The following is a 144179-nucleotide window of genomic DNA, read 5'->3' as shown; positions in this document are numbered from 1 at the left end:
GAAGGCGATGTGTACAAGGTACTATAAAAACCACCTATGCTCGCTGCAATATTGTTTGTTCATTGAACACAAACTCCGTCTACATGTTTACATATGGCATTGCCAACTGAATAAGCTCACACAAAAAGAATATCACCCAAACTGACTTACCGAGCCATTCATTCCAACATATGTAAGACCACAGGTTTAGCAACCATTTACTTTTTCAATCACATTGTCTTCATCCTTTTCTTGAAAGATGCAGCTGCTGCTGATATTGATGTGGGATGTAAATAGTTCATTTCCAACATACAAAACACAAGTGGCAGGCAAGCCCACAACACCCTATCCTCAGCTGTCAAATATTTCTCCCTTTTGGGATGGATCCACACTGTCTGGGGGCTGCACTGTTTCTTGAAACAATGCAGCTGCTGACGAGAAAATGACTATGGATGTAACTAAATCACGATGCAGCTGATGAAAATGAATCAGGATGTAATAATGAAATCAATTCCCAACTTACAGACACAAGAGGCCAGCCAGCTAATCCTAGATGCCCCCAGCCTCAGTTGGCGAAGATCTCCCCCATGGGGATCCACACGGTTTTGGGCTGTGTCGACTGGAACAGCAGCTCCTCCCCGCAGCCCTGACTGGCATCAGTGAAGTCCCTCGCCTTCCCGTCGTTCACCCAGGTGCGCTTCAGGTTCTCTGCGGCCGCGTGCTCCACAAACTTTGACCCCTCCTGGGAGCCGAAGTACCAGACGGCCTGCACGTCATGATGCTCGGCCAGGACACGCGTCAGGTGGTCGCGGTTCCCCGTCAGGATGTTCACCACACCCCCTGGCAGGTCCGAGCTGTCAAACACCTGGGGAAAGGAAAGAGATGCACCGTTATAGATGCCAACCCCTGTCAAGTGTTTGTAGCAACAATCAGGTCAGAGATGCCAACCCCTGTCAAGTGTTTGTAGCAACAATCAGGTCAGATGCCAACCCCTGTCAAGTGTTTGTAGCAACAATCAGGTCAGAGATGCCAACCCCTGTCAAGTGTTTGTAGCAACAATCAGGTCAGAGATGCCAACCCCTGTCAAGTGTTTGTAGCAACAATCAGGTCAGAGATGCCAACCCCTGTCAAGTGTTTGTAGCAACAATCAGGTCAGAGATGCCAACCCCTGTCAAGTGTTTGTAGCAACAATCAGGTCAGAGATGCCAACCCCTGTCAAGTGTTTGTAGCAACATCAGACAGGTCAGAGATGCCAACCCCTGTCAAGTGTTTGTAGCAACAATCAGGTCAGAGATGCCAACCCCTGTCAAGTGTTTGTAGCAACAATCAGGTCAGAGATGCCAAGCCCTGTCAAGTGTTTGTAGCAACAATCAGGTCAGATGCCAAGCCCTGTCAAGTGTTTGTAGCAACAATCAGGTCAGATGCCAACCCCTGTCAAGTGTTTGTAGCAACAATCAGGTCAGATGCCAACCCCTGTCAAGTGTTTGTAGCAACAATCAGGTCAGAGATGCCAACCCCTGTCAAGTGTTTGTAGCAACAATCAGGTCAGAGATGCCAACCCCTGTCAAGTGTTTGTAGCAACAATCAGGTCAGAGATGCCAACCCCTGTCAAGTGTTTGTAGCAACAATCAGGTCAGATGCCAACCCCTGTCAAGTGTTTGTAGCAACAATCAGGTCAGAGATGCCAAGCCCTGTCAAGTGTTTGTAGCAACAATCAGGTCAGATGCCAAGCCCTGAGACAACAATTCAGGTCAGAGATGCCAACCCCTGTCAAGTGTTTGTAGCAACAATCAGGTCAGAGATGCAACCCCTGTCAAGTGTTTGTAGCAAACAATCAGGTCAGAGATGCCAACCCCTGTCAAGTGTTGTAGCAACAATCAGGTCAGAGATGCTAACCCATGTCAAGGTGATGAAGCATTTGTAGGAACAATCAGGAAATTTGGAAGGTTCATTTTGAATTTTGATAGGAACACTGAGACTGAACCACATCAGCAAACGTATGTTTTATCTACAAGGCATACAATTACTTGCGCCTACCTGCAACATGGTTTAACTACTACCATTAAGCTAACTGGTCCACTCAATGCTGTTTCAACTCGAAAATGCACGCAATTGGCTGAGCATCATCACAAGAGACCACGGTTAGTAGTGACTGCCCTGGCCTTGTGACTGATAGGTCTAGAGCGTCTGTGTAATGTTACAACAGGAAAGCATATGATCATGCTATGTAGTTGTAAAATAAACTCGTCTGAACAATTCTGACGTAACAAAAAATGGCCAAATAGTAACAGGTGGCATCTGTGAGGAAATGAAGCGCTGTGCACAGAGGAAGGAGGACCATGTACAGTGCAGTTGTGGAAAGAGAAAGGGGGATAGGAGAGTGATCGCTTTAGTCGACACTTGCCAATGAGATGTACTTGACATCCGACAGCTTTCACAGATCTTCTCAAGGCATTTCCACTTTGAAACCCAACAGGCAGAAAAAAAATAAGTTAATGGATCTGGTCTGAGACTGCCTGTCAATGAACAAACTTCTGAAGACCACCTGGATGCTGGACTCAACGAATACGTGTGGACTGGTGGCCTAGTGGAACGAATCTGCTTGGGAAGTGAGAGGATCTGAACGCATGGGTTTGAATCCCATGCCTGCCAATGTTTTCTCCCCCTCCACCAGACCATGAATGATGGTCATTCATGGTCTGAACGCTAGTCATTCAGATGGGATGATTAACCGAGATCCCATGTGCTCGCATGCACACCTAAAAGAACCCACAGCAACAAAAGTACTGTCCCTGGTGTAAATTCTACACAAACATTCACTTTGATTGGAAAAGAAATATGTGGTCAGAAAAAAAAAAGAAAAAAAAGGGTGAGGCCACAATGTAACGAAGCACTCCTCCCGAAAGAGCAGCCTGAACCTCAAACACAGAAGTCTGTTGTGAGCAATACAATTCAGTACCAAGGATAAAACTGCTCAACCATAAACTGCTCTTCATTCATTGTCCACTGCTGCATACACTTCAGACATGCCAACCCTTGTAAAGTGTTTGTAGGAACAATCAGGAAATTTGGTAAACATTTTGAATCTGGGAGGTTTGAATTTGGTAGGAACACTCAGACTCTGAGCTACATCAGCAATCCACTGAGCAAAGGCTGTCTGACTGAGACACAACTTGATTCAGCCACGTTCTCTCTTGTTCAGGCAAACGATTAAGCTGATTGGTCCACTCAATTTTGTTTCAATGTAAACACACACGCAATTAGCTGAGCATCATCATGTGAGGCCAAAGTTAGTAGTGACAGGCCTGACCTTTTGATCGACTGGTCTAGAGCGTCTGAGTAATGTTACGACAGGAAAGCCTGTGACCATGCTATGTTGTCGAAAATGAACTTGTCCAAACAATTTTGACATTGGCATAACGTCGGAACAAACTGCGATCAAGCATAACAAAATACAGCGAAGTTGTAACAGTTGGCATCTCTGTATATACAGCTGGAGCCTTTTTGCTTAATGGAAGGAACTTTCCAGTCAGACTTACACTGCAACTTATATATAGATAGATAGATAGATATATAGATAGATAGATAGATAGATAGATATAGATAGTACATCCATTAGCGGTAATACAGGACTTTTTTTTTTTTTAAACAAACAACTACTTCCATCTATGTTCCAGTACTATTTGTCCAGAAGTTTTTTTCTTCTTCTCAAACAGCAGATGGACGTGTATCCCAGTCTCTGTGACAGAGATGCTATTTTTTTTTTTTTTTTTAAAAAAAGGAAAATCAACAGCAGTGCATACGATAACTGCATGGCTAAGACTAAAACAATACTCTTCCTGCCTCTCTAGCTTTATTTTACAGGCATTTCAAACACAGAGGAAAAAAAGATGAAGCTTCATAATTCTTTCTCACTTATTTCAAACAGAATCACTCAACCACCATCGTTCCCATTCACCACCACCCCTGACCCCAACACACTCTCCCCAAAACTACAACAACAAAAAAAACAAACACATGCACACAGAAATGCCATCAGCACACACTTCTTCTCCAACACCCCACCCCCTTTCAAAAAAAAAAAAAAAAAAGCACACTGACACACATAATTTGTTTTTCACACTAAGCCTGGTTTGAACAGGGAACACACACACGTCATCAACAAACAAGCAAGCAATCCAAGCCACTCAAATCACTTGCCCCAACAATTACAGAACACTGAGAAAAACAAAACATACCAAAAAAAAAAAAAGCAAAAACCTCACATGATAGAGCTGAGCAGCAGCCAGGGGGTACTTTTCACTGGGGATCATCACCACGGCGTTGCCCCGGGCAATGGCCGCAGCAAACAGGGAGACAAACGCCAACAGAGGCTGGGAGTCAGGGCAGGCCACTCCGATCACACCCACCGCCTCATTCGACTCGTACACTCTCCCATACATTGGAACCTCCTGGGTAAAAAAAATAAAATAAAAAAGACGACAAGGTTATTCCATAATGAAAAACAAAGGAAAAACCAGTGCTCTAGAAACAAACTTGAAATAAAATAATCAAAGTGACCGTAACTCTTGTCAATGTGGTTTGTATGCATGCTTTCATATCTGTGAAACTGCATGTTTGGTGCATATCTGTTATGCATATGTGTGTGTATGTGTGAATGTGTGTCTGCATTTTTTACATTTATTTGCTCATTTATCATCATTGTTATCTTTTTTATTTATTCATTTTATTTATTTATTTATCTATTCTATTATTATTATTATTTATTTATTATTTATTTTATTTTATTTATTTATTTTTGTACGCTTATAGTTGACTTCATCAAGTTTTTGCGCCTTATACAAATTATTATTATTAGTAGTAGCTCTTTTTTTTTATGTATTTATCTTTTTTTTTCTCAAGGCCTGACTAAGCGCGTTGGGTTATGCTGCTGGTCAGGCATCTGCTTGGCAGATGTGGTGTAGCATATATGAATTTGTCCGAACTCAGTGACGCCACCTTGAGAAACTGAAACCGTATGCATGCATCTGAGTCCCACAAAGGGACCAGGATTTTCACCTTGCCCCTTCACTACACCTTGAGGCATGGTCTGGGTGGTGCTTGTCTACTTGGATGAGGTGATAAACCAAGGTCTCGTATGCAGCATGCATTTAGCAATACGCAAAAGAACCCAGGGCAACAAAAGGGTTGTCACTGGCAAAATTCTGTCAGAAAAATCCCGTCAGAGAGTAAAACAATTACACTTGCAAGAAAGAAAGAAAGAAAAAAAAGACAAAACATGCTGCACTGTGGTGACACACTCTCTGCAGGCGAGAGCAGCCTGAAATTCACACAGAAAAATCATCCTTGACAAAATGTAATACACAAAACAAAAAACAAAAAAATGTATTATTACCACTCTTGACTGAAAGGGTACAACCGACAGGCAAATCGGCTGTCATGTCGACTTATCAATGCCTCACCACAACTGAGGATGAATATCATTTCTTATATGATTGCAAACTATACAAAGGAACTACAGAAGAATTTGGTCACAAAATTCAACAAAAAAACTTCCAAATTTTATCAAATCCAGTCAGCTGATACTGAAAGAATCTTTGGTAAATTTGTCTATAACTGCTGCCAAAAACTTCGTATCCTGGATAACTTATTAAATTTCTTGCGCTGTACTTTACAATATTGTATTTTACTGTCACACAAAACAAAAGTCCCCACACCTACGCTGAGCCTCACAAACAAAAACATCCCCACACCTTCACAGAGCCTCACACAAACAAAAACATCCCCACACCTTCACAGAGCCTCACACAAACAAAAACATCCCCACAACAGCACACAGCCTCACACAAACAAAAACATCCCCACACCTGTACAGAGCCTCACACAAACAAAAACATCCCCACACCTGGACAGAGCCTCACACAAACAAAAACATCCCCGCACATGTACAGAGCCTCACACAAACAAAAACAAACCCACACCTCTCACACAAACAAAAACATCTCCACACCTGCACAGAGCCTCACACAAACAAAAACATCCCCACACCCGCACAGAGCCTCACATGAAAACAAAAACGCCCCCACAACATCTGCAAAGAGCCTCATGCACACACACAAAAACCCTCTGTCAACACCGGAATAGTCTCTCACAAAACAAAACAAACAAACAAAAAAACCCCATCCCCACACCTGCACAGAGCCTCATACAAAACAAAAAACCCGTCCCCACACAAAATAAACATCCGCCATACCCACACAGAACCTCACACAAAACAAAACAAAAAAAAACATCCACCATACCCACACACAGCCTCACACAAAACAAAAGCGTCCACCACACCTGCACAGAGCCCCCGTACTTGTCGCAGTAGGCGGCCCAGAAGAACAGCCTCTCCAGGGCCCGGGAGACCTCAGCCCGGCATCCCTCGTCGGGCTGCCCCGTCATGGACGACAGACACTGCATCAGCTGCTCCCTCTGGGTCTCCAGGTTCTCTGCTATGTAGTACAGCACCTGGGCCCGGTTGTGGCCCGCTCGCTTGCTCCACCTGACCATTATTGTCATCATTATTAGTATTATTACTATCATGAGCATTTATGTCTTATCTTGAAAGTAAGCCCTAGGTGTTTACAAATAGAAAACAAAACACATGTTTATTATTATTATCATCAATTTATTATCATGAGCATTTATGTCTTATCTTGAAAGTAAGCCCTAGGTGTTTACAAATAGAAAACAAAACACATGTTTATTATTATCATCATCAATTTATTATCATGAGCATTTATGTCTTATCTTGAAAGTAAGCCCTAGGTGTTTACAAATAGAAAACAAAACACATGTTTATTATTATTATCATCAATTTATTATCATGAGCATTTATGTCTTATCTTGAAAGTAAGCCCTAGGTGTTTACAAATAGAAAACAAAACACATGTTTATTATTATCATCATCAATTTATTATCATGAGCATTTATGTCTTATCTTGAAAGTAAGCCCTAGGTGTTTACAAATAGAAAACAAAACACATGTTTATTATTATTATCATCAATTTATTATCATGAGCATTTATGTCTTATCTTGAAAGTAAGCCCTAGGTGTTTACAAATAGAAAACAAAACACATGTTTATTATTATCATCATCACTTTATTATCATGAGCATTTATGCCTCATCTTGAAAATAAAGCCTAGGCATTTATAAATAGAAAAAAAACAACAACAAAACACACATTTATTATTATCATGAGCATCTATGCCTAATCTTAATAATAGGCCCTAGCTGTTTACAAATAGTAAAAAAAACACAACCCCCCCCCCCCTTATTTATTAGTATCATTATGAGCATTTACGCCTGATCTTGAAAATAAGCCCCAGGCATTTACAAATAATAAAACAAACAAACAAATACACACACATTTATTATAATTATTATTATGAGCATTTACGCCTGATCTTGAAAATAAGCCCTATGCGTTTACAAATAGAAAAAACAAAAAAACAAATACACACACACATTTATTATCATTATTATTATGAGCATTTACACCTATCTTGAAAATAAGCCCTAGGCGTTTACAAAAAAACAAAAACAAAAAACACAGAAACACACACACACACACACACATTTATTATAATTATTATGAGCATCTAGGACAAATCTTGAAAATAAGCCCTAGGCATTTATAAATAAAATTTTTAAAAAAACAAACCAACACACACACACACATGAATATCAAAAAGGAAAAAATTGAACATATGATACAAAAACATCAGCAAATTATTCATCCTCCCCCCACACACCCAAACAAGACACATAAACATGCACTACCATGCGCGCACACGTACAGGTCCGTTATTCCACAGGTGTGTTATACCACAGGTGTGCTACACCACAGGTCTGTTAACCACAGGTCTGTTATGTAAAAGATCTGTTATACCACAGGTCTGTTAACCACAGGTCTCTTAGGTCCATTACACCACAGGTCTGTTATGTCACAGGTCTGTTAGGTCTGTTATACCACAGGTCTGTTAGGTCTGTTATACCACAGGTCTGTTAGGTCCGTTATACCACAGGTCTGTTAGGTCTGTTATGTCACAGGTCTGTTAGGTCCGTTATGTCACAGGTCTGTTATACCAAAAGTCTGTTTTGCCACAGTTCCGTTATGTCACAGGTCTGTTATGTCAAAGGTCTGTTATGTCACAGGTCTGTTATACCACCAGTCTGTTATGTCACAGGTCTGTTATACCACCAGTCTGTTAGGTCACAGGTCTGTTATACCACCGGACTGTTAATGTCACAGGTCTGTTATACCACTGGTCCGTTATGTCACAGGTCTGTTATACCACTGGTCCGTTATGTCAGTCTGTTAGGTCTGTTGTACCACCGGTCCATTATATCACGGGTCTGTTAGGTCCGTTATACCCCAGGTCCGTTACGACCCAGGTCAGTTATACTACAGGTGTGTCATGCCAGAGGTCAGTCATACTACGGGAACAGCTTGCTGTCTGCATGATAGTAAAAACTCACATCAGTACTGTGAGAACAAAACATTGAGGGGAGATACTGTGTGGAGAAAAAAGGCAAAAAAACAACAAAAAAAGAAAAACACACAAAAACACAACACCCCCCGATGAAAACGACTTAAAAAAAACAACAACAAACCTACCCTACCCAAACAAAAAAAAACCACAAAAAAACAACCCCACCTGCATAGAACCTCATGTACATAACCAGCAGCCACTGAACTACATACTATTTTACACACAAAAGGTTTAAACAGTCTGATTCAGCTCTTATTTCAATAAGCAGGATCAAGCCCCCACCCCCCCAAAAAAAAACTCCCACGCTTAAGTGCCACACTGTCCTCACCCTGCCACAGCTTTCTGCGCAGCCTCCACAGCGTTGCGCACGTCCTTGCGGCTGGCCTCCGACACCTGACCCACCACCTTCCCCTCCGTCGTGATGACCGGCCGGGAGTACTGGCCGTCCGGCCGCTTCTGTACACCCCCGTAGTACAGCTTGTAGGTCCTGTCCACTCTGTGCACACACACACTCTTTTTTTTCCCCCACCTCTATGTGTGTGTGTGTGTGTGTGAATTATTTACATCCCCCCCCCACCTCCCCAATTTTTATCCATAAATGTCATATACAAATGTTTCTATGGGGAATGTTTTAGTAAGAACTGTTTAATCACGTAATGGTGTTTGTTTTTTTGCTTTATTTGTTGATCTGTGTGCATGCTTGTATGTGTGTGTATGGGTGTTTAAATTGTCTACATTTTACTGTTGTTATTGTTATCTTTATTTCTTATTTCTAACATTTTTTTTTTTTTTTTTTATCTGATAGATTACTTGATTCATTGTATGGCATGATCTCTTTTAATTGTCCTCTTTTACTTATGTTTCAAATGGTATGTGTATATTTGTGGGGGTGTTTGAGTGAATACTTTTAATGCAGTTGTAAAGTACACAGATCAATGTCTTAATTTCTAAGAAAAAAATGTACACCCCTGTTGTACAGCTTGTATGTCCTGTTGACTGTGTGCACACACACACATGGTCCCTTGCATGCAAACAGCACGACCCTTTTAAAAAAGAAGGATTTTTGATGTTTTTGTTTCTATGAAATGGTCCTTCCATTCTCTGTCATTTTACAACCACTCCCACTGTTAATGATGATGACCACGACAGCACAGCAGCAGAATGATAGTCTTTTCAACAAGAGCCAGCCAGTGAGGAAGCTCAAGATAAGGCCCTGTGATCAACCGGCACAAACTCTCATAAAAACATACACATTCATGCAAGCACACTCATAAACACACACACATGCCTGCAGTCACACACACACACACACACACCCCATTCCAATCAGACCCCCATTCCCCCACCCCCCCTGCCACCACTTACTGGGGAGAGTCACCGGCACCGCCCACAGACTGGTCCGACGGCCTGGGAGCCACCGTGGATCCAAACGACCCCAGGTTGACCTTGCCCGCTCCTGAAGTGCGCTCTGTCCAAGATGGCTGCATGTACTCCAGTAAACCCTACACGCGTTAAAGAAACACACATTAACGATCATAAACCCTGCACATGAAAAGAGAGATACATTAACAAAAACAACTCCTATGCACATAAAGAGACAGACATCAACGATAATAACCCCTGCACACGTAAAGAAACAGACATTAATGATTATAAAACCTGCACACACAAAGAAACACATTAATGATGACATTGCAGACTAATCCACATACAGACAGTGAACTCAATGGGTGCACATACTCAGAAAAAAACACACACACGCACACACACATACACACACATATATACATATATACAAAGACATTAAAAATTACAACCACTACACATGTGAACAGACACTTGTGAACAAAATAACCCTTACACACATAAAAAAAATACAGATTAACAATAACAATGCCTACACATGAAAAGAAAGAGACATTAACAATAATAACCCCTGCACATGTAAAGAAACAAACATTAATAATAACAACTCCTACACATGTAAAGAAACACACATTAACAATAATAACCCTTACACATGTAAAGAAACACACATTAACAATAATAACCCCTACACATGTAAAGAAACACATTAACAATAATAACGCTAACACATGTAAAGAAACATTAACAATAATAACCCTTACACAAGTAAAGAAATAGACATTAATGATAATAACCCCCCGACATTAACATTCACAATAATGTCGCAGATTGGCTCAAAAACTTCTAGACAGGGATCCCACAGATTTACAATAAAACTTACATATACACAAATATACACACATTCATGTATGACACACTGTACACAAACAAATGTGTGCTTACACAAACACACACGCACACACACACACACACAGCCAGAAAAAGTTCAAGAAACTGATTAGTTAAGAACAACAATGTAAGAACACCCAGCTACCATCCAGCTATCAAGCAGACACATCCACCCCCTCTCTCTTACTCTCACTCACACCCACCCATCCAACAAATCTCTCCACCCACACACTACACACTCATTATCATACACACCCTGCCACTCCCAACACATCCACCCCCACTCTTATTCTCTAAATCACACCCACCCACCCACCATTCCCTCCACCAACACACTACACACATCATACACACCCACCAATCCCTCCACCAACACACTACACACATCATACACACCCACCAATCCCTCCACCAACACACTACTCACGCCCACCAATCCGTCCACCAACACACTACACACATCATACACACCCACCAATCCGTCCACCAACACACTACACACATCATACACACCCACCAATGCCTCCACCAACACACTACTCACGCCCACCAATCCGTCCACCAACGCACTACACACATACACACCTACCAATCCCTCCACCAACGCACTACACACATCATACACACCCACCAATCCCTCCACTAACGCACTACACACATCATACACACCCTGCGGCTCCCAACACGCCCACTCCCGCTCTGCTTGGCACCGCCGGACCCCGCGGCCGCGTCGACCATGTTGTGGGAGTTGACCCACACCGTGCCTGCCTGCAGCCCCCCACACACCTCCAGAGCCAGACTGACATTCTCCGTCCACACGCTGGCTGCCATGGCAAAGGCTGAGTTGTTGGCCATGGCCATGGCCTCCTTGGCCGTGCGGAATGGGAGCAGGTTCACCACCGGGCCGGGGATCTGTGGGGTGGGCGTGAGGGTGTGTGTTATAACAACACTAATGATAACAATGTGAACGCTTTTGGTGCCCAGAGACCCTAACCCCTGTTAGGTGTTTGTAGGAGCAACACTGGTGAATAATATATAACAACACTAATGATAACAATATGAATGCTTATGGTGCCCAGAGATCCCAACCCCTGTCAGGTGTTTGTAGGATCAACACTGGTGAATAATATATAACAACACTAATGATAACAATGTGAACGCTCCACCCATAACCCACCAGACATCGTGGCCAGTATATCAACCTAGGACCATCAGATTGAACGTTCAACATTTTAACCATTAACTTCTCTGAAGACCTTGTACTGTCCAGCTCTCCCTAGAGTTTCTTATCACATGAAAAACATTTGGAAAAACTGGGTTTGTGTTTTTCACAGCACGCAGATGTGAATTCAAGTATATCCACTTCTAATGAACTAATTCAAATTCACACTTTCTATAGCTCTGCAAATCTCCCTCTCCATTCTGTTTGCTTTAATCTGCCTTGTTGTGATTCCCCCACAAAAAAGAAAAGAAAAAAGAGAGATGATTTAATGACCATGATGAGCACTACGTTTGGATGCTATAAATAAAAAATTCCATCATAAGCACTTACTGACATATCTTTTATCTTTTACACATCCCTATTTCTGCTTAGTTGAAAAAGCTTTGTCAAAGCACGGATTTCTCTAAGTACTCTTTTTAACTGACAGGGATGGTAAATTCTGAAGAAGAAAAGAAACAGGCAAGCTGAGAACAAACCTACATCTTCATAGACGACCCGAGAGGCTGTCTGGACCCCAACCAGTAAGGTAGGGGGATAGAAACAGCCTCCACTGCAGCCGGCTGTGCTGGCCTGATACACCTGCAACACATAGAGCAACACGCATCGTGTCAACCTGGCACATCAGGTGCAAGTGCTGGCCTGATACACCTGCAACACATAGAGCAACACGCATCGTGTCAACCTGGCACATCAGGTAAAAGTGCTGGCCTGATACACCTGCAACACATAGAGCAACACGCATCGTGTCAACCTGGCACATCAGGTGAAAGTGCTGGCCTGATACACCTGCAACACATAGAGCAATACGCATCGTGTCAACCTGGCACAAAGTGAGTCTATGTTTTAACCCGGTGTTCGGTTGTCTGTGTGTGTGTGTGTGTGTGTGTGTCTGTGTGTCCGTGGTAAACTTTAACATTGACATTTTCTCTGCAAATACTTTGTCAGTTGACACCAAATTTGGCATAAATATAGGAAAAATTCAGTTCTTTCCAGTCATCTTGTTTAAAACAATATTGCACCTCTGGGATGGGCACAAAAAAAAATAAAAAAAGAAGCCTAATTATATGCAAACTGCATTTACTGTTATATTTATATTTTTGCACTCTGACCTCTTATTCTGACACAACAACAAGAGGAGTCATTATTATCATTTTTTGTTCAAACAGGAACTTCTTTTGCTAAGCATGGAATTTTTATTTATTTTGCAAACGTTTTGGTGCAGATAGTAAAAAAGGGAAATTACTCTGTAATTAATGCTAGGGGACTTAATTTATCACAAGTGAGTCTTGAAGGCCTTGCCTCTCTTGTTAATTTTTGGAGCCGCACCTAATTTGCGTAATGACGTTATGAACTAAGAATATCCTAACTGACCTTTCCACTCAGTCTCTCAACTGCAACCAATAAATGCTGTGCTCCTGAGCTGGAGAGTTATTTTCGCAGTGACTGGTTCATGTGAACAGTGTGTGTGAACTATGGCATCTGACCCAGCTTCATCTCAGTCACAAGGCAGACAACAGAATTAGACAAAGGGGCCCTATCGTGGCTATATAATATTTAGAATTTAATCTGTCTCAAACTCTGTGTGCTTTCCTAGATTTGTTTTCAAGTCATCAGTGTGCGCAAATTTCAAACAAAAAATATAGGCACTTTCATTATCTCACTGTATAATACCATAAGAAGGGAGGAAGTTTAAAATTTTGTCCCCAACTACCTCATTATGTTACTGATCAGTTGGGAAGTTTTCAGTTCATAAATTCTGACATTTATTTTTGGGGCAATTTTATTTCTTACCCATACAAATGGGTCGTCTCTGGGGAAAGTCAAAGGAGCAAACTGGCATTACTAAGTGGGTTAAATAAAGACAAAAATATTAACACCCACAGTGAGTTCAATAAAGACAAAAATATCCAACACCCAAAGCTTCAAAACTGAACACCACAGACTCTACCTTAAATCTAGATCAGTCTTTGTGACCTCATTTTACACACAAGGGCCAACCGTAAGTGGAAAATGTCAGCTGACAAACAGCAGCAAGAACACCGACCAGCTGTTGAGTTCCTTGTTCCCCAATGACAGTCACCCACCCTGCCAAGCCAGCTGCTCTGAGACTGCTTGATTTGAACCATATGGTGACCTAATTATCTGAGGACCCTTGAAGTGATGAAATATTTTCTTTTCCTATAGTTCATGGTCCAGCCAACTGACACAGAGCCAGTACAGAGCTGTCCATGAACACACGCCAGAAGCAATGAATATGATATAACACTGTCTGCCAACCCTTCCCTAAGCAACGAATATAACACTGCCCACCCTTCCCTAAGCAATGAATATGATATAACACTGTCTGCCCACCCTTCACTAAGCAATGAATATGATATAACACTGTCTACCAACCATTCCCCTACCTCGTATCATCAAAACCAATAAACGTCAGATGCTTTTGTTCCAAATCTAAGTACATCAAACATTTCTGAGAAAATGCGAATCAAAATCTAACACATGAACAACAGTAAAGAAACATTTGCTTATGAGTTTCAGATTCAGTTTCTCAAGGAGGCGTCACTTCGTGTGGACTAATCCATATATGCTCCACCACATCTGCTAGGCAGATGCCAACGAGCAGCTTAACCCAACGCGCTTAGTCAGGCCTTGAGTGCAGGCATATTTGTGTACCTGTCCCAGTGGATTTCTTATACAGAATTTTGCCAAAGGACAACACTCTCGTTGTGACCTGTCAGTGGAAAGGTGAATGAGCAGTCAGCTACAGCACTGATCAATCAGACTTCCCTCTTCCCCGTTTCACTAAGCAAGGAGTATTCAACAAATAATACAAACTGAGGAAACCTTATCTCGAAATTCTCTTGGGACTGTTTATTTCTTCTTTTTTTTTCTGTCAATAACAAAACAATTAATCCTCTTTTCTGTAAAACATACTACTTATGTAATGAATCCTGTCCGCTAACTTGTCATTGCTACACCAGTGGTTGTTTTCACTGACTGTCTCTTTGTCAAAGAGGGAAGGTAGAAATTTGGAGGGGACAAATAGAGGAGTTGGTTTTTTTTTTATTGACTTGTCAGCAGGATAACTGAATATCACCTGGGAAATTCTGGCCCCGACCACAAAGAGAAGGCTGTTTACCTGTGCACCATCTTATTTCTTTTGAACCTTGTTATTTCTTTAGCACCTTCTTACCTGTGTGCATGTTCTTACCTGTGCACCTTCTTATTTCTTTTGCACCTTCTTACCTTTGCACCTTACCTGTGCATGTTCTTACAAATGCATGTTTTTACCTGTGCACCTTATTATTTCTTTTGCACCTTCGTACCTGTGCACCTTTTCATTTCTTTTGCACCTTCTTACCTGTGCATATTCTTCCCTGTGTGCATGTGACCTTACCTGTGCACCTTCTTGCCTGGCCTCGTCCACTGCGTGCCCGACGGTCTCAGCCAGGCCCTCTGTCGCCATGGCGCCCACGTCGTTGTTCTTCTCCAGGCTGCTGCCCACACGCACCTTTTCCAGACGCTGACGCAGTTTGTGGGTCAGCTTCTCCACCACCGGCTCCTGCACCAGCAGGCGTGACGCTGACGTGTTCAGCTGAAATGAAGAGCAGTTTTTATCGTCACTGTTGCTTGTAGTTGTAGTCCAGCTGACTGCTCAGTGCTGTATCAGGGCTGCTGCCTAACTGTATAAAATTTAATGTTCAACTGTGTTAAACACGAAACTGTTGAGGGGTGAGCACTGTTCACGAAAGAGAGCAGAAGTGTTTGCCAAAGCTCTGCTAAAAATTAGCAATTTTAGCTAACCATCTCCAGTCAAACTTCACCTATGTTTACCAATTAACAGTGTGTTCAACTGCAATGGAATAATGATATAATTATGATCCAGCCGCAACTTTTTTTCAGAATAAAATATCAGTTGTTGCTGTACGTCTCAGCGGAACTGCCCAACAATATAAAGGTTCAACTACGTTAAACACAAAACTGTCACATACATTAAAAAGAAAAGCCATTAAGTTAAAGCTACAAAACACAGTTCATGATACATCATGTTAAACCTTTTAGCTCCTTAGGGCAAATAAGACGAGGCTGTGCTGACCAGGTCAGTCCTTCCCTCTTAATTTATCCGTCTCCAGATTACAAAAAATCCTAAAAAAAAAAAAAAAAAAAGGAAAAAGTTATACTTCAAAGCCAAACAAAAAATACATAAAAAGGCCATACTGGCAAGTAATATTGCAGAATGGACAGCTAGTGCCCATCCAAGTGTTAACAATCTCACTACCTAATCGCCAGAGCAAAACAGCACAGCTGTGGAAAAGAGAAACGACACTGGCTAAAAAAACAAACCCCCCCCAAAAAAAAAAACGAAAGGGGAATGGAGTGGGAAAGTGGAAAAAGCAAACAACAGTGAAGGAAGAAAAAAGGCAGAAATAAGAAAAGTTAAAATTTCTAGCACAGAATTTCCAGAAGGCAGGGATACTATTTATACTGAAAGATTCCTGGCATCCCCACAGGGGGGAACACAGCGTAGTCCAGACTGCATATATATCACGGAATGACATTAACTTACAGTCGGGCAAACAGCAAAGTGAGAGCTGTATGATCAATGGTTTCTCATCTGCAATGGGAATTCATTAACACTAAGTACAGCATAGTCTTTTGTGGACTGTGACTCTCAGACTGTAAGGCAAGATTGCACTGGCTCTTCATGCTGCAGCCTTGGGGGCTAGCTGGTCTTTAGGGACCATCCCAGTGCTGACTGTCCTAAAGCCCTCTTGGCAAAGAGTGTGGGGATGTAACTTGGGCAGGCCACTCTCCACAATTATCAAATCCTAGCCAAGATAGTCAGGACTGCAGCTGCGTCCTAGTCAGACACAACTTTATATAATATGGACTGAAGGTCCCAGAGATTTTTATGGCCAAAGGGGCAGTGGTTTCATATCCACTTGTCTAGGGCTCAACATGTGAAGACAGAGCCAATCCCCTCCTTCTGCAGCTTTTTAACAATCCCTGCCTGAAGTCAGGTACCCATTCACACCTGGCTGAAGTCAGGTACCCATTCACACCTTCCTGAAGTCAGGTACCCATTCACACCTGCCTGAAGTCAGGTACCCATTCACACCTGGCTGAAGTCAGGTACCCATTCACACCTGCCTGAAGCCAGGTACCCATTCACACCTGGCTGAAGTCAGGTACCCATTCACGCCTGCCTGAAGCCAGGTACCCATTCACACCTGCCTGAAGTCAGGTACCCATTCACACCTGGCTGAAGTCAGGTACCCATTCACGCCTGCCTTAAGTCAGGTACCCATTCACGCCTGCCTTAAGTCAGGTACCCATTCACATGCCTGAAGTCAGGTACCCATTCACGCCTGCCTTAAGTCAGTTACCCATTCACACGCCTGAAGTCAGGTACCCATTCACACCTGCCTGAAGTCAGGTACCCATTCACATGCCTGAAGTCAGGTACCCATTCACACCTGGCTGAAGTCAGGTACCCATTCACACCTGCCTAAAGTCAGGTACCCATTCACTCCTGGCTGAAGTCAGGCACCCATTCACACCTGGCTGAAGTCAGGCACCCATTCACACCTGGCTGAAGTCGGGTACCCATTCACACCTGGCTGGAGCCAGGTACCCATTCACACCTGGCTGAAGTCAGGTACCCATTCACATGCCTGAAGCCAGGTACCCATTCACACCTGGCTGAAGTCAGGCACCCATTCACACCTGGCTGAAGTTGGTTACCCATTCACACCTGGCTGGAGCCAGGTACCCATTCACACCTGCCTGAAGTCAGGTACCCATTCACACCTGGCTGGAGCCAGGTAAATCAGAAAAGTACCTTTCCTATGCCCTCAAACCCTGATCACTGAAGAATACAGGATCAGAAACCCAATGCCTAACTGATTCCGCAATGAGAATACAATATACACCACCACAAATACATAGGTAATTTTCTTGTAAAGACAAGACTGAATGGAAAAGAAAGTGATAAATGACTAGAAGACAGTTGAACAAATAAATAATACTGGTAACACACACACATATAAACTTTCCAGGAAGCCCCATTCAACTTTGTAAAAGTTGACTGCTCAAGTCCATGAGAAGGTTGGTAAGAAATTAATTATCACATAGCAAATGAACCACCACTCAAGGTCTAGTGAATGGGGGGAGAAGTTTGTCACTATGTGTAGGTATCACACAGCACATGAACCACCACTCAAGGTCTAGTGAATGGGGGGAGAGTTCAAGTCATTATGTGTAGGTATCACGTAGCACATGAACCACCACTCAAGGTCTAGTGAATGGGGGGAGAGTTCAAGTCATTATGTGTAGGTATCACGTAGCACATGAACCACCACTCAAGGTCTAGTGAATGGGGAGAGAAGTTCGTCACTATGTGTAGGTATCACACAGCACATGAACCACCACTCAAGGTCTAGTGAATGGGGAGAAATTCAAGTCATTATGTGTAGGTATCACACAGCACATGAACCACCACTCAAGGTCTAGTGAATGGGGGGAGAGTTCAAGTCATTATGTGTAGGTATCACACAGCACATGAACCACCACTCAAGGTCTAGTGAATGGGGGGAGAAGTTCAAGTCACTATGTGTAGGTATCACATAGCACAAGAACCACCACTCAAGGTCTAGTGAATGGGGAGAAATTCAAGTCATTATGTGTAGGTATCACATAGCACATGAACCACCACTCAAGGTCTAGTGAATGGGGGAACAAGTTCAAGTCACTATGTGTAGGTATCAAATAGCACATGAACCACCACTCAAGGTCTAGTGAATGGGGGGAGAAATTCAAGTCATTATGTGTAGGTATCACATAGCACATGAACCACCACTCAAGGTCTAGTGAATGGGGGAAGAAGTTCAAGTCACTATGTGTAGGTATCACATAGCACATGAACCACCACTCAAGATCTAGTGAAAGGAGGGGGGGAGAGTTCAAGTCACTATGTGTAGGTATCACACAGCACATGAACCACCACTCAAGGTCTAGTGAATGGGGGGAGAAGTTCAAGTTCCAGTCAAAGTATGGGAAACGAACCTGACTCTTTCATAAACCACACACACACAAAAACACAGGGACACACCACCTCAAGGTCAAAGCTCCACACAAGCCGACACATTCATAAAACCACGCACAAAAAAACTGAGGCAAACTGCCACTCCGCTACTGCTGCACAGATGCATGACTCACTCATAAAACCACACACACAAAAAACACACAGGCACATTATCACAAAGGCCAATGCTCAACACACACACACACACACACAAACACCGGCTTACCTGCCCTTGGTAGCCCCAGCCAGCCTCCACCACCCCCTCCACCACACTGTCCAGGTCTGCATTGTCAAACACCAGCATGGCACTGCGACCGCTCAGCTCCAGGGACAGGCTCTTCCCGCTGCCGGCCAACAGCTGTCGCAGCATCTGCCCTTCCTGAGGGATTGACACATTCAGTTTCAGTTTCTCAAGGAGGCGTCTCTGTGTTTGGACAAATCCATATACGCTACACCACATCTGCTAGGTAGATGCCTGACAGCAGCATAACCCAACGTGCTTCTCTGGCCTTGAGTGCATGCTTGTATATTTGTGTACCTATCAGAGTGGATTTCTTTTTACATAATTTTGCCAGAAGACAACACTCTCGTTGCCATGGGTTCTTTTTCAGTGCGCCAAGTGCGTGCTGCACATGGGACCTCGATTCATCGTCTCACCCGAAAGACTAGACCCTCAGTTTGATTTTCCAGTCATACTTGGGAGAAAGGGTGAGAGCGGGATTCGATCCCACACTGTCACAGACTCTCTGTACTGGCAGCAGAGCGACTTAACCGTTCTGCCACCTCCACCTTATACACTCTGTATTGTATTGCACCACTCTTTTTTGTCACAACCCTTTTGTTGCTGTGGGCTCTTTTACATGCGCTGAGTGCATGTTGCACACAGGACCTCAGTTCATCGTCTCATCCGAATGTCTAGCATCCAGACCCCAACTCAAGTGGAGGAGGAGAAAATACTGGCGATAATGGGATTCGAACCAGTGCGCTCACGTTCTCTCGCTTCTAAGGTGGATGCGTTACCTCTAGGCCAACACTCCACAGGCACTGTATATTGCATTTCTTCTTAAATAGTACATCTGACCTTCCTGTGGGATTGACACATGCATTAAATACTGCATTTCTTCTTCAATAGTACATCTGAGGGGGAAAAAAAAACACCACAGAGTAGACTACTTTTTCTTCCTGAATATAACATCTGACCTTCTTGCGGGATTGACACACGTACTGTACACGGCATTTACTTTCTAAATATTACATGTAACCTTCCTGCAGGAAAAAAAAAAAACAGTGAGAGCACACTGCTAGGGGGAAACACAGCCACAGTACACAGCTTTCTTTCTTCCCAAGATCTCAACCAAACCTTCCTGTATAAAAAAAAAAAAAATCTATGAAAACAAAGCAAGGACCTGAAGCCTGATGATGAAGTCTTACCCTGGTGGTTCCAGCATAGGCCACCTTGTCCACCTCCTCCCTCATCACCAGCTTACGCAGACCCCCGCTGTCACGCCCGTCCGTCAACACGCTGACCACACCCTCCGGCAACCCCGCCTCCCGACACACCTCGGCGAACAACAGCGCCGACAGAGGGGTCACCGGCGAGGGGCAGACCACCACCGTGTTTCCTGTGGCCAGGGAGACCGCCAGCCGCTGCACCAACGACACCAGAGGGCGTGCCAGAGACGGGAGAACGGCGACCACCCCTGCACAACAACAAAAAAACAAGGAGTTGTCTTGCATGCATGTCAGGGTGGACATCACTTTCACAAAACTGAAATGAGATTAGTGTGGTGCCAGTGTGGAAAGCAGTCACTACTTTTCCTTTGCTTATCAATGGTGTCACTGACTTTGCTGAACAAAAGTAATGTAATTCCCAAGAGGAAAAGTCCAACTACAGAGTGGAGACTGACATCCTGACATGCGAGCTCAGTCTTAACTCAGTGAAGTGACAGCCTTTCACAGACATCCTGACCTGTAAGCTCTGTCTTGTCTCAGTGAGGTGACAGCCCTTCACTGACGTCCTGACCTGTAAGCTCTGTCTTGTCTCAGTGAGGTGACAGCCCTTCACTGACATCCTGACCTGTAAGCTCTATTATCTCAGTGAGGTGACAGCCCTTCACTGACATCCTGACCTGTAAACTCTTTATTATCTCAGTGAAGTGACAGCCCTTCACTGACATCCTGACCTGTACGCTCTGTCTTGTCTCAGTGAGGTGACAGCCCTTCACAGACATCCTGACCTGTAAGCTCTGTCTGTCTTATCCCAGTGAGGTGACAGCCCTTCACTGGCATCCTGACCTGTAAGCTCTGTCCGTCTTGTCTCAGTGAGGTGACAGCCCTTCACTGACATCCTGACCTGTACGCTCTGTCTTGTCTCAGAGAGGTGACAGCCCTTCACTGACATCCTGACCTGTAAGCTCTGTCTTGTCTCAGTGAGGTGACAGTCCTTCACTGACATACTGACCTGTAAGCTCTATTATCTCAGTGAGGTGACAGCCCTTCACTGACATCCTGACCTGTAAGCTCTTTATTATCTCAGTGAGGTGGCAGCCCTTCACTGACATCCTGACCTGTAAGCTCTTTATTATCTCAGTGAGGTGACAGCCCTTCACTGACATCCTGACCTGTAAGCTCTTTATTATCTCAGTGAGGTGACAGCCCTTCACTGACATCCTGACCTGTAAGCTCTTTATTATCTCAGTGAGGTGACAGCCCTTCACTGACAAGCATACTGGTCAGCAACAGACAGGGGGTTAGCTAATATTTGATTTGTAATATCTTTATACTGCACCATAGAAATGCATAAGTGTACCGCTGGTCTAGAAACTGGTATAATGCACATGACATAGAACAAGACATTGAGAGTGATACAGAAATTCTGCTCCACTTCCATATTCCCAAAGTGGACAGCTTTCATGTATGTAGTAGTATTCTTCTCCGTTCGTGGGCTGCAACTCCCATGTTCACACACATGTACACAAGTGAGCTTTTACGTGTATGACTGTTTTTACCCTGCCATGTAGGCAGCCATAATCTGATTCCAGGGGTGCGCATGTTGGGTATGTTCTTATTTCCATAACCTACCGAACCCTGACATGGATTACAAGATCTTCGACGTGTGTATATGATCTTCTGCTTGCGTATACACACGAAGGGGGTTCAGGCACTAACAGGACCGCACATAATTATGCTGACCTGGGAGATCGGAAAAATTCACACCCTTTACCCACCAGGCGCCGTTACCAAGACTTGAACCCAGGACCCTCTGATTGAAAAGTCCAACACTTTAACCACTCTGCTATTGCGCCCATTATGTATGTGGTATAAGTAAGTTAAAACCATCCAAGCAAACACAAACCAACCCCCCCAAAAAATGCAAGAATGTAATGAACAGCCCACTTAATGCAGAATGGCAAGAAGTCAAAAGAACTGTCTGTGAAGTGCTGAGGGCCACCTTCTGAACACTCCAATCACAAAATGAAACATAACACTGATAAATTTAATTCACATAGCGCCTTTCCATGTAAAACATGCTCAAATGCGCTGCACAATGTAAAACCTGATGATTAAAACATGCATTTAAATACTAAAATGAAAACCTACATGCATCACCTTGCACAAACATCTAACCCAACCACTCAAACACTAATTCATATTCACACACACACAAAAGAACATCACGCAAACTACAACACTCATTGAACATATTTTACATCACAATGCATCGGACCAGAATACATAACACCAGTATCACAAAACTTAAAACTACATCACAACACTTAAAACCAATCCCAATACTTACAACCAATCACATACATCACAGTTTTCAGTTTCAGTTTCTCAAAAAGAAATCACTGCATTCAGAAAAAACCCACTAATGCTACACCACATCTGCTAGTTAAGGCATGACCAGCAGCATAACCCAACACGTTTTGTCAGGCCTGGAGTGCATGCTTATATACGTTTGTCTACCTATCAGAGTGGATTTCTCTTCTACAGAATCTTGCCAGAGGACAACACTCTTGTTGCCATGGGATCTTTTTCAGTGCACCATGGGCGTGCTGCACAAAAGACCTCCGTTTATCTTCTCATCCAAATGACTTAGACCCTCAATTAATTTTCCAGTCAAAGGGCAAGAGTGGGATTTGAACCCACACCCCTCACGGACTCTCTACGTTGGCAGCTGAGTGTCTTGGCCATTCTGCCACCTTCCTCCTTGCATCACAATGTCCGAATAATGAACATCTCAAAAAGGTACAAACATCTCTCTCCTAAAGCACATGTATACCACAGGGTTCGTAAAACTTACTGGACATTTCAATAGATACAAACACCTCTCTGCTAAAAGTACCTACCATGGGGTTTGTACGAATAAAGGACATCTCAAAAGATGTAAACATCTCTCTGCTAAAAGTACAAACCATGGGGTTTGTACGAATAAAGGACATCTCAAAAGATGTAAACATCTCTCTGCTAAAAGTACACACCATGGGGGTTGTACGAATAAAGGACATCTCAAAAGATGTAAACATCTCTCTGCTAAAAGTACAAACCATGGGGTTTGTACGAATAAAGGACATCTCAAAAGATGTAAACATCTCTCTGCTAAAAGTATATACCATGGGGTTTGTATGAATAAAGGACATCTCAAAAGATGCAAACATCTCTCTGCTAAAAGTACATACCATGGGGTTTGTACGAATAAAGGACATTTCAAAAGATGTAAACACCTCTCTGCTAAAAGTACATACCATAGGGTTTGTACGAATAAAGGACATCTCAAAAGATGTAAACATCTCTCTGCTTAAAGTACATACCATGGGGTTTGTATGAATAATAGACATCTCAAAAGGCGTAAACATCTCTCTGCTTAAAGTACATACCATGGGGTTTGTACGAATAATGGACATCTCAAAAGATGTAAATATCTCCCTGCTAAAAGTACATACCATGGGGTTTATACGAATAAAGGACATCTCAAAAGGCGTAAACATCTCTCTGCTTAAAGTACATACCATGGGGTTTGTACGAATAATGGACATCTCAAAAGATGTAAATATCTCCCTGCTAAAAGTACATACCATAGGGTTTGTACGAATAAAGGACATCTCAAAAGGTGTAAACATCTCTCTGCTTAAAGTACATACCATGGGGTTTGTACGAATAATGGACATCTCAAAAGGCGTAAACATCTCTCTGATAAAAGTACATACCATAGGGTTTGTACCCTTGCAGTTCGGTCTCCCGCAGCTGGGCCCATCCGGCGTAGTGATACAACAAGCGCACAGCCTGTGGAACCTCTACGTCACGAGATTCCCGCATCACTCGGCCAGTGTCCAAAGTTTCCAGCACACTGAACAGCTGCTGATGCTTCTGCACATGGCGAGCAACGCTGTGGGAGAAAGCAAGTTTCAGTTTCAGTTTCAGTTCCTCAAGGAGGCGTCACTGCATTCGGACAAATATACGCTACACTGCATCTGCTAGGCAGATGCCTGACCTGCAGCATAACCCAACTTGCTTAGCCAGGCCTTGAGTGCATGCATATAATATTTGTATTTGTGTTTCTTTTTATCACATCAGATTTCTCTGTGTGAAATTCGGGCTGCTCTCCCCAGGGAGAGCGCGTCGCTACACTACAGCGCCACCCATTTTTGGGCATTTTTTCCTGCGTGTAGTTTTATTTGTTTTACCTATCGAAGTGGATTTTTCTACAGAATTTTGCCAGAAACAACCCTTTTGATGCTGTGGGTTCTTTTACATGCGCTAAATGCATGCTGCACATGGGACCTCGGTTTATCGTCTCATCCGAACGACTAGCGTCCAGACCACCACTCAAGGTCTAGTGGAGGGGGAGAAAATATCGGCAGCTGAACCGTGATTCGAACCAGCGCATTCTGATTCTCTCACTTCCAAGGCGGACGCGTTACCTCTAGGCCATCACTCCACTAGAGTGGATTTCTTTTACATACTTTTTGCCAGAGAACAACACTCTCATTGCTATGGGTTCTTTTGCAGTGAGCCAAGTGCGTGCTGGAGACGGGACCTTGGTTTCTCGTCTCATCCAAATGACTGAACGCTCAGTTTGATTTTCCAGTCAAACTTGGGAGAGCAGGATCCAAACCCAGACCCTCAGGGACTCTGTATTGGCAGATGAGCGTCTTAACCTTCTTCTTCTACATTCACTCGTATGCACACGAGTGGGCTTTTACGTGTATGACCGTTTTTACCCCGCCATGTAGGCAGCCATACTCCGTTTTCGGGGGTGTGCATGCTGGGTATGTTCTTGTTTCCATAACCCACCGAACGCTGACATGGTTTACAGGATCTTTAACGTGCATATTTGATCTTCTGCTTGCATATACACACGAAGGGGGTTCAGGCACTAGCAGGTCTGCACATATGTTGACCTGGGAGATCGTAAAAATCTCCACCCTTTATCCACCAGGCGCCGTCACTGTGATTCGAACCGGGGACCCTCAGATTGACAGTCCAACGCTTTAACCACTCGGCTATTGCGCCCGTCACGTCTTAACCATTCTGGCACCTTCCTCTGACAGAGAAAGCATCAAATCATGAATGAGAAATTCTGAAACATCACTGAAAGAATAATTCTCTTCTGAAAGAGGAACACACACACACACAAAGAGGAAGGTATCAAATTATAAACAATGCTTCTGCACATGGCAAGCAATGCTGTTGGAGATTGTAAGAAATCCTGAAGGAATACAGACTAAACACATCATTAATGTAACTAAAGAGGAACAGACACAAACACACAAAAAACAAGACCCCCCCCCCTCCCTCCCCCCCCAAAAAAAAATCAAGATCCAAGTTAGTGCTACAAGCTGAACAGGAACTTTCTTTTATTGGCAAGAATAAAACCGGCTCCTGTATCGAAACTAAAAAGCAATTCATCACACAACACACATCAAGAATCAGAATGCATTTGTCTCTTTTACAAATCAGCTGGCGCTTTGCTGAGTGTTTTTTTTTTTCTGAAAAGTGAAAATGTTGCTCAAAACACTGAAACTGTAAGATAAATTTCAAATGGAAAATTCTGTTACAAAGCTGTGAATCAAAATCATGCTAGTAACACGCCCATCACCTCTGGAGGCAAGGCAAAAAAAATCTTCTTACCAGAGTGTTAGTGGACTTTAGCCCCTCGACTGCTGAACTGTGGGGTGATCAGATCAGAGTGGTACAAGTCTGAATTGCATTCACAACATTTTGTGCATTTTTATCAATGGTAAAACTGTTTTTGTTTAACCAAAACAATTCTTTCCCAAGAAGAAGTCCAAATACAGGAGTGATGACAGATATCCTGATCTATAAAGCGTTCGGACAAACGCTCAGTCTCGTACCAGTGAGGTGGCATATCCTGATCTGTAAAGCGTTCAAACGCTCAGTCTTGTACCAATGAGGTGACATATCATGATCTGTAAAGCTTTCGGACAAACACTCAGTCTTGTACCAGAGGTGACTGATATCCTGATCTGTAAAGTGTTCGGACAAATGCTCAGTCTTGTACCAGTGAAGTGACAGTGATCCTGATCTGTAAAGCGTTCGGACAAACGCTCAGTCTTGTACCAGTGAGGTGACATATCCTGATCTGTAAAGCGTTTGGACAAATGCTCAGTCTTGTACCAGTGAGGTGACAGCCTTTGAATGACCAGCATACTTGTCAGTAGCAGTCAAAGGGGTTAAAGCATATAATAATGGGATAGTGATCCAGTACTTTATGGAAAAGAAATGTGTGGGGGTGACTAATGGACATTTTTTCAACAGCCACTGACTTAATATTTTTCATTTTCAGGTCTTTTTTTATTTAAAAAAAAATTTTTTTGGTCCAGGCTGTCTTCATCCTATTCACTTAAAGTACTACTTGTTGAAACATTTCCAGTGTATTCCTATCTCCAACTTCACATTAACACTGCTCGATAAAGACAAAGAGGTGAGGACAGTGGACCTGAAAGGTGACAGCCACTCACACGTATGTTTCAACACCTGACATCCTTCAATTCCTCTCTCAGGTCTACCAGGACCTGTTAGATCCTACTTTAGGTGACACAACTGTTTAGGCATCAGGTGAGTCATGTATCACTTTGTGACAGAACAGAGTATCAGCCATGAAAAATCAAGTAACAGAAAAATCTTTCTTTTTTTAAGGGGGAGGGGAATAGGGGGGTGCGGGAGGGGCTGGAGGGTTGGAGGGTGGTGGAGGTGAGATGTAAATATCTGAATGTACCGTGTCATTCCACATAACTTTTGACTTAAATCCTTCTACATCTGTTGTGGTACAAAGCATGATATATAATAAAAACAGTGCAGCAAAGATGCAACTGGCTACTGGCATATAGGAATTAAGGGCCGAAACACTTGACTGAGGGGGGCTTCTTCTCTGAAGACCTTGTACTGTCCAGCTCTTCCTAGAGTTTATCACTGGCAAACTTGTACCAGCACAATTTATTCCACCAACACATTAAATAAACACTGACATGCACACACACATTTGAACTGGCTATTGGCAAATTTGTACCAGCACAATTAATTCTGCCAACATATTAAACAAACACTGACATGCACACACACATTTGAACTGGCTATTGGCAAACTTGTACCAGCACAATTAATTCCGCCAACACATTAAACAAACACTAACATGCACACACACATTTGAACTGGCTACTGGCAAACTTGTACCAGCACAATTAATTCTGCCAACACATTAAACAAATACTCTGACACACACACACACACACACACATATATGCATAAGCATTCTCATTTTCTCACTACCAGAATTTTCCCTATCAAAAACAATAAATAATAATAAAACAAAAAATAAAAAGCATAAACCTGTAAAGGTGGCGAGCTCGGACATTGTCCGTCAGTTTGCTCCATGATTCGAAAGTTGCTTTGGCAGACTTGGCGGCTTTCTCCACGTCTGTCTCTGACGCTTCAGTCACAGTGGCCAGCAGTTCCCCTGACACACACACCCCAGCAACCCTCCACATCAGAACAGGACTGTCCATCCAAACGACAATCATGTTCACCCATAGCATCATCTACCATTCTTTGCTTGCAGCCTCCAGTGCAGTGACATATGATGATACAGGCTACATGATAGTTTACAACAGATCACATGTAGTACCTACCACTTTAAATTTACAACTCCGTTTGATTTGATCCATGATAAATAATTAAAGCTATGTTGATCATTACTTGTGATCCATGACATTAATGAATGTAAGTATGACTGAATATGTATGCTTATGACTGCATGTATGTGCTTTGCATGCATATATGTATTGCACATTTGTGTATGCATGCGTAAGGTGTTGTTTGTTTTCTGTGAACAACACTGTCTCAAAACAGCCTCCTAAAATTAGGAGTCAAAATAAAGCTATGAGGCTGATCCTTGGAACAACAAAAGACATGCCAACAGAAACCATGTGCTGCTTGACCTTCCTTCAATGCATGCCAGAAACAAGTTAAAACAGGTCAAGACCTACTTCAGAGCATTAGAAAACCCTCAAATGGCCAGGGGGCAAAACTGATGCAAAAGTGAAGCTACTCATAGAAGAAAACAGTAAAGAAGAGGACATCATTATTTACACAGATTGCTCAGTCACCACAGACCAATCAAGTTGGGGATTCACTGCGAAACAAAATGGAAAAACAATTAGGGAAGAGGATGCTGCCCACAAAGTCACAACCTCCAGCCTAACACACGTGTCTATGTTCACTATCACACACACGCACACACACACACACACTCACACAAAGCACACTCACACACAACTGATGTGCAGATGTGCTTCTAGTTCTATACACACAAAGATGATCAACTGTGGATACATTTAGTGTCTCTCCGAAACATGGATTGTGAATCTGGACCTAAAGACAAAGATATGTTCACACACAAAGCTGCACAGAGACACTTACATTAATATGCAAATGTGTTTTAATGTACCTGCAGACATATGAATAATGTGTACATACATATATAATTATAGTCTCACCAGTGCATGGATTGTGAATTTGGACCTGAACCCCTCCATCTGGTTTATCCCATTGGTTATTGATGAAGTGACCAAACTGACGCCCATGATCATCCAACCATGCCTGTACAATAAAACAAATAAAATCAAATAAGTTTTCATTATCAAAATCACCAAATAATGTTGAATGTACAAGAGAATAAAGATTTTTTTTTAAAAGTCTTACTGCTCTTCGCACTGCTAAACTAAAGAATATCAAATGAAAAAAATCATTTTATAACCTTTGAAGAAGTAACGAACATTCAGTTGTTCAAATACAATCAATTCCCTTGAAAGAAGATGAGATACTGATGTATACATAGATTGTGTGTGTCACTGTGTGCATGTATGTGTACCAGTGTATATGTTTGTGCATGTTTATGCTGTGTTCATTACTAAATGGTTCTAAAATTATGTATCAAACTGTGTAAAAAGACAAGTTTTGTGTTTTACAGAATGTAAGTGTACTGTCTCCACAGTAGGACTTAACTAGGTAACTGAACTCTCTCCTTATCACTCACAGCCACATCCAGTCAGAAGTCGGTCAAACTATCTCTAATCTTTAACCTACATTGACCAATTTATCAACTGTGACCCTTGAATTAAAATGCTGTTCAGCAAAACACCCTTAGCAGGTGAAACACTGCACACCACAGCAGGTGAAATACTGCATTCAACAACTTTGCTGACAGTAAATAATTCTTTGGTAAACAATTTTTCCCATCAGAGCCTGTCAAGCCTGGGTTTTTTGTTTGTTTGCTTGGTTGTTTTTTGGGGTTTTTTTTAAATTTTTTTTTTAAGAATCAATGTTATACTGTTCAAAATCATGCATTGTCAGCTTTTCATCTGCTCTAAAATTTCACTGAGTAAGTGAGTGGGTTGTTGATCTGATTAAAAAGAGTGAAAACAAGTGAGTAAAAATGCGCACAATATTTAACTTACAGCTATTCACTCTTGAATATCAGAAGAAACAACAGTTGTTTGTTTGTTGTTGTTATTTCTACTGGGGTTTTCTTGTGCAGTAAAAAATAAAATTGAGAGCTAGATAATCAAAATATCAACTTTAAATAATCACTCAAACTCAAAGATATCAATGCAATCTATAATACTAATAATAAATAATGTACATTTATATAGCACCCTTTCTAAGAGCTAAGGGCGCTTTACATGAAAGGAAAATATTACAAGTTACATAAAACATTCATGACCACTCTTTCTCAAAAACCCCTCCCCCACCCACCCCACCCACTCTCCCCCTCCCTCTCTACATACATCCAAAGTGAGCTGACATGGGTGGTGCTGGAGATCAAGGAAGCTGAGAGTAAGAGTGCTTGTAGATAGGTTTTAAAAAGATAAGTTGTTTTTTTTAGTGATGAGCAAAAAGCAGAAACAGAATCAGATGCACGGATATGCTGGGGAAGGTTGTTCCAGACGTGAAGAAAAAAAAAGAAAAAAAGAAAAAAGAAAAAAAAAAAGAACGTCCACCACAGGTTTCTGTATTGACACGAAGTTTCAAAAGGTAACAACAATCAGAGGAAGAGTGGAGATTTCTTGCAGGAGTGTAAACACTGATAAGGTCAGAAAGATACGTACACTGGTCCTGCAGAGTGGAAAGCAGAATAGCAGAGACACGCAACTTTACATTTAATTCTCGCTTCAATGGGGAGCCAATGTAGAGTGCGGAGGTGAGAAGGAATGTGATCAGTACGTGGGACTCTGTGAGTCAGACGGGCAGCATTGTTTTGAAGTTTTTGAATTTGCTAAAGAATATTATATATATATTATATCTAGCCTTGCAGAACCAAAGAAGAAAAAACTACAAATCAAAATCTGATAAAACAATGAAACGGTTTACATCTTTTTACCCCATCTTGTTTCTCACTGTTTTTGCTCCTTGCCTATTTCAAGCCATCTCAGTTACCTTAATCTCATTGTGCTCACCCTAACTCCCCTACCCTCCCCTCCTCACCCCCACCATCCAGGCTTGTTTTCTTGTTGCCAAAACACTGAACGCTCACTGAGAGTTGTTAATATCAGACCACCTTGATGCTGCCTACTCAGCACTCCTGGTGAGTCACCTCAGTGGGGTTCAGTCAGGCCTGGTAAAATTCAGCCTATGCCAGACGCCACTGAGCAAGCTTCAACAGCACCAGCTGCTTATCTGGAAATCCACACTGGATTAAATGACCCCTCTGGAGTGGAAACCAACACCACCTCTCTCCAACAACCACAATCCCCTCGATCTGCCAACACTGAAGATTTCAGTTTGAATAAGCACCAACTTATCACAGAGATGAAAGTGGAGAGGAAATCTAAGGCTGCTATGATGACAGATACATATAATCCTACTACAATTGTACCGAGACTGATTTTCAAGTTATGTGAACAGGCTTTACTCTACAATTCTTTTCATAATACATCTTGTTATCATCCAGGCCTGAGTGATACACTTCTGTAGTGTTGGTTGTTAACACTCTCAAAGACACACCCATGCAGTGGATGACACTTGACACCATAGTTGTAGTCATTCTAACTCTCTGAGTATCCACTGGCCTTGGCAAGAGTTTCAGTTTCAGTTTTTTCAAGAAGGCGTTACTGCGTTTGGACAAATCCATTTTTGATATACATCTGCTAAGCAGATGCCCGACCAGCAGCACAGTTCAACACTCTTTGTCAGGCCTTCAGTGCACAAACACACACACACACATATATTATATATATATATATTTATATATATATACATATATATATATATACATATATCCTATGTGTACGTATATATGTATCTATCATAGTATCACAGTGAATTCTGTCTACAAAATTTTGCCATAGGGCAAACATTTTGTTGCCATGGGTTCCGTATCAGTGCACTAAGTGCATGCTGTAGACGGGACCATGCTTTTTTCTCTCATCCAAATGACTAGATGTTCATTTTGATTTTCCAGTCAAATATGGGAGAAAGGGTGAGGGCAGGATTTGAACCCAGACCCTTGCAGACTGTATTGGCAGCCAGATGAGTGTTTGAACCATTCTGCCACCTTCCTTGTCATAAAGTCTCATTCATTATATGTTTCTGATGGGATTTAAACCTACAATTGACTCGCTGTCAGTCTGAGAAGCAAACAACTTTCACCTGGTGGCTGGATGTTGTGGACCTTATAATATTTCAGCAAACATGCTTTAAACAGTTTTTCTTTATGGGGAAAAAAGATAACCATTTCTGCGACAGCATGGATGAATCATCATGTCTGCATGTTGTTGTTTTTTAATTTGTTAGTGAAAAATGTGTATGCATACAAGTGACTGTGTGTGCATGCATATTACGCACACAGTGTTGAGATGGCCTAATGAATAAAGCACACAATTGAGCAAGGGGGTGCTCAGTATGATTTACAGATGGGCCCCGATTCTTAATCCTTTTTTTTTTAGAAATGAATATGTTGCTTATTATTCTTCAGTGTTGCTTTAAATCTACCTCACTTCTTCACTATTTGCTACTAGCAAAAAAATCTCTGCAAAAACTTATCATATTCACCTCCTGACATTAATTTCTCAAGTAAAACGAAAAGTATCAGATGTTGTTACTTGTTCAGTTGTTTATGTTAAGGCTGGCACACCATTCTTTGACCTACTTGTCTTCAGTTTGTCAGGATACAATACACGGTACTGTCGTGTAACATACAGGAGGAGTTACTTAACTGGCAAACCACAATTTGTTATCAGTCTCACACCGGGCAACGTGTTAACAACGCAAGCTCTCTATTGGGCTCACTTTGAAAAACCATCGGCTGCAAATGCAAGCGTGGGATTCTTGTCTGTCAAGTACGCGAATATTCATAAACACCACAACTAAGACGAGCAATATCATCAATGGTGGACTGTCTTTCACAACAAACCTTTGCAACTACGTCGGCGTCAGTGGCTGGTCCATAATTTAAATTTTCGAAGATGTCTTTTACCGAAGTATTTGCAGAAGACTGCGCACTCGTGGCTGCCATTTCTGACTAGGGTCAAGGTCCTTTGGCCCCTCAAGTGACGTCCAAGGCCAGTTTGAAACGAGGCATCTTATTGGTTTACGTTAGGAAAAAAAGCGTCAAAATGGCGGCGGTCAGCAACATGTGAAAACCTGGTTCTCGAAATTTCAGTTATCGTCGATCACGCTCAGCACATACAAGTTTACTACTTGTGTCTAAAGAACAATAAACTCAGAGATAATCTTAAAAATTATGGATTCCAGTCTTTTAGACTCCGAAACTGGAGGTACAGAAGCGCTTTTGGAGAAATTATTATTGGAATCGGTAAGTCGCTTCATAATTTCATAGCATTTGTTACTGTGAAAAAGGATGATGGTTGATTGCACAAATTTGTGTCTTGACCATAGTTTTAATAGATGACTGCGCATGTTCTGGTCATCTATTCCTCTGTCCCTCCCCTCTCTCTCCTTATCCCCAAGGACAGCGCTTTTTCTGCTGATCATTGTTCAGTAGGTATGGAGGGGAGTACTCTGTCAGGTGGATACCACAGTTACTTTTGATTTAAAAAGTCTTTCAGAACACATATCTTCCGTCTTGCCTACCATCTTATTGACTAATGTGTCACATTGATATTAAACTTTTGCTCTCTCTCTCTCTCTCTCTCTCTCTCTCTCTAGTCTGTGTTTCTGTGTGTGTTTGTGCACATGTTGTGAATGGAATATCGTACTTGTAGTTGAATGCCCGTATATTTTCTTCTTCTTCTACTATCCTGTAATCTGAAGACACCAGGGGCACTACCTTTGACCTGGCAACCAGTTATCTCCATTTCCCTCTGTTCCTAGACTCTCTCAGGGTGTTTCTCAGTCCCAGGCATGTCTGTTCTGGGATACATATCATCCTCCTGTTTAATTTTCTGTCTGCCTCTCCTCCTTCCTTGCACTTCAAGGATTGTATTGGCAAGTCCTGCAGAGTCCTTATGAGACATGCCCATATCACTTCAATGGTAGTTTAATGGGAAAAGAGCACTGCCTTTTGATATATATGTGTTGAACTCTTCAAAATAACTGCACTCTGAATTTGATCCCTTCACACCATCCCAGGCAAGAGAAAGAAAGAGACAGAAATAAAACATTGTAGCCTATGTCATGTTTATGCAGAGGAGGGGAATTGGGGCAAGGAAGAACAGATGGTGGTATACGGAAAAGTCTGCTGGTGGTGTGTGTGTGGGGTGGGGGTGTGTGTGCTGATTTTGAGAGTGGCAATGATTTTGATTGCTTTGGGAGTGGAAGGGTGAGTGGGTTTGGATAGGGGGTGTGGGTGTGGGGGATGGTTTCAGCCATTCATAGTCTGCTCATATTGTCCTATTTAATTGACTACAGACAGGCTTCATTGACGATATTAAATGCCCATGGGCAGGCACTGGGAGTGAACTTTTTACTTTTGGTCAAGAAGTCTGGCCAACAGTCGATTAGCAGCAACATCAACTGTGAACTAAACAAAATGGACTGTGCATGGTCTTGAAAACCATAAAGTGGAGAATGCTGTGCTCAGTGTCGTAGAGAAATGGGTCTGACCAATAAGTTTTAAGCAGGATGAGTCTGGACTATGGTCCCTTGGAGTTGGAGTTATTGTGTGATCGCCAGAAGACAAAGTAATTGAAAGCAGTTTGTAAGAAAAATTACTATTGGGTGTCCAAAAATAGCAGTCAATCACTCAATGGCAAGTTGCCTAACAGATGCGCAACAGCTCTCAGCTCTTCTTCACTCTTCCATTGACTGCCTGTCAGAGTTGTGACTCAAAGCCTTTTGTGCTGGAGAATACCCCGGGGGTATCTAATGCTGGATTTCGGTTTTGTGACAAAAAAGATCATTTGCCCTGTCTGGCAAGATCATAAAGGGTTTAGCTTGCCTAACATGACAATCTACATGACCAGGGCAGTCGGGCAACCATTGATGTTGAACACTGGGCAAGCAGGAATCTTGAGATTTATAACCAAAGAGCACATCAGTCTGATCTTTGAGCTTTTTCGCAATGTTCTTGTGACTCCAAATGGTGTCTTTAGTTTTGTCATTGCTGTTGTTGTTTGTGCAATCCTATTCTTACACAGTTTCTCAGGCTTTGATCCCTGGTCTGTTACTATAGCTCCAAAGTACTTGAAACTGTGGACTGTTTCCAGTTTCTTGCCATTGATGATTGACTCGGAATGTCTGTCCTGATGCCACTGGTGTTGTTGGTCACCAGACTGGTCTTCTCTGCACTGGTTTCAATGCTGTAGGCAGCATAAGTCTTGTCAAGGTGTTTCACCGATCTTGGTAACTCATATTTTTCTCCTGCTGGACCATCAGTATCATGGACAGAATGTGAGCTGGTGATTGTTCTCCCTCCGATGCTGCTTCTTCTTCTTCTGCGTTCGTGGGCTGCAACTCCCACGTTCACTCGTATGTACACGAGTAGGCTTTTACGTGTATGACCGTTTTTACCCCGCCATGTAGGCAGCCATACTCTGCTTTCGGGGGCGTGCATGCTGGGTATGTTCTTGTTTTCATAACCCACCGAACGCTGACATGGATTACAGGATCTTTAACGTGCGTATTTGATTTTTTTTTTTTTTTTCTCAAGGCCTGACTAAGCGCGTTGGGTTACGCTGCTGGTCAGGCATCTGCTTGGCAGATGTGTTGTAGCGTATATGGATTTGTCCGAACGCAGTGACGCCTCCTTGAGCTACTGAAACTGAAACTGAAACTATACACATGAAGGGGGTTCAGGCACTAGCAGGTCTGCACATATGTTGACCTGGGAGATCGTAAAAATCTCCACCCTTTACCCACCAGGCGCCGTTACCGAGATTCGAACCCAGGATCCTCAGATTGAAAGTACAACGCTTTAACCACTCGGCTATTGCGCCCGTCCCTCCGATGCTGACTGCTCCTGCATGTTCTTTCAATGCACCGGTCATGTTCTTTCAGTGCACCGGTCATGTTCTTTCAATGCACCGGTCATGATTTGCTGAGGAAGACGTGAAAGAGAGAAGTTGAGGGCAGACAGCTTCGACTGATTCCAGCTGTCATCCTGTTGCAGACCCCTACACTACTGTTGGAGGAGAATGCCCTGGCTGCCTTGTTGTAGAGGTGCTCTATGGTTCTTATCAGGCTGGCATCGGTTGATGTTGTTGCTTGTTCCTCAGCAATAATTGATTTTGCCTGTGGCTTTAGTCTGTTTATCACAATATTCAGTATGACTTTGCTTGGAAGTTGGACTGGAGATTAAGCTGATTATGTAGTCTACTAGTTCTTGCAAAGTTGTACAAATTAAAAATATATGTATCTCTCTCTCTCTCTCTCTCTCTCTCTCTCTCATCATAATCATCATATACAAGGTTCGTAGGGTCCTTTCAAGTCCTTTTAAGTCCTTAGGAATTGGATTTTGGTCAAAAGGCCTTTTAAGTGCTTTGATTCAGCAAGTTGGTCCTTTTAACTCATCAGGAGGTCCTTTTAATTTTTGAAAGGTACTGTTAAGTCCTGTTTTATGAAGAGAAAGAGACTTGAGAACGAAACTGAAACACCTTCGACACCAAAACCGCAAGTTGCAAAGCGCGTTGAAAGATGCCGACGCGATCGTCTGAAACTCAGTACTTACTGTAGGAGGATACAGCCTATAGGCCTAGGCCCTAACAGTAGTGCGCTTTCTGCTCGGTGGCAGACGCGAAGCGTGGTACAGTGGCTGTGAGTCACGCCTGCTGCTGCTGCTTTGCTTAGGCCTAGCCTACAGTGACGTGAATTGCAAAGACTAAATACGACAGTCAAATGGGATTAGCTGTTCTTCCGTTTATGAGAGGTAAGTGTCTGCTGTTCTGCATGTCAAATAGATTGGGGTGTACTGTAAAGTCATGTCGGCAAAGGTCCTTTTAAACTGATTTGAGGTCCTTATAAAGTCCTTTAAAGGTCCTTTTTTGGCTTCATGCCCACCACCTGGGAACCCTGATATATATATATACATATATATATATATATGTATATATATAATCAGCCATTGTTGAAATTATGATAGTCATGTCTTCAGCTTTTTTGTTTTTTTGTTTTGATAAATGCAGGGCATGGATCCCTCTCAGCTGGCGGAAATGGCCATGGGAGGTGGAGGTGAGGGGCAGAGTGTGGGAGGAGTCCCGGTCACCAGAATCACACCCACTCCGGGTAAGCACCATGGGCTGGGTGGCCTGGTTGTCACAGGAGTTCAGTTCAGTTCAGTTACTCAAGGAGGCGTCACTGCGTTCAGACAAATCCATATATTACATATGCTACATATGCTAAGCAGATGCCAGACCAGCAGCGTAACCCAACATGCTCAGTCAGGCCCTGAGAAAAAGAAGAAAAAAAAAAGTACATAAAAAAAGTAAATGGATACATCAGTAAATCAATGAATAAATAGATAAATACATAAACGAACAACATAGAATTGTAAGCAGATAGATAATGAAGTAAAATGAATTGCAGGAAAAAAACACAATAAATAAACAACAAAAAAGAGACAATGATGATATTTTATTGATGAATAAATAAGTAAATAAGCATGTAACTTATAAACAAACATACAGACATGCACACGCTGTGCCGACTCTCAGTGGAGCAATGGCTTAGAAGGTGAGTGTCTAACTGTGAGTTATGGGTGCGGTGGTCATATGGTCAGAGCACTAGGTTCTCACCCAAGTTTCTTGAGTTCGATTCCCATCACACCTGGTAGGTAAAGGGTGGAGATTTTTCTGATCAACATATGTGCACACCTGCTAGTGCCTGAACCCCCATTGTGCGTATTCGTACACAGATCAAAGATCAAATATGCACGTTAAAGATCGTGTAATCCATGTCAGCATTCGATGGGGTATGGAAACAAGAACATACCCAGCATGCACACCCCCGAAAATGGAGTGTGGGTGTGGTAAGCATTCTGTTGTGCAAATGACTCTGTGTTTGTAAAGGGCTTAGAATTAGAGGTTGGTGTCTGACTTGAGATATGTGCTATATAGGTATCCTTATTATCGTATCGGGAGGAAGCAAGTCTTCTGCCTTTGATTCCTGCTCAGACTGAGATGTTTGCTAATCCTTCCAACAGACCCTGGATGATGGTCTGTGTCATTCCGATGACATGATAAACTGAGGTCTCATGTTGAGCATGAACTTACACAGCTGTTTTTCTAAACAGATATGCAGCTTTTTTCTAAAAAGAGGCCAGACTAAGCGCGTTGGGTTATGCTGCTGGTTGGGCATTTGCTGTGCAGGTGTGGTGCAACACACACACACACACACACACACACACACACACACACATATATATATATATATATATATATGGATCAGTCCAAAGCAGTATTACCTTCTTCAGAAACTGAAATGAGCTGAACTTTAAGTCAGGATTGTTCCCGTTACAGCAGTAGGCTATGAGAATAGATGTAAGATATTTGATAGAAAAAAATCCTTTCTGAAAATGTAATGGGTAAAATGTACATTGTGTCACCCTTCTTGCTTTGGAATGGTTAGTTACAGCAAAACACTGAAACAGACAGCTAAAATTAATTGAAACAAATTGAAAGAGTATATATATATATATATATTTCCTCTTAATTGATTATCAGTAAAATATGTGAAAGGAAAAAAAACAAAAAACAAGTTGACAAGCAGATGAATCAATGGATAGGGGAGTGTATAAATGATATTGTAATAAAAACTTTATGATTTATTGCATAAAAACTTCAGACATTTGGATTTATAGATAGAAATAAATAGAGTTAGAAAGTAATGGACAGATTCTGCCTGCAGGTTCAGTTCATGTGTTTGATTTAGATATGGTTCTCTGTCAGCATATTGAATGCGTCTTCCAATTTCTGTTCTACAGGTTTCTGTGTCAAGTTGAAATCTGCAGGTGATGAGAAAATTTTCTTCAATATCTGCCAGTCAGACAAAGTATGTATGCTTTCACATCAGTTAGATTGTGTGTATGCATGCATTAACACACAAAGTGTGTGTGTGTGTGTGTGTGTGAACACATGAATTATGTGAGCGTGCATGTGTTTAAATACATGTGCATGTCATTATGTGCTCATCTGTTATGTAGTAAAGATGCATTTTGAATGGAGATCTGCGTGCATGTGATTTATTAGTGATAACGGTTAGTTAGATGAAGGTGTCATTTGAATGTATTGTGTGCAAATTTGATCAGGATATTTTTGCTTCTTTTTTGTACGGTAATCCTTCCAGTCACACCACCCATGACTGACATGTCTATTTTCTTTCTTATTTTTGTTTGCTTCTTTGTCATTCACTCTTTCATCAGTGTGAAATATTTGAGACAGGCAAAATCAGAATGCAAAGGGTTATTGCTTTGAAAAGAAATATGTGTGGTTTTCATTAGAATGTAAGCTTTTTATATATATATATACTTTGACATGTAAAGGTTAATGGTGAGCGATATCTCCACAGGTTCCTCCCACAAAAGATCTGACCGATGATGAACTGCTGAAGATCTTGGAATCGGATGACATGTCCCAGTTTCGCATCCCCATGTGCATAGGGGAACCACACGCTGAGCTGGATAAAAGTGAGACGCAATCCTAACACATACAAAAAAGTGCATTGTATGTATCGTAGTGTGTTTTTTAAATTGATTTTTTTCCCCCATCTGTCCTGAAATGGCCCTGTGTGCTTGGTTGGACTGTAAGTAACAGTGGCAAATGGCACGGCCTTTGTCTTGCAGTGCAGAGCCCACTTTCCTCCGAGGAGTGCTACAAAGCAGTGCCGCCACCCTTTGAAAAAAGCCTAGAATGTTTGAATGAAAGTGGAGTGTTAGCCTAGAGGTAACGCATCCACCTACGAAGCGAGAGAATCTGAGCGCACTGGTTTGAATAATATCGACAATCGCCAGTATTTTCTCCCCCTCCACCAGACCTTGAGTGGTGGTCTGGATGCTAGTCATTTGGGTGAGACGATAAGCCGAAGTCCCATGTGCAGCATGCATTAAGCGCATGTAAAAGAACCCACAGCAACAAAAGGGTGGTCGCTGGCAAAATTCTGTAGAAAAATCCACTTTGATATGAAAATAAGTAAAATTGCAGGCAGAAAAATTTTTTTTTAAATGGGTGGCGCTCTCAGTGCAGCGACAAGCTCTCCCTGGGGAGAGCAGCCTGAATTTCACACAGAGAAATCTGTTGTGACAAAAGAGTAATACCAAAATATCAGTTGTCAGTCACAGAACATAGATGTCAAATTTATGTTATAAAAAGCAGTACACGGAAGGCTTCTCCAGCGCAGCCTGCACACACTCAGATTTCCAACATGTCTTGCCTTTCAGAGATACATTCCCCCCTCCCCTGCACACACTCAGATCTCCAACATGTCTTGCCTTTCAGAGATACATTCCCCCCTCCCCTGCACACACACAGATAGATCTCCAACATGTCTTGCCTTTCAGAGATACATTCCCCCCCCCCCCTCCCCTGCACACACTCAGATCTCCAACATGTCATGCCTTTCAGAGATACATTCCCCCCTCCCCTGTAAACACTCAGACAGATCTCCAACATGTCATGCCTTTCAGAGATACATTCCCCCCTCCCCTGCAAACACTCAGACAGATCTCCAACATGTCTTGCCTTTCAGAGATACATTCCCCCCTCCCCAGCACACACTCAGATCTCCAACATGTCTTGCCTTTCAGAGATACATTCCCCCCTCCCCTACACACACACAGATAGATCTCCAACATGTCTTGCCTTTCAGAGATACATTCCCCCCTCCCCTGCACACACTCAGATCTCCAACATGTCTTGCCTTTCAGAGATACATTCCCCCCTCCCCTGGACACACACAGATAGATCTCCAACATGTCTTGCTTTTCAGAGATACATTCCACCCTCCCCTGCACACACTCAGATCTCCAACATGTCTTGCCTTTCAGAGATACATTCCCCCCTCCCCTGCACACACTCAGATCTCCAACATGTCTTGCCTTTCAGAGATACATTCCCCGCTCCCCATCAAACACTCAGATCTCCAACATGTCTTGCCTTTCAGAGATACATTCCCCCCCTCCCCATCAAACACTCAGATCTTCAACATGTCTTGCCTTTCAGAGATACATTCCCCCCTCCCTTGCACACACTCAGATCTCCAACATGTCTTGCCTTTCAGAGATACATTCCCCCCTCCCCTGCACACACTCAGATAGATCTCCAACATGTCTTGCCTTTCAGAGATACATTCCCCCCCTCCCCTGCACACACTCAGATCTCCAACATGTCATGCCTTTCAGAGATATATTTCCCCCTCCCCTGCAAACACTCAGGTCTCCAACAAGTCTTGCCTTTCAGAGATACATTCCCCCCTCTCCTGCAAACATTCAGATCTCCAACACGTCTTGCCTTTCAGAGATACATTCCCCCCTCCCCTGCACACACTCAGATCTCCAACATGTCTTGCCTTTCAGAGATACATTCCCCCCTCCCCTGCACCCTACATCCCCACTTGCATCCCTTTGTGTGTCAATCAAGGCATTGTGTGGGTGGGAGGATGGGCGGGGGGTGTCTGTGTGTCGTTCATGTTTTCATTGTTATGGTTTGATGTTCTAGCATTGTTGCTTCTAACATCACATATTCATTTTGTTGGAGCCGATTATATGATGATTAAATTAATTGTGCATTTTTTTTTGTTCAATCAGTTTGAGTGAAAACATTCATACTAAACATAATAGTAAGAAAATAAATAGATAAATAAATTAAACACCAGAGCTTCTTTAGAAATGATGAGGTGAGACTGTTTTTTTTATGCCTGTTCTTTTTAGGTGAGGGGAAACAAACAGCCTGAGTGCATGAAGATGTTGGTCCGAGCTGTTGCTCGATGTTCTTTTTTTTTATTTTCTTTTTTTCATTTATTCTTTTTCTTTTTTGTCTTGAATTTTTTTTCTCTCTCTTCTTTATAACAGGTGGTGGTGGGTGTACGGTGTACGACGTCATTGTACACACAGACTTTATCAAGAAGCTGCAGACAAACAACTTGTTCCAGACCTTTTTCCTCTCCATCGTCTGTGAAGGGATTGAGGAGAAGTACGAAGCCGAACTCAAACGAGGTTGGTTGGGTTGTTTTGGGTGTTGTTGTTTTTTTCTTTGGTTTGGCATTTTGTTGATTGCTTCATATTTCAGATATGTATAAAAATAAAATTTTAAAAAGAAAGAAAATAAAAGACCCGTTTGTGAGAAATCAAGAGTTACAGGATTTTCTTTGATAAATCAGTTGAAAGAAATTTTTGTTTGTTTGTTTTTGTTATTACTATATTGTGATGAATATTGAATTTTCGAAGTAAAAAAAAATTAAACACAGTCAAGATCACTGAGCATAGCATAACATGGTTTATGATTGTGACCTGTGCTGTGTTGCTGCGTATGTTCACTTCGAACGGGGTGGTTTTTGTTGGAATGCGGGAGCTTGGTCAGACTTGATGTTGTTGTGTGTGTAAGGAAATGCAGATCTTTCGCATAATAATGGTCTTTTTCAGTTTTTGTCAGCAAACGTGTCTTACAGTTTCTCTTTCAGTAGTGGTATTGTTGTGCTTGCATCTTGTTGCTGTATGAGAGAGAGATGGTGTAGTTATTGCTGTGTTTGCATCATGTTGCCGTATGGCTTTGAGAGAGATATGGTGTAGTTATTGCTGTGCTTGCATCATGTTGCTGTATGGCTTTGAGAGAGAGAGAGATATGGTGTAGTTATTGCTGTGCTTGCATCATGTTGCTGTATGGCTTTGAGAGAGAGATATGGTGTAGTTATTGCTGTGTTTGCATCATGTTGCCGTATGACTTTGAGAGAGAGATATGGTGTAGTTATTGCTGTGCTTGCATCATGTTGCTGTATGTCTTTGAGAGAGAGAGAGATGGTGTAGTTATTGCTGTGCTTGCATCATATTGCTGTATGGCTTTGAGAGAGAGATGGTGTAGTTATTGCTGTGCTTGCATCATGTTGCTGTATGGCTTTGAGAGAGAGATGGTGTAGTTATTGCTATGCTTGCATCATGTTGCTGTATGGCTTTGAGAGAGAGAGAGATATGGTGTAGTTATTGCTATGCTTGCATCATGTTGCTGTATGGCTTTGAGAGAGATATGGTGTAGTTATTGCTGTGCTTGCATCATGTTGCTGTATGGCTTTGAGAGAGAGATATATGGTGTAGTTATTGCTGTGCTTGCATCATGTTGCCGTATGGCTTTGAGAGAGAGAGATATATGGTGTAGTTATTGCTGTGCTTGCATCATGTTGCCGTATGGCTTTGAGAGAGAGAGAGAGATGGTGTAGTTATTGCTGTGCTTGCTTCATGTTGCTGTATGGCTTTGAGAGAGATATGGTGTAGTTATTGCTGTGGTTGTACCTTGTTGCTGTATGGCTTTGAGAGAGAGAGAGATGGTGTAGTTATTGCTGTGCTTGCATCATGTTGCCGTATGGCTTTGAGAGAGAGAGAGAGAGAGATATGGTGTAGTTATTGCTGTCCTTGCATCTTGTTGCTGTATGTCTTTGAGAGAGAGATGGTGTAGTTATTGCTGTGCTTGTATTTTGTTGCTGTATGGCTTTGAGAGAGAGATGGTGTAGTTATTGCTGTGGTTGTACCTTGTTGCTGTATGTCTTTGAGAGAGAGAGATATGGTGTAGTTATTGCTGTGCTTGCATCATGTTGCTGTATGTCTTTGAGAGAGAGAGATATGGTGTAGTTATTGCTGTGCTTGCATCATGTTGCCGTATGGCTTTGAGAGAGAGAGAGAGATATGGTGTAGTTATTGCTGTGCTTGCATCATGTTGCTGTATGGCTTTGAGAGAGATATATATGGTGTAGTTATTGCTGTGCTTGCATCATGTTGCTGTATGTCTTTGAGAGAGAGAGAGAGAGATGGTGTAGTTATTGCTGTGCTTGCATCATGTTGCCGTATGGCTTTGAGAGAGAGAGAGATATGGTGTAGTTATTGCTGTGCTTGCATCATGTTGCCGTATGGCTTTGAGAGAGAGAGATATGGTGTAGCTATTGCTGCGCTTGCATCATGTTGCTGTATGTCATTGAGAGAGAGATGGTGTAGTTATTGTTGTGCTTGCATCATGTTGCTGTATGTCATTGAGAGAGATATGGTGTAGTTATTGCTGCGCTTGCATCATGTTGCTGTATGTCTTTGAGAGAGAGAGATGGTGTAGTTATTGCTGTGCTTACATCATGTTGCTGTATGTCTTTGAGAGAGAGATATGGTGAAGTTATTGCTGTGCTTGCATCATATTGCTGTATGTCTTTGAGAGAGAGAGATATGGTGTAGTTATTGCTGTGCTTGCATCATGTTGCTGTATGGCTTTGAGAGAGAGATATATGGTGTAGTTATTGCTGTGCTTGCATCATGTTGCTGTATGGCTTTGACAGAGAGAGAGATGGTGTAGTTATTGCTGTGCTTGCATCATGTTGCTGTATGGCTTTGACAGAGAGAGAGATGGTGTAGTTATTGCTGTGCTTGCATCATGTTGCTGTATGGCTTTGAGAGAGAGAGAGAGAGATATGGTGTAGTTATTGCTGTGCTTGCATCATGTTGCTGTATGGCTTTGAGAGAGAGATGGTGTAGTTATTGCTGTGCTTGCATCATGTTGCTGTATGGCTTTGAGAGAGAGAGAGATGGTGTAGTTATTGCTGTGCTTGCATCATGTTGCTGTATGGCTTTGAGAGAGAGAGAGATATGGTGTAGTTATTGCTGTGCTTGCATCATGTTGCTGTATGGCTTTGAGAGAGAGATGGTGTAGTTATTGCTGTGCTTGCATCATGTTGCTGTATGGCTTTGAGAGAGAGATGGTGTAGTTATTGCTGTGCTTGCATCATGTTGCTGTATGGCTTTGAGAGAGAGAGATATGGTGTAGTTATTGCTGTGCTTGCATCATGTTGCTGTATGGCTTTGAGAGAGAGAGAGAGATATGGTGTAGTTATTGCTGTGCTTGCATCTTGTTGCTGTATGGCTTTGAGAGAGAGAGATGGTGTAGTTATTGCTGGGCTTGCATCATGTTGCCGTATGGCTTTGAGAGAGATATGGTGTAGTTATTGCTGTGCTTGCATCATGTTGCTGTATGGCTTTGAGAGAGATATGGTGTAGTTATTGCTGTGCTTGCATCATGTTGCCGTATGGCTTTGAGAGAGATATATATGGTGTAGTTATTGCTGTGCTTGCATCATATTGCTGTATGTCTTTGAGAGAGAGAGAGATGGTGTAGTTATTGCTGTGCTTGCATCATGTTGCCGTATGGCTTTGAGAGAGAGATGGTGTAGTTATTGCTGTGCTTGCATCATGTTGCTGTACGGGTTTGCAGAGTGGGTGGTGCTGAAGAACAGGAGGTGTGTGGGACAGCTCCAGGAACAGACAGTGCGCACCAAGTCCAAACCCGTCATCATGGACATGGATCACAGGTAAATGATGATCAGGTGGTTTTGTTTTTGTTTCTTTTTTTTTTTTTTTTTTTTTTTGGTGTGTGTCTTGTCTCTCGATTTTTATTTTTTTATTATTATTTTTTCCAATCGTCATGGACTTCGATGACAGGTAAATGATCAGGTGCGTTTAGTATGTGTGGGTTTTTTGTTGTTGTTTTTTGGTACGAGTCTCTCTTCTTTTTTTTTTCTTTTCTTTTTTTTTTTTCCAATCATCATGGATATGGATAACAGGTAAATGATCAGGTGCATTTAGTGTGTCAGTTTTTGTTTTGTTTTGTTTTTTTTGTTGTTTTTTTGCTGTTTGTCTCTGTGACTGTCAAGTTTTTAGTGGGTTTTTTTTTTTTTTCAATCATCGTGGATCATGGACATGGATCACAGGTAAATGATCAGGTGCGTTTATTGTTTTTTTGTGTGTGTGGTTTGTTGTTTTTTTGGTTTTTTTTTGGGGGGGGGGGTATGTGACTGTCAAGTTTTTAATGCGTTTTGAAACTTCTCATGGTAATTTCTGTGATAACCTTTTGAGTACAGTTGTGATAGTCTGAGATGGAACTTCATTTAGAATGAAAAATCTGAACGTTGTCGTTGTGACTGTAAAGGTGTTTAGCCGTGAAATATCCTATTTCAGGACAGAGGCAGCCACAAGCAGTGAAATGGATAATCAGTGGAAGACGTCGGGACTTATTCAGGAAGTGAAAGAATCCGAGAGAAAAGAAATTGAAAAGAAACAGTGAGTTTTTCTTGCTTCCTATTGTTGGTTGATCCTCATCCTCTGCTCAGATGTACATTGAATATGTATATTTAAAAGAAAAACAAAAAACATGTGAATTGACACATGAATGCATTCACAGCCATGCGTGCACCCTCCTTTTATTTACTCTCTGTCTCTTAGATATACATACGTACACACACACACACACACACTGCAGGCATGCATATTTGCGCGTGTGAAAGCGCATGCATTTACACACACACACAGACACACAGACACACACACACACACACACACACACACACACACACACACACACACACACACACACACACACACACTCACTCACTCACTCACTCACTCACTTTGTGTCTTACTGGTATGTTATTGTAAAGGGCTTTGAAAGGTTTGATAGTGCTATATGATTGTACCATTATCAGTATTATCTGCTTTATTGTTATTATTATTATTATTATTATTATTATTATCTTTTTAACAGTATTAGTGGATATGTATATTATAATTTATGATTATTATTATATTTTTTATTACCATTGTTATTTGTAGTAATATTGATATCGTTATGATAATTATAATTGTAAAAATAGTTTTTAATTACACATACTTAACCGTGACCCACAAGTGCAGACTCCGGCAGGGGTCTGACATTCCTGTCCTGTGTAAACTACTATCCGCCTATGCAGAGAAATTGAAAGTAGCTACGGCCGATAACCTCCCGGAAGTAGGTAACCTCCGCTTTGCTCCCCTGACTAGTGCCCTCTTTTTCCGGCAGCCATCATGACTCCTGTTCCTGTGCTCTTCATACGGTTTTTCGTATTTTGTCCTATTATTGATATTGTGATGGGCACAATAGCCAAAATATTAATGGTTAAACTTAAAGCGTTGGACTTTCAATCTGAGGATCCCGGATTCGAATCTCAGTAATGGCGCATGTTGGGTAATGAGTGGAGATTTTTCCGATTTCCCAGGTCAGCATATAATGATATGTGCAGACCTGCTCGTGCCTGAACCCCCTTCATGTGTATACACAAGCAGAAGATCAAATATGCACGTTAAAGATCCTATAATCTATGTCAGCATTCAGTGGTGGGTTATGGAAACAAGAACATACCCAGCATGCACACCCTTGAAAATGGAGTATGGTTGCCTGCATGGTTGGGTATAAAAATGGTCATAAATGTAAAAAGCCCACTCATGTACATATATGTGAACGTGGGAGTTGCAACCCACAAGTTTCAGTTTCAGTTTCAGTTTCTCAAGGAGGCGCCACTCCGCTCGGACAAATCCATATACGCTACACCACATCGGCTACACAGACGCCTGACAGCAGCATAACCCAACACACTTAGTCAGGCCTTGAGTGCATACTTATGATTTATGCACCTATCAGAGTGGATTTCTTTTTACATAATTTTGCCAGAGGACAACATTCTTATTGCCATGGGTTCTTTTTCAGTGCGCCAAGTGTGTGCTGCACACAGGACCTCAGTTTATTGTCTCATCCAAAAGACTAGACGCTCGGTTTGATTGTCCAGTCAAACTTGGGAGAAAGGGCGAGAATGGGATTCAAACCCACACCCTCACGGACTCTCTGTATTGGCAGCTGAGCGTCTTAACCATTCTGCCACCTTCCTCCTCAGCCCACGAATGAAGAAGAAGATTGATATTGTTGTTGTTTTTATAATCAGTATTGTTATGACCGCGGCAGATGGAGAGGCACTCTCAGGAGTCAGCTACGGATTGGTGAGGACAAGCTGTCAGCTGCTGCAGCAGAAAAGCAAGCTTGCAGAAAAGGGACGGCAGCTGACAGACCAGCATCACCTTACACATGTGATAGTTGTGACAGAGTCTGTCTCTCTCGCATCGGTCTCTACAGTCACAGGCGATGCTGCTCGGTCCAAGCAGACAGCCCAGTTAGACATTAGGTCGGATATACTCTATCCATGGTCAGCCATGACCGAAGGAGGCCTACTGCTACTGATGGAGTCTCCCGTCGGTCCGACGGATGAGTAGGCAGGCAGGCTTATCTGTCGGTGTGTGTCCTCATATGGGAGAAGAGGCCGATTCTGGATGTGCAGCACTTCCCACAGGTGTTGCAAGGGAAAACGTCTCCAGAAGTTGAGCCTGGTTGCCTGACCAGCACAGGTGACTGTTTTTAGTGGGGAGGAGTTGTGCAGTCCCTTCCCCACTCTCTCGCCTACCGACGCTCACAGTCCCACAGGTGCAGATACTGCCACGTGTAGGACGGCCTCGGCAGGTGCAAGTTTTTTTTTTCAGAGCTCCTTCTCCTAGGGGGACTTCCAGCCAAGGATAAGAACTCCCCCTGCCCTTTGGTCATCCTCTTCCGCCTTCACAGCCGTTGGGAAAGGTTTCCTCCTCCGCCTGTTCCGTCGTTGGCAGACTTCACATGCGGCTGGTAGTACTGGGTTACATGGTACCAGTAGCAAGGGCTATGCCCCTGACCTACTACTACTACTATTGTTATTAGTACTTGACGGGCGCAATAGCCGAGTGGTTAAAGCGTTGGACTGGCAATCTGAGGGTCCCGGGTTCGAATCACGGTGACGGCGCCTGGTGGGTAAAGGGTGGAGATTTTTACGATCTCCCAGGTCAACATATGTGCAGACCTGCTAGTGCCTGAACCCCCTTTGTGTGTATATGCAAGCAGAAGATCAAGTACGCACGTTAAAGATCCTGTAATCCATGTCAGCGTTCGGTGAGTTATGGAAACAAGAACATACCCAGCATGCACACCCCTGAAAACGGAGTATGGCTGCCTACATGGCGGGGTAAAAACGGTCATACACGTAAAAGCCCACTCGTGTGCATACGAGTGAACGCAGAAGAAGAAGAAGTAGTTATTAGTACAAGTATCATTATTATCATTATCATGCTTGCCTGCAGGGCCCCAGAACCCAAGTTCAGCTTGGTGAAGGAGCCGGCTGAGGGACACCCAGAGTTTCTGGTGGCAGAAATCCACCTGCCCCTGGTGGTGCGTTCATCGTTGTGTACTGCCATTGCATTGTATTGTGTTGGTTTTTTTTTAATACTTTTTTTTGTCACAACAGAGATTTCTCTGTACGAAATTTTGCGGCTACTCTCCTCCCCTGGGAGTGCGCATTACCATAGTAAAACACTACAGTGTACTGTGCCACCCTTTTTCTGTTTTTCATCTTAATTAAAATTATATATATCTGTTTGCAAGTGGTTTTTTTTTTTTTCTTTTATAGAAGTGTATTTTTTCAAGAGAATTTTACCAGGGACAGCCCTTTTGTTACCGTGGGTTCTTAAAGTGCGCTGTGCACATGCTGTACATGAGACCTCAGTTTATTGTTTCATTCCAATGACTAGCACCAAGACCACCACTCTAGGACTAGTGGAGGGGGGGGATGTGGGGAAGTGGGAGGGGGAGTGAAAATCCTGGGACTTGAACCCTTGCACTGGACGGGCACAATAGCCGAGTGGTTAAAGCGTTGGACTGTCAATCTGAGGGTCCCGGGTTCGAATCACGGTGACGGCGCCTGGTGGGTAAAGGGTGGAGATTTTTATGATCTCCCAGGTCAACATATGTGCAGACTTGCTAGTGCCTGAACCCCTTTCGTGTGAATATGCAAGCAGAAGATCAAATACGCACGTTAAAGATCCTGTAATCCATGTCAGCGTTCGGTGGGTTATGGAAACAAGAACATACCCAGCATGCACACCCCCGAAAACGGAGTATGGCTGCCTACATGGCGGGGTAAAAACGGTCATACATGTAAAAGCCCACTCGTGTGCATACGAGTGAACGCAGAAGAAGAAGAAGAAGAACCCTTGCACACTTGTTTCCTAGTCAGGTGCTTTACCACCGGGCCACTTCCCCACTCAGCAGATTATCAGCTCTCAGTCTGAGGGTTGGGTAGATGATTTGAAGATAGCTTGTTGGTGATTTGATGGTTTTGAAATTCCTTCTTCTTCCATGGTAGCTGTCATTTGATTTGATGACATTGTGTTCTTCTTTATCTTTGGCATGTAACTAAACAACAACAACAAAAAAACAAAGCGAAAACAAACATAAACATGGTGTGCGTTGCTTTTGTTGCATGTGATATGTTTGTGTCTGTGTGAGAGAGTGTGTGTGTGTATGTGTGTGTTTGTGTATGAATCTATGAGAGAGAGAGAGAGAGAGAGAGTATGTGTGTGTGTTTGTGTGTGTGTATATTTGTGTGTGTGTATTCATTCTTGTTTGTTAACAGCGGTTGCTTTTTTTTTTAATCACAGACACAACAACACACTCGTGTACATGTATACACACACACACACACACACACACACACACATGCACACACACACATTTCATTGTAAACAATTTGCTTTTTCAAATTATAGACTAGACACAACAAAACATTCACACACACACACACACACATACACGCACACACGCACACACACACACACACATACACACACACACACACACACTCTCTCTCTCTCTCTCTCTCTCTCTCTCTCACTCTCTCTGTCTTGCTGTGACACACACCCTCACCACCATTCATCGTTTTCACATAACAAGATTGCGGGTTTCAGAAGACGGCCCAGGCGGTCAGTCTTGACGTGGGGGAGGATCGCATCCTGCTGGAGACCCGGTCCAATGTCTATCACTTGGACATCTACCTGCCCTACAATCTGGTGCAGGAGGAGGTGGGGGCACAGTTCGACAGGTCCACAAAGGTGAGGGAAGGAATGAACGAATGATATGGATACTTGTATAGCGCCTACCCTCGGTCTGAGACCAAGCTCTTAAGCCGCTTTACAAACACGGGGTCATTTGCACAACAGGCTACCTACCTGGGTAGAGCCAACTGACGGCTGCCATTGGGCGCTCATTATTCGTTTCCTGTGTCATTCAATCAGATTTCAGGCGCACACACACATGCACACTCAGATGGACATGTAACATTTTACATGTATGACCGTTTTGTTTATTTACCCCACCATGTAGGCATCCATACTCTGCTTTTCGGGACTGTGCATGCTGGATATGTTCTTGTTTCCATAACCCACCAAACACTGACATGGATTACAGATCTTTAACATGTGTTTTTGATCTTCTGCATGTGTATACACATGAAGGGGGTTCAGGCACTAGCAGGTCTGCACATATCTTGACCTGGGAGATCGGAAAAATCCTACAGAGATGCCAGCTGTTACAATTCCACCGTATTTTGTTACACTTGATCACAGATTGTTCCGACATTATGCCAATGTCAATATTGTTCCGACAAGTTTCATTTTTGACTACATAGCATGGTCACATGCTTTCCTGTCGTAACATTACCCAGATGCTCTAGACCAGTCGATCATGAGGTCAGGGCAGTCACTGCTAACCTTGGTCTCACATGATGATGCTTAGCTAAGCACGTGTGTGTTTACATTGAAGCAGCATTGAGTGGACAAATCAGCTTAATTGTTTGCTCAAACAAGAGATGATGTGGCTAAATCAAGTTGCGTCTCAGTCCAACAGTATCCGCCTGGTGGAATAAGCTGTGGAATGCAAGGAAGGAACAAGCAGCATGAAACAGAGAAAGTCAGAAGCGACACAGTGCCACAGATGTGTCAGCTGTAAAGAAGCAGCGGCTGGAAAAGTAGTTTTCCCAAACATACACTGACAAATCTGTTTGTATGCCTTGTAGGTAAAATGTACGTTTGCCGATGTGGCTGAGAGTCTAAGTGTTCCAGCCAAATTCAAAATGTTCCTGCCAATTTCCTGATTGTTCCCACAAACACTTCACAGGGGTTGGCATCTCTGATTCTACACCTCACCAGTAGATGAGGTCATGCTTCTGACGGGCACAACAGCCGAGCAGTTAACTCTCTCCATACGAACGGCGAAAGAGACGATGTTAACAGCGTTTCACCCCAATTACCATCATCAAAATATTGCAAGCGGAAGGCTCTTATACTGAAGAGGTGAATGTTGACAAAGAATACCACAATTCTGACGACGGAAGCTAAAGGTTGGGTCATAGAGACACCCACTGGACATCCGAGGGGTCTGTGTAGAGGAGAAGAGAGGACTGGCCATACTGAATGAGTTAACTCTTTCCATACGAACGGTGAAAGAGACAACGTTAACAGCATTTCACCCCAGTTACCACCATCAAAATATTGCAAGCGGAAGGCTCTTATACTGAAGAGGTGAATGTTGACAAAGAATGCCACAATTCTGACGATGGAAGCTAAAGGTTGGGTCATTGAGACACCCACTGGACATCCGAGGGGTCTGTGTAGAGGAGAAGAGAGGACTGGCCATACTGAATGAGTTAACTCTTTCCATATGAACGGCGAAAGAGACGACGTTAACAGCGTTTCACCCCAGTTACCACCATCAAAATATTGCAAGCGGAAGGCTCTTATACTGAAGAGGTGAATGTTGACAAAGAATGCCACAATTCTGACGACGGAAGCTAAAGGTTGGGTCATTGAGACACCCACTGGACATCCGAGGGGTCTGTGTAGAGGAGAAGAGAGGACTGGCCGTACTGAGTGAGTTAAAGTGTTGGACTTTAAGTCTGAGGGTCCCTGGTTTGAGCCCCAGTCATGGTGCCTGGTGGGTAAAGTGGTGGAGGTTTTTCTGATTCCCATGTCAACAGATGTGCAGACCCGCTAGTGCTTAAACCTCCTACGTGTGTATACGCAGATCAGATGCGCACGTTAAAGATCCCATGATCCATGCCAGTGTTTGGTGCATTATGGAAACAAGAGCATACCCGGCATGCACCCCCCAGAAACAGAGTATTACTGCCTGCTTGGCAAAAGCGGTCACACCATGTAAAAACCCACTTGTGTATACATGGGAGTCACAGCCAAGAAAAAATGGATATGTAAATATAAAAAAGAGTGAACAAGTTGAAAGTTTTAGGGTTTTTTTTTTTCATTATTTGTAGGATTCTTGAAAGTATCACAAAAGGCTTTACCAGCACAATGCTCAGAGAGTGTGTGTGGAAACTATCTCTTCTTTTTTTTCTTTCTTTTTTTTTTAATAATTAAAAAAAAATTTTTTTTTTTTTTACAAATTTACAAGTTATATAACCCATTCCTTTTCTTGTTCAACCTGCTGATATAACTTTTGTTTCAGATTCTGACACTGACAATGCCAGTGCAAGCAGAGTCCTGATTTGATGCAAATGATCAAAGTCTTTGTGATAGTGACTGAGAAAGACTGATGAGAATCAATTTATTGAGGTGTGCATGCACGCATGTGTGTGTGGGTTTTGTGTGTGTGTGTGTGTGTGTGCATGTGGTTTTGTGCATGCGTGTGTGTATGTGGCTTGCGTGTATGTGTGTGTGTGTGTGTGTGGTTGTTGTTTGTACATACTCATGTGTTTGCTGTTGGTGTGTTTATGCATGTAATTATGTGTATGAATGGCAAGAGGCTGGGTATGTGCTTGGTGTCTGTGTAATTTTCTGTACTGATTGCTGTATCTGAAGTTTTTGAAAATACATTTTTCTCCCCAAACTTACTATCGTCATTCCCGTTTGCCATCCTTACTTTCTTTGACTTTGTGTGTTTGTGAGTATGTGTGTGATGAGTGATTTTGTGTGTGTGTCCGTGCATGGCTTTCAGTGTGTGTGTGTGTGTGAGTGTTTGTGTGAGAAAAAGAGTGAGAGAGAGAAGGGGTATGCCTGAGTACTGTTAAATATTAAAGTAATTTGTCAGGATAACTTAGTATGTTCACTTGTGCAACAACAGGCTAATGCACACAAACTCTGACAAAAGCAACAATTGAGAGTGGATCATATTTGTATAGTTATGTTTATCCACAGATACAAATACACGCCAAGATTTAAGGTGTGTGTGTTCGTTTGTGTGTGAAGGTTGTGTGTGTGTGTGTGTGTGTGCGTAAAAGCAGTTTTTCACCATCACTGACTGAGCTGGTTTGGGCATCAGCTGAGTCATAAATTCACACAAAAATGACGAGTCATTTTGATTTAAAAAATTTTTTTTTATGTGTGTGTCTTCCACCGAGGGAGTATTCACACTTATTCCCCAGAAAGACAGTGACAAACTTTGATGATAGTGTACACATGGAAAGCTTTGCTGTGTTTCATTAAAACAGATGATTATGTTTTCACATATTTGATGATAGTAAACACATGAAAAGCTTTGCTGTGTTTCATTAAAACAGATGATTATGTTTTCACATACACACCAAAAAAGAAAAAAATCTGAACTACCCAGATGACTAAGAGTAAATTCTTAAGTCAGAAGTTGTAAGTTTGATCCCCAAATCAGAAACTGTTCTCACTCTTCCCCTTCCTCTTCTGTTGATATACCTCTCATTGTGGTCTGGTTTTGTGGGCCCTACAGGTTGGGACTGAGTTAAGTTCATTCTGTCTTTAAATTATACAGAATTTGTTCTCCTACTCTGCCATTGTTTCCTAATTCTGTCATATTCACAAAAATGTGGGCGTGCCTAACTTACGAGCCTTTACTGAATATAGCCTGCTGAACTCCATTGCAAGACCACCTTCCTGCTCATCCATGTAATTATTGCCAATGTATTGTAATACTTTTTGTGACAACAGATTGCAGTGAGTGAAAGTGGGGCTGCCCTTCCCCAGGGAAAGAGCGTCCTTTTTCTTTGTCTTTTTTCATGTCTACAGGCATATTTATTTTACGATGCAAGTGATTTTTTCTACAGATTTTGGCCATGAACAACCCCTTTGTTGCGGTTGGTTCTTTCGTGTGCTGAGTGCATGCTGCATGTGGGACTGGGTTTATTGTCTCATCCATTTCCAAATGGATGAATAAAGATGTCTCTTCTGAATGACTAGCGCCCATGCCACCACTCATGTTTTTTTTTGGGGGGGAGGGTTTGTTTGGTTTTTTGCTGCCCCATCATCTGCACCGTTTCAGTGGCATTTCCCCCCATGCCGTTCATTCTGAGTCCCTCATACACAGCCACACCTGGGTTTGTCTGTCCCAGCACCGGCAGTCCACAGGGAACCATCGATGTTAGAGGCCCCACACCAGAGAAAACCCTGCACCACTCAAGTTGCTTGCTAGTTAGGTGTGTTAACACTAGGCCACCGCTTGGCTTTCAGCTGATGAACTCCGTCAGAACTCCAAGGGTTGAGGGCCCGGCGCCATTTTCTGACTGTCGTGACTCTTTAACCATTGGACACACATGCTTTGAAAATCCAGGATTTTGTATTTGTATTTGTATTTCTTTCTATCACAAAGGATTTCTCTGTGTGAAATTCGGGCTGCTCTCCCCAGGGAGAGCACGTCGATACACTTCAGCGCCACCCATTTTTTTGTATTTTTTCCTGTGTGCAGTTTTAATTGTTTTTCCTATTGAAGTGGATTTTTCTACAGAATATTGCCAGGAACAACCCTTTTCTTGCCATGGGTTCTTTTACATACGCTAAGTGAATGCTGCACACGGGACCTCGGTTTATCGTCTCATCCAAATGACTAGCGTCCAGACCATCACTCAAGGTCTAGTGGAGGGGGAGAAAATATTGGCGGCTGAGCCGTGATTCGAACCAGCGCACTCAGATTCTCTCGCTTCCGAGGCGGACACGTTACCTCAAGGCCATCACTCTCACATTCTTCATGAACATTGTAAGGAACAGTTTCAGGGTGTGCTATTTTCAAGGTCTGTTCTGACAGCAAAAAGAGCATGGAGCTGTGTTTCTTGTGGAATGTGTGTCTCTGTGAGAGCCATGAGGTATGGAAAGAGATACTGACTGGTGTGCGGTGGTGCAAAATGTGACTTTTTCAAACTATGAAATTTGCCAGGACTTAAAAAAGGTGTCTCTTTCAATCCATGAAACCTGCCAAAACGCACAAAATATGTGATACATGACAAATGCTAACTGCAATACTTAACATGTTCTGAGTGCATTTTGACCATGTAAAAGAACCTACCGGCAATAGCAATGTTGCCCATGCCTAAATTCTGTAGAATAATCCATGTGGGTAAAAGTGTGCTTAAGTCAATAATGCAAAAGACAAATCATGCACAATTTATGTGTGTGTGTGTGTTTTAAATTCAGTGTGTTAAATGTTAAAACATGTATACTTCCATTGTAGGGAATTATGACTGAATTGTTTTTATCTTTCAGATACCAAATTTTTTGGTCTGTAACTGAGCTGTGTGTTTGTGCGTATGTGTGTGTGTGTGTATGGATGAATTGGTGTACACATATTGTTCACATGTACATGTGTGTGCATTTGTATTGTGTGAGAGAGAACTTGGGTAGTTTATGCATGTTCTTCTTCTTCTTTTGCGTTCACTCGTATGCACACGAGTAGGCTTTTACGTGTTTGACCGTTTTTACCCCGCCATGTAGGCAGCCATACTCCGTTTTCAGGGGTGTGCATGCTGGGTATGTTCTTGTTTCCATAACCCACCGAATGCTGACATGGATTACAGGATCTTTAACGTGCGTATTTTATCCAATCTTTAACGTGCGTATTTTATCTTCTGCTTGCATATACACACGAAGGGGATTCAGGCACTAGCAGGTCTGCACATATGTTGACCTGGGAGATCGTAAAAATCTCCACCCTTTACCCACCAGGCACCGTCACCATGATTCGAACCCGGGACCCTCAGATTGACAGTCTAACACTTTAACCACTCTGCTATTGCACCCGTCGTTTATGCATGTTGATATCAAGTGCCTGCATCATGGATGTCATATTGGATGTGGAAATAGGCAAATTCAGTTATGATTTACACACACACACACACAGATGTATATCAAAAGAGCAAATATAACAACTTATGTTGATTTCTTAATTTTATTTTTTCATGCTTCAATCAAACGAAAATGGAATGTAAAATCAACATGAACAAATTCAAATGTTCTATCAATAATTCATGAACAGAATTGAAATATATGTTTATTAACCTGCAATCACAATTTCAGTTTGATAAAAAAAAAAAAAAAAAAAGCAATGTTCACACACATACATTCAAATATGTATTAATCCTTCAGCACACACACACTCGCACACACACGCACACACACACACACAAGTTCAGTGGAGTCAATGAGGAATGGAACCCAGGACACCAAGAGAGTATGATCAATATATATTTAGGAACTATTTAAGATATTCGCAAAACGTTACTTAAACAAAAACTCATTTTGAGCAGATGCACAAACACATCATCCACCAAAACTTAAACATCCCATCTTCCATATTTCCTGTTTACACAATGTATAGTCATTAACAACGCCATTCAGATGCAGCATAACATCTATATGCTTGTAATTTATACAAAATACACAAGCAACATTGATAACTCTCGATAGAATAAAAATAGTAACAGAAACAAAAAATTGAAGATACAGAGCAAAAATATAACCAAAGAATACAAAGGCGCTCATTTGCTCAAAAAACCTTATAATTCTAATGGTACATATTTTTCTGTACTTTGCTTCACTGTCATTATCCAAATTATGTACATAGTACAAAGATTATGAATGTAAAATATGAAAGTAACAGCAAAAAATTCTGTCACACGCACACACACACACACACGCACACACACACATGTACCACAGGCATAAAACATGCAATAGTTTTACTTATACTTTTTTTTTATTTATCAACACTAAGTTGTAGGTCAAGACATGCATACATTTCCAGGAAAAAGAACAAATCTTACTTCAGAAAACAGGAAATTTGGAAAAATTCTTGTAACTATCATAAGCATATTATAATTTTTTTTAATTAAAAAGAGAGATTCACAGACTCTCATGTGCCTTTAGACAGTACAACTAACCACAGAAAGACTTGCACCCAGTCAACATCCCACGTGTGTCATTAGACAGTACAGATAACAGAAAGACTTGCACCCAGTCAACATCCCACGTGTGTCTTTAGACAGTACAGATAACAGAAAGACTTGCACCCAGTCAACATCCCACGTGTGTCTTTAGACAGTACAGATAACAGAAAGACTTGCACCCAGTCAACACCCCACGTGTGTCATTAGACAGTACAGATAACCACAGAAAGACTTGTACCCAGTCCATATCCCACGTGTGTCATCCACCCCTCACTGCAGCACCACAGGCACGCGACGCTGCTGACTTTGAGGGTCTGCACTGATGACCAGACATCCCTCGTCCTGGTTGTACACACAGTGCACAGTGAACACGTCCACATGGGCAGGAAGCTCCAGTCGCCTCTCTACACTCTCCGCACAGGGAGCATCCCCCAGCCAAACCTGACGGTTGGCCGTGATGTGAAGAGTGCGTCCTTGAAGGCTGACGTGCACATCCTCTGGTCTGAAGCCCACAAGCGGCAAGGCAGCGTGAAAAGCTCCAGTGCCATCTGTTGCCATGGCACCATGGTCCTCGTCATGGAGCGTTCCAGACTGTTCGCTCAGCATGCTGCAGTTTTCCTCAGACGCTTGCGCTGCATGTTGTTGGTCGTCCGTGCGTTTGGTGGGTCTGGCTGGGTTTGTGTCAGCTGAGGTGCTGGTGTCTGTGTCAGGCTGTTCTTCAGCTGTTTCTGCTGCCTGTATTTGCCCCTTAGACACCACCCTCCCTTCTTTTACTTGGGCGTCCTCTGCATCAGTGCCAGCCTGATGCTCCTTCAACACCACCTTCCCTTCTCTTTCTTGGGCGTCCTCTGCATCGTTGCCATCCTGATGCCCATCTTCTGAGTTAATGTCCCCAGAACTGACAGGCTCTTCATCAATCACAACAAAGTCTTCAGTGGATGACTCTCGGGTAATTCTCTTTTTTTGTGGAAAGTCCTCGTCAATGGATGAAGATTCGTCCTCTGGTTCCTCGATTATGGGAAACGAGGCGGTGTGGTTGCTGTCTGTAGTTGTCTGGTTGTTCATGTCACCTTTCTCACCAGCTCGGAGAATGGATTGTTGGCTTTTCAGTTCTTCAGTATCAGTCTCCTGTGCTCCATCATTTGACAGGTGGCACAGAGTGCTCAGTTTCTCTTCATTCTGATCACTGACTTCGTCTGTATGGCATGCAGTTTCTTGCCCAGCTGTGTTTTGAGCTCTGGTGCTGTCTTGGTCATCTGCTGCATCTTCTGATTTCTCCTGCAAAGATTCAGCACAGTCAGCTGCAGTGTCCACTTCTTCTGTTTTGTTTTCTGAACCCTGAAGGTCTCCAGCTTTGTCTCCGAGGGCACACAGCTTCTCTGATTTGTCTTCCAGAGCTTCCAGAACTCTCTCGTTTGATTCCAAACTGAGAATTTCCCTTTCATTGTTTGCAGAAACGGCTGTCTTATTCAAACAGTCTGTAAGGGTTTCCTTTCTAACAGGTTTGTTTTCTGTTGGGTCAGTGCTCACCATCTCCCTTTCTGAGGTATCTGCATTCTCCGCATGTTCAGCCAACGTTTCCTTTTCCTCAGCTGTGCTAACAGCCGTGATGTCTTTGAAGCGAGCTTGAAGCACCAGCAAACCATCTTGTTTCATGGAGCAGGTCAGTGTTTTCCGGTCAATATTTTCTGGCAGTGCCACGCTTCTTGTTATTTTCAGTTTGCTGAGATATGTACTTGGGCCACACATGTTATCATGACTGGCATGCACGAGTGCCTTGCCATTGTTCACCTTGACGCTGATCTTGTTGGGGGAAACTCCAGGGAAAAAGAAGGAGTGACGCCACACTGAGTCACCTGATTCAGTTTTGCGAGGAGGACAGCTGCTCATTATCTTTTCTGCTGCCGCACTCTGGTCCTCCGTCTTCTGCACAGTGTTTGACGAACCTTCTGATCCAGTCCTCGAGGATCCAATCCGCGAGGGCTTCTGGACTGGGTCTTCAGTTTTGGGTCTGGATCCCTTGGTTGTGTCTTCAGTTCTGGGTCTGGATCCCCTGGTTGTGTCTTCAGTTCTGGGTCTGCATCCCCTGGTTGTGTCTTCAGTTCTGGGTCTGCATCCCCTGGTTGTGTCTTCAGTTCTGGGTCTGGATCCCCTGGTTGTGTCTTCAGTTCTGGGTCTGCATCCCCTGGTTGTGTCTTCAGTTCTGGGTCTGCATCCCCTGGTTGTGTCTTCAGTTCTGGGTCTGCATCCCCTGGTTGTGTCTTCAGTTCTGGGTCTGGATCCCCTGGTTGTGTCTTCAGTTCTGGGTCTGGATCCCTTGGTTGTGTCTGAAGTGTTGGAGCTATAAGTACTAGCTGATGTTTTGCTGCAGCCCATTTCTTGAGACGAACAGCGTGATGGACGCTGTTTGCCGGCAGTCTGGCTTCTCGTCTCTGCCTCAGTGGATGGACGACAGGGCTGACCAAACAGCTCCCCCAGCAGACCTTCAGCAATGCTGATGGCGTCACTGACTGGCTCTGACATCGGGCAACCACCCACACCAAAGGGAGGCAGCCGCGATGACGATCCTGCAGCGGGACGCTGACTTCTCTCCCCTGATCTGTGGCTGGGTCCCATCATGATGAATGGGACGAACGAGGCCGCTGTCGCAGAGCCAGCCGGCCAGGGTGAACAGGGACGGCTGGTGGACATCCTTGGGGCACAGCCACATCTGTGTCCTGCACTGGGGCCACGGCAATAGAACTGAGGAGAACAGTGGTCACCGGAAAACACTGGAAACCGCATGGTCGCTGGTTGACAGATGATCAGCTTTGACGGCGGAAAAACAAAAGTCTCAAAGTTCAAACTTCAGCTGACAAATCTGACTTTGTCAAACTAGCCCAAAACTATGATCGAGTCTCTCTGAAATGGGCAAAGACCAAGTGATCAACGCTACACTCTTTCTTCTTCTTCTTTTTTTTTTCTTTTTTTCTTCTTCTACAATATAGTTCAGTTTCAGCAGGCACACTGTTCAAAGGTGTATTCACACGTTTATAACGACAGCAGTAAAGTATTGGCTCTTGTTTTCTTCAGCTCGGCAGTTAGTTCTTCTTCTCTGAAGTGCAGAAACAATGACAGAACGTTCACCCGGCCGGTTTCTTATACCTGTCAGTAGGTTTCCATCGACAACCCTCGATTCTTCTGGAGCTGACAATGACATGCGGTTTCTATTTATAAACGGCGTAGCAGACGTTGTGGGCCGGCGCAATGTGCGGTTTCGTCATAATATGGGCGGAGTCTAAAGCGATTGGCAGCTTCGAGAAATGTCGAGAGTTTCGAAGAGTGCTCTCGACTTTTCCAGAATTTATCGTCAATTCTATTCCGAGAACATCAAAGAAATCTCTCTCTCTCCCTTTCTCTCTCTCTCTCTCCCTCTCTCTCCCTCTCTCTCTCTTACAGACGCACGCACACATCAAAATACCATTACATCGTCAATGAAGATTATTTTGTCGTCTGTTGTGTGTGACCTTTCACCCTCTAATGTCGCCGACTTTTGAATCAGACATTTTATTGCTGCTGTTCAACAGAAAGCTGAAAGAAAATAACGCTTTTTTTTTTTTTTTTTTTTTTTAGACTGTACTTTACTTGTTGCATTTTATCTTCACAACACATGACATCAAAAACCAGGACAGGAACTGACCCCGTATTCATGAATATTAATGACCCAAGACATACTTGCTAAATATAGAACTTCCGCAGGAGTTTGTTACTTTTGCTTTTCGGTTGCCATTGATAACATTTTCAACAGAAAGCCAAAAAGTTTTCATCAGCTGTTCGTGTATCTAATTCCTATTTAGGGGGGGGGGGGGGGGGGGGGGGGGGGGGGGGGGGGGAGTATTTGTATTCGTATTTCTTTTTACCACAACAGATTTCTCTGTGTGAAATTCGGGCTGCTCTTCCCAGGGAGAGCGCGTCGCTAACTACAACGCCACCCTTTTTTTGGTATTTTTTCCTGCGTGCAGTTTTATTTGCTTTTCCTATCAAAGTGGATTTTTCTACAGAATTTTGCCAGGAATGTGTGTGTGTGTATGTCAGTGTGTGTGTGTGTGTGTGTTTGTGTGTGTGTGTGTGTGTGTGTGTGTGTGTGTGTGCTCCAGTCACCGATGTTCCCAGGACGTGTTGGACACACTCCTGTGCATGTGTAAAACCAAGAGCAAAACTGACCAGGCAGAAGACAGGTAGAATATGCATGGCAAGAATTGTAACAGTCTTTTTTATTTTTATTTTTATTTTTATTATTTTTTTTTTTGCCTTGCATATAAAAAGGTTCTTTTCTTTCCAAATGAACTATTTTACAACTAATTCAGCACAAATGGATATTACAACGCATAACTACGATAAAAAAAAAATTTAAAAAAAGAAAAGAAAAACGAACTAGTAGATCAGATTAATATGATTTTTTAAATCAACATCTAAATGAATACATTGGCTTCAAATATAGATTTTACCAGCGTAAAAAAAGAGATACCCACCTGCACCTGTACGTCTGTTAAAAGTACCCGACACCGACTTCAGTGACGTTGGTGAAGACAAAACATAACACGTCACCACGCTGATGAAGACAAAACATAACACGTCACCACGTTGATGAAGACAAAACATAACACGTCACCACGTTGATGAAGACAAAACATAACACGTCACCACGTTGGTGAAGACAAAACATAACATATCACCTCGTTGATGAAGACAAAACATAACACGTCACCACGTTGGTGAAGACAAAACATAACACATCACCATGTTCACGAAAACAAAACATAACATATCACCACGTTGATGAAGACAAAACATAACATATCACCTCGTTGATGAAGACAAAACATAACACGTCACCACGTTGGTGAAGACAAAACATAACACGTCACCACGTTGATGAAGACAAAACATAACACATCACCACGTTGATGAAGACAAAACATAACACGTCACCACGTTGATGAAGACAAAACATAACACGTCACCACGTTGATGAAGGCAAAACATAACACGTTGATGAAGGCAAAACATAACACGTTGATGAAGGCAAAACATAACACGTCACCACGTTGATGAAGGCAAAACATAACACGTCACCACGTTGATGAAGACAAAACATAACACGTCACCACGTTGATGAAGGCAAAACATAACACGTCACCACGTTGATGAAGACAAAACATAACACGTCACCACGTTGATGAAGGCAAAACATAACACGTCACCACGTTGGTGAAGACAAAACATAACACATCACCACGTTGATGAAGGCAAAACATAACACGTCACCACGTTGATGAAGGCAAAACATAACACGTTGATGAAGGCAAAACATAACACGTTGATGAAGACAAAACATAACACGTCACCACGTTGATGAAGACAAAACATAACACGTCACCACGTTGATGAAGGCAAAACATAACACGTTGATGAAGGCAAAACATAACACGTCACCACGTTGATGGAGACAAAACATAACACGTCACCACGTTGGTGAAGACAAAACATATCACCACGTTGGTGAAGACAAAACATATCACCACGTTGGTAAAGACAAAACATATCACCACGTTGATGAAGACAAAACATAACACGTCACCACGTTGATGAAGACAAAACATAACACGTCACCATGTTCACGAAAACAAAACATAACATATCACCACGTTGATGAAGACAAAACATAACATATCACCACGTTGATAAAGACAAAACATAACACGTCACCACGTTGATGAAGGCAAAACATAAAACGTCACCACGTTGATGAAGGCAAAACATAACACGTTGATGAAGGCAAAACATAACACGTTGGTGAAGACAAAACATAACACGTCACCACGTTGATGAAGGCAAAACATAAAACGTCACCACGTTGATGAAGGCAAAACATAACACGTTGATGAAGGCAAAACATAACACTTCACCACGTTGATGAAGGCAAAACATAACACGTTGATGAAGGCAAAACATAACACGTTGGTGAAGGCAAAACATAACACGTTGATGAAGGCAAAACATAACACATCACCACGTTGATGAAGGCAAAACATAACACGTTGATGAAGGCAAAACATAACACGTTGATGAAGGCAAAACATAACACGTTGATGAAGACAAAACATAACACGTCACCACGTTGATGAAGGCAAAACATAACACGTTGGTGAAGACAAAACATAACACGTCACCACGTTCATGAAGACAAAACATAACACGTCACCATGTTCATGAAAACAAAACATAACATATCACCACGTTGATGAAGACAAAACATAACATATCACCACGTTGATGAAGACAAAACACAACACGTCACCACGTTGATGGAGACAAAACATAACATATCACCACGTTGGTGAAGACAAAACATAATATATCACCACGTTGATGAAGTCAAAACATAACACGTCACCACGTTAATGAAGGCAAAACATAACACGTCACCACGTTGATGAAGCCTAACACGTCACCACGTTGATGAAGACAAAACGTTAACATATCACCACGTTGATGAAGACAAAACATAACACGTCACTACGTTCATGAAGACAAAACATAATACATAACAATCAATGTAACAATAGTTGTATTTGTGCGTCGGACTGAAAACAACATCAACAACAACAACAACAAAAACCCGGGGATATTTCAATGACTGCATTTGGTATTCGAATAATCATAGTATCAACAACTTTAACAAAATGAATGCCATGCTTTCCGGACCCATCTCTCTCCACACACCCCACCACCCCCCTCTCTCTCTCGCTCTCTGAGTGAATCAGACAGTCTGTCTGTCTGTCTGTCTGTCCCCTTCCCTTTCACGTGTATGTTAGTCATCACGTCATCTGATCAAATCCATTAAAAGAACAAAACAACCCTCGGGCAATGGTGGAGAATTCAGGGGCTGGACGATGGGGAAAAAAACAACAACAGCTAATACACACTGTAATATAACATTCGATTTATCCCCCCCCCCTAACCCTCCCCCCCTTCACCCCCCCCCCCTCCCTCAACCAAAAATGATGATCATCATACCATAGATAAAGCCACGAGCGATAAATGTGGATCGAATTTCTAAGGCCAACGACCCTGCCGGTGACCACTGATCCCAAAACACATCGTTGCCCTGTGATGCCTTGCCCACACAATATCATCTTCTACAGGATTCTAAAACAAAAGCAAATCATTCATAGATGCAGTGATCGCAAAATTTGGGTTTTTGAGTTGTTGGTGGTTCCCCTGGTTAATCAGGCACATTGTCTATGTGTGGAAGACGCTTGTTGTGTTGAATGCCTTTATAAAACAACAGCTTGTGAGGACAAGGGAATTGTTTTGTTTTTTTGTGGGTTTTTTTACAGCACACACACACACACACACACACACACACACACACACACACACACGTTTGATATCTGTCATTTCTGTAAGGGACTAGGCAAAGTATATAAACCGATAAATTACAACAACAACAAAAACAACAAAACGCACACACTATATTACAAATGTACTTGATCACGAGTACGCCAGGTACAAACGTACGGAGTATTTCGGTGCTGAAGTACTGGCCCTGATGGAAGCGAAGAACGTGCGCAGCCACGTGAGACTGGGTCTAATTATAGTCATGATGAAGCAACAAACGTATGACACAGAACCTGACCGACCGTTGGTCAATGCAACGTGTGACCAACACCTCTCTTGGGGGCGCGGTGTGTCCGTGTTATGTGACAGGGTTCAGTGTCAGGGTATATCCTGTTCGTCAGGGGTTTTCATCTGGTTTGGGTTTGGGTTTTTATCAGAAAAAATCTTGTTATATATATATATATATATATATATTTTTTTTTTTTTTCCCCATCATCTGCACCACCGTTTCAGTGGCATTACTCCCACGTCGCTCATTCCGAGTCCCCCATACACAGTCACACCCGGGTTTGTGTGTCGCAGTCCCAGCATCGGCAATCCTCAGGGAACTATCGATGTCAGGTCGCCAGGAAGCCACACACCAGAGGAGACCCTGCACTACTGCTGAGTCATATCGGTGGTGTTCGATAGTGGATGTTCTGATTTAACGTAATAAGGACACCACCTACTAAGCCCCCTACTGACGACAATAATGGCTTAGTCGCGGAGCCAGACAGTGTGAGCGTCTCCCCAAGAGTGGAGACCGCCACCATGTCCCTCCAACGACAGTCCCCCACGAACCCGCCGACACTAAGGACCTTGCGCGGAAGTGGACTGAAGGGGTATCGAAACTAAGGTCACAATGAGAGCAGGGCATGAAAGACCACTTAAGTTGGGACTTTAAAATTTTTTTATTTTATTTTTATACATCGATGATGATGGAAGTGGAGGAGGATGACGATGACGATTATGATGAAGATGCTGCTACGGAGGTCTATTTAGGTTTGGCAAGGCTCTACGCTTCCTGTCATAATGATATCCGGGTGTCAACCAGGCCCGAGACACACAGGCACTTGCAGTGTTGGTCAGGAAATTCGAGCAACACACCCAAAGACGCATCTGTAGGTAGGAGTCAGCCGCGGGCCAAAAAACCCGCCGGGATTCGAACCCGAGTCCTCCCAGCCGTCTATATAGTTATTTAAGCTTGATGTATATAGCCCAGCCGATCACATGGGGCCATTATATCAAGGATAAAAACAACAACAACAACAACAAAGAAAAAAAAAAGGAAGGAAGGAAAGGAAGAAGAGAAAAAGAAAGAGAAAATAAGTAAATATCGATCCCCAACCTGAAGAAGAAGATAATGATGATGATGATGATGATTTTGACGACGACGACGACGATGATGATGATGAAGATGATTATGACGATGAAGATTATGACGATGATGAAGGAGAAGAAGATGATGATGCAGGAGAACAACAAGAAGAAGATTATGATGATGATGGTGATGATGCACGATGATGTTGATGAAGGAGAAGAAAAACAAGAAGAAAAAGTAGAAAAGGAAACCAGGAACAAGTACAATGTGTCTACATTCATACACACAAACCGAGAACGCACCTCTGATGGTGACTTTTCCGACCTTTTTTTTCTGCCAAAGGAAAAACAACAACAAAAAACAAACGCCTAACATGATCATAAACAGGTTTTGCACAACACACAGAATCATATATAACAACAGGCATACAAAACCAAAAACCATAATCGCGGGCACCTTGAAGTCCTATAGGCGAAAAGCACAGACTGGGAGTGCAACGAACCATCCTGTAGCGGTATTCTAGCACAGACAGAGAATGGACCGAATCATTCTGTAGAGGTATTCTAGCACATAGAATGGACCGAACCATTCTGTAGAGGTATTCTAGCACAGACAGAGAATGGACCGAATCATTCTGTAGAGGTATTCTAGCACATAGAATGGACCGAACCATTCTGTAGCGGTATTCTAGCACAGACTGAGAATGGACCGAACCATCCTGTAGCGGTATTCTAGCACAGACTGAGAATGGACCGAACCATCCTGTAGCGGTATTCTAGCAGAAACAGAGAATGGACCGGACCATCCTGTAACGGTATTCTAGCACAGACAGAGAATGGACCGAACCATCCTGTAGCGGTATTCTAGCACATAGAATGGACCGAACCATTCTGTAGTGGTATTCTAGCACATAGAATGGACCGAACCATCCTGTAGCGTTATTCTAGCAGCCTGAGAATGGACCGAACCATTCTGTAGTGGTATTCTAGCACAGACTGAGAATGGACCGAACCGTCCTGAAACGGCATTCTAGCACAGACTGAAAATGGACCGAACCATCCTGTAGTATTACCGAACCACTCTGTAGAGGTATTCTACCACAGAGAATGGACCGAACCATTCTGCAGCGGTATTCTAGCACAGAAAATGGACCGAGCCATCATGTAGAGGTATTCTAGCACAGACTGAGAATGGACCGAACCATCCTGCAGCGGTATTCTAGCAGAAACAGAGAATGGACCGAACCATCCTGTAACGGTATTCTAGCACAGACTGAGAATGGACCGAACCATCCTGCAGCGGTATTCTAGCAGAAACAGAGAATGGACCGAACCATCCTGTAACGGTATTCTAGCACAGACTGAGAATGGACCGAACCATCCTGCAGCGGTATTCTAGCAGAAACAGAGAATGGACCGGACCATCCTGTAACGGTATTCTAGCACAGACTGAGAATGGACCGAACCATCCTGTAGCGGTTTTCTAGCACAGACTGAGAATGGACCGAACCATCCTGTAGCGGTATTCTAGCACAGACTGAGAATGGACCGAACCATCCTGTAGCGGTATTCTAGCACAGACAGAGAATGGACCGAACCATCCTGTAGCGGTATTCTAGCACAGACTGAGAATGGACCGAACCATCCTGTAGCGGTATTTTAGTACAGACAGAGAATGGACCGAACCATCCTGTAGCGGTATTCTAGCAGCCTTAGAATGGACCGAACCATCCTGTAGCGGTATTCTAGCACAGACAACACCTTTCAAGGCTTTGTAGAGAAAACAGGTGGATGGACCAGCGAGGCAGAAAACCAAAATTGACGAGACGAAAGAAAGAGAAGGAAAAAAAAAAAAATAAAAATAAAGAGAGCTTAATAAGAGAGAGGAAAAAATAATGTCCAGCACAGAATTTTCAAGAAGGTGGGAATACTATTTATACTGAGTCCCCAGGCATTCCCAGTGTAGAACGTGTGTGTGTGTGTGTGTGTGTGTGTGTGTGTGTGTGTGTGTGTGTGTGTGTGTGTGTGTGTGTGTGTGTGTGTTCCCTATTGTCAAACAAAAGCCTTATCTCGAAAACTAAAACTGACCACAAACGGTATATACTTTCGGACTGATTTTATGTAACCCAGTCATCATTTAAGACTGCTTTCACAAGCATATGTGTTCAGTCTTCCAGAAAACTGCATCGTTGACATTACTGCCCGTGGACCTTGGAATTAAGGTGAACAGCCAGACTAATGTGAGGTTTTGTTCGTTAGGCTCTTGCTTGCTCATTTACTTACTAACTTGGTACTGTTTTTTTACACCGTGATGTATTCCGTAAGTTTAACTCTTGCCATACGAACGGCGAAAGAGACGACGTTAACAGCGTTTCATCCCAATTACCATCATCAAAATATTGCAAGCGGAAGGCTCTTATACTAAAGAGGTGAATGTTGACAAAGAATACCACAGTTCTGACGACGGAAGCTAAAGGTTGGGTCATTCAGACACCCACTGGACATCCGAGGGGTCTGTGTAGAGGAGAAGAGAGGACTGGCCGTACTGAGTGAGTTAATATATCAGTAAATAAAATAAAAAAAGATAAAAAAGTAAACTCGAAAAAATGCCCACAGCCGTGTTACATAGATAAATAGATAAATAGATGCAACAAACAAAACAGTTTCAGTTTCTCATTGCGTTCGGACAAATCCATATACGCTACACCGCATCTGCTAGGCAGAAGCCTAACCAACAGCATAACCCAACGCGCTTAGTCAGGCCTCAGTTGAGTGCATGCATATATATATTTATGCACCCGTCAGAGTGGATTTTTTCCCCCAGAGGACAACACTCTCGTTGCCATGGGTTCTTTTTCAGTGCCAAGCCAAGTGCGTGCTGCACACGGGACCTCGGGTTATCGTCTCATCCAAGATGCTCAGTTCCACTTTCCAGTCAAACGTGAGAGAAATGGGGACGAAGAGCGGGATTCGAACCCACACCCTCAGTCATGGACTGTCTGTACTGGCAGATGAGCGTCTTAACCATTCTGCCACCTTCCTCCATAACTGATGATGATGATGATGATGATTTTTTTTCTTCTGCGTTCACTCGTATGCACACGAGTGGGCTTTTACGTATATGACCGTTTTTACCCCGCCATGTAGGCAGCCATACTCCGTTTTCAGGGGTGTGCATGCTGGGTATGTCCTTGTTTCTATAACCGACCGAACGCCGAGATGGATTACAGGATCTTTAACGTGCGTATTTGATCTTCTGCTTGCATATACACACGAAGGGGGTTCAGGCACTAGCAGGTCTGCACATATGTTGACCTGGGAGATCGTAAAAATCTCCACCCTTCACCCACCAGGCGCCGTCACCGTGATTCGAACCCGGGACCCTCAGATTGACAGTCCAACGCTTTAACCACTCGGCTATTGCGCCCGTCGATGATGATGATGATAACAACTATGATGAAACTGAACCAGAGAGAGAGAGAGAGAGAGAAATACAAACAGGGCTTACCATCCTTGGGTAATCACCCCGCTGTGATGTACTGATGCAGAAAGCTAGGCGTGCTGTCAATTGACGATTATACCAGCCTCGGAACCTCGCTGATGACGATGACGATGACGATGACGATGAAGAAGCTGTGGCAGTCACTGATGGTGCTCTTGTCATTGTTGAGCGTATCGTCGGCCTTCCTGGTCTTCAAGTTGGGCCAGTGTCCTACACCCCCTGTCAAAACAGATTTCGACGTCACAAGGGTACGTATATATGATACTTGTGACTCTGTGTGTGTGTGTGTGTGTGTGTGTGTGTGTGTGTGTGTGTGTGTGTGTCTGTGTGTTTGTGTGTGTGTGTGTGTGTGTCTGTGTGTGTGACAGACAGACAGACTGACTGACTGACTGATAGACAGAGAGAGAAAACACTGAAAATGTATTCATGTCATTACTTGTAAAGCTCTAGTGACATAGTAGGTACAAATCAGAACAAAAATGGTGCCAAAACAGATAAAATGGAATAGAAAGGAAAAAACATAATTGAAGCAAAAAACAAAAAACAAAAAACAAAAAAAAAATCTACTAAGGGATAAGCTGTGCATTGGTACTTCGTCGTAAGCTTTAAAAAGTCCATGTAGAAGGGGGGTATTGTGTCTTCCACCCCCCCGCCCCACTCCCAATAGTTCGTCTCCAAAGTTTGGACAGTACACAGGAACAAAGTTCATATAATCCATATAACAGTTATCTGAGCATGTGTCATCGACACACATATCAATACGAACACGTAACAAAGTACATATAAAACATATAATGATTATTTAAGCCTGTAACATTGAAAGACATCATATCAATATGAACACATCACAAAAATACATTGTCGAAATACATAGGTCTTTTCTGCCTCCTGCAACACACACACACACACACACACACACACACACAGAATTATAATAACCGGATATATATATATATATATATATATATATATATATATATATATCATATATATATTTTATGTATGTATATATGTATGTGTACATATAATGCATCTGTGTGTGTGTGTGTGTGTGTGTGTGTGTGTGTGTGTGTGTGTGTGTATTTAGAATAAGTCCAATACATTTATCATAATTATTTCATGCACAAAAAACTTGATAGCGACCCAGCAAGTGACAAATATAATTACAATCAGTAGCATTTCTTCATAATCGTCCGAAACAATGAGTTTACTTTCAATAATTATCCCACTTACAGTACTGATTCCGCGCAATCTCTTATGAATGAAACACTCAACACAAATAGAGACATAAACCCTTCATTATTATTAGTGTTATGTTCTCTGTTTGGTTTGACATCATTGGAATCGCGACACGGAAGAAAACATGATTAACCTATGTGTAATGATATATATATATATATATATATATATATATATATATATATATATATATATATATATAAGGTAGTTCTAGTTTTGATCGATTGACATTGAGAGAGGGAAGATGGGCGAGCGAGTGAGCGAGGGACAGAGACAGAGACAGACAGACAGACAGACCGACCGACAGGCAGGCAGAGACAGAAAGAGACGGAGACAAGAGACAGAGAGATGACACTTGAATTTACTATTGTCATGACTAAAAAAGGTCTGAGAGAGAGAGAGAGAGAGAGAGAGAGAGAGAGAGAGAGAGAGAGAGAGAGAGAGAGAGAATCACTGCTCTCATAATTATCTGTTCTCTCTGTGTTTCCAGTACACAGGTAAATGGTGGGAGTTCAAACGTTTTCCAGCTCCGTTCGAATTCGCCAACACGTGTGGTTTCGCCAACTACACCCTGATTGATAGCAGTAAGATCAAGGTCGTTAACTCCGGCATACAAAAGATCAACCTGTGAGTACTGCAGTGGTTGCCCTTGAGGCATGGTTTGTGTGTGTGTGTGTGTGTGTGTGTGTGTGTGTGTGTGTGTGTGTGTGTGTGTGTGTGTGTTCTCTCTCTCTCTGTGTCTCTCTCTGTCTCTGTCTCTTTGTGATAAGGCATATTTGAACCCTGATTAAAAAAGAGTACAAGCGATGATTTTGCTCTCTTTTCTACTTCTGTTTAGATACGTTTTATTTGACCGTGACCACAAACACAATTTATTTTGTTGGTTGCTGTTTAAAGACGCTGTATTTTTTATCCTGACAACAGACACAGTAATAAAATTATATTTGTTGGTCGCCCATTGTTTTGCTGTTTAATTAAAGACGTTTTATTTGACCGTGACAACAGACACACAATATTTCTGTCTGCTGCCCATTGTATTGTTGGTTTGTGAATTTCCTTTCTTCCCCCTCCCTTTCTCCCCCCCCCCCCCGCCCCCCCCAGCCTGTTCTACACATACCGCAGACCTGTGGTGGCTACGGGAGAAGCGGTCATTGTGGACCCTGCAAATCCCGGAGCTCTGAAGGTGTCTTTTGGGAATATGCCAGACACCGGTGCGTACCAGCTTTCTTTCTCATGTCATACGGGGATCGATATTTACAGTTGTTCAGCCTTTATATGACCCTATATGTCTACTTTACTACAAACAAACAAACAAAGAAACAAGCAAAAAAACAAAAACGAAACAAAACAAAACAAAAAAGAGAGACATACATTGATAAAGGAACTGGTATTCAATTGAGGAAAAACAACATTAGACTGGTAACACCAACTTTTGATTGATACATGATTGTGAATCGACACGGGTTTGGCTGTGCATGGCATTGTATATCTTTGGAATGTCCTTCGCATGTCTACCCTTGAAGCAAATTCTTGGAATCTGAAAGACTTGTGTCCTTATCTTTGAGTTTTGCTCTCCGTCATAAATGATAAAAAAATAAAAACAAAAATCCTGAAGATAAAAAAAAAGAAAAGGTTCAACGAAAGGATATATTCTTTTCCTTTGTCCACTTTGAGAGCAAGCGAGCGAGCAAAAGAGAGAGAAAGGAAGAGAGAGAGGGGTGTTGAAAAATATAAATCACATATTACGTTAGATAAATAATCGTATGATAACATTGTATTACAGATGGAAAAGCCAATTATCTCGTGGTGGATACGGACTATGACAACTATGCAGTTGTCTTCTCTTGTACTGACTTGGGCATTGGAAACATTCGTGAGTATTAGTGAACTCATGTACATGCGTCTGTCTGTGTGCACGCACTTGTGAATGTATTTATGAGCATGAGCGCAAGCGCGTACGCGTGCGCGCGTGCGTGTATGTGCGCGTGTGTGTATGTGTATGGGTAAGTGTGTGCCTCACAGAGAGAGAGAGAGAGAGAGAGAGAGAGAGAGAGAGAGAGAGAGGAAGAGAGATTTTCCTAATTTCAACCGAAATTTGGTGTTGACAGAAAGTATTTCCAGAGAAAATTAATTTGTTAAATTTTACCAGGGTCACACACACACACACACACACACACACACACACACACACACACACACACACATGCATACAGAAACATGCATATAACCGAAACACAGAGTCATTGCAGAGACACACTTGAGCCGATAACGACGATGGCAACGACAACGACGACGATGATGATAACAACCATGATGATGATGATGATGATGACAATGATGAGATGATGAGAATGGTGACGACGACGAGTACAACGACGACGACGACGATGATAATATTAATAAAGATGATGGTGATGATAATGACGATGGCGGTGAAGACGATGATGATGATGTATCTGTCCCGCAGAGTTTGCCTGGATCCTGACCAGAGCTCAGGGTGTGGCGCCCACCAGGCTGGCGGACATCAACAGGACCCTGCAAGACTCTGGCGTGGACCTGTCACACTTCATCACCGTCGATCACACAGACTGCTGAAATCACAGGCAGACGACCAGGGCCCAACTGGAATGAACCTCACACCAGAACGGACCTCCCGCCCTCAGCAGACAACGATGACTCACCCCCACCCCCACCCCCCCTCGGAACGCAAGAACAGTCAGGACGTCATCCCCCTTCAGACAGTCAGGACTTCACCCTTATTCAGACAGCCAGGACGTCACCCCTATTCAGACAGTCAGGACGTCACCCCTATTCAGACAGTCAGGACGTCACCCCTACTCAGACAGCCAGGACTTCATCCCTATTCAGACAGTCAGGACTTCACCCCTATTCAGACAGTCAGGACGTCACCCCTATTCAGACAGCCAGGACGTCACCCCTATTCAGACAGCCAGGACTTCACTCCTCTACAGGCAACCATGACGTCATCCCTCTGCAGACAGTCAGGACTTCACCCTCGGAACGCCAGAAGAACAGCAAAGACTTGAACCTTCTACAAACAGCAGAGCCCCCCCCCCCCCCCCCCCCACACACACACACACACACCCTCTCCTCCTCAGAACGTCAGGAGAACAGCCAGGACCATCCCCCCTCCCCCTCCCAAGAGGTCCAGCCAGGACTTCACCCCTTGGAGCTTCACTGCCCTGTCACACTCTGAGAACCACTGCCCCCCCCCCCCCCCCCCTGCGCCCCCCTCCCACCCCCCACCCCCACCCCCTGAGCCCCTCTGAAGGCCCACAGACCTCCCACCCGGACACACTCCCAGGTATTAACCCCCACCCCCCCCCCCCCTTGAACAACGCAACTTGCACCGCACACAGACCTAGCCCTGAGCAATGTCAAACTCCATTCTGCTGGGAGAATGCACGAACAGCGTCACCCAATTAATCGTATGACATAGGCAGGTCGCAGTCATGCAGCAATGACACCAGTTGTCTCGAATTTCGTCATTTTTCACAGTGTGGCGCATACTGGTACAGTTTGAGGTGTATCTTTGCGTAAATAGCCATGTGATCATAATATTGATATATTACATATGTGTGTGTCTTATAAGAAGGGTTTTGTGTGTGACTGTAAATGTCCGTGAATCTTATTTGAACTTTGGAATATGAGAGAAAAGTCTCTGTGTCGATCTCGATCCCAACATCTCTCTCTCTCTCTCTCTCTCTCTCTCTCTCTGTGTGTCTCTGTATATACAGTGTAAGAGTTTTACAGTGTGGAATGTGTGACATTTATTCGTACATTTTGAGACGCACTTACTTACGTATATGTATAAACGTCCATGACACATTAAAATAAACTTTTGAAAAATCTGACGAGAGAAAATGTTCTCCCTGTCTGTCTGTCTGTCTGTCTGTCTGTCTCTCGTGTGTGTGTACGTGTGTGCGCCTGTGTGTGTGAGTATCACGCGCACGCAAGCACGCCATGCGGCCTGTATGTAGTTGCATCCCCACAAGTATACAATAGGTGAAGAATGTTCACAAGGTTTAGGTATTGTACCCGTATTGAGGGTACGTACGGGGTGGATAAAGGGTACACGGCCAGGTCACAAACCTGTGGAGGGGTGGGGACGGGTACAGAAATAGAAAGGAAATAAAGAGAAGTGAGAAGTAAGATCGACAGAAAGGGTGGGTACGGGTGGGGAATGTGGGTGGGTCGGAGGAGAGTGGGTGGAAGAAGGGGAACGGCCGTGAGAGACTCGGGTTGAAGGTGAGGTATTGAGGTTAAATGGTCAAGCCCACACTGAACATTCTTCTTTTCGTCTACCTTTCTCTCTCTCTCTCTCTCTCTCTCTCTCTCTCTCTCTCTCTTTCTCAGTGGGAATGTTGGCTGGCGTTGAACGTGCACCCATACACACACAAGCGCGCGCGCGTGCGCGCGAACACACACACACACACACACACACACACACACACACACACACGTGATCGCCCCCTATACCTCTTCCCCCACACGACCTCCACCTCACACATACTTCAGCTGTCCACTTGACCATCACACTCAAGCGGTTCTCCCACCGTCAACAGCCAAGGCAGTCACCTGACCTCTCTTCTCTCTGGCGTCGGGCCTGGCACGGGTGACTGAGCAAACACGCAGAGGAAGGAGGGGGTGAGAGGTGGGGGCGGGGTGAAGAGAGGTGAAAAAGTAGGAGTGGAGGTGGGGGTGTTCCCAATGTCAGTCCCGTGTTCAGTTCACGTGTTGCACGGTTCGCAAGGCCAGTGCAGTTATTCACAGTCAGGTATATTCCGTTTGTATTAAGTTTTGGCTTAAAATTCTGACGGAGGTGCGTGTGTGTGTGTGTGTGTGTGTGTGTGTGTGTGTGTGTGTGTGTCTATGTCTGTGTCTGTGTGTGTGTCTGTGTGTCTGTGCATGTATGTGTGAAGTTTCATTGTACAGTGACATCCATCATCCTGTGACAGACCTGAGTGTCACCCCAGGACATGACCGTGTATGGGAAATCGCTAGTATCAAAAGTTGCAAAAGATCTGCATGATGATTTTCACTATGAAAACAAAACTATATTTATTCATGACAAAAATGAAAAAGCACCACTAAATGACTGTGTTGTAAAATGAGCATTTCTTTGTTTCAAGTTTATTGACATCCTTGACATCGTAACGCTAAAATAGCCGCACAGTTACACAAGAATAACTGACTTATATACTTGTGCGACCATGCGAAGATTCACTGTCAAAAATAATGTTTGAGACTTGTGCACATTCACACTACACAAAGACACAAAATGTTATAATTAGCAGCACAAATGCGGGGGTAATACTGGTAGCAAAACGCGCATCATTGTTAATTTCTTTGACATTATCGAATAAATTATATCAATCGAGGGGGAAAAAAAGCAACACTAATTATTTTGACTGACAGTTTGATTAAAGTATTGACTTATGTATCATTTCATAAAAGGTATACTCTACTCTGGAAGAGATTTTCATTTTCATCATGTAGACATTATAATAGCAATGATATCAATAATAATGGTATTTATATAGCACTGAATCTTCTGCAGAGACAAATCAAAGCGCTTTCGCACCAGTCATTCACACGCATGCATAACTCAAAAATTGGAGAAACTAAAAACAAGGAAGAGGCAGGGAAGGGAGGCTATTTTGGGAAGAGGTGGGTTTTAAGGCCAGACTTGAAAGGGCTGAGTGTGGAGACTTGACGAAGCGAAAGAGAAAGTTCATTCCAATTGCAAGGTCCAGAGACATAGAAAGAACGGCGGCCAACAGTCGAGTTATGACACAAAATGAATAATCAGCCATAAAAATAGTAATATGAGGCATCATCTGTGAGATTTGGCAGGCTTACTTCTTGTCTGCAGACCTAGATATACCGCCTGGGAGATTCACATTAGGCCTCGGCCAGTCTTATATGCTGCGTACTACCTTCTGAAAAGATTATGATGCAACTACATCATATAATTATCAAGCCAACTACTTTTGATTGATCTATACTTGTAACCATCAGCGAGTGCCATTGTAGCTGCATTCGCGTCACACACACACACACACACACACACACACACTTTCACAGTTTTTGATTAAGAGCAATTGTATGTTTTCTGGTCTTCACATTAATAACAAACCGATCAGCCAACAAAAACATCGGTCCTCACTCCCTTAAAAAACAAAAAATACTGAACGAACGGCATATACGACTAGCTTGGCGTTTACGTAAAGTGAAAAAAAAAGGAAAAAAATATAATGAAAAGAAGTTGAGCGACCAGAGTACATCCACACTCACACACACGCACACACACACAACACATACAGTGCGCAACAAGTGTGTTGGTCCGTGGTTTCCGTTGTCTTCCTGGGCTGCCATTTTTCTTCGTTCACCTTGTTAAGGTAACATGTGCTTCTGTTTATTGGCCGGGTTAATAAGGAGTCGTTTAGAAAATGTGAAAGGAGTAGTTTTGTTGTTGTTGTTGATAGTGTTGGGTATTTTTTCCTCTGCACCACTCAAATCCACCTCCCACTGAGTGTGCACTTTTGAGAACATGATCGTCAGTCATAATTGTCGTCTTCTACTTTGAACATTGACCAGCCTCACGTGCACATAGCATGTTAGGTAGGGATTGTAACAGGAGGAAGGGAGCAAGAGTTGGACTGTCTTTGCCTCCTGAACAACATCAACAAAACAACAGCAAAACAGCAACCCCCTGCTAAAGAATCCTTTTCGAAACAGATTTCGGGAGAGCCAGAGATGGAGAATGTGCGTGTGGGAAGAGGGAGGAGAGGGGGGGTGTACTGGAGGTGAGTTAAGTGTGCAAATATTCTTCAGCCTACTGCCCCGGCGGATGTCGCAATGTTCACTGGAAATTAAAAAGTCGGTCGTCTGCTTTAAGTGCCTCAGCAAACAAGGACTACTTTCATGAACGGGAATGGTAAACAAAGTAGGAATTTACACTGGGTCCTCTCACTGTTGATGGAGCCTTTATTTGCCTCCCTTATCTTCCAGTGGTGAAGATCCTTTAGTTAAGATTTGTTTTTCTTCTAGATCCATATTCTGTATTGTATTGTAATATTTTTTTGGTGTCACAATAGATAGCTCTTGTGTGTGAAATGTCGGCTGCTTTCCTCGGGGACAGCGCTTCGCCACAGTGCAGCGCCACCCTGCTTTCTTTTCCGTTTCTCTGTCTGCAGGCGTGTTTACGATCAAAGAGTTTGGTTGTTTTTTTCCGTGGCCAGGGACAACTCTTTTGGTGCTGTGGGTTCTTTTTCAGAGCGCCATGCGCATGTTGCACATGGACCTCGCTTTATCGTCTGATCCGAATGACTATTGCGGTCAGGCCAGCAGTCATGGTCTTGTGGAGAGAGGAGTGGAGTACAACTTGTGGGTCGGACATGGGACTGGAACTATGTACACTGGCTTCCTAGTCGGCCACGCTACCGCCAGGCCACTGCCACAGATCTGGATTGTTACACCACTCAAATCTGAATCCATTGGTTCCTGGTCTCCAGACAACACTTCCATCAAGTTTTCGGCACACCGTTCAGAATGTAGTTCATTTGTTGCACAGTCTCACGGACGAACTGGAGTGAAAATATGAAAGTTCACTGATCTTGTTTCCAAGTCCTCGCTAGTTATCAGCTTTCACGGAAAGCTCTGCAGAACATTTGTGATGAATTGCTTTGGTTCTCTGTGATATGACAGTATACAGACAGATACATAGATAGACAGATAGATGCATGTATATGCATATATACCCACAATGCGCTTGCCTGCAATGAACCAGTTTTTTTTTTTTAGATGTCCAGTCTCTCCCCCCCGTTCCCCCAACCCCCTCTCTGTCTATATTTTTGTCTTGCACACACACACACACACACACACACACACACTCATATATATATATATATATATATATATATATATATACATATGTGGAGGGGTGGGGTGTGGGGGGTATTGGGGTTGGGAGAAGCTGGAAAAGGAGGATGAAGTGTGGGGGAGGAGGGGGGGGAGCGGGAGGTAGGGGGGGGGGGAGGGTGAGAAACGGGTTGAAGAGTAGGGGAGGAGGGAGAGGTGCTGAAGGGTGGTTGATGTGAAAATGTTGAAATTGGTGGGTGTCGCAATGTTCATTGGAAGTTTAAAAGTAGGTCGCTGGAGTAAGTGCTTCTGTACTCAGCACATAGCAAACATGAACCTCCAATGGAAAACCGAACGACAGGAAGATGGAATTTACCTTACCCTATGTGTTTATCTTCGAAAGAAAAGGAAAAGAAAGAAAGAAAGAAATTAGGTCGAAATTTTCGTAACACGAAAATAGAGACTTGCAAAGGGCATTTAAAAAGCAACATCATAACAAGCATTTTCGCCTTTCATACAACGCTTCTGGCCAGATCCACATTTCTCCCCCTAAGCCCTCCACTCACCTCTCTCTCTCTCACACACACACACTTTTCCTCCCTCTCTCTCCCCCATCCCCTCTCTCTTCCCCCTCTCTCACCGTTTGCTTTCCCTCTCTTTCTCTCACACACAGACACACACTCTTTCTCTCTCTCTGTCTCTCTCTCTCTCTCACACTTCAGAAAAAGAAAACGACAGTACATTACTACCTAATCTGATAAATTCAGTTAGCAACCAGTAAGAATTTGGAAGCATCTTCTTGAAATGTCAACGAAAAAATGCCAAACAACCAATGATTTCACTGTTAATGAATGGTATGATCAAGTTTAGAGAATACAAAAAATATAAATATAACAGTAAATACAGTTTGCATATAATTTGGCTGTTATATTTATAATTTGGCTGTTATATTTATATTTTTTGTATTCTCTAAACTTGGCACTTTGATCTGATATTCTGACACAACAACAAGAGCAGTCATTATTATCATTTTTTGTTCAAACAGGAACTTCTTTTGCTGAGCATGGAAGTTTTATTTATTTTGCAAACGTTTTGGTACAGATAGTAAAGAAGTTAAATTAATCTGTAATTAATGCTAGGGGACTTAATTTGCTTTAAACTGATCTTTCTCATCTTAAACATTACATTTTGAAATTATACTCAATACATAAAAAGCTTGTGTGTTTTACTCTCAGTGTACAGGGCTTTCACTATGTTCATTCGCCCAAGTAGTCTTTTTCGGAAAATACTAAAATCAATACAACGAGTGGACTTGACAGATCTATTGGCTGAGCCCTGAAAGTCATGGGCAAAAATCAATTGTGTACACATATGTGATGGGGTGGTAAGGTGGTGTTAGAGAAGGTGAAGACAGGTATAAGGTGTTTGCAGAAGAGAGCTGCAGCCAGGCAAAGTAGACTCGGGAAGGCAGTGCGCTGGTTTTCTTCTTTTATTCTCTCATTCTTCCAGGCCAGGAGAGTTCTCTGTTTGTCTGGCACTCGCTCACTCCTTATATTCTGTTCCGCCGAACCGCAAAGCCAGCGCCGCGAAGCGACTCACGAAACCGGCCCTCCGCGAGTCTTGAGGGGCCAAGCTTGTGTTTGTTTGACCAAATTTAGCGGCTTCTGACTTTCGGCTCGGGAAACTAACATAGACATATTATATATCACACAAAACTGCAAGAGACGAGCATTTTCTTAAGCTAAACCATTTTCTACAAAAATAATGTAGTTAAAAACTGTAAACAAAAAGAGTCACTGAATGAACGAGCTTTTAACGAGTTCATTTATCATTTTTGTACATTACAACAATTAATACGTCGCGATATGTAATATAACTGCAACAATTAAATAACTGAACATCCTGAATTTCCAACTATATAAAAATCATCTATAGAATCTGCTTCTAGAGTAAAGATTTTTTATGTATGTGCTTTTGGCACTTGTGATCGACAATGAAATACTTCGTTTAAACCAACTACAACACAATCATACATGCACGATACTAATCAGATTGATAACAGAAATGCAAACATCTGCAAGACACGCTATAAAAATGTCTAGGTATTGTAAAAACATTTTGCTCAAATCGGCACTGACGAATTCCAATGGCTTGAAGAAGAGATAGTTTTGTGGGGCCGAAATGCTGTCAGACATTTCGTACCATCGCATGCCTATAACTTAGGTGTACACGGAAAGCAGTACACGAGAAGAAAGCTTAATCATTTACATTTTAATGCACATTCTAAATTCCACGGCAGCTATATCGATTTATAGAAAACGGAGGTATTTTGTATGTTACAACTGAGTGGATTTCGAAGATAGCGCCAAAACTCATTCACATAAATATTAGTTTAAAAAAGTTATAGGCTTTCTGGCCAAATGATATCATTACATTTGAGAAGTATGATCGTTCTGAGGTCCCATAACATAAAACTATAATCTCATCTATAAGGAAGTGTTTATAATTTAACAAATTGATGAAAATCATCATACGGTTCCCTGTAAAGGGAGATAACTTGTGACCGATTTACAACTTCCTTCGTAACCTTCGGCGAGTCACAAACGTTGTCTGCTAAGCTGGCCCAACGAAGATTGTAGCCAACCCGGCTACACATATTTATACACATTCATAGCGCGTGCCCATATTCTTCGCGAACGCGAACGACGCCATTTTGTTTCAAGTTGTTGACCTGTCCGTTCAGTCCAAAATTCAATGGACAATACACGTTAACATGTGATGGAAAGTTGGAGAAGGAGACTGTTAAATATTTATCCAGAGAAAGATTTGTGAGCACCTCATCACTTATTGGATTATGCCCCAAACTGCCATAAAAATATCCACAGAATCAGTCGGAATTCACAGTTGAAAATTGTAAACCATGCGAGTTATACCCTTGAATTGATCACGATGAAACGAAAAAATTTCCAGTCTTGACTTTTCTCAAAATGAAGTCGTTTTCACTTCCGACGTTTAGAAGTACTTGTACTTGGCTGTACATGTTAATAGTTTAACAAAATACTAAATTTTCATATCAACTTTAAAACTATAAAACTAGAATGAACATAAAAGAGAAATCGAATCGACGGTGTCGTACTACATTCCCGGCGGGTGTAACTAAACTTGTACATCTATCTAGATCTAGAGAAAACGGCTAAATGTTGCAGTGTGATTGCGGCGGTAGCCACGTCTCCTTTACCGCGGACTTAAAAAGAATTTCTTTTTTTTTTTAATTGCCCTTAAAGATTTTGTGAATGCCCAAGATACACCAGAATAATATGATTTAAACAGCGTTCTCACTGCGAATATCGCAATTGATTTATCGCCCTATAAAAAAGTATGTTCAAATATTAAATTTTAGAACGTCAGTTAAGGCGCCATGATAGTGTAATGGGTAAGATAGTTTCTTCTCACCCGAACACGCGGGGTTCGAATCTGGTTAGGACTTTTGTTGTTTTTTTTTTTTTGTTTTTTTTTAACCCGAAGCTTTATAATAACAAATACAGAACACATTTTAACGATAGGTTTTTTTTTTAAAAGTGTAACACAAGTGAGTCTTGAAGGCCTTGCCTCTCTTGTTTATTTTTTTGTGCCCATCCCAGAGGTGCAATATTGTTTTAAACAAGATGACTGAAAGAACTGAATTTTTTCCTATTTTTATGCCTAATTTGGTGTCAAGTGACAAAGTATTTGCAGAGAAAATGTCAATGTTAAAGTTTACCACGGACACACACACACACACACACACACACACACACACACACAACCGAACACCGAGTTAAAACATAGACTCACTTTGTTTACACAAGTGAGTCAAAAACAGAAAGTCTTTTGATTTGATGGAATCATTGGAGATTTACCGAAATATGATGATGATATTGTAGTTACTTTCTTAAGTTCTTTAATGTGCTTTTTTTTCTTTTCAAAGGAATATTTCCAGAAAGCTGGACAGAAACAATTATTATTCCATTGTTTAAAAAGGGAGATGTTTATTACCTAGGTAATTACAGGAGAATATCTTTGTGTGTTAGTAGCAAACTGTACAGTTCAATTATTAATTGTCGACTTCAAGAGTTGGTTCAGCAAAACAACATTCCTTGGAACATCAGGCTGGGTTAAGAAAAGTCTATTCTACTATTGACCAAATGTTCACACTTTTAGCAATAATATCTGGCTGCTGCATTGTAGAGATTATGTGTGCGCGCGCGAGCGCGCGCTTGTATGTGTGTATGTGTGTTCATGCGTGCGTGCCCTTTCCTGTGTTCGCGCGTGTGCTGTGACTCTCCATCACTTTTCTTATCATTTATTTTGGCTGTTCCCCATCACCATGTGTGCAGGCGTAGCGAAGTGTTTGAGAGGGAAGGATGAAGTGGTTGTGGCTGTCCGTGGTGGTGCTGTCGCTGGCTCCGGCCATGGGTTTTCTGGTCATCGAGCTGGGCAAGAAGTGTCCCAAACCGCCCGTCAAAAACGACTTCGATGTGACTCAGGTGACCGCTGTACTTCTTCCACCCTTCTTCTCTTCTCTTTCGTCGTCTTCCAATTCTTCTTCTCCTATTTCTACTCCGCCTCCTCCTCCTTCTCTCCCCCCCCTCCCCCGCACCCCCTATCCGTCTTCTCTTTGTTCTTGTTATTCCCGTTTGCCTTCTCCCTCCTGTGTTGACAGTACATGGGCAAGTTGACGTTTTGTCTGTGTGTTATGTGTTGACAGTACGTGGGCAAGTTGACGTTAGGTCTGTGTGTTACGTGTTGACAGTACGTGGGCAAGTTGACGTTAGGTCTGTGTGTTATGTGTTGACATTACATGGGCAAGTTGACGTTAGGTCTGTGTGTTATATGTTGACAGTACGTGGGCAAGTTGACGTTAGGTCTGTGTGTTATGTGTTGACAGTACGTGGGCAAGTTGACGTTTTGTCTGTGTGTTATGTGTTGACAGTACATGGGCAAGTTGACGTTTTGTCTGTGTGTTATGTGTTGACAGTACATGGGCAAGTTGACGTTTTGTCTGTGTGTTATGTGTTGACAGTACGTGGGCAAGTTGACGTTAGGTCTGTGTGTTACGTGTTGACATTACATGGGCAAGTTGACGTTAGGTCTGTGTGTTACGTGTTGACAGTACGTGGGCAAGTTGACGTTAGGTCTGTGTGTTATGTGTTGACAGTACGTGGGCAAGTTGACGTTAGGTCTGTGTGTTATGTGTTGACAGTACATGGGCAAGTTGACGTTAGGTCTGTGTGTTATGTGTTGACAGTACATGGGCAAGTTGACGTTAGGTCTGTGTGTTATGTGTTGACAGTACATGGGCAAGTTGACGTTAGGTCTGTGTGTTACGTGTTGACAGTACATGGGCAAGTTGACGTTGGGTCTGTGTTACGTGTTGACATTACATGGGCAAGTTGACGTTAGGTCTGTGTGTTATGTGTTGACAGTACATGGGCAAGTTGACGTTAGGTCTGTGTGTTATGTGTTGACAGTACATGGGCAAGTTGACGTTAGGTCTGTGTGTTATGTGTTGACAGTACATGGGCAAGTGGTGGGAGTACCAACGCTTCCCGGCGCCATTTGAGTTCGCAAGCACATGCGGCTCCGCCAACTACACCCTCCTGTCCGACACCAGGGTCAAGGTCGTCAACGCTGGCATCCAGAAGATCGAGATGTGAGTTGGTCAAGCGGCCACTGCAGTGTGTGTGTGTGTGTGTGTGTGTGTGTGTGTGTGTGTGTGACAAGAGTGTTCTATGACTAGTAAGAGCCTAAAATTTAGTCAGTTAGCCGATAAGATTGAGAATGTGTTAGACTTGACACCAAATTAGAGCTCAACAATAACATTGTACTCTACGCTCCGCAAATAACAGTTCTCACATCCAAACCCCCACCCCCTCCCACTCCCCCTCCACCGCATCCGCCGCCTTTTGAGCTCAGTCTTCTCTGTCTGTTGGGATGGTCGGGACGTCTTTTAGTTATGAACAGTACCCTGTTACTGTTTTCTGGAAACTTGAAATGGGAATGTCACCTTTTAGTTATGAACAGTACCCTGTTACTGTTTTCTGGAAACTTGAAACGGGAATGTCACCTTTTAGTTATGAACAGTACCCTGTTACTGTTTTCTGGAAACTTGAAACGGGAATGTCACCTTTTAGTTATGAACAGTACCCTGTTACTGTTTTCTGGAAACTTGAAATGGGAATGTCACCTTTTAGTTATGAACAGTACCCTGTTACTGTTTTCTGGAAACTTGAAACGGGAATGTCACCTTTTAGTTATGAACAGTACCCTGTTACTGTTTTCTGGAAACTTGAAACGGGAATGTCACCTTTTAGTTATGAACAGTACCCTGTTACTGTTTTCTGGAAACTTGAAATGGGAATGTCACCTTTTAGTTATGAACAGTACCCTGTTACTGTTTTCTGGAAACTTGAAATGGGAATGTCACCTTTTAGTTATGAACAGTACCCTGTTACTGTTTTCTGGAAACTTGAAATGGGAATGTCGTCTGTTCCATCACTCTTCTCATTTTGGTTTTTCTAATAATCCCCCCTTTTTGGGGAGGTGAGGGGAGGTGAGTGGGGCCGGGGGGGTAGGGGGGGGTGTGGAAGTGTCTCATCTCCATCCTGCCTTTATGGATCATTCATATTTATTGTTTTTGTTTTTTCTTTTTTTTTCTCTAACAGTTATGATATTCATGTAAGGTTTCCGTACCCTGATGAGCATGCTGTGTACCCGGTGGTGAATGGTGGGGAACGGATGTCATCTACCCACCCTGTGGTCTGATTTGCCACTATGGTCGTTTAAAAAATATACTTCCTGCTTAACAGATCTTCAGATTATTCAGTTAAAGAGATCTTTATCTGGAGGTGACGAAGAGAACAAGCTCTGGTCCCTTTAGCACTGCACGATTTCTCTAGCTTCACAGGGTTCAGTGGTGTGCTTGATTGAAGTCTCTATTTCTTTCCTGTGTAGACGTTCAAGACGTCTACATCGATTGATCATGGTTTTTTGTTTTTTTTTTAATTGGAGGATTTTGCCTGGTCAGCCCATGAATGGCTTCTGTGGTTAGGTGAGGCTGTGAGCAAGAATGAGTCAACTTCTTCTTCTTCCGCGTTCCCCGTGATCATGGTCTCAGACTTGCAGTCCTATGCTGGAAATGAAGGTGGTGGTCTTGATGAGGTCTTCTTTGGTGCCCCAGAGCTTTTCTGCCAGTGTGGCTCCATAGGGCCACTGCTGCGTCCGTGCATCTTGATACAGGGGGCAGGACTGCAGGATGTGCTCCGGGGTTTGTGGGCCAGTCTTACACGGGCAGTCAGGAGTGTGTGACATCTTCATTCAGTGCATGTGGTCTCGCAGGCGGCAGTGCCCTGTGCGTAGTCGGAATATGATTGTCTGCTGGAATCGCTGCAGGTGAGGCATCTGGTCATCAGGTGGATGGCTATGTTGTTGCTGGAATGTGTTTTTGAATTTTCGTTTGACAGAATGAGTGAACGAACAGTGACTGGAGCAATAGCCGAGTGGTCAAAGCACTGGACTTTTAAATCTGAGGGTCCCGGTTCGAATCTCGGTAACGGCGCCTGATGGGTAAAGGGTGGAGGATTTTCTTATCTCCTACGTCAACATAATTATGTGCAAATCTGCTTGTGCCTGAACCCCTATCGCGTGTATACGCAGGCATAAGATCAAATACGCACGTTAAAGATCCTGAAATCCATGTCGGCGTTCGGTGGGTTATGGAAACAAGAACATACCCAGCATGCACACACCCGAAAACGGCAGGGTAAAAACGGTCATAAACGTAAAAGCCCACTTGTATACACACGAGTAAACGTGGGAATTGCACCCCACTTCTTCTTCCGCGAGCGAAGAAGAATGAACATAGGCTGGTCACAAAGTGCTGTCATTTTCAAGGCTGTGTCCACCTGAACGCCAGCTTTACTATTGTGCTAGTCATTCTTCTCTTCTGGCATTTGTTTGAATTCCTCCTCCACCCCCAACCCCCCACCCCCGCCTCCCTCAGCATCATCATCATCATCGTCTTTACCGTAACTACCATCACCATCGTTGTCGTCGTCATCATTATGATCGGGCGGTTAAACCATGTCTCCAGTATTTCCTAGTAAGCTGCCAAAATAACAAGCTGTTCGATTCAAAATTTTTAGAGACAGACAAACAGACAGATAGAAAATACACACACACACACACACACACACACACACACACACACACACAGATAGAGAGAGAGAGAGACGGACGGACAGACAGAGAGACAGTGACAAGCAGGCTACGATGACAATTTTGAAAAAACAAACAGACAGAGACAGATAGACAGAGGGAAAAAGAGACACAGACGAAGAGACAGACAGGGCCAGATACAGAGAGACAGTGATGGTGATTATAACAACAGTCGATGAACGTTTTCAGTTTTGGCATTGTGTTGAGGCGCAAACCGATATTAGCCATCGGCGAGGCTGTTGTGCTGGACCCGAAGAGGCCTGGTGAACTCAAAGTGACTTTTCCCCAGTCACCGGCTTCTCTGAATGGTAAGTACGGTATTTACCATTGGTACATCCCCAGTCACCCGCTTTTCCTAATGGTAAGTATGGTATTTACCAGTTGCACACCCCCAGTCAACCGCAATACTGAAAGGTAAGTACGGCATTTACCATTTGCACAAATGTCTTTTCCCCAGTCGACCGCAGTGTTGGATGGTAAGTGTGGTTTAATTTACCATTTGCACAAACGAAAACGAAACGACACAAGACTCGAGCAGCACGCGGTAAGCGGTGATTTTTTAAGGTACCCCCCCCCCCCCCCCCAAATAAAAAAAACCCAAACAAAATAAAACAAAAAAACAACAACAAACAAAACAAACAAACAAACAAAAAAAAAACAAAAAAAACAAAAAAAAAAAAACGTTATGGAAAACGGTAAGATATTCGTGACAAATCATCCAGGACTGTTGAACTTCCAGTCAACACTCTTTAAACGCTAGCCAGAATGAAACGAAATACGTCTGTGCTTTTGTCTATTGCTACTTCGCTAGACTTACTATACACAAAGACATGTTAAGTATCGTCTTATTTATCTGCAATGGACAATTCTGCATCGCCACATTGATTTGTTAAACAGGTGGAGTTGAAATTTGACATGTTAACCATTTTGTGATCTGGACAAGTTTTGAAGCACAACTTAAACAATCTTTTTTATATTGGAGGAATTACACCAGTCGACAGTATCTTTGTTTCTTTACCAAGCTATGATAAACCATCTGGGCTGGGCACTATAGGGGGTGGGGATAGAAGGAGACTTTCCACCTTTCATGCCGATAGAGGCCCGACACGTGTTCCCTGCTCTTGAGAGTCGTGATTTGCCGCCTTATTTGCGCACGTAAAATGACCTATAGCAACAAGACTTGCCCCTTAGGGAGCCTTTTGCACGGAAATCCATTCACATAATGCTGCAAATGTACACGTAGATGAGATGACAGATGGGTGACTACTGGCCTGACGACGTGCTTTCCTCCATCAAGAACAGAGAACTCTTGTTGTGACGAAAATGTGACGTCGAATGAGTTCTGTCAGATGTGCTGGAAGCGTGTCAGATCTGAACTGTAAATCGCGCTGGGACTATATCCATTTATTTATGCTGGAAGGATGTCGAACTAAACAGTAGTGGTGGAAGTACGTCGGATTACAATTGTGTAATTGTACAGTAGTGGTGGAAGTACACCGGATTACACTTGTGTAATTGTAAAGTAGTGGTGGAAGTATGTCAGATTACAGTTGTGTAATTGCAAAGTAGTGGTGGAAATATGTCGGATTACACTTGTGTAATTGTAAAGAAGTGGTGGAAGTATGTCGGATTACAGTTGTGTAACTGTAAAGTAGCGATGGAAATACGTAGGATTACAATTGTTTAATTGCAGAGTAGTGGTGGAAGTACGTCGGATTACATTTGTGTAATTGTAAATTTGCGGTGGAAATATGTCGGATTACAATTGTTTAATTGCCAAGTAGTGGTGGAAGTACGTCGGATTACAATTGTTTAATTGCAGAGTAGTGGTGGAAGTACGTCGGATTACATTTGTGTAATTGTAAAGTTGCGGTGGAAATATGTCGGATTACAATTGTTTAATTGCCAAGTAGTGGTGGAAGTACATCGGATTATAATTATTAAATTGCAAAGGAGTAGTGGTGGAAGTACGTCGGATTACTATTACTTAATTGCAAAAGACGTAGACCATTTATGTCAGAGTGACACGAATAACAAATCTAGTGAACCGGCCATATCTTGTGATGGGTGTGCAGATCAAATATTAGTAGAAGTAGTTGTAGTAGTAGCAGTGATACTATTACCACTACTACTACTACTAAGAAGCAGAAGATTGATGATGATGATGATGATTGTTACTGTTTTGCAGATGACAGTCCCAACTATTTCGTGGTGGACACGGATTATGAAAACTTCGCAGTGGTTTTCTCTTGCACCGATTTCTTCATTGGAAATTTTCGTAAGTAAACCGAACTTATCGTCGATGATCTCAAGTAATCGTCTCCTTTGCCATCTAAACCGTCTGTTTGATTTGTTTAGTAGTTTATTTATTTGCTAGTTTATTAAATCCTATCCTGATGTGATGTATATTAACTGAGTTACTTGGCCACCCTGTCTGTCTGTCTATGTCTCTCTTTTTATTGAACGTGTGTATGTAGTGTAGTCCAGCAATTCTGTTGTATGTTTATGTCTGAAGTGATGGCGCTTACACTTAATAAGCTACAAGTGCGCTTGTGTGTGAACGACCATAAACAACGGGTGCCATGCACATTGTACATGCCTCAACCCTTGATTTAACAGCGACCCCCCACCCCCTACCCCCAAAAAGGAAAATAATAGAAATAAAAAGGCATTATGAAGAGTTCTCTTTCAAGAAGCACACAAATCCACTCATGCAGAACCGTGAAAAGTCAGTGGAGCACGCACACAAAATGTAAACATGGGTGTATACCAGAACAGGTTCTACACTTTGTACCCCATCAGTGCAGCTGCACTGCAGCAGTTTCTCTGGACCAGTCATTCCTACAACAGCGGAGTGCACCGTTGAAGCCATGCCATACTTCACACACAAAACACAAACAGCGTCGTGTAAAACACGCTCAATTCCCACAGTGAGCAAAGTTGTGGCTAAAAGCTAAAAGCACCAAGTGAAAATACAACTGACTGAGGAAGAGAAACTGGACGTCTCCACTGCAGCTCGAAACTGTCCGTTCTAGGTTCAAGGGAAGCAACCGTGTGTCACAGGTAAATGAGCACTCGGGGCAGCCAGTGGAGTACACTGAAATGGAGGCAGGGGGGGTGGGGTGGGATGGGTGGAATCAGAACAGGATTGTCGGATTGGAACGTTAACTTGTGGTGAGCCATGTCAGATAAAGGCAGGAGATTTGTGTTAGGAGTATGTCGAATTACAACTGTTAGGTGTGCTGGAATTTCATCGAAGTAGAACATGTTTAGTGCTGGACGTGAATCGAATTTGGAATGCTGTGCTGTAAGCATATCGGTTTGCAGCTGCGATGGAGGTATGTGGAATTAAATGTGCTAGATTATGTTGGAAGTACATCGAATTTGAAGTTTTGTTAATGTGTTGAAAGTATGTCAAAGTTTGTGACTTGTGTTGGAAGTATGTCAAATTAGAGGTCACTTCTACCTGCAATGTAGTATTGTCTTGGTGCATCTAGATTTTGTTTCCTCTCTTCTGAGTCCTCGTGTGTTGTGTGGTAGAGCTCGTTGTAGTATTTACCTAGTAGCAGTAGTACTTAATTAGCACCTACCTTCGGTTAGAGACCAAGGTATAAGCGCTATACATACCTAACACAGAGACGGCAACAATAGCCGAATGGTTACAGCATTGAACTTAAAATCTGAATGCCCCGGGTTCGAATCTCGGTAACGGCGCCTGGTGTGTAAAGGGTGGAGATTTTCCCCCATCTCCCAGGTCAACATACGTGCAGACTTGCTAGTGCCTGAACCCCCTTCGTGTGTACACACACGCAGATCATATTCACACGTTAAGGATCCTGTAATCCACGTCAGCGTTCGGTGGTTTATGGAACAAGAACATAAACAGCATGCAGCCCCCACCCCCCACCCCCCCGCCCCCGGAACGAAGTATGGCTGCCTTTTTAGCGGGGTAAATAAACAAAACGGTCATACACGTAAAATGTTACATGTCTGTCTGGTTGTATATGTGTGCCTGCCTGAAAAATAATTGAATGACACAGGAAACGAATGATGTATCCCCGATGGCAGCCGTCAGTCGGCTCAACCCAGGCACGCAGCCTGTTGTGCAAATGACCCCGAAATTTAAAGCGCTTAGAGCTTGGTCTCCGACCGAGGATAGGCGCTATACAAGTATCCATGTCATCATCATCATTTGGGTAGAGCCGACCGGTAGCAGGCTTGAGGAGCTCACTGAAAGGCCTCTTCAAGCCCAGTGATCGTTACCCCATCCAGATATTTACTGTGTGTTTGTGTGTCGTGCAGAGTTTGCCTGGATCCTGACCAGAGGTCAAGGCGTGAGGCCTGCCAACTTGGAATCCATCTACAAGACCCTGCGAGAGGCCGGGATCAACACCAAGAACTTCATCACCGTCCGGCACACCGACTGTCGTCTCTGATGTGACGTCAGTGTGGCTGACACCAACCGTTTCCCATGTGACGTCATAGCTTGTTTGACGTCATGAATGGTGTCGAGCAGTGTCCCCCCCCACCCCCCCAACGTCGTCTGCATTTTTCGTGAGAACAGTTCGTGTACGGATTTTGATTTTCGGAACCAATGACGATGGGCATGCTGATAGTGGGACGTCTGTTGCTGTGTCAATGTAACCGGACAGGCAGGCAGACAGACACGTACACGCACACAGAAACGCGGGCGCTCGCACTCACTCACACACATCCGCCTACACACGCACGTATGGACGTGCAAGCACCGATGCAAATACATACACAGGTAGTTCCCCTCACTCACCTCCCCTTACACTCACACACTCATAAACGCGCACACACACTCACAAAAGTCTGTGCGTGCACGCGTGGACACACACAGCGACAAGACTCCCCTATCCTTTTCCCATTTGGGAAGTTATTAGTATCTTTTCCCTCTTTTGCTTCAAATTTATGCAAATCATCAGAATTCCACTTTCACTCCATAAAATTTTATTGTTCGTTGCTTGCTTAGACGTTAAACTTTTGTTGTTTTTTTTGCTAACTGCTTCTGTAAATATTTAGATGTGATCTAATGTTATTCATCGACAACAGTTATTACTGCCCAACAGGTCGAACGAAGGGGATCACGTTAGAGTGGCCAACGGTTCCTTATGGTACTGACAAATCACTGAGCTAGATTCATTCAGTACAAAGAGCTATATAGACATTTTTTGGCAACCAAGGATTGCACACATTTCCACATATATATTGTATCACAAAAAGATGTGTCCTATATTTCTCAAAGTTGTGATATTTTTTGTCATTTTCACTTGATCAAATTTCTTTCACTCATTGTTGAGTTCTTTTTTTCATCCTTTAATTTCTTTCTTTTTTTTGTTGCATTTTTTTTCTGTTGTTCATTTTTGTTCTCTCTGTCTGTTCCTTGTTTCTTGGTAAAAGCACAAAGGAAAGACTCAATTTGCTTCGTATTTCACTATTTGTCAGATGCAGATAGATGTACAATTGTTCTTTAGATGCGATGTTAGAAAAAGGGCATTGATTTTCTTCTGTTTATCTCTCATGTGTGTATGCACATGTGCATATGTGTCGTGTGTGTGTGTAACTTGTGTGAGTTACTGTGTGCGCATGTGCATGCAATCTCTCAAGACTGCTTTTGCTTTGTTCTTCAGTTGCAATAAAGGAAACCAGCAGCAGAATAATTGTGACTTGTTGGATATTGTATTTGAAAGTGCCTTTTGTCCATCAATACATTTATTATAAAATCTTCAGTCTGTCACACAGACTTAACACACATATATGCATGCGGTAGCCCTTAACACGTCTTGAAGAAATTAATAACTTTACAATTTTATTTGATGCCCAAGACAGAAGTTGTGTGTGTGTGTGTGTGTGTGTGTGTGGATGTGCAGTTTTCTTCTTGCTCCCACACCACGTCCACCACCCTTCTTTCTCGCTCTCAATCCCTTCATTTTCTTTCTTTGTGTTTTTGTTTGTTGTCCTGTCGTGTGTGTTTTGGGGGAGGGGGGTGGGAGGGGGCTCGTGTACGTTTATGTGTATTTGTTTGTGCTTTCATATCCGTGATACTGCATGTTTGTTGCACATCTGTTATGCATGTGTGTGTGTGTGTATGTGTGTGTGTCTATGTTTTACAATTATTTGCTTATTTATTTATTATCATTAATGTCTTTTTGTTTTATTCTTATTTATTATTATTCGTAGTAGCAGTAGCAGTAGTATCTTTTTCTCCTTTTTTCATATTGAAATATTTATTTACTTTATTTGATTGTTTTTTCATATTTAGATATTCAATTCTTTTTTTTCTCTCAAGGCCTGACAAAGCGCGCTGGGTTAAGCTGCTGGTCAGGAATCTGCTTGGCAGATGTGGTGTAACGTATATGGATTCGTCCGAACGCAGTGACGCCTCTTTGAGCTACTGATACTGTCCTGTCGTCCGGGCATTTCATCAGTGTTTCCCCCTGTGCTGCCCACAGCGAGCCCCCCCCCCCCGGCCTCCCAACCCCCCTCCTCCTACCCCTCCACAGCAAAACTCCTAACTCATCTGCCGGAGTCCCACCAAGTCTATCAGGCTGTTATGTTTGCCTTCTGTACACTTTGTGATGGCTGGAAAAAATGTCAGTGTCGAACACACACACACATACATACAGTGTTTCCACAGGTGTTTATTTGGTGTTTGTGACAGATGCAAACGACAATGCGCAAAAGATAATATTGCAAAAGATAATACAATGTTTTGATGGTCCGTGATTTCTGTTTTCTCTCTTGTTTTGTTTTGATTTTTTTTCCAGTTTTAGATTTTCCTCGTTTTGGTTCCTTGTTTTCATAAACATTTAAAAAGAGTTCAGCTCATTGTTCGTTTTAAAGGTTGTTTTGAGTACATTGAGTACATTTGCTGAGAACACTGTCTCTCTTTCATTCTCGGTGACCGACGAAATGTCTTCATGACGCGTGTAAATCCAGTTTTCATCTTCTTGTGGGTGCGGTTTATTACGTATAATCACCAGAGTGTTGTCCGTGTAAATAATGGCGATAACAATACAGGCAAACATTTCAGAGGGGGATTTTTACTGTTAATGACGCTCGATTTTGAACGTGAGATAACACTGATGGTGACTTATGAAGTTTATAAACAGCAGGATCACATCGTGGTTGGGGGAGTAACGTTGATATTTTCTGGCAGTAGCCCATGCCGCTAGATTTTAGCTGTAACGGTTGTTACCGAGGAGGCAGAGTTTGGGCGAAATCTTGTCAAGGTCGCCGACCAGGATCGGATTTGGTTTTTTGCTACATCGTGGTTAGCGACGACGATCAATTTTGGCAGGTAGCCTATAATTGGTGAGGAGTTTGTGATCCGTGCCAAATGCGTTGCCCATCGGTTTTTCTGTCATTCGAATGACCGGAAACAGGGGGACGAAACTGAAAGCGCGGTGTATGTTGTTTTAATCATCACGTTGGTTTCAGATGGTGCCATGAAAGTGAATGACAACAGTGTTGACGCGTTCTTAACAGAGTTTGGGTTGGAGTCCGGCGCCACTTAAAAAGTTGTTGATAACCTGTAGTTTCAGTTCTGATTGACGGCATACTTAGTACTTATATCTGCATAGCTAAGAAGTCCCCACTTTCATTTTGTTTCAGTCCCGCTACTGCCGCCACTGATGTTGATAGACGTTTCTACCACGTGGAGACGGGGGGGGAGGGGGGGGGGGCAACACACTGATGACAGATCGTCACGGGTGGGTGCTCATTTCATAATTATCGGACCCACATTTTTTTCTTTAACTTTGGTTCATATTAAGCCCACTTTTCGATTTCCTTTTTTCCCCTTCCTTTTTTGTTTCTTTTCTTTTCCCCTGACGGATCTTAATGAAGAAAAGAGTTCAACACTTGGTTGAAGGTGTCTCGTTACCACAGTCCACGCTTTTCTTGTTCTGGAGGGTGATCTTGACGGATTCCTTGGTCACGTAGACATGTCTGCTGCCGGCCAGTTTCCTAGCCGCCTCGCGGTCACTGATGACCACCTTGTCCCGCACGCCGCTGGATATCACTGCTGTGATGGCCTCTCCCACCAGGTCACTGCCCAGCACCTGGCTCCCCAAGGGTATGAAGTCGCCATCCACCAACTCGGGCTGTTAAAAAAAAAAGTGACAGAGAGAGACCGAGAGAGAAAAATCAGTTATAGAAAGAGAGTGGGAAAGAGAGAGGGTTGGGAGGGGTGTGTGTGTGTGTGGGAGGGGGAGGTGGGGGGGGGGTGCGGGGGAGGAGGGGGTGAATTCAATAATTTAATGAGAGAGGGGGTGGGGGATAATTCAATTATTTAACGAGAGAGAGAGAGACACAGGGAGAATTAGTTCTAGAATGAGAGCAGGAGAGAGAGGGGGGTGGGAGGATTCAGTTATTTAACGAGAGCGTGAGAGAGAGAGAGAGAGAGAGAGCAGTTAAAGAACGAGAGCTGGAAAGAGAGAGAGAGGGGGTAGGTGGGGGAGAATTCAATTATTTAACGGGAACCGGAGGAAGAAAGAAAGAATTCAATTAGAGAGAGAAAGAGAGAGAGTCTAAATATTGAATGGATGACACTGATCGCGATGAGCAGTCTTTGGTGAAGAAAGGGACTGGGTAACTGTCCCTGGGTTATGTTGACAAAGAACGGTCAGGATCAAATCGCCGGTTGTCTGCTGAGTCGTTAGCTAATACACGTGCACATATCTAATCACATTAACACATACACTATCCACTACGTTTGCCTATCACACACACACATAAAGAGAGAGCGGGGGGGGTGGGGGGGGGGATATGATTTTCTAATGCTTTGTAGAATGGTGGTCTAGTGGTAACGCGTCCACCAAGGAAGCGAGAGAATCTGAGCGCACTCGCGAACCGACCGATTCTCTCACTCGTCAAAAATGGTCTTCCTCTCCACTGGAGCTCGAGCTCAAACACAGTAAACAAAGTGAAAAATGAATCAAGACAAAACGAAATCAACGCAGGCCTACGTTTGAAAAACAACAACAACAACAACAACAAAAAACCCCAAACAAAACAAAACCAAAACCAAACAAAAACCAAACAAAAAACAACAAGCAAACAAAGAAAAAAAGAAGAAAAAAAAAGAAAAAAAGAAGAAGAAAGAAATAAAAGCTAAACACGAACAGGGAAGAGTCCAGCACGACACATCCAAGGTAAGGAATCCACGACTAGCCACAAACACCATCGCCTGAACGTGTCGTAAGCCATCTCCAATCAAATCAAACCATGTTGTTTATCGCTCAGCCGACCTCCAAGGGCTCAACAGCCGACAGTTCTTCAAAGCAGTTTTAAGAGACTCCAAAATAATGTTAACGGTCACTCAAAACAACATAAAAAAACCCGACCAATTCCCCCCCACCGGTCTCGCTTTGTCCACGTAAAATTGAAATCAAGTGAAAGAATAATAATTATGGAAAATCAGGCATTACAAATAAAGAAGAAAAAGACAAGAAAAAAGGTCACCTTGGTCTTTGTCAGTCCACGTGGAAAAGTCCGAAATATCGACCACACTAACAAAGGAAATTTGGTGGCTGCGGTGGTCAAACTTGAGACGGAGCACTCTTGCTTTCTTTTCTACTTCTTCTTCTTGTTTATTGCCATTATTATTATTGTTGTTACTGTTGTTGTTGTTAATTGATAAATTGGTTGATCTGTTTATTTTTTCTTTTCTTCATTATTTTTTTGCTTTTCGTTTCATGACTCTTTTGATATCATTTTGTGTTTTGAATTATTTGATTTTAGTATTATTATCGTCGTCATTATCATTGTTAATATTATTATTATTATTATTACTGGTAACATTCCAGTGTTAAAAAAAAAATATCGTTTTTTTAATTTCTGGACATTACAGTTCCAACTGGGATTTTTTTTCCTAAGGAGATACGATTTTTTTTTTTTTTTTTTTTTTAATCTTCTGACAAAAACAAATCACTATACACAGACGACGCCACCCCACAAAAAACACGAGGCGCACGTGCACACAGACTGAACTCCTGTTCACACTTTGACAGTCGACAAGGGCAGTGACCCAGGGAGGGAAAGACGATGCGAAAGCGGGCATGTGTCAGTGACTGTTTCTGTGAATTTGGACCTGTGCGCTGTCTCCAATCGACCGACATGACACTCTTCATCAATCTTCACAACTAAGTTTACGCAGGGACGAACTCAACAGATTACGTCACAGTCAAAGTACAAGTAGAAGAAGGTAAGTTATAGTATATATAACTGTATCAGTATCAGTATCAGTAGCTAAAGGAGACGTCTCTACGTTCGGACAAATCCATAAACGCTACACCACATCTGCCAAGCAGATGCCTGACCAGCAGCGTAACCCAACGCGACTAGTCAGGCCATGAGAAAAAAAAAGATGATGATAATGATAATAATAACAATAAATAAAAATAGACCATGTTGATAAATAAGCAAATAAATATAAAACATGAAGACACACATTCACATATGCATAACAGATATGCAACAAACATGCAGTTTTACAGATATGAAAGCACAAACAAACACATAAACGTACACGAGCCCCGACACATACACACACACACACACACCATCTCCCAAATTACCCTGCGCCCCCCCCCACCCCCCAAACCCCCTCAACACACTCATTCCTAGGCTACGTATCGCAGCTTCCACGACACACACACACACACGCACTTGTACAAGCATACACACACACACCCATATCCTCCCCCCCCCACCCTCCCCCCACACCCCCCACACACACAATATATATATATATATATATATATATATATATATAATATATATATATATGCGCACCCGCATGTTCCAATATTCCGTTGCTCCCACAGTACAGACATGCATACTCATCCTCTACACACACACACACACGTGCACAGAACTCTCCTGACATATGTGTACACTTACACACACACGCACATAAACACACACACACGCACAGAGGCTGCCATTGATTGGCCGCAAGAGGGGTGGGAAAAGATCTCTGATGCCAGGAACGTGGCGTCTAACGTGTTGCTCAGTCTATTGTATTTGGAAAATCCCACAGAGACTCTGTTCCGTTTGGAAGAAATTTGCGCAATGTTAGTTTGGAAATGATGCCAATATTCGTTTTGATTTGCAAAGCATCGTGCTTTACCTTTCATGTTAGACTTACGGTCGCTCCTTCTCTCTACCTTTATTTCTTTTAGGCGATCGATGGTGTTATGGCCTTGTACCTGTTCTTTTTGGTATTCTTTGACCTTTCTGAGGATTTCCGATTTTCCTAGATTTTCCTCGTTATTGCGATACCAGCAAGTCTGTCAGCTCGCTCATTTCCCTTATCACCTGCATGTCCCGGGCAGTATGACCATGTAAGTTTTTGAACCTGAAAGTTGCGCATTGCCACTCTGGGCTTCTGTATGAGGTTCATTGAGTCCGTTAGAATCATGGCATCTTGGTTTCCGGGCATATGGATAGACGATAGTCACTGGAGAGCATGTGTCACAGCTTCAACTTCCATCGTCAGGCAGGAGGTTTGACTTTGCACTGGGAATGACTCGCAAGTGAATGTATCGCGAGTGTATGTGTAAATGTGTGTGCGCGCGCGCTCGTGCACGTGTGTTCGTATTTGTGCATAAGTTTGCTTGTGCTCCCGAGCTGTGTGTGTGTGTGTGTGTGTATGTGTGAGGGAGAGGGACGAACATACGTTAGATTTGAGAATTGATTGGTTTTAATCTTATTAGCAATTTGGAATAAAAACAACAAACAACTTAATTTCTGAACATATTCGATATTGATACGGAAACTTTATCTTCTATCATTGATGATTTATCTAACGAAATCTGAATCATTATATAAATAAAATCAACAGTCATGCTAAAATTCGCAGAAATTTTTTTTTCTGAGTGGCAGGATAACCTACTGACTGCACTTTTCAAACCTAAAACAAAGTTTTGGAATACCCATACACGCCCCTTGCCCCACCCCCCTTTAAGACTGAATGAACGAGAGGAGTTGACAACCCTGCGTGATCTTTGAGAGAGGAGCTGAGGGGAAGAAATGTGAATATTGCCATATTTGTTGACATTATAGCCGAGTGGTTAAAGCATTGGACTTTCAATCTGACGGTCCCGGGTTCGAATCTCGGTAACGGCGGCTGGTGGGTAAACAAGTAGCAAACGAAACCTAGAAACAAAATAGAAAAGGCAAATCATATAAATTATTGCCAAAATCATCCCGACAGAGGGCGAGCATGCAGCAGTTATACTCAGAGCTGACGGTCAGGCTTCATGATTCTACGGTTTATCATCTGGGAAACATTTAACTCACTCCGTACGGCCAGTCCTCTCTTCTCCTCTACACATACCCCTCGGATGTCCAGTGGGTGTCTCAATGACCCAACCTTTAGCTTCCGTCGTCAGAATTGTGGTATTCTTTGTCAACATTCACCTCTTCAGTATAAGAGCCTTCCGCTTGCAATATTTTGATGATGGTAATTGGGGTGAAACGCTGTTAACGTCGTCTCTTTCGCCGTTCGTATAGAGAGAGTTAACCTTTCGTCTTCAGCACTCCCTACGCCCCCCCCCCTCCGCCCCCCTCAACAACCCCCCATCACACACATACCCCTTTTGCGCGCCTCACCCCACCCCTTCTCCCAATCCCAGGAAGAACGCTTTTCTGCGCCAACCCCACCCTAACAACCACACACCTCTACCCACCCTAAACCCCTTTCCTCCCATCCATTCCTCACCACACACACACACACACAACACACACACACACACACTGATTACAAAAACACCACCACCTAGTCGCATGCGCTCTTTCATGTCCATTGCGAAGATGGCCAAAATGGGCCACTGCAACGTATCCACTCCGAATTCACACACACACACACACACACACACACACACACACACACATTGTAACCAGGCAATGTCCAGTTTTAGCATCCTTAATCATTGCACCTATTGGTTACATTGCCATGGTTTGTGGGACGAACAACGGAAAAAGCAAGATGGCGGCACGTTAGTTTACTGACTGAATCACTGAATCGGGATCAAAACTGAGTAAAATAACGTACAAAATAATGAGTCGAAATCCACTGAAAATGGGTTACAACACCTAACGGTAATATCGTTTCATACATGCACAGACATTGCCGGTAAAATAGGTGGCAATAATTTAGGATGCTAAGACTGGACCTGACCCTGTAGCCCACCACACACTGACCTTTCTCTGCACGCAGCACTGGAGCTGCACCTCGTTGACGACACAGGGGGACTCCTTGTACTGGGCCCGTATCCCGGCCGCCAGACCCTGAACGGCGCCCATGGCCAGACACTGCAGGGGGTTTGGGGTGGCAGGGTTCTGTCTGTCCACCGGGCAGCCCGTCACCACCGTGTAGCTGCTCCCTGGGTAGCCCGTCAACAGTTTTGGCATTGTCAGGGCAAAGGCTAGGCTAGGCTAGGCTATGCTATGCTATAAAGGCCAGGGGCAAGGCTAGGCTGTAAGGCAGGCAAGGCTGGGCTATCTGGAAGGGAAGTCTAGGCTATAAAGGCAAGGGGTAAGGCAAGGCTAGGCTGTAAGGCAAGTGAGGCAGGGCTATATGGACGGCAAGTCCAGGCTATAAAGGCAAGGGGCAGAGGAAGGCTTGGCTATAAAGCCAAGAGGCAAGGCTATTAAGGCAAGAGGCAAGGCTAGGCGTTAAAGGCCAGGCCAGGCTATAAAGGCAAGAGGCCAGGCAAGGCAAGTGTAGGCTATAAAGGCAAGGGGTAGAGGAAGGCTTGGCTTTTAAGCCAAGAGGCAAGGCTATAAAGGCAAGAGGCAAAGCTAGGCATTAAAGGCAAGGGGCAAGGCCAGCCTATAAAGGCAAGAGGCAAGGCAAGTGTAGGCTATAAAGGCAAGGCAAGGCAAGTGTAGGCTATAAAGGCAAGGCAAGGCAAGTGTAGGCTATAAAGGCAAGAGGCAAGGCCAGGATATCAGGAGGGCAAGGCTGGGCCTTAGGACAGGCAAGGCAAGGCTAGGCTGTAAACTGTAAAGGCAAGGCTAGGCTATCAGGAAGGCAAAGCTAGGCTATCAGGGGCCATATTCAAGACAAGTCATTTTGCCTGAAGGAAAGTTACCCTTGACAGGGCATGGACCTGCAGTTACAGTTTACCTGGCTAGGTTATCTTCGTATTCAAGACACACACAGCGCACTCAGGCAGCTAACCCTGGTCTATAAATACAAATCCCGGGGATTCCCTTCTGCGCATGCTCTTTTACTTCGCACCAGGCCACAATGTGGAAAAAAAAAAAAGCTTTAGTGGAAAAGCATCGATTCGAGTCAGCAACTTGTCAAATTTTGGGGCCACTTTCACATTCTGACACACTGTCCTGTCTGCTTTACAGCTAACTGCAAAAATGAAATAAAATAACAGAGTTCGGATTTAAATATTTCTCTGGAATGAAAGAATTTCGATGATCTGCAAACTTCAGGCATTCCAAATCTATCATATGTAAGTGCGCTCACTTCACAGCTACAGACGTAATTCATATGGAATATAATGATGTTTACCAGTCTCAATACGTCAATTTTGACTGCCAAGTGAACAAAGGATAAAATCAAATATCAGAGGCTGTATTCAAGACATGGTCTTTCCTCAAAATGCATGTTTTCCCTTAACAAAACAACCGCAACAAAAGGATTCGCCATATTTACCTCTGCTTCGTGGGCTGTCACCCTTGGCAGATAGTAAGGGTAAATTGCCTTTGGGTTGTAGAACCGCGGCTAGGTTTTTATGTTCCTGAATACTGGACGTTGCTAACCCTCGGGCAGTTTGCCTTGCCTCAGGCAGATACCTGCAGGCACATATCTGCCCGCAGGCGCGGTGGTCTCTTGAATACGGCCCCAGGAAGGCAAGGCAAGAGGCAAAGCAAGGCAAAGGCAACTTGTAAGACACTTGCAAAGTGTTGGCATGGAGGTGACATTTTCACCAATGCAAGGCAAGGCAAGGCAAGACTTGTAGCATGAGACAAGACTTACGAAGTACGGGTCCTGTGGTACTCGTAACACTTTCACCATGGCATGGCATGGCAAGGCAAGACAAGACTTGTAGCATGAGACAAGACTTATAGAGTATTGGTTCTGTGGTACTTGTAACACTTTCACCATGGCGAGGCAAGGCAAGGCAAGACTTGTAGCATGAAACAAGACTTATGGAGTACTGGTCCTGTGGTACTTGTAACACTTTCACCATGGCGAGGCGAGGCAAGGCAAGGCAAGACTGGTAGCATGAAACAAGACTTATGGAGTTCTGGTCCTGTGGTACTCATAACACTTTCACCATGGCGAGGCAAGGCAAGGCAAGACTTGTAAGATGAGACAAGACCTCTGGAGTATTAGTCCTGTGATAATCGTAACCCTTTCACTAAGGCAAGGCAAGGCAGACTTGAAACACTAGATAAGACGTGGAGAGTATTGGCCTCATGGTACTTGTAACACTTTCACCAAGGCAAGGCAAGGCAAGACTTGTAACACTAGATAAGACTTGTGGAGTATTGGTCCTGTAGTACTTTAACACTTTCACCAAGGCAAGGCAAGGCAAGGCAAGACTTCTAACACTAGGTAAGACTTGTGGAGTATTGGCCCAGTGTTACTCTGACGCTTTCACCAAGGCAAGGCAAGGCTTATAACACCAGACAAGACTTGTGGAGTATTGGTCCAGTGTTACTCTAACGCTTTCACCAAGGCAAGGCAAGGCAAGACTTGTAACACTAGATAAGAGTTGCGGAGTACTGGTCCTGTGGTAACATGTCCACCAAGGCAAGGCCAGGCAGGGCCAGGCAAGGCAAGACTTGTAAGACAAGACGAGGCTAGCACAGTAGAGTATTAGGCTCAGTGGTAACTCGTCCACCTTGGAAGAGAGAGCGTAGAGGATCGAATCAGACACTTGCCAGTATTTTCTTCCCCATTTCTAGACCGTGAGTGGTGGTGGTCTGGGGTCTTGGTCATTTGGGTGAGAGGATAAACGGAGGTGCAGTGTGTAGCACTGATGTATTTAACGCATGTAAAAGAACCTACGGCAAAAAGAGCTGTCCTCGGCAGAATTACATTGTAAAATCCACTCTGTTATGTATGTTTGTGTGTGCGTGCGTCGGTGCGCGCGCGCGCATTTGTGTGTGTGTGTGTGTGTGACGTAAGCCTGACTGAATGACAAAGGAAACGAATGAGCGCCTGACGGGCAGCTCTCAGCAGGCTCTACCCAGGTAGGGAGCCTGTTCAAAGGATTCTGTCTGTAAAGCGCTTATAGCTTGGTCTCTGACCCAGCCTAGGCACAGTGTAAATATCCATATCAATCAGTCATTCAAGACAAGAGAAGGTAAGAATTGTACGACAAGATAAGGTAAGCCTTGTGAGACAAGACATAATGCCTGTAAGGAAGACTTGCAAGACAAAGCGCAATTGGCGTGTTGTAAAAAGAGATATCTTCCTAAACGATGTTTCTTCTGTAACTTCCTCGATATCTCCCCCTCCTTTCCCCAGTTCTCTCACCGGCTTTCCCCCTTCCCCCCCTCCTCTTTGATTTTGTCTTTCTCTGTCAATCACATGTCGCTCTCTTCTGTTCAGTCTTTCATTTTTCTCACTTTCTGAATCAGTAACAGCCCTCTAGTAACGGTCAAGAACTGAGGGGTTGGAGGAGGGGGGAAATAGCCAGTGCCGTTTTGACACACTGTTATTTAACATCTTGTTTCCTCCCCTTTAAAGTGCCCCAGAAAGAAAAAAAAAATCATACACTGAACACGGGGCCAAGAGCGGCAGATGCGGATCAAACTCCCGAGTTGGCGGTCTATCAAGACAGTTTCAGTACCACCCCAAGCACGGATCATACGGCGGTACACGCACGCGCGCGGCTGCGCGAACAACCGTGACACAGGGTGACAATTGAATTTGAAAGTTCGAAAGCGGTTGGGGAAACAGACCGCATGTGTGTGGCTTTGTGATGACTGCAGCATAGTGCACGCAAAAGCATGTGTGCACAGGCATGCCACAAGAGATTTATGTACGTGCGATCGCTGGTTTGACGATGCGTGAATGCACATTATTTTGTGAAATAAGTAGGATAGGTAGGCCCAGTTGCCAACAGCTTCGTGTACCGCCGTACTTGAAGCGTTCTCACCACACACACTTCACAATTTAACGTCTGCTTCGAGCTTGTTCTGAAACCTTTACGAATCTTCATTTCCAAGAACCAATCAAACATCAGCTGTTACTGGCTCTTTCCACACTTTCTTCTCTTGGCTCACCACCGCCGACGAGGTTCTCCAAAGTGATCTCACGATCCTAAAATGAGGGAATCAAACAAGCAGGAGGTGATCTGACTGGATGTTTTGGATTAATTGTGAATTACCAGTGCCGTGAAAATTTAAAAAGCATGTCGGTGGCAGATCAGAACGTCAGAAAAGGAGTAGACGAACTTTTCCTGAAGCAAGCAATCGGAGAAAACCTTAAAAAAAAAAAGAGAAGGGCTACATTTGACGATGGAAAACGTCATGCTACGATTGGATTGTTGGCAGTTAGGCCCAACTACCCCAGGCATAACGAGGCCAACTACCCCAGGCATAACGAGGCCAACTATCCCGGGCATAATGTCAAAGACGGGCCGGTTTAATCATTCAGTTTATACACTAATAACTGCAGCGTCCGTGTCAGTGTGCTTATTATTTGTGTGTTTGCACGTAGAGAAACCGTTTGTGGGTGAAACGCGCGAGCTAGTGCGCGGATATGCATACACACACACACACGCACACGCACGCACACACAGACTGTTACACGCACGCACACACACACTGTGACACACACATACGTGCACACACACACACACACACACACTATTATCATCATTACCTATCTGGGGTTCCAGGTAGGGCATGAAGGTTTTCATCAGTTGGTAGTGGGCCGCGGCCTCAACGTTAGAGATGTACTGGAACTCCGACAGGGGCATGTCGGTCATTCTGACCTGCATCCATGTTCGTACATACAGAACCCAGGGAAAAACCCACATCATCATATGATGATTCTGCACTGCATCCGGGTGCATACATTTAGAACCCAGAAAAATACAACATATGATGATTCTGCACTGCATCCCTGTTCATACATTTAGAACCCAGAAAAATACAACATATGATGATTCTGCACTGCATCCCTGTTCATACATTTAGAACCCAGAAAAATACAACAACATATGATGAATCTGCACTGCATCCGTGTTCGTACATTTAGAATCCAGAAAAATACAACATATGATGATTCTGCACTGTATCCGTGTTCATACATTTAGAACCCAGAAAAATACAACAGCTTATTATGATTCTGCACTGCATCCGTGAACGGACACCAAGGACCCAGAATAAAAACATAATTTTGCACTGCATCCGTGTGCGTACATACAGAACGCAGGAAAAAACATCATCAAATGATCAGAGATGCCAACCCCTGCCAAGTGTTTGTTGGAACAATCAGGAAATTTGGTAGGAACATTTTGAATTTGGTAGGAACATTTGGGACTCGGAGCCAAATCAGTAAACGTACATTTTATCAACAAGGGATACACACATTTGGGCCTACCTGCAACACAGTGTAACTGCTATGATTAAGCTGATTGGTCCACTCAATGCTGTTTCAATGTTAACACGCACGCGATAACCCGAGCATCATCACGCGAGACCAAGGTTAGTAGTGACTGCCCTGGCCTCGTCACCGATGGTACTACAGCGTCTGGGTAATGTTACGACAGGAAAGCCTGTGACCATGCTGTGCAGTCGAAAATGAACTCCGGAACAATTTTGATGTTAGCGTAACGTCGGAACAAACTGCGATCAAGCATAACAAACACAATACGGCAAAATCGTAACAGTTGGCATCTTTGTATGATGAAATGAAGAGTCTGAGGCAGCGAAAACTACTAGAAGCTATGCTGAAATGTTAAGAAATGAATACAGAGTCAAAAAACCGTAAAAACTGCTACTGGCTTGTCAATAAGGTCAGTCAGTCTGCGTCTGTCTGTATCATGCTCTCACTTTGGCCTAATGGTAACGGGTCCGCCTTGGGAGCGAGAGAAATTCAGCGAACTTGTTCGAATCCCACAGTCGCCAGTAGATCTTGAGTGGTGGTCTGGACGCTAGTCATTCGGGTGAGACGATAAACCGATGTCCCGTGTGCAACATGCACGTAAAAGAACACACGGCAACAAAAGGGTTGTCCCTGGCAAAATTCTGTTGATAAAAATCTACTTCGAAAGGAAAACAAATGAAACTGCAAGCAGAAAACAAAACAAAACCCCCAAACATACACAAAAACAAACAAAACAAAAAAAAAAAAAAAATTTTTATTTCCGCCTTTTTAGTCCACATTTTGTACTGACAAAGAGAATTAATTTGTCAAAGTTTAACACGGACACACGCATACACACACACGCGCGCACGCATACACACACACACATACAGAACCGACACTTTATTACACAGACTCAGGTTGCGTGTAAGCACAAATGTGAGCCAGAAACATACCCCTTTCTGTTGAAGTACGATCACCGCCATACATGTTCGTCAGGCTGTCAAAGTCTGGAAAGCGGCACAATGATTAAGATGCTCAACTGCCAATACAGAGAGCCCGTGAGGGTGTGGGTTCGAATCCCACTCTCGCCCTTTCTCCAAAGTTTGACTGGAAAATCAAACTGAGCGTCTAGTCATTCGGATAAAACGATATGCCGCACGCACTTTGCGCACTGATAAAGAATCCACGGCAACGAGAGTGTTGTCCTCTGGCAAAATTATGTAAAAAGAAATCCACTCTGATAGGTACACAAATATATAAGCATGCACTCAAGGCCTGACAAGCACGTTGCGTTGTGGTGCTGTCACGCATCTGCCTACCAGATGTGGTGTAGCGTACATGGATTTGCCCGAGCGGAGTGACGTCTCCTTGAGAAAGTGACACTGCACGATCCTTGGACCAGCCAGTCTGACCCACCTGTTTCCAGTTCTTCTGGCCAAGCAGACTGGCTACCACGTGCTGCACCCCTCCCATCTTTTGAGTGGCTTCACAGAACACCCGTTTGGCCCCTTTCTCCGTTTTCAGATCGCCCTGCACACACACACACACACACACACACACACATTCACACACACACACACACACACACACACACACACATTCACACACACACACACACACACACATACACAAACGGGACAAGACATAACAATGATCAGGCTAACTGTCAAGCGAATACACGCGCTCATGCACTTATGCACCCGAAACCGCATGCGCACGCTTGCACACAGACATAGACACACGCACACAGTCACACCCACAGACACACACACACACTCAATCACACACACACCTCACACAAGCGCACTCTCTCTCACTAATGGTGACAAGATGTTTTAATTCCTGGGTGTTGGATTCCGTTGGCACTGCAAGGACTGATGTACATGAGACCAAACTGTGCTGGTTTACTGTGCTATCTTCGCGCGCGCGCGTGTGTGTATGTATGTGCGTGCGTGCGTGCGTGCGTGTGTGTGTGTGTGTGTGTTTGTGATTAATACGGCGAGGGAGAGAGAGAGAACACTGAACTGAACACTTTAATGTCAATAGCTTTACAGCCCTAATGACATGGGGGTTCATAATACAAATAACAACATGCATCAATAGTAATAATATTGATGAAAACCAAAGCCAAAACGAAATCAATCAATCTGTGCAACAAAGTGCAGTTCGACCATCCATTCAAAGTAATGACATGTAGTGAGAAATAAAAACAAAAACATATATAAATGTATAACATAAATATTTTCCATATGAGAATGACAACACAGATTTCACTTTTCACAATGAGCAACACCTGATACTATTTTATTATTGTTGAGTTTTTTTTCGTCGCATGTTATTCGCTTCTGCAATATATTTTGCAAGTGACTGTAGCGAAGTTTCCTGATTTAGATTAAGCACTCCAAAAATATCTTCATTCTTTGCTGAATTTGTTTTAAATACAACACATTTTTCTCGAATATCGTCATAAGCTTTACAACTAAACAAAAAATGCAATTCATCCTCCCTTGAATGACCGCACATCGGACAAGGGGAGAGTAACGAGGGCTCAGTCTGAAACCACTTTTCATAAGCATTCAAACCAATTGTTCTCGTTCTAAATCTGGCGAGACTTGTTCGGTGCCACTTGTTTGTCACGACTGTGATATATTTTTCTGTTTGAAATATACTTTTAAAACTAAAAAACCATCTATATTTCTCAGTGCTTTCCATTTTACAGTGCCAATTCTGTTTATATGAAGCAATTAGCCTATCTTTGAATTCTGAAACAAATCCTTCTACACATCCAACTCCCTGACACATCCACACAATCCCAAATCCATTTACAGTTAATGTCTTCTTTACAAAATATACCCAGTTTTCCTTCCCTCTCTCATGTTCATTTACTAACATTTCATACGCCTGCTTACATAATCTCGATGTGGGTAGCCTTATTAATTTTAACCAATATTTTATACATTTCACACATGATTTAATGTATAATGGGTATCTACCACTTTCTCCATATAATACAGTATTTGAAGCATGTAATGGAACATTTAAAAAAAGTTTAATAGCTAATGTATGTACTTTTTCCAAATCTTTGTTGTCAGAAAGTCCCCAAATTTCGGCACTGTATGTTATCATTGGTTCTATTTGAGTATCAAAAAGTTTCCAAAATATATATGAATCTATCGAGCCTAACTTACGTAAACACCTTAAGATTTCTATAACCCCCTTCTTCCCCTTTCTACAAATTTCTGCTACTGTCCTTGTCAAACTCAGCTTAGTTGTAAAAATCATACCAAGATACTTATAAGCATTAGTTACCTTCACTTCATCAGTTCCATAGTGCCATCTTTCATAGGAGAGAGAGAGAGAGAGAATGTGTAGATGTGTAGAAATTGGCGCAGGACGTAATTGCAGCGCACATAACAGAGTTTCAGTAGGTCATAGGCCCTACATATATTATATCGCTGTGTTTTCTTCTTCTGGTTATAAGAGTGGAGTGTTGACCTAGAGGTAACGCGTCCGCACTGGAAGCGAGAGAATCTGAGCGCGCTGGTTCGAATCCCACAGTCGCCAGTATATTCTCCCCGTCCACAAGATCTTGAGTGGTGGTCTGGACGCTAGTCATTCGGATGAGACGATAAACCGAGGTCCCGTGGGAAGCATGCACTCAGCGCAAGTAAGAGAACCCACGGCAACAAAAGGGTTGTGTAGAAAAATCCACTTCAATATGAACACAATAGTACAATACAATAATTGTCTATAATTGTATTATTATTTTTATTTATTTATTTATTCTATTTTTATCATGTACAGACAACCAAGAGGATGGGAGCAACAGAGAAAGAGCTGGGAAGGAAGAGCAGAACGCAACTAGAAGGCTGACCAGTGACGTGTATCTCCTGACCATAGTGTATATCTCCTCACCACAGTGACAGACAGGTACAGTGCATCTATCTCCTCACCACAGTGACAGGTATAGTGTATCTATCTCCTCACCACAGTGACATACAGGTACAGTGTATCTATCTCCTCACCACAGTGACAGGTATAGTGTATCTATCTCCTCACCACAGTGACAGACAGATACAGTGCATCTATCTCCTCACCACAGTGACAGGTATAGTGTATCTATCTCCTCACCACAGTGACATACAGGTACAGTGTATCTATCTCCTCACCACAGTGACAGGTATAGTGTATCTATCTCCTCACCACAGTGACATACAGGTACAGTGTATCTATCTCCTCACCACAGTGACATACAGGTACAGTGTATCTATCTCCTCACCACAGTGACAGGTATAGTGTATCTATCTCCTCACCACAGTGACAGACAGGTACAGTGCATCTATCTCCTCACCACAGTGACAGGTATAGTGTATCTATCTCCTCACCACAGTGACATACAGGTACAGTGTATCTATCAGGCATGCCACCAAGGCAGGAAAAAAAAGAGGAAAATCAGACAACAAAAAATGCAGCTGAATTTGGAAAAAAAAGAGGATTTTTTTTTCTTCTGTGGACTGAACCCACAACAGTGTCAAAAATAAAAGACTAATTAATACAGACATGGATTTTCTCAATTAGTGTAACTGTTTACTCCCCCCCCCCCCCATCTTTAGAACGAGGCTTAACATGGTACAATCCCCCCCCCCCCCCCCCCCAAAAAAAAGGGTGGGGAGGGGGGGATCCAGGGGCATGCTCCTCCGGGGAAATTTGACATTTTGAACACGAATTAGCCATATATATATAAAATCAGAGTAAGAACACATAACAACAAAACACATGGAATGGGCTTGCAAGGGTTGCTCCAACTGACTTTTTAGTGTCTATTGATTAGTATATAGTCTATATAGACACTAAAAAGTCAGTTGGAGCAATCCTTGCAAGCCCATTCCATGTGTTAGAATTTACCTGGAAAAATTAGTATTGTTACTGTAAGGGGCAAACTGGGTGTGAGAAAAGCACACAGAACATTACAAAGAAACGCTGTTAGTATGATAAAAAATGATCATGCATGAATTATAGCCTTACCGGACCACCAATCCACAGGTAAATTTATCCAACAGCAAAATGTCATTCAGCAAAGTTAAGTCATCCAAACAGGTCTGTCCCAGAAACAGGAAAACTTTTAGTTTTACTCTGGATGTAGCTGTAAAACAGGGGTTTTGCAGGAACATGGAGGAGGCATATGCACGTACAGGACACTCAACAAGATTTCTTTGAGAAGAAGGCTCGGATATCTGCTGATGCCTTCCTTTTTCTGTCCGAGGCCTGGCTGCTATTGCATGCAGAATCCTTGGCAATGGACTGTGGAGAGTCTGGACTCTCTGTGTCTGTTGTGCAGAGCTTCGGGACTTACTGCCAGAGAGACAGACAACAAAATGGTGATTCAGACAAAACAAAACAAAAACAACAAAAAAAAGTGTGTGTGTGTGTGTGTCTGTGTATGTGTGTGTCTTTGTGTGTGTGAGAGTGTTTGTGTGTGTATGTGTGTGTGTGTGTGAATGTGTGAGTGTATGTGTATGGGAGGGGGGGGGGGGAAGAGAGTGAGAGAGAGAAAGTGTGTGTGTGTGTGTGTGTGAATGTGTGAGTGTATGTGTATGGGAGGGGGGGGGGAAGAGAGTGAGAGAGAGAAAGTGTGTGTGTGTGTGTGTGTATGTGCGTGTGTGATTATGTGCAAGTGTAGGTTTGTGTGCGAGTCTCGTTATGTAAACATATCAAATTCATGTACATAAGACACTGAGTGTGCAAGAGTTGCGAGTTGGTGCCTTTGTGTGTGTATGGATATTTAAGTGCACGTGTGTACTGTTTGCTAGTTGAATCTATGTGTGTGTGTGTGTGTGTGTGTGTGTGCCGGCCAACTTCTCCCCTTCCCCCAGATCAAAAACACTGTAACCCACCAATAATTGAATATTTCTATTTAAAAATGAATAAATAGGCATTACCTGGAAGGCGTGATGCATTCCTGCAGGCAGCAAATATTTCCTGGTGTGTAGGTCGAGTCAAATGTTTGCGAATAGTGACGAACCCTCGACTGGAATATTTGATTTCGCTGTCGCACACAGTGCAGTACGCATAGCCACCTTTCTCGATCTTCCGTATCACCTCGCCAACTTGCTGATCTTCAACAGTTTTGTCCACCCATTCCCATCTCCATTTGTTCTTTGAATCTCGATCAAAAGAAGATGTTTTAGCTGTCCGTTCAATGAAAACAGGCCTTGGCATTGACAATTTGTGTGAGTCGTTCACTGTAGCCTAGATCTACGTCGCTGTAGCCTAGAGTAAGCCGGTCAACAAACGAGACTTCCCGCGAAGCGGAAGTGAATTCTGGGATAGGCCTACTATGATAATCATTGATTGGAAACCGGTGCAGAGCCAAAAATGACCCCCGCCTTCCAGAATTTATTGAAATGTGTCGCTCCGCGGAAATCAAAGTTTCGTGCGGCGGAATCATCTTCACTGGCGGCGGATCGATATTTTGAACGGCTGATTTGTAATGAACCACGGCGATTTCCCGCCTAACGGCGGAAAAGTATCATGCTTGATCTATCTCCTCACCACAGTGACAGGTACAGTGTATCTATCTCCTCACCACAGTGACAGGTATAGTGTATCTATCTCCTCACCACAGTGACAGGTACAGTGTATCTATCTCCTCACCACAGTGACATACAGGTACAGTGTATCTATCTCCTCACCACAGTGACAGGTACAGTGTATCTATCTCCTCACCACAGTGACATACAGGTACAGTGTATCTATCTCCTCACCACAGTGACATACAGGTATAGTGTATCTCCTCACCACAGTGACATACAGGTACAGTGTATCTATCTCCTCACCACAGTGACAGGTACAGTGTATCTATCTCCTCACCACAGTGACAGGTACAGTGCATCTATCTCCTCACCACAGTGACATACAGGTACAGTGCATCTATCTCCTCACCACAGTGACAAACAGGTACAGTGTATCTATCTCCTCACCACAGTGACAGGTACAGTGTATCTATCTCCTCACCACAGTGACATACAGGTACAGTGTATCTCCTCACCACAGTGACATACAGGTACAGTGTAAATATCTCTTCAACACAGTGACAGGTACAGTGTATCTATCTCCTCACCACAGTGACATACAGGTACAGTGTATCTATCTCCTCACCACAGTGACATACAGGTACAGTGTATCTATCTCCTCACCACAGTGACAGGTACAGTGTATCTATCTCCTCACCACAGTGACATACAGGTACAGTGTATCCATCTCCTCACCACAGTGACATACAGGTACAGTGTATCAATCTCCTTACCACAGTGACAGGTACAGTGTATCTATCTCCTCACCACAGTGACAGGTACAGTGTATCTATCTCCTCACCACAGTGACATACAGGTACAGTGTATCTATCTCCTCACCACAGTGACATACAGGTACAGTGTATCAATCTCCTTACCACAGTGACAGGTACAGTGTATCTATCTCCTCACCACAGTGACATACAGGTACAGTGTATCTATCTCCTCACCACAGTTACATACAGGTATAGTGTATCTATCTCCTCACCACAGTGACAATCAGGTACAGTGTATCTATCTCCTCACCACAGTGACAGGTACAGTGTATCTATCTCCTCACCACAGTGACATACAGGTACAGTGTATCTATCTCCTCACCACAGTGACATACAGGTACAGTGTATCTATCTCCTCACCACAGTGACAGGTATAGTGTATCTATCTCCTCACCACAGTGACATACAGGTACAGTGTATCTATCTCCTTACCACAGTGACAGGTATAGTGTATCTATCTCCTCACCACAGTGACATACAGGTATCGTGTATCTCCTCACCACAGTGACATACAGGTACAGTGTATCTATCTCCTCACCACAGTGACAGGTACAGTGTATCTATCTCCTCACCACAGTGACAGACAGGTACAGTGCATCTATCTCCTCACCACAGTGACATACAGGTACAGTGTATCTATCTCCTCACCACAGTGACATACAGGTACAGTGTATCTATCTCCTCACCACAGTGACAGGTACAGTGTATCTATCTCCTCACCACAGTGACATACAGGTACAGTGTATCTATCTCCTCACCACAGTGACATACAGGTACAGTGTATCTATCTCCTCACCACAGTGACATACAGGTACAGTGTATCTATCTCCTCACCACAGTGACAAACAGGTACAGTGTATCTATCTACTCACCACAGTGACAGGTACATTGTACTGTGTATCTATCTCCTCACCACAGTGACATACAGGTACAGTGTATCTATCTCCTCACCACAGTGACATACAGGTACAGTGTATCTATCTCCTCACCACAGTGACATACAGGTACAGTGTATCTATCTCCTCACCACAGTGACATACAGATACATTGTATCTATCTCCTCACCACAGTGACATACAGATACAGTGTATCTATCTCCTCACCACAGTGACATACAGGTACAGTGTATCTATCTCCTCACCACAGTGACAGGTACAGTGTATCTATCTCCTCACCACAGTGACATACAGATACAGTGTATCTATCTCCTCACCACAGTGACATACAGGTACAGTGTATCTATCTCCTCACCACAGTGACAGGTATAGTGTATCTATCTCCTCACCACAGTGACAGACAGGTACAGTGTATCTATCTCCTCACCACAGTGACAGGTATAGTGTATCTATCTCCTCACCACAGTGACATACAGGTACAGTGTATCTATCTCCTCACCACAGTGACATACAGGTACAGTGTATCTATCTCCTCACCACAGTGACATACAGATACATTGTATCTATCTCCTCACGGTGACATACAGGCACAGTGTATCTATCTCCTCACCACAGTGACATACAGGTACAGTGTATCTATCTCCTCACCACAGTGACATACAGGTACAGTGTATCTATCTCCTCACCACAGTGACATACAGTTGCTGTGTATCTACTCACCACAGTGAAAGACAGCTCGGAATGGAACTGTGGAGGTATGCATCGTTGTAGATCATCGAAGTTTTCGTAGGAACGCGTGGCAACGGTCACCTTGAATATAAAAATAGTGCAGTTAATTGGTGGTGGTGGTGGTGGGTGGGTAGGTGTGTGTGGTAAGTGAATTTATAGTGTTTGTGATATTTGTGATAAGTGACCACAAGAGCAGCAATAACGGTAATACTACTACTAATGATGATAACAATAATAATGAATGATGATGACAATGATGATAATCACAATGATAATGTTAATGAAGTGGTACTAAGTAAAGACCATAGACTGAAATCCAGTGACGGGTTCGATTTGAAAAATAACTGTTCTTTCTCTTGGTAGCTTGATGATTATATGCACGCTTAAAAAAAAAAAGTTTGAATAAGTGTGTGGGGGATGGGGTGGGTAGGTGTGGGTAGGGGGGGGATGTATGAAGCAGATTTCGAGGTATGTTTGCCACGAATTGAAGTTGTTGGGTGAGTGTGCGTGTGAGTGTTTTTGGGTGTCAGCTTTTTACCTTCGCGCCTTGTTTGAGAGAGGCGAGCACCACACCTGATCCTACAACCCCGGTCCCCCCGGCAACCAGTATTCGTACTCCTGCAATGTCAAGTCAAAGTCCACTTTCGTTATCTCTCACGAGAAATATTGACACGTGGTCGCACAGCACAGCACGGCACAACATAAGAAAATACACACTGAAGAGACGTGATGATGGAGTCTCCCGTCGGTCCGACGGATGAGTAGGCAGGCAGACTTATCTGTCGGTGTGTGTCCTCATATGGGAGAAGAGGCCGATTCTGGATGCGCAGCACTTCCCACAGGTGTTGCTAGGGAAAACGTCGGTTGCCTGACCAGCACAGGTGACTTTTTTTTGTGTGTGAGGAGGAGTTGTGCAGTCCCTTCCCCACTCTCTCGCCTACCGACGCTCACAGTCCCACAGGTGCAGATACTGCCACGTGTAGGACGGCCTCAGCAGGTGCAGGTTTTTTCTTTGGAGCTCCGTCTCCTAGGGGGACTTCCAGCCAAGGATAAGAGCCCCCCCTGCCCTTTGGTCATCCTCTTCCGCCTTCACAGCCGTTGGGAAAGGTTTCCTTCTCCGCCTGGTCCGTCGTTGGGAGACTTCACATGCGGCAGGTAGTACTGGGTTACATGGGATCAGTAGCAAGGGTTATGGAAGAGACGTAAGTACCCGTTTAAAAACATTCAAAGGAGTCAAATACATAGGACTGGGTTCGCGCAGTTAATGTCGGTGAGTTGGTGAGAGTAGCCTCGTGTTGAAAATACCGAACCTGGAGAAGACTGAAAACAACAGCACGAGTGGGTTAGAACACGAACGGATGTGTTGAAAAAGCCACGAACAAGAGTGGGCTGAAACAACGAACATGAAAGGGTTAAAGCAACGAACATGAGAGGGTTAAGGCAACGAACAAGAGAGGGTTAAAGCAACAAACATGAGAGGGTTAAGGCAACGAACAAGAGAGGGTTCAAGGAACTTGAGAGGGTTAAGGCAACGAAGTAGAGTGGGTTAAAGCAACGAAGAAGAGTGTGTTAAAGCTACGAAGAGTGTGTTAAATCAACGAAGAAGAGAGGGTAAAAGCAACGAAGAAGAGTGGGTTAAAGCTACGAAGAAGAGTGTGTTAAAGCAACGAAGAAGAGTGTGTTAAAGCAACGAAGAAGAGTGGGTTGAAGCTATGAAGAAGAGAGGGTAAAAGCAACGAAGAAGAGTGTGTTAAAGCTACGAAGAGTGTGTCAGATCAACGAAGAAGAGAGGGTAAAAGCAACGAAGAAGAGTGTGTTAAATCAACGAAGAAGAGTGTGTTAAAGCTACGAAGAAGAGTGTGTTAAAGCAACGAAGAAGAGTGTGTTAAAGCTACGAAGAAGAGTGTGTTAAATCAACGAAGAAGAGTGTGTTAAATCAACGAAGAAGAGTGGGTTAAAGCAACGAAGAAGAGTGTGTTAAAACTGCGAAGAAGAGAGGGTAAAAGCAACGAAGAAGAGTGGGTTAAAGCAACGAAGAAGAGTGTGTTAAAGCTACGAAGAAGAGTGTGTTAAAACTGCGAAGAAGAGAGGGTAAAAGCAACGAAGAAGAGTGGGTTAAAGCAACGAAGAAGAGTGGGTTAAAGCAACGAAGAAGAGTGTGTTCAAGCAACGAACAAGAGAGGGTAAAAGCAACGAAGAAGAGTGGGTTAAAACAACGAATAAGACAGGGTTAACGCAACGAAGAAGAGAGGGTTAAAATAAGGAAACAAGAGAGGGCTAAAGCAGCGAACAAGAGAGGGTTAAAACAACGTGAGGGATAAAACCTGTGGACCGGGAAGTGAGTGTGTGTGTGTGTGTGTGTTGGTGGGGGGAGGGGGGGGGGAGGGGGGCGAGGAGAGGGGGGGGGGGGGCTAGGGGAGAGGTCTAAAATCCCTTATTAGGAGAGGGATAGTAAATTCAGTTAACAGATGAACTTCAAAATCGGTTAACAGGATTTGGCTTTGAAACAAGAACAAACGATAAATAGAGGTGAGTTAAAAACAGCGAATTGAAGAGAGTTAAAAACAACCTGTGAATTAGAGCTAAAAATGATGAAAAGGTAGGGGTTAAAATACAGGAGAGGGTTTAAAGCGACGAACAGGAGAAGGTGAAAACCGTGAATGTGAGAGATTTACAGCGATGAACAGCAGACCTTTCAAAATGACGAACAGAAGATTGAAACAAAAAACAAAACAAACAAACAAAAACAAAAATGGCACAAGGGGGATAAAGCGATGAACAGAAGAGGGTTAAAATCGAAAAACGAACAGGAAAGGGGTGAAACATTACATGTGTGAGCAAACAAACAAAAAAGAAAAGAAAAAAAGTGTCATACCAAGGGAGGATTTGACCCTCAATATCTCGCACACAGATTCCCCTTTTTGACTCACTTGTGTAAACAAAGTGAGTCTATGTTTTAAGCCGGTGTTCGGTTGTGTGTGTGTGTGTGTGTGTGTGTGTGTCTGGTAAACTTTAACATTGACATTTTCTCTGCAAATACTTTGTCAACTGACACCAAATTAGGCATAAAAATAGGAAAAATTCAGTTCTTTCTTGTTTAAAACAATATTGCCCTCTGGGATGGGCACAAAAAAAAGAAAAGAAAAAAAATAAGCCTAATTATATGCAAGCTGCATTTACTATTATATTTATATTTTTTGTATTCTCTAAACTTGGCACTTTGATCTGATATTCTGACCCAACAACAAGAGGAGTCATTATTATCATTTTTTGTTCAAACAGGAACTTCTTTTGCTAAGCGTGGGATTTTTATTTATTTTGCAAACGTTTTTGGTGCAGAGTAAAAAAGGGAAAGTACTCTGTAATTAATGCTAGGGGACTTAATTCGAATTTGGTTAGGACTTTTTTTTTCTTTTCTTTTTTTTAACGTGAAGCTTTATAATAACAAATAACACATTTTAATGATTAGATTTTTTTTTTAAAGTGTATCACAAGTGAGTCTTGAAGGCCTTGCCTCTCTTGTTCAGTTTTATTATCAAGCCCCCGCCCCATCCGGTCGGGGCCAAAGCTGGAATCAAAGACTGTTGAAAACGGAGTGGGACTGAGGGTGAGAATGGGACGAGGGGTAGGGAATGACAGAGAGACAGATGAGATGTGTAACAAAGTCAGCTGACGTAAAGAGGAGCCATAAACGTCGTAATATTCGTGTTCATAGGAAATTGATTCCACAAAAAAAAACGTTTTTATCTGGTGTTCATCGGGGAAAAAAATGCTTTTCCTTTTTGCTTTATGTAGTGGTAGTAGTCTGTTAAGGACAAAGCAAACTTTGAAGAGTTTGAATAGTCCCTTCATAAGGTCATCGTTTTGTAACATCGTTTGGTAGAAATTCGGTCAAGGTTAAACGCTCCGTTATACATATACTGTATTTATTAATCGAAATTTCTATATTGAAAAAAAAAAAAAAAAAAAAAAGAAGAGTTGAGAATTTTTTGGATTTGTCCAGTTGATTATTAAATGAACTCGTGGATTGGGCTTATTTGATATGTGACGCGACAGTTCATACCACAATATAAATTATTAGTACCTTTATTACTGAAACTGAACTTTTTTTGTACTGGTATTTGAACGGCGTATAAAAAAAAATTCATCTGCATTTCTTGCGGAACTGTGCTGAAATGCTGAGAACTGATCATTGTAAGTCATGTGACTACATTCATGCACAAGCTTCGTGGCTCTTCTCAATTGCAATCGATTGACGCTTGAGATACTGGCACCACACAGTTTCCTCAGTCACGTGAGGTGGGACCAGATCTTTGTACAGTTTAGCGTGTGTCATGAACAAGACCGGTAAAAGTTATTTTAGTTTTTGCAATCCTTTGATCCGCTTTATTAGTTTATATATGCATTTCTGAATGGGTGGGTGAAATGAAAGATTTCTGTCAAAAGTGACTCCAAGGTCTTTTTCGTTTTCCACATGTTTTGAGTGTGTGTGTGTGTGTGTGTGTGTGTGTAGCCTTAGTTAATTGCATGTGTCCAGTCGGCGCAGCTAGGGTGGCACCATTGCTTGCAGCCATGGCACTCAGCAGTCGTGTGTGGCCTCATTTTCTTGAGCATCACGACACCCTGGGGAGATCCATGGTGCAGACTGGTCCACCATCGCTCTGGTGTGTTTTGGCAGAATTTTATCGACTGCGATTCACATCGATCCCCGAGTGATTAGGAAGTGACAATTCTCTTGTAAGATTTCATCGTCAACTAGCTTAAATATTTATAATAGTCAGAAAAACGAACAACTAGTAAGCGTCCAAACTGAATTACCAGAAATGAGCAAGTTGTATTTCACCTTTGATTTCTTGACAATGTTGGTGTTGCTGATTAACGGAGAAAGGCATACAAACATGACAGAAGTGTTTACAGTGCAGTGAAGCAAATTGCTTCAAAAGTCAACTAAAAATGTTTGTGAAAAAAAAAGAACAAGAGAGGCAAGGCCTAAGACTCACTTCTGATAAATTAAGTCCCCTAGCATTAATTAGAGAGTAATTTCACTTTTTTACTATCTGCACCAAAACGTTTGCAAAATAAGTAAAAATTCCATGCTTAGCAAAAGAAGTTCCTGTTTGAACAAAAAATGATAATAATGACTCCTCTTGTTGTTGTGTCAGAATGAGGTCAAGGTGCCAAGTTTAGAGAATACAAAAAATATAAATATAACAGTAAATGCAGTTTGCATATAATTAGGCTTCTTTTTTATTTTTTTGTGCCCATCCCAGAGGTGCAATGTTGTTTTAAACAAGATGACTGGAAAGAACTGAATTTTTCCTTTTTTTTATGCCAAATTTGGTGTCAACTGACAAAGTATTTGCAGAGAAAACGTCAATGTTAAAGTTTACCACGGACACACAGACACACGGACACATACACACACACACAGACAAGTGAGTCAAAAAAAAAAAAAAAAGGAAATGTGTTCCTAAAGCCATCTACACTCTTTTGGAAGATCAGGCTATTCAGAAAGCTCACATGGGTTATGCTGAAAGTTCGTTGGGTTACGCTGTTGGTCAGGCATCTGCTTAGCAGATGTGGTGTAGGACTTGACCGAACGCAGTGACGCCTCCTTGAGCTACTGATACTGGAATTCAAATGAACAGAACAATCTGTTGTTCAGCCTGAAAAGGAGCGTCCCTTTTGATACACGACCTCGACCTTCCCAAAGTTTTCAAAACCAGCGAAGTTGGCTTAAATGATTATTGATGCTTTTTTTTTTATAATCACTTTTCCCCCTATTGAAAAAAAGGATTCTCGATAAAAACAAAACTAATATCCTCACCCCAAGTGGAGGGTGAAAGGTCACTTAAGGTGATTACGATTGTCGTTTTTGGACAATGCTGGCACGGTTCAAAGAACCACAAAATCTTCAGAAAAAAGACAAAAGAAAGGAAAAGCACAGGAAATAATGTTACCGGGAACAAGACTGAGCAGGGCTGGAAAGACGACGGACATTGTGAAGGTTTGTAGGATCAGGTGAGACGCTCTGTGGAAAAATATGGGATGGAGACAGACGTGTTTGCTGTCGGTTGTTCAGTTCTTCATGGCAGTCTGCATCACGTCATTGTAAATTGCAACACAGGTTGCAACTGTGTCACAATAAAATAACGCAATCTTTCTTACGTCATAATATTTGGCTTACGTGTGTGTTTTGACACAACGTGAGGCGATGTAATATCTGTGTGTGTGTGTGTGTGTGTGTGTGTGCTGCGGGAGGGGGGGGGGGGCAGGTCGACAGAAAGAAAATATGGACACACACACACACACACGGACACGGACAACACACACCACACACAACACAGACACGCACGCGCGCGCGCACACGCGCACGCACGCACACACACACACAAACCAACCAACCAACCAACCAACAGACACACACACACAGAGACACCACAAACGAATACTCCCCATTCCCTCTACCCACCCACACACAACCAATCGCCCTCCCCCTCCCTCCCACACAGAAACACACACACACACACACACACACACACACACAGAGGTAGGCAGGTGGGCAGGCAGACTTACAGACAGACAGAGGGCATCACATCAACACTAACAATAATATTGTTCTGCATGGACACAAGTTCGTGACAGACCGACTTCAAGTCCACCTGTCAGTTGAACCGGTGTAAAAGGCCGAACACTGCCCCTGGCTAGTTTATACCCCGGGTATAAAGTAGCCTAGGCTACTTCAACCCCCGGTGTTAAATCAGCCTAGGCCATGCCATACCTCTTCTGGCCGGAATATACTCCCTGCTAGTTCATACCCCGGATAAAAAGTAGCCTAGGCTACTTCAACCCCCAGTGTTAAACCAGCCGAGGCCATGCCATACCCCTTCTGGTCGGAATATACTCCATGTGTACACTTCGCTAACCCAACCAGTCTGCATCACATTTTTGTCAATAGTAACAATAATGATAATGGAACACACACACACACACACACACACACACACACACACACACACACACATAACAAAGACGTACACACACAACAAAGACGCGCACACACACACACACACACACATGATTGCTCTCTCACACACCCACGCGCGCGCCAGCGCGCGCTAGTACGATTTTCGTATATGCTCACCGTTTTTTGTTTGAAGTATGTATTAGTTAAGGGGCTATTGGTCTAAAATATAGACAGGTCATTGTCAGTAAATTAAAATCGTCAGTCGAAGGCAATATTCACACCCTTCATTCATATATCAATGTATTGAAGAGAAAAAGAGAGAGGGTTGGTATAAAATGGCCCAGATGAAGTAAACTGGCCAAGGCCAAACTGTACCCCGGGTTTATAGCCTGGTCTAGTTGTGCCCGGGTTATATTCCGGCCCTGGCCACTTTATACGGGGGTATATTCTGGATTTGGCCAGTTCATACGGGGCGGTGAGTGGGGGTTGGGGGGGGGGGGGGGGTTACTCTGGACAGGGTAAAGTCTGGTCTGTTAGGAGGACAGATCGAAACAGATTGTCAGCACTTCAGTTGTCTCACGTGCAGAAAACCTTGCGTGCTGACGAGTGCTGACAAGTGGGTCGTGTTTGCGTGGACAGGTGATGGCGGATGCTGTCCATCGACGCTTCGGAGTTAAGTTTGTTTCATGTCTTCCACACCTTTTGTGTCTTTCTTTTTTTTTTTTTTTTACCCGTGGCCTTGGTTCACGGGGTGCTGTCATTCTCTCTCTCTCTCTCTCTCTCTCTCTCTCTCTCTCTCTCTCTCGATATATATATATATATATATATATATATATATATGTGTGTGTGTGTGTGTATATAGATTGTAAATTAATTGATTAATTCTTTTTCTTTTTTCTTTTTTTAGGGGGGTGGGGTTTTTTTTGTTTGTTTTGCTTTTGGTCTGCTGTGTAGTTGTTAGTATATTTCTGTCTGTCCTTCTGTCTGTCTGTCTGTATGTCTGTTTGTCTGTCTCTGTCTGTGTCTCTGAATGTTACTGTAATGTGATGGAAGTCAGAAGAAATGCTTTTCGACCAAGACTGGCGTCCTTACCAATCTCCGCCGGAACGATTCAGAATGATTGATATCACCGGAAAATGGTAAATTGAATACACACTTTCTCTGTCACTTTTAAAAATCATTTATCTATGATCCAGTAAAAATGATTATCATCTCGATTTTTCTGACCAGGCATTTTGTGTCCGAGATTGCGTGGCATGTCAGTTCGATTGTTGATTCAACAGTTTGACTCTCTCTGTCTGTCTGTCTGTCTGTCTGTCTTTGTCTCTGTCTCTCTCTGATTTTAGATTTAATTTGCTCATGTCGTCAAAACACGAGGCGTGAGCTTGGCCATGTACTGATATGAAGCATCGAAGAGACTTTGAATCGTTTTTTTTGTTAATGTTGTTGAGTATTGTGTTAGCTGCTTCTGGTTGATTTGTGATGTCGGTTTAATGTGTCATCTCATTTTCTTTCTTTCTTTCTTTTCTTTTCTTGTATGACCCCCTTCAGTAAGGGGCTTTGGCCTTAATCTGAATAAAAGATCTTTATCGTTATCTCTCTCTCTCTCTCTCTGAGTGTGTGTGCTTGTGCCCGGGCGCTTGCAGGTCCATACCTGTTTGTTTTGTTGTTTTTTGTTGTTGTTTTTTAATTAACACACAAAAAAGCCCATTCTCTTTCTGTTTGCCTGTCTGTCTGTCATGTCTGGCCATAGTGTGTACTGTGCAGGACCATGTCTGTCAGTGTCATGTCTGGCCACAGTGTGTACTGTGCAGGACCATGTCTGTCTGTCATGTCTGGCCATAGTGTGTACTGTGCAGGACCATGTCTGTCTGTCATGTCTGGCCATAGTGTGTACTGTGCAGGACCATGTCTGTCAGTGTCATGTCTGGCCATAGTGTGTACTGTGCAGGACCATGTCTGTCAGTGTCATGTCTGGCCATAGTGTGTACTGTGCAGGACCATGTCTGTCTGTCATGTCTGGCCATAGTGTGTACTGTGCAGGACCATGTCTGTCAGTGTCATGTCTGGCCATAGTGTGTACTGTGCAGGACCATGTCTGTCATGTCTGGCCATAGTGTGTACTGTGCAGGACCATGTCTGTCAGTGTCATGTCTGGCCATAGTGTGTACTGTGCAGGACGATGTCTGTCATGTCTGGCCATAGTGTGTACTGTGCAGGACCATGTCTGTCTGTCATGTCTGGCCATAGTGTGTACTGTGCAGGACCATGTCTCTCTGTCATGTCTGGCCATAGTGTGTACTGTGCAGGACCATGTCTGTCAGTGTCATGTCTGGCCACAGTGTGTACTGTGCAGGACCATGTCTGTCTGTCAGTGTCATGTCTGGCCATAGTGTGTACTGTGCAGGACCATGTCTGTCTGTCATGTCTGGCCATAGTGTGTACTGTGCAGGACCATGTCTGTCTGTCATGTCTGGCCATAGTGTGTACTGTGCAGGACCATGTCTGTCTGTCATGTCTGGCCATAGTGTGCACTGTGCAGGACCATGCCTGTCTGTCATGTCTGGCCATAGTGTGTACTGTACAGGACCATGTCTCTCTGTCTGTCATGTCTGGCCATAGTGTGTACTGTGCAGGACCATGCCTGTCTGTCAGTGTCATGTCTGGCCATAGTGTGTACTGTGCAGGACCATGTCTGTCAGTGTCATGTCTGGCCATAGTGTGTACTGTGCAGGACCATGTCTGTCTGTCATGTCTGGCCATAGTGTGTACTGTACAGGACCATGTCTGTCAGTGTCATGTCTGGCCATAGTGTGTACTGTGCAGGACCATGTCTGTCTGTCAGTGTCATGTCTGGCCATAGTGTGTACTGTGCAGGACCATGTCTGTCAGTGTCATGTCTGGCCATAGTGTGTACTGTGCAGGACCATGTCTGTCTGTCAGTGTCATGTCTGGCCATAGTGTGTACTGTGCAGGACCATGTCTGTCTGTCATGTCTGGCCATAGTGTGTACTGTGCAGGACCATGTCTGTCTGTCAGTGTCATGTCTGGCCATAGTGTGTACTGTGCAGGACCATGCCTGTGTCAGTGTCATGTCTGGCCATAGTGTGTACTGTGCAGGACAATGCGTTTTCATCTGTTCGTGCATTCCCGCAGTGTAGACACAGGGAGAAGGGTGCGCACAGTCACAGTGGATGCAGCAGGTTTCAGCTTTTCTCTGGGAATCTGGTGGGCCGTACACGGTGAGAAAAAAAAAAGAGCTTGTGAATTGACCAAGTTCAGATCTGAGTACATTTGGCTCATGGCATGTGAAATGTAAGATGCTGATTTTTTTTTTTTATCATGAGTTTAATCTTTATACACAATGATGATGATGATGATAATAATAATAATAATAGTGGAATGATGATGAATAAGATAACGATGGTAATAATTTGTATGATGATGATGATGATTTGATTTTTGATTTTATATGGATACTTATATAGCATCTATCCTCGGTCCGAGGCCAGGCTCTAAGCGAGTTACAAACACGGGGTCATTTGCACAACAGGCTGCCTACCTGGGTAGAGCCGACTGGCGGCTGCCATTGGGCGCTCATCATTGGTTTCCCGTGTCATTCAATCAAATTTCAGGCACGCACACATACACACTCAGACATGTAACATTTTACGTGTATGACCGTTTTGTTTATTTACCCCGCCATGTAGGCAGCCATACTCCGTTTTCTGGGGTATACATTTTGGGTATGTTCTTATTTTCATAACCCACCAAACGTTGGCATGGATTACAGGATCTTTAATTTGATCTCCTGCGTGCGTATACACACGAAGGGGGTTCAGGCACCAGCAGGTCTGGACATATGTTGACCTGTGAGATCGGAAAAATCTCCACCCTTTACCCACCAGGCGCCGTTACCGTGATTCGAACCTGGGACCCTCAGATTGAAAGTCCAACGCTTCAACTACTCGGCTATTGTGCCCATCATTAATAATGATGATGATATGTTCTGTACTTTCATCAGTGTGGAGATTTAACCCCCAGACTGCTGCCGACGAGTATGAGGTCAGTGAAGGCTGGTGTTTGTGTGTGATAACACTGACCTGACAGGTCAGGATGTCAGTGAAGGCTGGTGTCTGACTGTGATAACACTGACCTCACAAGTTAAGATGTCAGTGAAGGATGATGTCTGACTGTGATAACACCGACCTGACATGTCAGGATGTCAGTGAAGGCTGGTGTCTGACTGTGATAACACCGACCTGACATGTCAGGATGTCAGTGAAGGCTGGTGTCTGACTGTGATAACACCGACCTGACATGTCAGGATGTCAGTGAAGGCTGGTGTCTGACTGTGATAACACTGACCTGACAGGTCAGGATGTCAGTGAAGGCTGGTGTCTGACTGTGATAACACCGACCTGACATGTCAGGATGTCAGTGAAGGCTGGTGTCTGACTGTGATAACACCGACCTGACAGGTCAGGATGTCAGTGAAGGCTGGTGTCTGACTGTGATAACACCGACCTGACATGTCAGGATGTCAGTGAAGGCTGGTGTCTGACTGTGATAACACTGACCTGACAGGTCAGGATGTCAGTGAAGGCTGGTGTCTGACTGTGATAACACTGACCTGACAAGTCAGGATGTCAGTGAAGGCTGGTGTCTGACTGTGATAACACTGACCTCACAGGTCAGGATGTCAGTGAAGGCTGGTGTCTGACTGTGATAACACTGACCTCACAGGTCAGGATGTCAGTGAAGGCTGGTGTCTGACTGTGATAACACTGACCTCACAGGTCAGGATGTCAGTGAAGGCTGGTGTCTGACTGTGATAACACCGACCTGACATGTCAGGATGTCAGTGAAGGCTGGTGTCTGACTGTGATAACACTGACCTGACAGGTCAGGATGTCAGTGAAGGATGATGTCTGACTGTGATAACACCGACCTGACAGGTCAGGATGTCAGTGAAGGATGTCTGACTGTGATAATACCGACCTGACAGGTCAGGATGTCAGTGAAGGCTGGTGTCTGACTGTGATAACACTGACCTGACAGGTCAGGATGTCAGTGAAGGATGTCTGACTGTGATAACACCGACCTGACAGGTCAGGATGTCAGTGAAGGATGATGTCTGACTGTGATAACACTGACCTGACAGGTCAGGATGTCAGTGAAGGCTGGTGTCTGACTGTGATAACACTGACCTGACAGGTCAGGATGTCAGTGAAGGATGATGTCTGACTGTGATAACACCGACCTGACAGGTCAGGATGTCAGTGAAGGCTGGTGTCTGACTGTGATAACACTGACCTGACAAGTCAGGATGTCAGTGAAGGCTGGTGTCTGACTGTGATAACACTGACCTGACAAGTCAGGATGTCAGTGAAGGCTGGTGTCTGACTGTGATAACACCGACCTGACAGGTCAGGATGTCAGTGAAGGATGTCTGACTGTGATAACACTGACCTGACAGGTCAGGATGTCAGTGAAGGATGATGTCTGACTGTGATAATACCGACCTCACAAGTCAGGATGTCAGTGAAGGATGTCTGACTGTGATAACACTGACCTGACAGGTCAGGATGTCAGTGAAGGCTGGTGTCTGACTGTGATAATACCGACCTCACAAGTCAGGATGTCAGTGAAGGATGATGTCTGACTGTGATAACACCGACCTGACAGGTCAGGATGTCAGTGAAGGCTGGTGTCTGACTGTGATAACACTGACCTGACATGTCAGGATGTCAGTGAAGGATGATGTCTGACTGTGATAACACCGACCTGACAGGTCAGGATGTCAGTGAAGGCTGGTGTCTGACTGTGATAACACTGACCTCACAGGTCAGGATGTCAGTGAAGGCTGGTGTCTGACTGTGATAACACTGACCTCACAGGTCAGGATGTCAGCCATCATTCTGTGTTTGGACTTCCGTTGGGATTGCACTGGGTTTTTTTTTTCGGGATTAAAAATAATTCAAAACAGTGCATAGAAGTTGGTTGTAAATCTACAACAATAGAAGTACAGAGAAGGTATCTGTAAATGTACTTTGATACTTACGGATTTCATTTCAGCAAGATGTAGCAGTTATGGGGTTAATGTTAGCGCCGTGAATGCCACGAAGTCCACGTTTTGTTGGCAGAGTGGCAGGGTCAACCGACGCCAACCTGAGCCAAGTTGGAAAGATGCCAACACAAATTGATAAGATTTTTTTTTTAACGAAACAGGTGAAAACAACGCAGGTCTACACAACAGAGGGCGATGGTTTAACACACAGATGACGAAAAAATACAGACGCGCGTGCCTGGCGGACCAATCAGTGGCTGACACGTGGCAAGTCACGTGCTGTACTTGGGTAGACCAGCAGAGCGGGTGTGACTGGTGGCAGTTGACGCGGGCTGTGAGCAGTGCGAGAATCCTCCATCTCTCCAGGAGTCCCCCGGCACTTGGCGGGAACACTTCACGATGGTAAGGGGGAACTCTTGACGATGGTAAGGGGGAACTCTTCACGATGGTAAGGGGGAACCCTTCACGATGGTAAGGGGGAACCCTTCACGATGGTAAGGGGGAACCCTTCACGATGGTAAGGGCGGGAACACTTCACGATGGTAAGGGCGGGAACACGATGGTAACACTTCACGATGGTAAGCGGGAACTCTTCACGATGGTAAGGGGGAACCCTTCACGATGGTAAGGGCGGGAACACTTCACGATGGTAAGGGGGAACCCTTCACGATGGTAAGGGGGAACTCTTCACGATGGTAACCTTCACGATGGTAAGGGGGAACCCTTCACGATGGTAAGGGCGGGGACACGATGGTAAGGGGGAACTCTTCACGATGGTAACCTACACGATGGTAAGGGGGAACACTTCACGATGGTAACCTTCACGATGGTAAGGGGGAACCCTTCATGATAGTAAGGGCGGGAACCCTTCACGATGGTAAGGGCGGGGACACGATGGTAAGGGGGAACCCTTCACGATGGTAAGGGCGGGAACACTTCACGATGGTAAGGGCGGGAACACTTCACGATGGTAAGGGGGAACCCTTCACGATGGTAAGGGCGGGAACACGATGGTAAAACTTCACGATGGTAAGGGGGAACTCTTCACGATGGTAAGGGCGGGAACCCTTCACGATGGTAAGGGCGGGAACACTTCACGATGGTAAGGGGGAACCCTTCACGATGGTAAGGGCGGGAACACTTCACGATGGTAAGAGGGAACCCTTCACGATGGTAAGGGCGGGAACACTTCACGATGGTAAGGGGGAACCCTTCACGATGGTAAGGGCGGGAACACTTCACGATGGTAAGGGCGGGAACACGATGGTAAGGCGGAACACTTCACGATGGTAAGGGGGAACTCTTCACGATACACGATGGTAAGGGGGAACACTTCACGATGGTAAGGGGGAACCCTTCATGATAGTAAGGGCGGGAACCCTTCACGATGGTAAGGGCGGGGACACGATGGTAAGGGGGAACCCTTCACGATGGTAAGGGGGAACCCTTCACGATGGTAAGGGCGGGAACACGATGGTAAGGGGGAACCCTTCACGATGGTAAGGGCGGGAACACTTCACGATGGTAAGGGCGGGAACTCTTCACGATGGTAAGGGGGGAACCCTTCACGATGGTAAGGGCGGGAACTCTTCACGATGGTAAGGGGGAACCCTTCACGATGGTAAGGGCGGGAACACTTCACGATGGTAAGGGCTGGAACTCTTCACGATGGTAAGGGGGAACCCTTCACGATGGTAAGGGCGGGAACACTTCACGATGGTAAGGGCGGGAACACTTCACGATGGTAAGGGCGGGAACACGATGGTAAGGGGGAACACTTCACGATGGTAAGGGGGAACACTTCACGATGGTAACACTTCACGATGGTAAGGGGGAACCCTTCACGATGGTAACACTTCACGATGGTAAGGTCCGCTTTAGTTCCAGGATACCACTGAGAACAACAAAGAATACTTTGGAATGTTGAACTTTATAATAATGATAATGATAACAATAATAGTGAATTGATAAAATTTCTTATTATTATTATCATAATTGTTTTTGCTATTTTTGTTATTATTATTATCGTTATAATCTATTTATTCGTTTATTGATACTTGATTGGATACTTATATATATATATATATGTATGTATATATATATATATATATATGAATCAATCAATCAATCAATCATTTTAAATCACATAGCGCCTGCCTTCGGTCAGAGACCAAACTTAACTGGAAGCGCTTTACAAACTCGGAGTTATTTGCGCAACAGGCTGCCTACCTGAGTAGTGCCAACTGTGCGCTGCATTTAGACGCTTATCATTCGTTTCCTGTGCCATTTAGTCGGGATTCGGTCACGCGCACGCAAACACATGTATATGCAGAGCGGATTTTTTTTCTTCATAATTTTACCATGAACCAATACTTTTGTTGACGTGGGATGTTTTTCGTGCGCTAAGTGCATGCTGCACACAGGACCTCGGTTTATCGTCTCATCCGAATGACTAACGTCCCGACCACCACTCAAATCTAGTGGAGGGGGAGAAAACTCTGGCGATTGGGATTGGATCCCGTGCACTCAGATTCCCTGGCTCCCTTGGCGTTACCACTGGGCCACAACTCCACTTGTCTTGTGTCGTGGAATGTCAGCCAGTTTCGTTCCAGACTGCGCTGCTGTGTTCTGAATGGTATTTGACGGGAACGCTGCTGCCGATTTGTTTTAAGGTCAGTTTCAGATTGAGAGACTCGTACAGTGGAGCCTGTACCGGTGGCCAGTTTTCGGAAGGTGCACGCACGGGAGATATTTTGATTGTGCTTTAACATCCCACCCATTCTCCTTGTGAGAAGTTTGAAGGATGTTCGGGTATCGTTGACCTGAAATTGGAGATAATATTGTGAATCCATTTGCATTCGACTTTTTTAACGCTTAGGTTTGTGGTAGGACTCGAGGATTTTGCCGAGAAAAAAAGTTGTTTCTGAAATACAGAAACCGGCCAAACACACAATATTTTCGAAGAAAATTTATACTGATAGAAGTGGCACACATTGCAAAGGAGGTTCTTCTCCCCACCCCTCCCCCTTTGTGCATCCTCCTAGCCTCCTCCTTCATATAGCCCCCTACCCCTTTACGGTTCAGTACTGTCTGGATTAATTACAACTGCATGCAGTGAAACCAGGATGCTGAAATATACACCAAGGTATGTGGTACAGAATGACATCAGTTTACAGTTGGGCCAACTGCAAAGTGAGGGCTGTATTAACAATGGTTTCTCCATTGCAATGGGGAAATCATTTACAGCTTAGTCTTTTGTGAAGGACTATGACTCTCAAACTAGGAGGCAAAATTGCACTGGCTCTTAGTGCTGCAGCTTTGGGGGCTAGTTGGCCTTTGGGAATCATTCCAGCGCCGACTGTCCTAAAACCCTCTTGGCCGAGAGAGTGGGGATGTAACTGGGGCAAGACTCTCCACAATAATCAAACTCTAGCCCAGATAGTCGAGACAGCAGTTGCCTCCTCTGCTGTTCTGATGGTACAAGTCGAACACAACTGACTATCATACATGTAGTACTTCAGCATCTGTTAGACATCTGGTCACAGCTGTGAGACTCGGTGCGTTTCCAGCGTCGTCATCAGTACTTGTGTCTGTGTTGGTGGATTTACTGACACTCAGGAATGATTCCAGATCGGGACTGTTGTGGTCCTGACTTTCAGTGTTGGGAATCAGACCCACACAGGGGAGGGGACAATGCGTGTTGTAAGCACGTGTGTGTTTGATTTTATTCCACTTAAATGAATATTTTACATATGCCTTAGTTTGTACAGGTTTACCTTTTTCCCATCAGTGTGAGTTGTAAGGTGTCAAGGCATGTGGACTGATGCACACATTGTTTTTGCTTCAAGAGAGGTGGTAGAATGGTGAAGACACTTACCAACAGTGTCCGTCACGGTCTGGTTCGGATCCCGCTCTCCCCCTCTCTCCCCCTCTCTCCCCAAGTGTGACTGGAAAATCAAACTGAGTGTCCAGTCACGATGAGACGATGAACCGAGGTCCCGTGTGCAGCACACATTCAGCGCACAGAAAAAAGAACCCATGGTAACGTCAGTGTTGTCCTCTGGCAAAATTCTTCGAAAGAAATCTACTCTGATAGGCACAGAAATATATATTTGTATTTGTATTTCTTTTTTATCACAACAGATTTCTCTGTGTGAAATTCGGGCTGCTCCCCCCAGGGAGAGCGCGTCGCTATACTACAGCGCCACCCATTTTTTTGGTATTTTTTCCTGCGTGCAGTTTTATTTGTTTTTCCTATCGAAGTGGATTTTTCTACAGAATTTTGCCAGGAACAACCCTTTTGTTGCCGTGGGTTCTTTTACGTGGGCTAAGTGCATGCTACACACGGGACCTCGGTTTATCGTCTCATCCGAATGACTAGCGTCCAGACCACCACTCAAGGTCTAGTGGAGGGGGAGAAAATATCGGCGGCTGAGCCGTGATTCGAACCAGTGCGCTCAGATTCTCTCTCGCTTCCTAGGCGGACGCGTTACCTCTAGGCCATCACTCCATGTATGCATTTCTTACATTGGTATAGAATGTGTTTTACTTATTGAAATTACTTTCTTCCTGTTTACACTTCAATGTTCTAACTATGATAAATCAAACGATGTTATTTTCTTTTCAATCTAATGCGCTTGTGGAGGAAGGAGGCAGAATGGTTAAGGCGCTCAGCTGCCAGTACAGAGAGTCCTTGAGGGTGTGGGTTCGAATCCCGCTCTCGCCTTTTCTCCCAAGTTTGATAGGAAAATCAAACTGAGCGTTTGGTCTTTCGGATGAGAAGATACACCGAGGTCCCGTGTGCAGCACGCACTTGGCGCACGGAAAAAGAACATATTGCAACAAAAGTGTTGTCTCCTTGCAAAATTATGTAAAACGAAATCCACTCTGATGGGTACACAAATGTCTAAGCATGCACTCAAGGCGTGACAAGCGTGTTCGGTTATGCTGCTGTCAGGCATCTGCCTAGTGGATGTGGCGAAGCGTATATGGATTTGTCCGAGCACAGCGACACCTCCCTTGGAAAGTGAAACTGAAAGCTAATGATAGAAACGAATATAATGCATGTATACCAGCGCGTTGGGTTATGCTGCTGTCAGGCATCTGCCCAGCAGATGTGGTGTAGCGTATATGGCTTTGTCCGAACGCGGTGACGCCTCCTTGAGAAACTGAAACTGAAAATGCTGTTAAAAAAACAACAAAAACAAAACACCACAAATACTTGACCTTGGCATGATCCCAACGTCTTGGTCATGTCTTTCCCTCGGTACACTGTGAGCTCAGACCGTGTACATGATCCCAACGTCTTGGTCATGTCTTTCCCTCAGTACACTGTGAGCTCAGACCGTGTACAGGATCCCAACGTCTTGGTCATGTCTTTCCCTCGGTACACTGTGAGCTCAGACCATGTACATGATCCCAACGTATTGGTCATGTCTTTCCCTCGGTACACTGTCAGATCAGACCGTGTCCATGATCCCAACGTCTTGGTCATGTCTTTCCCTCGGTACACTGTGAGCTCAGACCATGTACATGATCCCAACGTATTGGTCATGTCTTTCCCTCGGTACACTGTGAGATCAGACCATGTACATGATCCCAACGTCTTGGTCATGTCTTTCCCTCGGTACACTGTGAGCTCAGACCATGTACATGATCCCAACACCTTGGTCATGTCTTTCCATCGGTACACTGTGAGCTCAGACCGTGTACAGGATCTCAACGTCTTGGTCATGTCTTTCCATCGGTACACTGTGAGCTCAGACCGTGTACAGGATCTCAACGTATTGGTCATGCCTTTCCCTCGGTACACTGTGAGCTCAGACCGTGTACATGATCCCAACACCTTGGTCATGTCTTTCCCTCGGTACACTGTGAGCTCAGACCGTGTACATGATCCCAACGTCTTGGTCATGTCTTTCCCTCGGTACACTGTGAGCTCAGACCGTGTACATGATCCCAACGTCTTGGTCATGTCTTTCCCTCGGTACACTGTGAGCTCAGACCATGTACATGATCCCAACACCTTGGTCATGTCTTTCCCTCGGTACACTGTGAGCTCAGACCATGTACATGATCCCAACACCTTGGTCATGTCTTTCCCTCGGTACACTGTCAGCTCAGACCGTGTACATGATCCCAACGTCTTGGTCATGTCTTTCCCTCGGTACACTGTGAGCTCAGACCATGTACATGATCCCAACACCTTGGTCATGTCTTTCCCTCGGTACACTGTGAGCTCAGACCATGTACATGATCCCAACACCTTGGTCATGTCTTTCCCTCGGTACACTGTCAGCTCAGACCGTGTACATGATCCCAACGTCTTGGTCATGTCTTTCCCTCGGTACACTGTGAGCTCAGACCATGTACATGATCCCAACACCTTAGTCATGTCTTTCCCTCGGTACACTGTGAGCTCAGACCATGTACATGATCCCAACACCTTGGTCATGTCTTTCCCTCGGTACACTGTGAGCTCAGACCATGTACATGATCCCAACGTCTTGGTCATGTCTTTCCCTCGGTACACTGTGAGCTCAGACCATGTACATGATCCCAACACCTTGGTCATGTCTTTCCCTCGGTACACTGTCAGCCCAGTCCGTGTACAGACGCAGCAGTGCACGCACCAGAGGTGTGCTCTGTTCACGTGAAGGTGAATGTGCAATGAAGAGGAGAACGTTGACATGGTTTGTGCATGTTCTGTCACAGAGGTTTCTCCTCTCAATGTCGGTGCTCCTGCTGGTCAGTGTGTGGTCAGCCTCGTCTGTGGCCTTTGGGGGCAAAGGTCAGTGTGTGTGCAGTTTACATGTGTGTTTGTGGGTTGTCGGGCCTCTGTGTGTGTGTGTGTGTGTGTGTGTGTGTGTGTGTGTGTGTGTGTGTGTGTGTGTGTCGTCGTCTTCAGTTTAACGTCTTTCCACTTGAAGTGATATTAGTGTGTGTGTGTGTGTGTGTGTGTGTGTTTCGTTTCGTTCCTTTGTTTAACGTCTATCCACCATTGTCATGTCATTTCAGACGAAACTCCATCCGCTTACATCACTCTGACCACGTGATGTCCTTGGAGAAACCTGTTTCAAGTATTGGTCAATCTGGATTAGTGGAGATACGAAGTGTTCTCTGTTCGTAGTTAACCATAGACGCAGCAAAAAAAAAAAAAAAAAAAAAAACCAAAACAACAACCCCCCCCCCCCCAAAAAAAAAACAACAACAACAACAACAACAAACAAACAAACAAACAAAAAAACCCACAAAAAAACAACAACAAAAAAACAAAAACATGGCTTATATGCCATTGTTTTCTTAAAAAAAAAAAGAAGTTAAAAAGCACTTCTTTCCGTACATTCCTTATAAGCTTCAAAATGTACAAGATTCTGCAGCAAAGATATTTATTCGAGTGGTAAGATAGGATCATGCTCAATCTCTCCTACAAGCACGTGCGCTGGCTCCCAGTTCAAGCATGGATTAAATATAAATATAAGCTTGCAACGCTCTGTCATAATTGTTTTCACTGGTTCATCCCCTGCTTACATCCACCACCTCTTGTCTGCACACCTCCTAGACAACTGCGCTCATCCTCTGACTCTTGTCTTGTCTGTCCCCAAATTAAAACTAAGACTTATGGTGAATTTTTTTTTCTCTTACACTGTTCCTAAAGTATGGAATTATCTCCCAGTCAATTTCATATAGACATTGCTCTTGCCTTAAAGAAAAGAAAAGAAAAATATTTTCCAGCAATAATACTAAGCCCCCTTCCTTTTCCCAATCCAAGTATATGTGTTAACCAAGTGGCAGTAAATACGTTTGTTTCTGTCGTGATGTGTCTGTATTTGTGTTTGTCATTTTCATTTTTGTTTCTCTCTTTTGATTTTCTAAAATTCATTTTTCTGCATGAGTGATGGAGTTTTATGTGAAATGTTTCTTTATGTTATATTTGACTTGTGTGATGTGCCTTACAATCATTTTTTGTTTTAGTGAAAGGTGCAACAGAAATAAATGATTATTGTTTCTTGCATTTCTAAATTATTTTTCTGCACGAGTGATTGTGAGTTTTATGTCAATTGTATTGTATTTCTCTTTTTGTCACAACGGATTTCTCTGTGTGAAATTTGGGCTGCTTTCCCCAGGGATAGCGTGTTACTACACTACAGCGCCCCCCACGCCCCCCCCACCCCCATCCCCCTCACGCCCCCTTTTTTCTGCCTGCAGTTTTATTTGTTTTTCCCATCGAAGGGGATTTTTCTACAGAATTTTGCCAGAAACAATCATTTTGTTGCCATGGGTTCTTTTACGTGGGCTAAGTGCATGCTGCACATGGGACCTCGGTTTATCGTCTCATCCGAATGACTAGCGTCCAGACCACCACTCAAGGTCTAGTGGAGGGGGAGAAAATATCGGCGGCTGAGCCGTGATTCGAGCCAGCGCGCTCAAGATTCTCTCGCTTCGTAGGCGGACGCGTTACCTCTCGGCCATCACTCCACATAAATGTCTCTTTTTGTAATATTTTACTCAGGCGATGTGCCTTGAGCATCATATTGTTTGAGTGAAAGGCGCAATATAAATAAACAATAACTGCTGTCTATTTTATATTATATATATATATATATATATATATATATATATATATATATATATTGCACGAGTGATTTGTAAAATGTTTCTTTTTGTTATATTTCACTCTGGTGATGTGCCTTGAGCATTACTTTGTTTTAGTGAAAGGTGCTGTAGAAGTCGGCAAGAATTACGATTATTATTTGTGGCAGTAGTAGTAGGAACAGCAGCAGCAGCAGCAGCAGCAGCAGTAGTAGTAGTAGTAGCAGCAGCAATAGTGGTAGTTGTAATACTATTATTATTACAAAAATATATATTATTATTAGAAGTAGTAGTAGTAGCAGTACATTTAGTATTACTAATACTATTATCATTACTATCTTAATTATCTTTTAAAATCTGTTTATATTATTACTTTTCTACTTTTTTTCTTCTTCTTACTATCATGACACCACTTGACCACCACTCCCCCCCTCCCCCAGTGACCAAAGGCGGCCCACCTGTGCTGGATGTTGACCACGTGGCCAGAGAGAACGAGGTGAACCCTCAAGACACGAACCTGGACCCCCTGGCAGACAAGAAGGCCTTTCCTGCCTTCCTCAACTCGGGTAGGTGGTCCGAGACAGGACGGTGTTGGTTTGGGTGTGTGTCTGGACAGGAATTGTGTCTTTCATATCTTCTGTTTTCTTTCGCGACTCGGGCAGGTAGTTTGATGTGGGTACTTACCTAGCGCCTATCCTCGGTCAGAGACCAGGCTCTCAGCGCTTTACACACACGGGGTCATTGACACAACAGCTCTGCCTACCTGGGTAGAGCCGACTGGCAGCTAGCTGCAATTGGGCGCTCGTCACTCGTTTCCTTTGTCATTCAGTCAGGTTCCAGTCACGCACACACACACTCACACAGACATGTTACTTTTTACATGTGTGATTTTTTTTTTATTCACCCCGCAATGTAGGTATCCATAGTCCGTTTTTTGTTGTTGTGTTTTTTTTTTTTTTGTTTTTTTTTTGTGAGGGGGGGGGGGGGGGTTATGTGAGGTGCATGTTGGGTATGTTTTGTTTCCATAACCCACCGAATGCTGACATAGGTTACACGATCTTTAACGTGCGTATTTGATCTTCTGCGTGTGGATACACACGAATGGAGTTCAGGCACTGACAGATGTTCACATATGTTGACCGGCCACCTGGGAGATCGGAAGAAATTCAGCCCTTTACCCACCAGGTGCCGTTACCGAGATTCGGACCTGGGACCCTCAGATTGAAGGTCCCAACGCTTTAACCACTCGGTTATTGCACCCGTCTAGTTTGAAGACGATGGTGTTGGTTCATGGGCTGTGACATGAAAGGAATCAGGTGTTAGGGTTTGAACCATTTCTTTGCAATCTTCTGTTTACTTCTGTAACTCGGGTAGGTGGTAGGTGGTTTAATACGATGGTGTTGGTTCGTGGGTTGTGACGTGAAAGGAATCAGGTGTTAGGGTTTGTACCATTTCTTTGCAATCTTCTGTTTACTTCCGTAACTCGGGTAGGTGGTTTAATACGATGGTGTTGGTCAGTGGGTTGTGACGTGAAAGGAATCAGGTGTTAGGGTTTGAACCATTTCTTTGCAATCTTCTGTTTATTTCCGTAACTCAGGTAGGTGGTTTAATACGATGGTGTTGGTCAGTGGGTTGTGACGTGAAAGGAATCAGGTGTTAGGGTTTGTACCATTTCTTTGCAATCTTCTGTTTATTTCCGTAACTCAGGTAGGTGGTTTAATACGATGGTGTTGGTCAGTGGGTTGTGACGTGAAAGGAATCAGGTGTTAGGGTTTGTACCATTTCTTTGCAATCTTCTGTTTATTTCCGTAACTCAGGTAGGTGGTTTAATACGATGGTGTTGGTCAGTGGGTTGTGACGTGAAAGGAATCAGGTGTTAGGGTTTGTACCATTTCTTTGCAATCTTCTGTTTATTTCCGTAACTCGGGTAGGTGGTTTAATACGATGGTGTTGGTCAGTGGGTTGTGACGTGAAAGGAATCAGGTGTTAGGGTTTGAACCATTTCTTTGCAATCTTCTGTTTATTTCCGTAACTCGGGTAGGTGGTTTAATACGATGGTGTTGGTCAGTGGGTTGTGACGTGAAAGGAATCAGGTGTTAGGGTTTGAACCATTTCTTTGCAGTCTTCTGTTTGTTTCCGTAACTCGGGTAGGTGGTTTAATACGATGGTGTTGGTCAGTGGGTTGTGACGTGAAAGGAATCAGGTGTTAGGGTTTGAACCATTTCTTTGCAATCTTCTGTTTATTTCCGTAACTCAGGTAGGTGGTTTAATACGATGGTGTTGGTCAGTGGGTTGTGACGTGAAAGGAATCAGGTGTTAGGGTTTGTACCATTTCTTTGCAATCTTCTGTTTATTTCCGTAACTCGGGTAGGTGGTTTAATACGATGGTGTTGGTTGATGGGTTGTGACGTGAAAGGAATCAGGTGTTAGGGTTTGTACCATTTCTTTGCAATCTTCTGTTTATTTCCGTAACTCAGGTAGGTGGTTTAATACGATGGTGTTGGTCAGTGGGTTGTGACGTGAAAGGAATCAGGTGTTAGGGTTTGAACCATTTCTTTGCAATCTTCTGTTTATTTCCGTAACTCAGGTAGGTGGTTTAATACGATGGTGTTGGTCAGTGGGTTGTGACGTGAAAGGAATCAGGTGGTAGGGTTTGAACCATTTCTTTGCAATCTTCTGTTTATTTCCGTAACTCAGGTAGGTGGTTTAATACGATGGTGTTGGTCAGTGGGTTGTGACGTGAAAGGAATCAGGTGTTAGGGTTTGAACCATTTCTTTGCAATCTTCTGTTTATTTCCGTAACTCAGGTAGGTGGTTTAATACGATGGTGTTGGTCAGTGGGTTGTGACGTGAAAGGAATCAGGTGTTAGGGTTTGTACCATTTCTTTGCAATCTTCTGTTTATTTCCGTAACTCGGGTAGGTGGTTTAATACGATGGTGTTGGTTGATGGGTTGTGACGTGAAAGGAATCAGGTGTTAGGGTTTGTACCATTTCTTTGCAATCTTCTGTTTATTTCCGTAACTCAGGTAGGTGGTTTAATACGATGGTGTTGGTCAGTGGGTTGTGACGTGAAAGGAATCAGGTGTTAGGGTTTGAACCATTTCTTTGCAATCTTCTGTTTATTTCCGTAACTCAGGTAGGTGGTTTAATACGATGGTGTTGGTCAGTGGGTTGTGACGTGAAAGGAATCAGGTGGTAGGGTTTGAACCATTTCTTTGCAATCTTCTGTTTATTTCCGTAACTCAGGTAGGTGGTTTAATACGATGGTGTTGGTCAGTGGGTTGTGACGTGAAAGGAATCAGGTGTTAGGGTTTGAACCATTTCTTTGCAATCTTCTGTTTATTTCCGTAACTCAGGTAGGTGGTTTAATACGATGGTGTTGGTCAGTGGGTTGTGACGTGAAAGGAATCAGGTGTTAGGGTTTGTACCATTTCTTTGCAATCTTCTGTTTATTTCCGTAACTCAGGTAGGTGGTTTAATACGATGGTGTTGGTCAGTGGGTTGTGACGTGAAAGGAATCAGGTGTTAGGGTTTGAACCATTTCTTTGCAATCTTCTGTTTATTTCCGTAACTCAGGTAGGTGGTTTAATACGATGGTGTTGGTCAGTGGGTTGTGACGTGAAAGGAATCAGGTGTTAGGGTTTGAACCATTTCTTTGCAATCTTCTGTTTATTTCCGTAACTCAGGTAGGTGGTTTAATACGATGGTGTTGGTCAGTGGGTTGTGACGTGAAAGGAATCAGGTGTTAGGGTTTGAACCATTTCTTTGCAATCTTCTGTTTATTTCCGTAACTCAGGTAGGTGGTTTAATACGATGGTGTTGGTCGGTGGGTTGTGACGTGAAAGCAACCGAGTGTTCGGGTGGGTCGTTTTTGTTGTCGCTGCTGCAAAATTCTTTGTCAACTGTGTTTATTTCTGTTGTATTTTGACGTATGTGTGTATGCTCGTTAGTTCTTTTAGTCCTTCTTACTGTTTTGTTAGTTCCACCTTGTGTGTGTGTGTGTGTGTGTTTCTTTTGTGTTCATTTTGCGCGTGCATGAATCAAAAACTAAACGTTTTACTGCCATGAAAGTTGCACTGATGTTTTTGAAATTTGATGCAGAGCTACACTCGTTACAAATCTAAATATTACTTAAATAAATCAACTTTGATTTTAAAGTGTATCCCTGCATTTTTTTCCCTTTCAGAATGTCAGCAACAACAAACAACCTCCACCCCCCTTAACCCCCCTCCACTTGCACCAAACCGCACGTGAAGATTTTTCTAGAAAGTCTGCGTAGAAACATCTTCTTTTCTGTTCCTGTCTTTGTCGTTTTGTCATTTTTCTTTTTATCGTAAATACAAAAAGTTAGCCAGAAGGGATTGTACCCCGGGACCTCGAGGTAGAATGTGCAGTGTTGTGACCACTCAGGTAGAACGTGCAGTGTTGTGACCACTCAGGTAGAACGTGCAGTGTTGTGACCACTCAGGTAGAACGTGCAGTGTTGTGACCACTCAGGTAGAACGTGCAGTGTTGTGACCTGAGTGCAGTGTTGTGACCACTCAGAACGTGCAGTGTTGTGACCACTCAGGTAGAACGTGCAGTGTTGTGACCTGAGTGCAGTGTTGTGACCTGAGTGCAGTGTTGTGACCACTCAGGTAGAACGTGCAGTGTTGTGACCACTCAGGTAGAACGTGCAGTGTTGTGACCTGAGTGCAGTGTTGTGACCACTCAGGTAGAACGTGCAGTGTTGTGACCTGAGTGCAGTGTTGTGACCACTCAGGTAGAACGTGCAGTGTTGTGACCTGAGTGCAGTGTTGTGACCGGTCAGGTAGAACGTGCTCTGTTGTGACCTGAGTGCAGTGTTGTGACCGGTCAGGTAGAATGTGCACTGTTGTGACCTGAGTGCAGTGTTGTGACCACTCAGACGTGCAGTGTTGTGACCACTCAGAACGTGCAGTGTTGTGACCTGAGTGTTGTGTTGTGACCATTCAGGTAGAGCGTGCAGTGTTGTGACCACTCAGGTATCACGCCCGTGTTATTGTTGAACGATGGTGGAGGAAAACCAGTGGCAGTGAACAACCATCCCGTCATTGAAAACAACCATGCAACGTGATATAATCTGATCCATGTATATACTTCGTGTGTGTGTGTGTGTGTGTGTGTGTGTGTGTGTGTAAACGTGCGTGCGTGCGTGAATGTGTTCGCGTGAGCGTGTGCGTGCGTCCGTATGTCGGCGACTTTGACACCAACAGAGGCAGCTGATGACGTAGCTGATGACGCGGATGGTAACGTAGAGTCTGGTGAGGTCACGCTTAACGAGGGAGAGTCAGCGAAGACAACACCAACAGAGTCAGTTGGTGCTGCAGTCGTCACAGCCTTACCCGTTACTACCGATGAAGGTAAGTCACCAGTCTTTTGAAGGCTGTCTTTCTCTGTCTGTCATCTCTCTGGGTGTTGCCACGTGTGTGTGTGTGTGTGTGTGTGTGTGTGTGTGCAGAGTTTTCACGTACCGACGCGTTCGCGTGCGCGAGCATTTGTGTGCAGGAAAAGTTTACACAAATGCACGCGCAAGGGTTTGTGTGTGTGTGTGTGTGTGTTTGTGTGCAAAGTTTTCACGTACCGACGCGTTCGCGTGCGCGAGCATTTGTGTGCAGGAAAAGTTTACACAAATGCACGCGCAAGGGTTTGTGTGTGTGTGTGTGTGTGGAAAGTTAGCACAGATGCACGCGTGCAAACGTTTGTGTGAAATGTTTGCGTGTGTGTGTGTGTGTGTGTGTGTGTGTGCAAGAAACATTTACACAAATGCACGCGCGCAAGCGTTTGTGTTTGTGTGTGTGTGTGTGTGTGTGCGCGTGCGTGCGCAACGTCTGCACACACACACACACACACATAGAGAGAGAGGCGTTGTACGCATTTTCTTTTGGTATTTTAACAGCGTGCATGCTTTGCAGTCGATCTGTCGTGTTAATATTTGTGGCACTAGCAATAATGAGTCGTCAGAGAGAGAGAGAGAGGGGGCGTGGGGGGATGACCGCCTTCATACCGCCACTCGGTCCCTGACCTGACGCCATTCTTTCAGCAGCAGCAGCAGACCCCGAGGACCGGTCCACTTCCCAGGAGGGTGGGGGGCAGAGCAGGGGCCATCACCCGGGGGGACACCACAGCCACCTGTACGCCGTCATTGTCCACCACCATCGGCCCGACACTCCTCAGCACGGGCCACACGCCTGCCCCCCCTCGGCACACCAACACCAACCCTCCTCCCCCCTCTCTGCTGACGGAGGGTCGGGGAGGGTGAAGGAAGGGCAGCAACCCAGCCCACAGGTCAGGACCTCTTTGCCCTTCTCGCTGCCCCGCTGTCTGCAGGACCTGTTGAAAGGCTCTGGTCGTTCCCGGGTGGATTTTGGCGGGTGGAGCCCTTTCCTCTCCTCCCCTGTCGGCCAGATCCATTCCTCTCGTCTCGGCCCCTTCTGGCACCACGCGCTTGGTGGTCTGAAGGCCATGGCGGGGTGGGGGGGTACCTACGGGGATTCGAACCGGGGCTCTTTCCACCATCCTGGTCCGTCCTCGCCTCTCGGTCAGCAGAAGGGGTCGGTTTTTGGAAACCTGGCCACTTTCGCTCAGGGCGCGTATCACGTGCTGGACAACCTCAATCGCTTCGCCATGGGGCGCGGGTCGGAGGGGGGTCACGGGAGGGGTCATGACCTGGGTTCCCCGGTCTCCTCCGGACCACGTGGTCTGCCTGCAGGTCAAGGTCAGGGTCAGGCCGTGGGCGTGACGGCTGGTCCCCCAGGAGGAGGGGTGTCCAAGGGCCAGGAGGGGACACAAGAGGCGCGGAATGGTCCGGCAGGGAGGGGCGGTGAAGGCCAGTCCTCGTCACAGCCCTTCCTGGACCGTCTGATGCCAGTCCTTCGGGGTTTTGCCAAGGCCCATCCTTGAGTTCTTTATAACAGCTTTCTATTAGTATTATTTATTATTATCATATATATATATATATATGAAAAGGTTTCGTGTTTCGTTTAAAAAGCTTTTTCACTGCGGACAATCCTTCGTGATTTTACCAAGGCTTATACTTTAAGTACTTTGTAACAGGTTTTTTAAAATGTTTCCTATTTGGTTTTTAAAGTTTTTTTGTGTTCTTTTTCACTGTGGGGATTTTTGTGTGTTTTTTTCTGTATGGAGAGGTTTCATTTCTTGTTTTCATTCATTTTTCTGTGTGGACGATTTTGTTTTTAGGTTGAAGCTTTGCTAAGTTTTCGTTTTCGATTTTAAATTGAAAGCGT

The 144179-nt window shown here is 43.6% G+C and overlaps 6 protein-coding genes across 6 annotated transcripts in view; 4 read left to right on the top strand and 2 right to left on the bottom strand.

Moving 5' to 3' along the window:
- The window catches only part of LOC143283132 (aldehyde dehydrogenase family 16 member A1-like), a 35651-nt gene extending 2508 nt beyond the window's left edge, over positions 1-33143 (bottom strand). Inside the window, exons 1-14 of the mRNA XM_076589272.1 lie at positions 33018-33143; positions 29104-29206; positions 27938-28064; positions 24295-24473; positions 20516-20784; positions 19311-19463; positions 15398-15595; positions 12481-12579; positions 11448-11690; positions 9888-10024; positions 8851-9018; positions 6322-6526; positions 4245-4430; positions 1-844 (exon numbers count right to left, since the gene is read on the bottom strand). The exon at positions 1-844 is cut by the window's left edge and continues 2508 nt beyond it. Coding sequence (XP_076445387.1) covers positions 545-844; positions 4245-4430; positions 6322-6526; positions 8851-9018; positions 9888-10024; positions 11448-11690; positions 12481-12579; positions 15398-15595; positions 19311-19463; positions 20516-20784; positions 24295-24473; positions 27938-28064; positions 29104-29206; positions 33018-33119 — 2469 coding nt within the window. The 5' untranslated portion in view covers positions 33120-33143 and the 3' untranslated portion in view covers positions 1-544. The remainder of the gene's footprint in view (positions 845-4244; positions 4431-6321; positions 6527-8850; positions 9019-9887; positions 10025-11447; positions 11691-12480; positions 12580-15397; positions 15596-19310; positions 19464-20515; positions 20785-24294; positions 24474-27937; positions 28065-29103; positions 29207-33017) is intronic.
- Positions 33144-33212: 69 nt separating this feature from the next.
- LOC143283436 (PIH1 domain-containing protein 1-like) lies at positions 33213-53850 on the top strand. Its single transcript, XM_076589673.1, has 10 exons — positions 33213-33419; positions 37186-37285; positions 38982-39049; positions 39566-39683; positions 42063-42206; positions 45448-45544; positions 46191-46292; positions 49200-49287; positions 50862-51005; positions 53413-53850. The coding sequence occupies exons 1-10, from the start codon at positions 33348-33350 to the stop codon at positions 53449-53451; spliced, it is 972 nt and encodes a 323-aa protein (XP_076445788.1). The 5' UTR covers positions 33213-33347; the 3' UTR covers positions 53452-53850.
- Positions 53851-70435: 16585 nt separating this feature from the next.
- On the top strand, positions 70436-74165 carry LOC143283553 (apolipoprotein D-like). The gene is made up of 4 exons (XM_076589799.1): positions 70436-70579; positions 72061-72197; positions 72693-72781; positions 74038-74165. Exons 1-4 carry the CDS (start codon positions 70436-70438, stop codon positions 74163-74165), a joined length of 498 nt encoding a protein of 165 aa, XP_076445914.1.
- A 3693-nt stretch (positions 74166-77858) lies between these two features.
- Positions 77859-93394, top strand: LOC143283435 (apolipoprotein D-like). The gene is made up of 6 exons (XM_076589672.1): positions 77859-77992; positions 83831-83980; positions 85010-85146; positions 87900-88018; positions 89899-89988; positions 92013-93394. Exons 2-6 carry the CDS (start codon positions 83858-83860, stop codon positions 92144-92146), a joined length of 603 nt encoding a protein of 200 aa, XP_076445787.1. The 5' UTR covers positions 77859-77992; positions 83831-83857; the 3' UTR covers positions 92147-93394.
- A 1064-nt stretch (positions 93395-94458) lies between these two features.
- On the bottom strand, positions 94459-121377 carry LOC143283434 (uncharacterized). The gene is made up of 7 exons (XM_076589671.1): positions 121245-121377; positions 115823-115902; positions 115276-115365; positions 107728-107841; positions 105601-105712; positions 100944-101125; positions 94459-95839 (listed from the first exon to the last, which is right to left on the bottom strand). Exons 1-7 carry the CDS (start codon positions 121282-121284, stop codon positions 95591-95593), a joined length of 867 nt encoding a protein of 288 aa, XP_076445786.1. The 5' UTR covers positions 121285-121377; the 3' UTR covers positions 94459-95590.
- Positions 121378-128633: 7256 nt separating this feature from the next.
- On the top strand, positions 128634-143835 carry LOC143283552 (uncharacterized). The gene is made up of 5 exons (XM_076589797.1): positions 128634-128723; positions 135036-135111; positions 137354-137479; positions 142149-142295; positions 142976-143835. The coding sequence occupies exons 1-5, from the start codon at positions 128721-128723 to the stop codon at positions 143833-143835; spliced, it is 1212 nt and encodes a 403-aa protein (XP_076445912.1). The 5' UTR covers positions 128634-128720.
- The last annotated feature ends 344 nt before the right edge of the window (positions 143836-144179 follow it).

This window comes from Babylonia areolata, chromosome 6 (assembly GCF_041734735.1).
Source record: "Babylonia areolata isolate BAREFJ2019XMU chromosome 6, ASM4173473v1, whole genome shotgun sequence".
In the NCBI taxonomy this organism is placed as follows: domain Eukaryota; kingdom Metazoa; phylum Mollusca; class Gastropoda; order Neogastropoda; family Buccinidae; genus Babylonia; species Babylonia areolata.
The sequence above is the reverse complement of the archived record's forward strand: the minus strand, read 5'-3'. Positions and strand labels throughout refer to the sequence as shown.

Coding starts and splice junctions, on each gene's coding strand:
- LOC143283436 (XM_076589673.1), top strand. CDS start 33,348: ATGGATTCCAGTCTTTTAGACTCCGAAACTGGAGGTACAGAAGCGCTT. Junction 37,286..38,981: donor CAGAATCACACCCACTCCGG/GTAAGCACCATG, acceptor TCTGTTCTACAG/GTTTCTGTGTCAAGTTGAAA. Junction 42,207..45,447: donor CGAAGCCGAACTCAAACGAG/GTTGGTTGGGTT, acceptor ACGGGTTTGCAG/AGTGGGTGGTGCTGAAGAAC.
- LOC143283553 (XM_076589799.1), top strand. CDS start 70,436: ATGACGATGACGATGACGATGAAGAAGCTGTGGCAGTCACTGATGGTG. Junction 70,580..72,060: donor CAGATTTCGACGTCACAAGG/GTACGTATATAT, acceptor CTGTGTTTCCAG/TACACAGGTAAATGGTGGGA. Junction 72,782..74,037: donor TGGGAATATGCCAGACACCG/GTGCGTACCAGC, acceptor TCTGTCCCGCAG/AGTTTGCCTGGATCCTGACC.
- LOC143283435 (XM_076589672.1), top strand. CDS start 83,858: ATGAAGTGGTTGTGGCTGTCCGTGGTGGTGCTGTCGCTGGCTCCGGCC. Junction 88,019..89,898: donor GTCACCGGCTTCTCTGAATG/GTAAGTACGGTA, acceptor ACTGTTTTGCAG/ATGACAGTCCCAACTATTTC. Junction 89,989..92,012: donor TTTCTTCATTGGAAATTTTC/GTAAGTAAACCG, acceptor TGTGTCGTGCAG/AGTTTGCCTGGATCCTGACC.
- LOC143283434 (XM_076589671.1), bottom strand. CDS start 121,284: ATGTCCGTCGTCTTTCCAGCCCTGCTCAGTCTTGTTCCCG. Junction 107,842..115,275: donor CCGAGCTGTCTTTCACTGTG/GTGAGTAGATAC, acceptor GTGTGTGTGCAG/GGCGATCTGAAAACGGAGAA. Junction 101,126..105,600: donor CTACCTGGAACCCCAGATAG/GTAATGATGATA, acceptor CGGGCTACCCAG/GGAGCAGCTACACGGTGGTG.
- LOC143283552 (XM_076589797.1), top strand. Junction 135,112..137,353: donor TGTGGCCTTTGGGGGCAAAG/GTCAGTGTGTGT, acceptor CCCCTCCCCCAG/TGACCAAAGGCGGCCCACCT. Junction 142,296..142,975: donor ACCCGTTACTACCGATGAAG/GTAAGTCACCAG, acceptor CCATTCTTTCAG/CAGCAGCAGCAGACCCCGAG.